Source organism: Micropterus salmoides, unplaced genomic scaffold (assembly GCF_014851395.1).
Source record: "Micropterus salmoides isolate LMB-PRFRI ecotype aquatic unplaced genomic scaffold, ASM1485139v1 Ms_hic_scaffold_1, whole genome shotgun sequence".
Lineage (NCBI taxonomy): Eukaryota > Metazoa > Chordata > Actinopteri > Centrarchiformes > Centrarchidae > Micropterus > Micropterus salmoides.
The window spans coordinates 60390707-60496371 of NW_024040040.1; the positions used below are offsets into that span (position 1 = coordinate 60390707).

Genomic DNA, 105665 nt, shown 5'->3' on the forward strand with positions numbered 1-105665 from the left:
GTCAGAGGAGAGGACCGGCAGCTTGGGAGAAGTGACAGAACGCAAGAAAAAGTCCTGGTGCGCCAAAGAGTAAATGTCGACCACTTCAAGCACTGAATACAACTGAGTTCATGTTTGCGTTTTGCGGTTTCAACCTGTTTGGTCAAAACTGTACTGCGCACCATAGTGGCTGATGGTGCAGCCATCCTGTCAGTCATGCGGTGCGCAGCGTAGTTCATTAGGAAAACATGTTAATTTAAGTCTGTTTATCTTGTTTAATGTCAATAATAGTAGGTACTAATTACAATAAAAATGCATTATTTGTGGTTCAAAATAATGGTTGTTGATAAATAAATTAGTGACCCCCACAGACGCATGATTTTACTGCGACCATGGGAGCTCAGACCCTTCTTATGGGAGCTGAGCTCCCACGTAACTTGAACCCTGCTAAAAAGACAACCACTGCATGAAACACATGATTTTGTCCCTGTAAACTGCCTTGAATCCCACTAATCCTCTGCAGTTATCAGCCGTCTACAGCGCCGCACGTTCACGCTCGCCTGCCTTGAAAATTGTGTGTACAACATGGAAAAACAGCCCCTACCAAAAGTTTTAGGACAGGGGTGTTGCACTACTTTTGTGAAGTGAATGTCAATGTACACCACCCTGGACGATAAAATGACTTTTCTGCGTCTGCAAAAAGGCCAATCAGAGACAGCTTTTTACATTGATAAATTGCTTTAAAAAATTTTACTTATCCTTTATTGAGGCCATTTTAACTTTGGCAATGATCTGCTGGTCAGCAGCCTCTTCATGCCACCAGGGAGGAGGATCACTTTCCCTCAGAGGGCCAAACCAAACAGACATCTGAGATCATTTGTTCCGTCAGCTGTTGGGTTTTTAAACAAGCTGTAGGCCCAGTTGCTGTTGAACACACACTTTAACAGAGGACTGATCTCATCTACTGTATGCTATATGTATTTATTTGTTTTATGATGTGTACTGACTACTGTTTTCAAAATCCTGTTTATCTCTAACAAATATCCAAAACATACAACTCATACGTTGAGTTTACACATGCCACATGCACTGCTAGAAACAGAATATGAAAATATGTCTGTTTTCCTTTACCTTTGCAAAGAAATATCTTTTATAGGATGGAATTAGCTAAAAAAACTGTGGGCTGCATTGTTGCATTATACTACTGTGGTTACATTTTACACCGTATTCAAATAGTATATAGGCTGAAGTCAGCTAAAATACGCCAAATGTTTGGAGGTTCGTAGCGCTGTAACATTTTTACAGCCAATCACAATTACTGATCGTGAATTGTTGCTGCAACACTAGTTGACATGTAAAAATTTTTTGATTGGTCTGAGATTTCTGTAGTGGGCGGGGCACGGCTTACATGATGTACATCAGAGAAATCCTGTGGAACATGAGCTCCACATAGTAAAAATTGTTCAAATTTGTAAAGAAACTTCAATGTTTGTGAAAATAGTTTTAGGTAAAATGTGTACAAACAGGCAAACAAAACTTGTTCATAGGTGGGACATACAGTGAGGAAAATAAGTATTTGAACACCCTGCTATTTTGCAAGTTCTCCCACTTGGAAATCATGGAGGGGTCTGAAATTGTCATCGTAGGTGCATGTCCACTGTGAGAGACATAATCTAAAAAAAAAAATCCAGAAATCACAATGTATGATTTTTTAACTATTTATTTGTATGAAACCGCTGCAAATAAGTATTTGAACACCTGAGAAAATCAATGTTAATATTTGGTACAGTAGCCTTTGTTTGCAATTACAGAGGTCAAACGTTTCCTGTAGTTTTTCACCAGGTTTGCACACACTGCAGGAGGGATTTTGGCCCACTCCTCCACACAGATCTTCTCTAGATCAGTCAGGTTTCTGGGCTGTCGCTGAGAAACACAGAGTTTGAGCTCCCTCCAAAGATTCTCTATTGGGTTTAGGTCTGGAGACTGGCTAGGCCACGCCAGAACCTTGATATGCTTCTTACAGAGCCACTCCTTGGTTATCCTGGCTGTGTGCTTCGGGTCATTGTCATGTTGGAGACCCGGCCTCGACCCATCTTCAGGCTCTAACTGAGGGAAGGAGGTTGTTCCCCAAAATCTGGCAATACATGGCCCCGGTCATCCTCTCCTTAATACAGTGCAGTCGCCCTGTCCCATGTGCAGAAAACACCCCCAAAGCATGATGCTACCACCCCATGCTTCACAGTAGGGATGGTGTTCTTGGGATGGTACTCATCATTCTTCTTCCTCCAAACACGGTTAGTGGAATTATGACCAAAAAGTTCTATGTTGGTCTCATCTGACCACATGACTTTCTCCCATGACTCCTCTGGATCATCCAAATGGTCATTGGCAAACTGAAGACGGGCCTTGACATGTGCTGGTTTAAGCAGGGGAACCTTCCGTGCCATGCGTGATTTCAAACCATGACGTCTTAGTGTATTACCAACAGTAACCTTGGAAACGGTGGTCCCAGCTCTTTTCAGGTCATTGACCAGCTCCTCCCGTGTAGTTCTGGGCTGATTTCTCACCTTTCTTAGGATCATTGAGACCCCACGAGGTGAGATCTTGCATGGAGCCCCAGTCCGAGGGAGATTGACAGTCATGTTTAGCTTCTTCCATTTTCTAATGATTTAATATTTGCAGCTGTATCATACAAATAAATAGTTAAAAAATCATACATTGTGATATCTGGATTTTTTTTTTTAGATTATGTCTCTCACAGTGGACATGCACCTACGATGACAATTTCAGACCCCTCCATGATTTCTAAGTGGGAGAACTTGCAAAATAGCAGGGTGTTCAAATACTTATTTTCCTCACTGTACATGTAAACACATTTTTTTTTAATTAATTTATGCACAAAACCTGACACAAAGGAACCAATGTGCAGAAACACACACCCATACGACACAATCAGTTCATTTTTAAATGCATTTTTCAATGAAATATTTGTTCAACTTTTCATCGCATGAAATGTATTTAAGATGTTTCTACTGTGGCACTTCAAAGACAATAATGGCAGTTTCTGCTGAAATTTAAATGATTTTTGGTTAAAATTACTGTGTTGTTCTCTCTTTGCATTTTTCAATTTTTGTCTATCGTTTTTCATTTTGTTTTGACAAATAAAAGAGACCCGTGCCAATTTATAAAAAGATCTCATGCATAGCTCATTAGATAGTGTTATAAGTCATTTACCAAAAAGTAGCCCATTTATTAATAATTACATGCATGCATTCACAAATTATTATCTCATGTGTACAGAATATGTCTAGAGTTTTTATATATGTGAAAAACAAACATTAGATCAAAATATTTGTCCATATACAGTGGATAGAAAAAGTCTACACACCCCTGATAAAATTCCAGGTATTTCTCATTTTTCCCCCTCAAAGATTTCAGTTTGTTTTTCTATTGAATTGTTCACATTATAGGTCACATTAAAGGTGCAAAAAATTCTGACATGATTTAGCTTTGTCTCATTATTTTACATCATAAGAACCTGGCATTTTAACAGGGGTGTGTGGACTTTTTCTATCCACTGTATATGTAAACATTTGAAGTAATAATAATAAAATAGAATAGGAGGTGATGAGCAACCCTGTATCCCTCCGCCCATTATGTCAGCGGCTGTTTTTCAACATTAAATAGTTCCTAACTCTCCTTAAAAACACAAACTGCCATTTTTACATTTCTGTTGGTGTGCAGATTAATTTCTGAACTTTGGGCAGAGCCAGGCTAACTGTTTCCCCAGGCAAGGCAAAGCAAGTTTATTTGTATAGCACATTTCAACAACAAGGTAATTCAAAGTGCTTTACATAAAACATAAAAGCAACAGGGAAATATAAAAAAAAGTTTAAAAGCAACATAGGGAAATTGAAAAAATACACATTAATAATATAAGTTACAGTGCAGTGTAAAATATTTCATTAAAAGCAATGGTAAAAAGCTAAAAACAAAGAAAAAGACTACTAGTTAAAGGCAGTGGTAAAAAGAAAAATCTTCAGTCTTATTTAAAAGAACTGACAGTTTCAGCAGACCTGCAGTTATCTGGGAGTTTGTTCCAGATATACGGAGCATAATAACGGAAAGCTGCTTCTCCTTGTTTAGATTTGACTCTGGGGACAGAAAGCAGACCTGCCCCAGACGACCTGAGAGGTCTGGATGGTTCATAACGAAGCAGAAGATCAGAAATGTATTTTGGCCCTAAACCATTTAGTGCTTTATAAACTAACAGCAGGATTTTGAAATCAATTCTTTGACATACAGGAAGCCAATGTAAAGACCTCAGAACAGGAGTGATGTGATCCACCTTTTTGGTCTTAGTGAGGACTCAAGAGGCAGCGTTGCTGAGGACTGACTTTCAATCGTTCTTCCTTGGCTCCAAAAACAATAACCTCAGTTTTATCTTTGTTTAATTGAAGAAAATTCCGGCACATCCAGCCGTTGAATTGCTCAATACAGTTACTCAGCACCTGTATGGGATCATAGTCCCCTGGTGAATAGTTATGTAAATCTGTGTGTCATCTGCATAAGTATGGTAACATATTTTGTTGTTTTTCATAATCTGAGCCAGTGGAAGCATGTAAATGTTAAACAAAAGAAGGCCCAGAATGGAGCCTTGGGGAACTCCACATGTCATTTTTGTCAGCTCAGTTGTGTGATTACCTATAGACACAAAGTAGTCCCTGTCCTTTAAATAGGATTCAAACCAGTTTAGTACTGTGCCAGAAAGTCCAACCTAGTTTTCAAGTCTGTCTAGTAATATGTTGTGGTCGACCGTGTCGAATGCAGCACTGAGATCCAATAATACTAAGACTGAAATTCTGCCACTGTCAGTGTTTAAATGGATGTCATTGAAGACCTTAACAAGAGTCGTCTCAGTGCTGTGGTGTGGTCGAAATCCTGACTGGAAGACATTAAAACAGTTATTTAGTGCCAAGAAAGCACTAAGCTGTTGAAAAACAGGTTTTTCTATGATTTTATTTAAAAACGGCAGATTTGATATCGGCCTATAATTGCTCATTAGTGACCTGTCTCGATTGCTCTTTTTTAAGAGTGGCTTAATGACTGCAGTTTTCACGGCCTGTGGGAACAAACCTGAGAGGAGAGACATGTTGACAATTTGTAGTAGATCTGAGGCCATGCATTTAGAAACATTTTAGGAAAAACCTGTTGGCAGAATATCAAGGCAGCATGAGGAGGATTTCAGATGTTGTATTATGTCCTCCAGGTTTTTATGGTTAATAGAATCAAACTGTCTCATGCAATATGAATTGTTTTTAAGTGGACACAGGGACAAGACATATCCTGTTACTGATTGCTTGTATAATTGTTTGAATTTTGTCTGTGAAGAAGGAAGCAAATTCATTGCAGGCCCTGGTGGATAGAAGTTCAGAGGCTACAGACACAGGAGGGTTGGTTAGCCTGTCGACAGCAGCAAACAAAAGCAAAAGTGCATTATTAGTGTTTTTGGTGATGATGTCAGAGAAGAAAGACCGTCTTGCATTTCTAAATTATAAATTCGAAGTCACTCTTTAGATGTCATAATAAACCTGGAGATTTGTTTCCGCCACCTGCGTTCAGCTTTTCGACACTCTCTTATTTGAGTTCTAACCAGCGTGGCATTTCTCCATGGAGATCTTCTCTTACCAGAGACCACCTTCACCTTGGCTGGTGCAATGGCATCAATAACATTTGTAATTTTAGAACTGAAATGATCTACAAGCTCATTGACTGAGACCCGTGAGAGGGAGGGTGTCGAGGAGAAAGCCTCAATAAATTTTTCACTAGTGTTTTCAGTGGTACGCTGTTTTGTGATTACCTCTGTTTGTACATTTGTGTGCACGCAGATAGCACTCTCAAAGAAAACACAGGAATGATCAGAGAGAGCAACAATCACCACAACCTTGGAAATGTCCAGACCCTTGGAGAAGTCCAAAGTGTGCCCATTATTGTGTGTGGGCTCCATCATCTACATGTTGAGTCAGTCCATAATTATCAAGAACACAACACAGTTCTTTAGTCCCTCTGTCCTGGGGGTTGTCAACATGGATGTTAAAATCACCAACAATAACCACACAGTCAAAGTCAATACAGGTTATAGACAGCAGCTCACTAACGTTTGCACTGTATTTAGGGGGCCTGTAGATATTTAGAAAAATAGCTCAAGAAGCGGAATTCAGCTGAACAGGCACATATTCAAAAGAAGCAAAATTCCTATAAGACATCTTTTTGCATTGGTCAGTCATTAAACAAAATGGCAACTCCACCTCCTCTCTTATGCACTCTAGCTTCACTCATAAAACTGAAGTTGGGAGGGGTAGACTCGATAAGGACAGCTGCACTGTTATCTTGGTCCAACCAAGTTTCAGTTAAAAACAGGAAATTAAGATTGTGAGTGATTATAAAATCATTGATTAAAAATGTTTTTCCTGCCAAAGACCTAACGTTTAACAAAGCTAATTTTAGTGTGTTAAAAACTTTATCTGGCCCACTTTTTTCGACAGGCTGCGGCTGACGAGGAATTAATACTAAATTTGCAGGATGTGTTGAGTGCTTCCTGTTTCTTAACACATTCACCATGCTTTTTCTGTTACCAGTCAAGACAGGGATGGAGAAGACTACCAGAGTCATGAGTGCTATTTTCCTTGTAGCCTGGACCCAGCACATATCAGACAGAGCTTACTGGGCTTTTTTGCCGTTGTGGAGCGGGAGGACGGGTTGTGCGCTGTATTTGTGACACATGTGTCAAACCTGGAGGACTTAGAGCCAGTGGTGGAGGTGGACGGTGAGGGGGGGTTTAGGGTAGAGAAAATGGGAGTGGAGTGAGGGAAGGTGCGGGGAGTAAATTTGGTCCCAGCTCTAACCAGGTCTTCCATGTGATCAGTGAAGTCCAACAGTGGGGAGAGGGGAGAAAGGGTGTCTGGAGATAAGGGTGACCTGGATGGGGATTGGGGGGGTAAAGATGGTGAATCCTCACTGTTGGTTTTCAGTGAGGGAGGTGGGGGCTCTCCTCTTGGCTCAGTTGTCTCCCGTGATCACCCAGCATCCTGTCTTTGCTAAACTAAGCTAATCTAACCACCACCTCCCATCCTGACGTGAAACTGACATCAATATTCTCATCTCACTTTCACCCAGCCGCATCTTTCCTAAATATTTAACCATTCTTTTTGATTAATGAGACCATCATGTGACCTCCTGCGGTGCTCTGGATAAAAGGCTGCACTAAACAGCTGATTTGACTGGTTAGAAAGTAATGGATGGAAATAGATTGATGCTCTGGAGGCTTCACAGACATCTGGAAACTAAAGTGAAAGAATAAAAATCTCTGATGTACAAGTTTATACTCCCTGATTTCTCCCCATATGAACTCCAGAGGCTCCCAGCGCTGTTAATTGATGAGTAAGACAAAACCCATTTCCCAAAAGAGGCCAAATGAGAGTAGATCCAGACAGGCGTAATGAGTCTGTGTGAAGTTGGGACCATTACAGCTGCACAACAACAGGCTTCATTAACTGCAGCGATTGGCTTTTCCGGAGGCCTGCGGTCACCGGCTGATTTCTGCAGGACATTAAGCAGAACCTCCGACTCCATTAAACAAAGTACCTCTCAAAAACAAAACTTCCACTTTGACCCACATCAGTCAGTTCATCCGCTCCACTGTCAGTTAAACCTTTATTTAACCTGTCAAAGACAGATATTTATCAAAAATCAACCTGCCATTTTAACCAGCATGGACCACACTATTAGGCGCTACGTTTAAACGACTTATTGATGACAAAAAGATTGTGCAAAGGTATGACGGATAGTGATGTTTTTATACGTTGTGGGGACGTTTTGATTGGAAATCTGCTGCAGTGCCTGGGCAGGACAGAGGGGGGTAAGGAGATGAGGAAATAAGACAGAGAAAGGGGTGGCGTGCAGAATACTAGAGCAAAGAAGAGGAGAGGGGTTTGATGGGTATTTATGGAAATGCTGGGAGTGGTCTGACTGAGGTGAAGTCCTCCTCCTACAACCCAACTAAATAGCTCCAGTCATTGTGCTCTGGTGGCTTTATAAGGAATGCATCAAACCATCATACAGAAATAAAGTCTGACCATAGGTGACATTTACACTGGGGACATTGGGGACATGTCCCCACCATTTTTTGAAACGGCTGATTCTGTCCCCACCACTTTTTAAAGGAAAATTTGTTTAAAAACTTTTTTGCAGCACAGAAGGCCTGAGAGCTGCACTGCTTTATAATCTATTACATTTAGATATTTTGAAATTTAACATGCTACCTGAATTTTGTGTTTCCTCACTGTGTGTTGAAAAGTGGTGGGGACATGTCCCCAGCGTCCCCACTGTAAATGACACCTATGTGTTTCCTTTTATATAAATAAAAACATTTCCACCTTGAATGGGTGCAGAAACTTTCACCAGAATGCAGGAAACAAAGTGTTTAAAGCTCAAAATTTCCTGAGGGAGGTCCCCCCAGACCCCCACTCATATATACTGCTCAAAAAAATAAAGGGAACACTTAAACAACACAATGTAACTCCAAGTCAATCACACTCCTGTGAAATCAAACTGTCCACTTAGGAAGCAACACTGATTGACAATCAATTTCACATGCTGTTGTGCAAATGGAATAGACAACAGGTGGAAATTATAGGCAGTTAGCAAGACACCCCCAATAAAGGAGTGGTTCTGCAGGTGGTGACCACAGACCACTTCTCAGTTCCTATGCTTCCTGGCTGATGTTTTGGTCACTTTTGAATGCTGGCGGTGCTTTCACTCTAGTGGTAGCATGAGACGGAGTCTACAACCCACACAAGTGGCTCAGGTAGTGCAGCTCATCCAGGATGGCACATCAATGCGAGCTGTGGCAACAAGGTTTGCTGTGTCTGTCAGCGTAGTGTCCAGAGCATGGAGGCGCTACCAGGAGACAGGCCAGTACATCAGGAGACGTGGAGGAGGCCGTAGGAGGGCAACAACCCAGCAGCAGGACCGCTACCTCCGCCTGCAGGAGGAGCAGGAGGAGCACTGCCAGAGCCTGCAAAATAACCTCCAGCAGGCCACAAATGTGCATGTGTCTGCTCAAACGGGCAGAAACAGACTCCATGAGGGTGGTACGAGGGCCTGACGTCCACAGGTGGGGGTTGCGCTTACAGCCCAACACCGTGCAGGACGTTTGGCATTTGTCAGAGAACACCAAGATTGGCAAATTCGCCACTGGCGCCCTGTGCTCTTCACAGATGAAAGCAGGTTCACACTGAGCACATGTGACAGACGTGACAGAGTCTGGATGAGATTATTTCATTCATTCAGATCTAGGATGTGTTATTTTAGTGTTCCCTTTATTTTTTTGAGCCGCGTATATCAGCAATGAGAATATCTTCAAAACACTATCTCCTTACGCGGACTTTGTTGCTCTTTATACTACGTCACCGGACTTCTTCTGCCAGGGTCACGTTGCAAAAAACCTAAATATGGGTCGTAATAAGCTGCTGCATTATCCACCTATACAGCCGTTATTCTGGTGAGGACGGTTTGCAAGACGTTAGCAGCAACAACAACAAACGAGCGAGTTCAGTTCTGTAGTGGACGAATAATAAATAAGCTCAAACCTCCTGGTTTATAAGTGTTAATCAGAGCACGTCCTATCAGGAGATAAAACTTTAAGACAGTTTGGTTGATGAAACCTTGGTGATAACGTGTTGAACTGAGAGTCTGCAGCCATGCGAGCAGCTCTGTGAAGCTAAATGCAAACAGCAGGCAGAATGCTTACCATGTTCACAGCAACAAGTCACAACATACTACAACAGACAGAGCACACAAAACACAGTGAACAGTGGATAGTGCATATCGCCAGCAGATAGAAAAAGTGCAAATTTGGATTGGTTATAAGCGATTTGCTTATTTTTAACTTTAGTTACTTACAAATGTTAAAATGAACCTAATGAGATTTTTTAAAATGAAATCAAAGGATTCAGATTTGGTGAAATGGTGTCAAACTGCACATTAAACGGTGCCCGGCTGATCTCTGAGCTCTGTGTTTCCTCCTCAGGAAGGCAGCTGGTGGAGATTCAGTGGACGTAATCAGTATTGTTAATTCCATTAAAGTTAATGGAGCGTGAACTATCATCCAAACTTCTTTGCAACTCTGAGGAGCAAGTGAGATCCACAAAAAAAACAAAAAACGCTGGCGTCGACTCCTCTAATGACATTTGTAATGAAATCTAGCAAAGAGAGAAGTAACGGCTTAATCGCTGCAGGACCTTTGCACAAAAAGATAAAACTGTTTAATGTGGAGAGAGAGAGAGAGTAACGCCAGAATGCCAAATCATTGCAGCAAAATCGATCCCCTCGTACCACAAAGTGAGGACAACCAGTGGAAACTCAGACTAGACTGATAAATATATTAAATAATTGTTCTGAAAGATTTTCAAATTATTATTATTTTCATTGTTTGTTATTTTAGTAATTGTTCTTTTATTTGTTTTGTTTTTTTAATTTAACATTTGATACTGATTTCTTTAGTTGTTTTTTATGTTTTTTAAAAATGTGTCTATTAAACACACATTCACACCCACATTTACTGTTTTATTTACATTTTTAATAATTCATTTTTAGTTTTCACCAAACACACACACACACTTTTACTGTTTTTAATTATTTGTATTTTTAATATTGATCTTAATTTATTTTTTTACACATACAAACACACACTTTTTTATTTACTTATTTAATGAACTGTATAAAATGAATTGTTCTTTTGTAATTTATTTGTAGCTTTGGCAATATTGTTGTTTTGCATTCATGCCAATAAAGATAGACTGAATTGAGAGAGATGGGGAGAGACAGCGCCTCCTTATGGACATTGCATAACAAGAGTTTGATCTGATTTACTGTATGTTTAGCACGTCAGTGGTGGAAGAAATATTCAGACTTATAACAGTTGTAAGTAGGGGAGACCGGGTATGGTTGTAACATGGGGAAAGTTGTAACAACACCAATTAGAGATAAGATAGGAGTCATATGACAATGTCAGTATTTACCTACTTCCTCCCCAATCAGGCATGGTGGGTATCAAGTCAGGATACATGTACATTCAGAATATGTAGAGAAAAAAATGATTTTGAGGTCAGAAAGTACAACCATCCACTGTCCATACAACTAGGGAATTTCGTGATTTTAATATTTGCAGTCTGGGCACACAGTGGTGGGGACAAAATCAGCCAGTGTAAATGACACCTATGCCTATGACACATATCCCATAAAAGTAATACCACATTGTGCAAATACTCTGCTACAGTTAAAAAGCCCTGCATACAAAACCATACTTATTTAAATGTACTTAACGTATTACAGTAAAAGTACTCATAGTGCAGTATAATGTTCCTGGAATAATATACTTGCTACATTAATGTATGTTGCATTTTCCTGCTGCAGATGTTTTAAATCCTGTTGGGTAGTTTAATCTGCAGCAATGAATCATGGTCTATAAGATCAGGTGTTGGGAGTGTCCCTATATTAGACATTATAAAAAAAAAAAAAGGCTGCACCTCAAATACTGTAATCTGAGTAGTACTGAGGAAAAGTTCTCTCTGCAGGATAAACTGAAGGACCTCTGATTGGTGGATCTCTGCTGCCATCTAGTGTCCTGACAGGAGAGACTGAAAGAATCAGCTCGTGCTGTTTTCCATCCGGTCCAAACCTCCTGTCACCTCCTCTGTGGAAGTGAAATCTGTTGCAATAAAGTGATGCTGCTTTCTTGAAATGAACCATGGATGCAAACATGTGACAGCATCACCGCAAATATTCCTTTCCCACAATGCACTGGCGTGGCCCTTCCAGACAGGTGAGAATCCTGTTTGAAGGGCCGTCCCATCCTACAGTAAGCAGGAGGAGGAGACTGAACTCAAAAATTACCCCCTTACATCGCAAGGCAAAACCTCTGGTGCCACTGTCTACACGAACACTGGTATTTTCAAAACTGTGACTTTTTCTGAACAGTTTGGCCGTTCGTCCACACAGAAACCCCCTGCCAGGAAGAGGATTTTCAGAAACTGGTTGCAGTGCTGTCGTGTAGACGGTCAAAGTGACGTCAGAGTGTGCGCCCTTATCTGCTGTGTTTGATGTCAGATTGTGCGCCACGAGTTTAGGCTCTGATTGGCCAACGTGGCTTTCCGGTTAGGGTCATATTGCCGGCTGGTGGTTTGGCGTGCTCTTTACAGCATGTTTTTGCGTTTTCATGTAGACATTTATTATTATTTTTTTAAATGAAAGAGGAAAAACTCCGGTTATGAAAATCTCTGTGTCCGTGTGGACTAGGCCTTGACTACCGGTACATTCAATCAACATTAACACCTGAAAATCAAAACAATGCTAAAAAATTATTTTTGTTCATGAAAACACAACTGCAGATATATTACAGTGGGTAAATCATGATTTTTATTTTATTAATTTATTAACATGACATGAATGCAGCATAAACCCCCACAAAGCAGTCTAACAAAAGGATCAGTTCTGTATTTTAACCTGGAGGCAACTTGTTGCAGGAAGGCGCTGGTGGAGGGAGGAGAGTCTGTTGGGTATGTAGTAAAAGTTCCTAATGTCCACAGTCTTCTTCATGCAAGAACTTGCCTCTCATGAGATTTGAGAGAGACTTTAGTTTCCTGTTAAAAAAACAAAGTTGGGGGGGGTGGGCGGCGAGGTGGGTCACCAGCTGAAGCCGTCACATTTTGTAACTAGTGATTTCTGCAGCAGTGTGTGAACATAGGGCCCAGGTTTGAAACTAGTTAAGGCCATTTGTTGTAAAGAGTCCTGCACATGATCCTCCTAAACCACACACCTCAGCTTGACTCAAGATTTATTGGATCCACATTCTTTTATTAAAATCCATAGTCAACATGAACAAATATATATATAAAATATTTTATATTTACAGCAGATGGAGGCCAGGGGCCGTTAACGCTGAATAAAATCTGAAGCAGGAAGCGGTTTGTCCCCGAAGGTCTCTTGTGAGGCGTAGGTCATATAGAGGAAGCCGTCCTCGTCCTGGTGGTCTTTGTAGACCTGAGCCATGGTGAGAGACATGCTGGGCAGCCCGCTGTTGTTGATGAGCAGGTAGAAAGCCTGAGTGGGCAGCAGAGCCATCCTGTTCCTGAGACAGGAGACAAAGGCATTAATGAGGCATCCTGCACGCCGCCTGTTCGCGCCATCAGCACTGCTGTGGAGACGCCGTTGTCTGCCATTTAACCACGCTGCTGCTGGGTCCAGAGTCCATTGAATTCTAAGCATTTTAAGGTTCACAACCTACATAGAAATGTTAGTATTCAGAGTAAAACTGCAGTTTGTCTTTAGTGTGCTCACGATGGACACTGTCCCACAAACAAGAGGTTTGTAAACAAAATGTGGATGGGCAGAAAACGCCTCCAGGAAAACAGGGTTGATCAGATCAATTAAGAAATGAGTTGAGCCAAGTTAATCTTAATTGAGAGCATTCTGTCACGTCAAGTAGTCACCGCTTAGAATACCGTTTGTTTTTGATCATTGTCTCCACACAAAATTCAAATGCCTTCGTAAAGAAAAAATAAATCACTCCCTCAGTGGAAAAGCTATAAAATTTAAACAATTCAAAACTACTAAAATAAAATATCCTCCGTCACCAAGCAGCTCATTGTGACCTGGAGTGCTTCAAGTCTCCACCTCCCCTGGGTAAGTATCTTACTGGACCCTGACTGGCCTTAAACTAGTTATGGCATTAATCCTGCAGGTACGTCCAGGTGTTCGTGAGATTTAAAGACGGCGAACTCAGAGAAACGCCTTCAGCAGGTGAATGTGAAAACAGTCAACTGAAGTACCAAGTATGGAAAAAGAGCGTATAAAATGACTATAGTACATACAAGACTATTAGCATGTACTACTGAATTGGACAGTCATGCCTCATTACTCACATCTGTTCGTAGCTACAGACTCGTGACATCACGGAGGCTGTTGCTGAACCTCGAGCAGTAACAGATTCCATCGCAGCCAGCCGACTATTAACTTTCTGCTGCGTAATCATGACCGAGAAAAATCTGGAAGTTCCCAGAAATCAGGAGAGAAGCAACAAAAAGTGAAAAGAGTCAAACTAAGAGCAGCAAGACTCCGGCTGAGTGTGATTATTTCTATATTCTGAACATCAGGAGTCACCCATCCTGATCATTTTCACATTCATACGATGAAGCCTGAGAGGAGTCCTTCCTCCTGTCCTCACCGGCTGCACATGAGTCAGTTTCTGAAGCTGAGGGCAGGTGATGGGAAACAAGATGCAGTTCTGTCCCCGACTTCAAGTTGAGCAAATGTTTCAGCAGCCTGCGTTTCACGTCAGACATCCTCTTGATTCGGTTTGTCTTTAAAGAACTAGATCCCCTCCTCAGTCTCTCACACTGCTGAGGGGTCTTCATTAGGAAGATGCTGAGCTTTCACAGAGACAGACCCACGACCATCCTAGTTTTGGTTTCAGATATTTTTTTTGCAGATTTCTGCCTCAATGCCACATTTAGAGTAATTAAAATATACAGAGCCCCTGTGGCTCCTGATAAGTTTTGTAGAACGACTTAATCAGCAGTTCCCATAAAGCCGCCATGTTCTGTAGATAATAGCAACATGGACGTCGCTTCTGGATTTTTACTTTAAAAAGATTTTGCCACAGACTCCCATTTACCTCCAAAGACAGGAGTCTCTCAACCTTTACATAGGAAACAAGACTGTCTGCATCAGACAGCAGAGATAACTCACTTTTATATTTTCTACTTGGCATCTTTAGTATCATTTCTCTTTAATGGCCTTGATTAGCAACTGTAACAATTTCGCCTCCAGGATCAATAGAGCATTTCCGATTCTGACATTAATTCGAGGCCTGTCCCTACGGAGTTCATTTAACAACTAAAATACCGAAGTCCATTAAAAAGCTGGAAGCAGTTTAAGTGTGTTGACGGTAATTAAAAAGGTTTCTGCATCAGCAGCAGAGAGGACAACATGACCGGACTAGATAACCAGAAACTGAGGTCATCAGCTGTTCTGCAACCCATCAGGTGATAAGGGAGGGAAGTCTGATAATTTACACAAAGCAGAGTAGATTATATTTAACATGTTGATTTATTGAACAAAAAAAAAAAAAAAAAAAAACAAGGTTGAGAAATCTGGACTCGATGGCTCTTTGAGTTGTCTAAAGATTCTAGGACTCAAAGTTCAGGAACTGAAACAGGAACACTGTTTCTGCTGCGTAATCATGACTAACAGGAGGCATCACTGACATTTAGGTGGAAACTGAAGACTCAAAATATACAGCTTTAATTTAATGACTGGGTGATCATGTTAACATTTAGTTGGAAATTAAACCAGCGCCTCCACCAGTTAACTCACTGCCCAAACAGACATTGGTCTGTTCACTAACATCCATATTAAACAGTACCAAAAACTACATTTGAGATTTTCACTCTTGCTTTAGAGTTAGAAAAGACATTTTGCAAGACAACAGCAGCCAGTGAGAGAATATATTGATCTGGAGCTGAAAGAATCGATTTGTGATGGGCATAAAAATAAACCTTTGATGAATAGATTCATTGGTAATGACTTTAACTTTTCACAGTTCCAACTTATAAAGTTGAAGATTTGTTGTTTGAACTCATTTTTAACTGGAAAAACCCCGCAGCTTTAGGAAACTAACAGTTTGACATTTAAGAGATGAAAGATGGCCACATTAACTGAGAACATGATCGATCCCGAGCTGCCTGCCGCCCTTTGTTCCAGACCTTGTTTTCAGTCACGTCCCAAATGATTCCAGCGTGAAACACTTTACCTGATGATGGTGACGAACTGGGTCATGGTGAGTTCGTGCGGCACCAGGAACTTTGTTTTATCCAGCGGAGGCAGATACTTCTCCCTCCCGTACCGCTCAATGATGACCTGCGAGAACAGGGACAGGTGAGGACAGAGACCTTTCAGAAAAAGGAGCAGTCCCTTCTGCCGCCCACATACCGGGATTTTGTTGGGGAACTTGGACCTGATCCCCGCCACTTCTTGTTTCCTCGTAGCTGCACAGAGAAAAGAAAACAGTCCGTCAGACATGTTGAAGTGTCTACACCAACCTGTCCTCCCGCAGGCCTCTCAGGTGGTTCAGCTATTTACCGAAGCTCTTCCTCAGTTTGAAGGGCTGGTTCTGCCGCTGGCTCCTGTCAAACGGAGGCATGCTGCGACTGAGTGGGGAAGTGTGATGGTGAGGGAGGCAGAGCTGCTCGGACGGTGCGGGGTTAAACTGGGCAGGAGTTAAATAGAGGGGAGAGGCGGCTGTGGCGCATCAGCTGATTAGCACATGGCCTGCAGCCACGGCGGGAATCATCTGCGGGTTTAATCAAGTTAGAGCCGCAGCGAGGGGCCCCTGCTGACTGCACAGAGAGAGAGAGAGAGAGAGAGAGAGAGAGAAAAGTAGCATGAAGCCAGACCACCACCAGCCTGCAGAACAAGTCTGTGGAACTCTATTGGAGGGATGAACACCATTCCTCTAACAGATCCTCTCTCATTTATACTCTGCAAGGCATTTAAGGTTAACTTCAAGTTAACTCACCTTGAAGATTGCCTTTGTTTCAACTCATAAAGGTCATAAAGTTGCTATAACTACAGCATCTAGTTGTCTTAATGTTGTTTTTTTTTAGTTGAGGGAACTTTTTAGAGCTTGTTTCAACTTCATACTTTGAGTTAAAACAATCTGGGTTCACGGTGAGGATCGTGAATAAGGTTTGACTGGTGTGAGAGATGGGAAATCAAAAAAAGCCATACAATGGATTATTTGCAACCTATTAATTAAGAGTGGAAAAATAGGTTTATCAGGTAAATAAACTAATACATTTCTATTTGACTCATTTTAAAAATTGTATAATGTCTCTTTTATCATATTTCCTTGTGTTGCATTTATGTTTTATTTAAAGCACTTTGAATCGCCCTGTTGCTGAAATGTGCTGTACAAATAAACTTGCCTTAATACAAATAATTATTTTACTTTATCAATGCAAGAAAAACTTCCCTTAGTATTATTTCAGTACATTTCTGCATTATTCTAAATCACAGTTTCAATTAAAACAACTCAACATTTATTCTACTTTCCACTTCAAGTTAAGAGGATTTAAATTCCAAATTAGTTTAAATCAACATAAGTCTGTTGTCGGGTTCTCCCTCCACTGCGGGCACTAGTCCTTTCATAATAAGTTGAGTATGTCCATGCTTCAACTTTGCCATGGTTTAAAGAAGAAAGTTTCTCTCCAACTCGATTGTTTCTCTCTTGCTCCCGTCCCAGCACACCCGCCTTTTTCCTTTCAACTGATAACTTACAAACCCAAGTTCAATCAACGCACACATATCTAACAAAAGTTTCACACAATGAATCAATGCAAGTTCAACTTTCAAAAAACTCACGCAGTTAAGTTCAAAAACCTAAACATGTCAGAGCTCTTTGAGTTAAAAAGAAGAAATAAGTGGATGTAACTGAATGGGGCCATATTGATTCACAGTGTTTACATCACCTTTATTTAATCAGGTCATCTCGTTGAGATCAAGAGAAACCTGAGTACTGCAGAAACACAAACACAGCCAGGACTAACAAAAGGACCTGCCGCATCAGAGACAGACCGGTTAATAAAATATATTTATCAATTAGCAAAATACAAAGTGAGTGAACAGAAGAGATATCTGGTGTGACCACCCTCTGCCTCAGTTCTTCTGGGTTCATTTGCACATAGTTTCTGAAGGAGCTCTGCGGGCAGGTGGATTCAGGCCGCCTCAGTTTCTTCTCTCTCTTCCTGTGATCCCAGACAGACTCCATGATGTTGAGATCAGCACCTCTCGTTCTTCTTTAAGTTGAAGATATGACTTTCGCTGTATGTTTGGGTTCGTTGTCCTGCTGCAGAAGGAATCAATCAGTCAGATCACCTGCTGCCATTTTTCTGCTCCCCAGGTCCCGTGTTACTCTGCATAGTTTAGCCTCTTGGCCTTGTTTCTGACCAGACTTCTCTGGACAGTAAATGGTTTACCAGGATCCCACTGTTTTCTGTAGCTTTGAGCTGATGACACAGCTGGATACCTTCTGATTACTATGGCAACCGGCAGCGCTTGTAGAAGCAGCAGCCGGTAGCTCCTTCAAACTTCACTACACTTTTGTTTTTTATCTGTTTTTTTCCGGCTTTCTTGCTGAAACATGCGTTACCTCTGACATAAGTACAGTATGAAGATGAAGAGGGGGTTTTTGGATTAAAGAGCAGCAGACCAGGATCCACCCGGCCCAAACAACCGGACCAGGCGCCGGGTGCGGTGATCTCTCAGAGGATAGGAAAGAGGAGAGGAGCCATGCTGGCCCAGCTTGGACTTGATTCTGCTCCTGAGGAGTCGGTCTGGAGAAAATGGCACTCATATCGACCACGGAATTTAGAGACCTGAACTATCTACATCCCGGATCAAGCACTCGGCAGGTGGTCCATGTTCCGAGCTGTCAGCGCAAGACTCTGGCCAGAGGAGAAGAGGTGGACTCGATGATGCTTGGTGCTAAAATGCAGTCAAGATGGACTCTGTTTCCCAAATGTCAGACTGTTTTTAAGGATGAAACTTTTATATTATCATCTGGTTGCTGCTGTTTACATTCACCCCATGCAAATTCAAAAAATGTGAAATGTTCGGTGTGTGTGTGTGTGTATGCATATAAATAACTGTATTGTTTTGTTTTATGTTATGTTACCATATTTTAATATAGGCCTACACTTGATTGTATGTTGTGTGTGTTGCATGAAGGAACTACAAATTTCATTTCGTTAAGCAGCCTTGTGCTGTATAATGACTAATAAACAACCTTGTACCTTGACCGTGAAGGGAAGTTAGCATGATGTGTCTTTCATCTGCTGCAGGAAGTTTCTTTGGCCGAACACTGCATCTACCGTCCTCAACTCTGCCTGTTTCTTCTTCAGAAGAGCCTGGACAGCACATCTGGAAACCCCTTGAAAGGTCCGCCTGGGACTGGAAACTACCTAGTGTCTTGTTGCTGTGCTCAGTCTTGCCATGATGTAAACTGTCTTCAGCAGCCTCAACTTGTTAGCTGAGTTTAACTGTTCTTCACTCAAGATTCAAGATTACTGTATTGTCCCATGGGACATTTGTCTTGGACGCTGCCACACGTTAAAAGACGTACTTTTGGAGACTCTAGGAACCACAAGTAACCCTGCATTCTGGGAGCGCAGTGCTCTGGTGGGGTAGTAAGGTACTATGAGCTCTTTAAGATAAGATGGTGCCTGACCATTAAGAGCTTTGTAGGTAAGAAGAATGATTTTAAATTCTATTCTGGATTTTACTGGAAGCCAATGCAGAGAAGCTAAGATGGGAGAAATATGACCTATTTTCCTGGTTCCTGTCAGAACACGTGCTGCAGCATTCTGGATCAGCTGAAGAGTCTTAATGGACTTTTTCGAGCAGCCTGATAATAAGGAATTGCAGTAATCCAGCCTAGAAGTAACAAATGCATGGACTAGTTTTTCTGCATCATTTTTAGACAGGATGTTCCTGATTTTCGCAATATTACGTAGGTGAAAAAAGGCGGTCCTTGAAATTTGCTTAATGTGAGACTTAAACGACATGTCCTGATCAAAGATAACTCCAAGATTCCTCACAGTGGTGCTGGAGGCCAGGGCGATGCCATCAAGGGAAACTATATCTTTAGATAATGCGTCACGGAGGTGCTTAGGCCCCAGAACAACTTCAGTTTTATCTGAGTTTAACATTAGAAAATTACAGGTCATCCAGGCTACTACTACTACTACTACTAATAATAATAATTATATTTTGTTTTTATTATTATTAAGTATATGTATTATATAATTATTTTATCAGTTTCTAACGCTAACCCTACCCCTAACCCTTTTTATTATATTTAGTATTATTATTGTTGTTTGTTTATTTATTATTATTGTATTATACATTTATTATACTAATATTTATTGTTATTATCATTATTATCTAATCATTTTTATCTTCATATTGCTATATAAATATTATATTAAACACCTGTTATTATTTGTTATTATTATAATTCGAATTAATTATTATTATTAATAATAATAATAATAATAATAATGTTATTATTATTATGTACAGTTATACTTGCAGTACTTCATTCACGTTGGTTGTATTTTGAAATTCCACACCGGAAGTCCTGTGTTGGTGTTCATCCCGGAAGCTGGACGGCTGTCTGGCCGTTTGACAGCTGGTTCAGACAGGAGCAGAGCTGGCCAGCAGAGCGGACGGTTGATGGACTGGATCTCCCTCCTGAGGATATTCTGCTGAAGCGGTAGGCGGTACCGGACCGAACCAGAAGCACCATCGCCCCCCGGTCCGGCCATGGACGAACAGGCGGGCCCCGGTGTCTTCTTCAACAACAACAACAGCTCGGGTCTGCCCGGCGGTGGGAATATTAAAGCTCCGCAGACCGGAGACCTCGGCGGCGGAGAGGCGGCCAGAGCTCACTACAACATCCCAGGGATTTTACACTTTCTCCAGCATGAGTGGGCCCGCTTCGAGGTGGAGCGGGCGCAGTGGGAGGTGGAGCGGGCCGAGCTGCAGGTGAGCATCCCCCGAACGTGTCCATTATTGTTGGACGTTGTTTTGTTTGCTAGCCAAGATTCGCCCTGAATGGTGAGGACGTTGCGCTGAACCGCGTTGAAAAGTGTGGGAATTAAATGCTTAATCGCGTATCGGCGTGTAAATATTCCCGGTAAAGTAACATATTTAACTTGGTTTGAGTGTGAAGGATCAATTATTCGATTCGGCAAGGTTTTAATTAAGTATCCAGCACACTTTTTGATAATATTTATACTTTTAAGGGATGCTTTGCACTATTTGTCGTTTTCTTCTGTGGTGAATAACGAATGACGCACATTATTTTCTAAAATAAAGTTTTGTTGTTGTACGAGATGCTTTGCTGATCATTGTGAAGCCGAATAAAAGGGCGAGTCCATTTGGATCCAGAAAATATATTCAATACTGTTTCCAAGGGTGTTTTGCCAATGTCAAGCAGGACGACACAGAAGTACACAACATTTAAATGGGTGTTTCGCTCAATGTTGGCTTCACTGAGCTTGTAACGCTTCTTGCTATCCAGGTTAGCTATGGCTATGATTTCAGACTTTCCTGTTGTATCGAGTGTGAGTACCTGTGTGACCATGTAATGTTAGTTTATGTATGTATAATCAATACAGCTCCAACCAACCAGCGCTGTTTGACTATTGATGGTCGATTAACGTTAGCTGTGCAGCGCAGAAAACCCCAGAGCGTGAGATCCATTATCGGACACACGGCTAAACCTGACATTATACTGGTATTTTCCCTGCATGCCTTCATTTATTTTTCATTATCATCTGTTGGTCAGACAAAAACAAGCAGGACCACCCAGATCTCCGACCCTGACACTTAGGTTTTGTCCCCCAAATGTCAGACTGCGCTCTGGCCCGAGCGCCTAGCCGTCCGATAACGGACACACAGACGTTGCTTGATCTAGTTGAGTCACGAAACGATAGCGTGCTCGTGAGTCAGCTGTAACTTTATATCAGGAGCCAACCTGAGGCGGGCTGCAGACGGTGTCAGGTGTTTCCTCCAGAGGACAGGTGATCTGGTTCAGGCCTGGAAGCTGTTTAGTTGTCAAAATGTACCTGGTTTTTAAAAAAGGCTTACCTGTAGCCAGGATATTATTATGCAGACACATCATGTGAATATCTTTATGATCCTTTATGGACAAAATGAAGAATGCAATGATCATTCATAAATGTTAGAAGCAACTAAACTGGCATAAAAACCCAAATCTGGGACCAGTTTGACGCTGGTGTCAGAACAATAACTGAGTTTTGGTTCTAAAATTAATTTTAAAAAATCCCTAAACCGTTTTTGTTAATTTAACATAGAAACCAGCACATTTTTATTTTGTTTATGGAAAGTTATGACTACAGTTAGGAGAGAGATCCGACCTGTCCCTACCGTAACTCCCTGTCAATACTTTCAATACTCAATACTTGTGGGAACGTGAATGAAATAAGTATTAACTATGAACATGGATCTGCCGCCTGCGTGTCACTGAATCGCTGCTGAAAGGTGAATATCAGCTGGTAAACTGTTGAGAGAAGATGAAACTGTAGATCCTAACCAAACCAAACCTAGTTACTGCAGGGTGTCACAATGCAGGGCTTAACTGAACGGAAGTGAGCACCAAGTTTGTTAAATGAAAAAAGGGTTTTGTAGCAAAACATGTTCATAGTAAAAAATGTAACCTGGGTATTATATTGGCACTAGTACTTTAAAGAGAAGTTTAACAGTAACCGGCTAGCTGCACAGCCACCAAGATAAAATCCCCAAAGAGGCAGCAGGTTGAAGATGCTCCACAAACAGAGGTGGTTCTGAGACGTCTGTTCTCCAGCCTGTCCTCACCAGAGAAACCGTACAGGTCGATCATGCAGCAGCTTATTACGACCCATATTTAGGTTTTTTTGTTAGTGGCAGAAGAAGTCAGGTGACGTAGAACAAAGAGTGACAAAGCCTGTGTAAGGAGGTGGTGGATGGATGAGTCAAGTAAACTCAGGACTTTCACTCAGGAGACCAAAGTTTAAGTCCCATGAGGAGGAAAGTTAAAGTTCAAATGTTTTGAGTTGAATAATGTTTTCTAGATGAGTTATGTAATGTACTTATTTTAACCCAAACTATGATCTTTTCCTAAACCTAAAATAACTACCACAGTTTCACAGTGTTAACCACGTGTTACACGTCACCTGGATTACGTAACGTAGCGAAGGTCCGGTACACCTGTCTCTGGACTGGCACTTGTCAACACTCGTACATGTTGTTTTGGGACACTTGACAGTCATCTTAGGTTTAGGTTTGAGGATGTGTTTTGTATTCTCAGCTAGAAGTCTAACTGTGCATTCAGACCAAACGTGAAGCTGCGGGGAGCTGTGGAGGAGACAGCGCCTGAGCTCTTGGACATATAAACACCTGAGTCCAACTGGATTCTGCTCTGACAACTACGCCGTTTACCTACAACGTTTCAGACCTCTGACGTTGCGTTTTGTGGGCGCTGCTGTGAGCTCTCACACTTTGGCATCTGACTCGAGACAACCACTTTTCTTTTGAGGCAGGTTAGAGACTTTATCCTGTCAGTTTGTCTCTTTACAAAGACAAGTGCTGCAGTATGAGAGTCCTACCTGAAGACAGGCTGGTAAGTCTTCATGTTACGCCATACGAGAACCACATACAACAATATTTATCAAACTGGATGGACTTGATGAATTTAGCGCGAGGATACACATGTGACAACGTCCGGTTTTCAAAATAAGGCGTCTGTGCAGGATGGAAATAAGTTTAATTGGATTATATTCACAGAAAGTATAAAACATATTACATGTGCCCATTAAAAGTAAAAACAACAACAATAAAATGTTGGGAAAATTACTCTATTTTCTATTCTTTGATTTAGGGTTGCTGGAAAAACATTAAATAAATTTGCTGACTTTTATTGCTGTTTCATCACCATTTATAGCTCTACAATGGGTTTATGATCAAATAGTTTACTAGAGCACATTATTTTTTTTATTATTTATTCCCCTTGTGTGTATTGGAACAAAACAAAACAAAGAAGGAAAAAAGCTAATTGGACATAATTGCACACAAAACCCCCAAAATGGGCTGGACAAAATTATTGGCACCCTTTCAAAATTGTGGACAAATAAGATTGTTTTCAAGCATGTGATGCTCCTTTAAACTCACCTGGGCAAGTAACAGGTGTGGGCAATATAAAAATCACACCTGAAAGCAGATAAAAAGGAGAGAAGTTGAATTAGTCTGTGCATTGTGTAGCATGGACAACAGAAAGAGGAGAAGAGAACTGTCTGAGGACTTGAGAACCAAAATTAAAAAAAAATCTCAAGGTTTCAAGTCCATCTCCAGAGATCTAGATGTTCCTTTGTCCACAGTGCGCAGCATTATCAAGAAGTTTGCAACCCATGGCACTGTAGCTAATCTCCCTGGACGTGGACGGAAGAGAAAAACTGAGGAAAGGTAGTCTGGATGGTGGATAGGCAGCCACAAACAAGTTCCAAAGAAATTCAAGCTGTCCTGCAGGCTCAGTGTGCATCAGTGTCAGCACGAACTATCGGTCTACATTTGAATGAAATGAAACGCTGTGGCAGGAGACCCAGGAGGACCCCACTGCTGACACAGAGACATAAAAAAGCAAGACTACAGTTTGCCAAAATGTACTTGAGTAAGCCAAAATCCTTCTGGGAAAACGTCTTGTGGACAGATGATGCCAAGATAGAGCTTTTTGGTAAAGCACATCATTCTACTGTTTACCGAAAACAGAATTAGGCCTACAAAGGAAAGAACACAGTACCTACAGTCAAATATGGTGGAGGTTCAAAGATGTTTTGGGGTTGTTTTGCTGCCTCTGGCACTGGGTGCCTTGACTGTGTGCAAGGCATCATGAAATCTGAGGATTACCAAAGGATTTTGGGTCGCAATGTAGGGCCCAGTGTCAAAAAGCTGGGCCAGCAATGAGTCCAGATCTAAATCCCATTGAACACCTGTAGAGAGATCTTAAAATTGGTGTTTGGAAAAGGCGTCCTTCCAATAAGTGAGACCTGGTGCAGTTTGCAAATGAAGAGTGGTCCAAAATTCCAGGTGAGAGGTGTAAGAAGCTTATTGATGGTTATAGGAAGCAACTGATTTCAGTTATTTTTTCCAAAGGGTGTGCAACCAAATATTAAGTTAAGGGTGCCAATAATTTTGTCCAGCCCATTTTTGGGGTTTTGTGTGCAATTATCTCCAATTTGCTTTTTTTCTTTCTTTGTTTTGTTTGTTTTGAAAAATTTCAGGGGTGCCAAAACTTTTGGCCATGCAAGTATTTCTGTGTGTGTTTCTGTGTTTCAGTTTGATCCGTTTATTGCTGTTTAATCACAGCAAAATGTTTATTTGGGTTCATACAGCTGTAGTAATCGCTGGTTGTGTTTATCATCACGTTGTGTGTGAACACATGGCAGTTGTCCAATGATAAAACCCCCGCGAGGATTAAATTTGGTCTGAATGCACAGTGAGACCCAGTTTCCACCAAAATACCAACAACCCTCTTTGCTTTACCTCATTCACATGAACCTCCCACTTTTTTGCACCTGGTGTCAAAATACCACACGGTCAAAGCCTATTTCAGGGTGTCAGCAAACGGTTGTGGTGAAAACAGTATTTGTCATCTGAGTTTCCTCAAAACTGATGTTGTCACAGATCGAGACCGGGCTTTTGTTGGACCCGTCCGTGTGTTGGAGTCTTTTGTACACCGACGACCAGCTTGCAGTCCGGCTGTGTATTCAGTGGTCTGATTAAAGTGAGCGCTCTCTCTGCTATATTACATAAGACTCATCACCCGACCAGTGCTTCCATAAAGGGAATCACTTCCTGTGAGTTAATGATGGTGTGGCTCTATGTGGCGTTTGTGCACCTTTTACTACAACCTCCTAGCCAATCACACAGTGGCATCCTCTGTGTCTTGTGGCTATTTCAGGGGTTTTATCCTAAAGAAGGCGAGCGTTTTGAGGCGATCACGCTGCAGTGCTGTTTGATTTTTAATTTTCCTTCCCATTGAGCTGGGGGTGATGGGAGCGTGACGGAGCTGGAAACCCATTTCAGCTGTGATTCCATTTGCTCTGCGGGCGTGTTGTGTGAACACGGAGCTGCTGCAGACGGACTGCGTGTCATTAGTGTCCTTCCTCTGAGGTAATCCTCTGCAGGAAAGAGGAAGCTGAGGAAGATTGCTCCGAGTTTATTATCCAAAAACAAAGAAAAGGTCTTGTGTGAAGGAAGTTACCTAGAAGAGAGAGGAGCCTGAGTCTGTCTGTCATTGTTTGTTCAGGACTGGAATTCAGAGTCATCATCTCTCAACCTTGTGACCACGTTGGTGCAAGTTGTTCCTGTAAGATTCAGACAATAAGTGAAATGAGGAAAGTTGGTGTTATTTCCAATTGAGATGGGATTTTTTGAGGCTAAATTCGATATTGCCTTAAATGCAAAATATCTTTGATAAGCTTTAAATAGCTAGTTAAAGAGTTGTGATCCATATACAGTATGTTCTGAGCCCCTCATATTACAGTTGATAGAGAAACGTTTCTGAATTTCATTTGGCATCTCTGTTGCTGACTTGTCTTGTTATTAGCGCTGCAACTAATGATTATTTTCGTAGTCGACTAATCTGTTCATCATTTATTCAATTAGTAGACTGGTCGCGATTGTTTTTGTGACCCCCTAACCCTAATTAAACCATTTAACTAATTAAATATCTTTCAAGTGAATTACTGATCTCCAACACACAGCCTAACAAGCTAACGTTAGCATTAAGTGAACGAGGTTTACTATTCTGAATTAACACCAGGATCAACGGCAGGGGGAAACCAGGGAAGAAGAAAAGACAGCGTAGGCTCCTCCTGGAAGTCACTGACTTACTATTGCTCTTTGCTAACACAACTAAAAGAGCATTCTCTTAGCCAGCATCGTCCCTGAGACCTCGAAACCAAGAATGCAAAGAACTGTGGAGAGGCGGCTCCGAGAACAGCCAGGTTTCATCACCCAGAACAACAGGCTCACAGTCTGATTTATTGCTAAGTAGGATTTTTGATTTGTTCCAAAACAAGTGCAATAACCACGACTGTAACACTACGCTAACAACGTAATGTCTATTTAGAATAATAAAGCAACAGCCCCTTTTATAATTCATCTGGAGTTTATTTTTCCAAAGTGCTCAGAAGTTTTAGAAGCAGAGAAACACGAGCACTGCAGTTAGAAATGATCAACCAGAAATGCCCTTAATAAGAAGATTACTATCTCTCCTTTAAACGGCATCTTTGTAACGACGAGTCGACAATGAATTTTCACGTCGACAAATTTTTATAATCGACATTGTCGATTACGTCGACTAATCGTTGCAGCCCTACTTGTTATCGGTGGATAAATGCAGAACGCAAAATACATAATATTATAAGCTAATATGGGCGGCTGATAGTGGCCTGCAGATTTATTGATTAGGCTCTACTGAAAAGTGTTTTAATCCATCAACAGGTGGCTTTTATATTATTGTCTGTTGACTTTAAGTGGAGTTTTAACGAGATAAAATGAAGTTATGGTTTGATTGTTTAAATGGATTATCCCAAGATAATTATAGTTCAATTCCAAAAAGAGGTGTCCGTACGACCGGCCAACACACCGACATGAGGAGAGGTGGAGCCTACAGCGTCTGACGTGGGCCATGCTGGGCTCATATGGGCTCCAGTTGCTCGGACCTTTGACCTCCTCGGTCATCATTTACTTCTGATGCTGTTGATCTGTAAACTGTGCGTAGAAACCTCACTAAAAGTGTCCGTGCGCCCAAAAGCCAAAAATGACGTACACCAAAAAATATTCAGACTTATAAAACCGTGCGTACACACATCTGTAAGCAAGTTCCCTTATAAATCACAATCAACTTGAAATGTGGTGCATGTGAGGGAGCTCCATGTCCAACCCTTCAAACCCCCACAGTTGCCTATAAATGGTCAGTGAAACGCCCCTTATTAATATTAATACGTCCTGACTGCATGCAGAAAAGGAGGCAAATTCTGACAGAAAAGCTACAAAATGAATTTTTTTTTATCATCAGGGCAACGATTCTATTCGATTCCTCGATACATCACCTCAAGGGTGGGAATTTCTAGGCACCTCATTACGATTATGAGGCAACGATGCGATTGTAAAACAAAGAGGATAAAGATGTATTTTTCTCACTGTGTGACTACTTGGTACTTCTAAAGCAAAGTATTTGTAACAATCCAAACAAGTAGGTAGTAATGAAATGCAGATATTTAATGTTACTTCATATAAATGTAGCTAACATTGCATAGGGGTTGAACTACGCACTTTACAATGCTCCAGCCAAACCACGTTCACTCCACCTTAATATATCTGTTCCTTTTTTTGTCTCGTCTAGTGTAGTTACATCTTTGTGTCCTGTAAGCTGATTATTGTAATCTTGTGTTGAGCACCGTGGGCCTTGAGCAACAGCATTGGGTTCATTGTGTACTCGACATGTGGATGAACTTGAACTAGCAGCCAAAAAGCGTCCTGCTCAGCTTCCAGACCGCAGTCTGAAGAGGAGATGGTCGCTAACGTTAGCGCTGCCGTCACTTTTCCAGCAGTTGGAAAACAACAGACTTTAATAAAGTGACACGCTGTGACCTGCACTGTACATTTACAGCCAGTCTGAAGCGTAACGCTCACGTTTTCCTACTGCCGCCTGTCACGTAGCTTTCCTGTGAAGACTGAGCAGAGGACGCTAGCTGAGCGCTACCGTGCTGCACAGCGTGCGGGTTAAAATAATTGACGCTAGCTGCACATTGACTTTATTGATCATGTGTAAAGTTTAGTAGCAGCAGCTGTCTGTGCAGAACAGGTAGAACCACACGTCTCCGTTGTGTGCACCGCGCAGATGCTCCGGAGCTGCACTTCTGCATTTCCGAGTAGGTCAACATTACGTTATCAATTAAACTCTGTCGATTTGTGAATTGAATTATAATAGTCCAAGTCCGCATCGCGATGCATCTAAAAATCTATTATTTTCCACACCCGTACTGTCCCAACATATTGAAGGCGTTCTTTTGCAGAAACAGAATCTGCGTTTGTGATTATTATCCTACATCTGGATGTTTTTGTGCGATGCAAATGATCTTAAATTGTGTGGGTTTTTTTGTGCAATTCAGGGAAAATCAATCAAACGGCTGTTTGTTTATTCAGAAAGGCTTTAAGCCTACAATACTCAAAGGTAATATTTGGATTTATTTTACACAGTAGTAGGCCTGTTCATTTCAAACCGTCATGTGAGTCTGCGTTTCTCATTTCTCCTCTTTTATATGTGTACGCATGGTTCAGAGTACTGAACTTACAGGACGCACATTCTCCCATCAAGTTTGTTTTTTATGGATCACAACCTTTGCTTGGGAAGTGGCATACGCACGTTTCCAGCCCTGTTTTGTACGTACGCACAAATGAGACCCCAGCTCTGTCAGGAAGTCAGTGTGGAGGATCAGCTGGTGTAACTGTGATAAAACACACAGCGACGGAGTGGAGTGACTTCAGGCAGATAGTTTGCTCCTTCTGCAAGTTATATAACCTCACAGATTATTTTTAAAGAGGTCATATTATGCTTGTTGTTTCTTTCTCTCCTTCATTGTGTCGTGTCTTTTTTGTGCATGTAACTACCCTGCAGGCAGTCAGTGGACATAAAGCTGTTACTGCGATGTAGAGAAAGTTAAAATGTTATGTATGAAAGATAAATGTGTGACAGATTAATAATTTACCACTCTGAAACTCTCGCTCCAGTCTAGAGCTGAGCGGTTAGTTCAGCAGTTTTCAAATGGAAATTGTGATTTGTATGAATATGATTAGCTAGTCATGAAGACGGCGATTAAAAATGTAGGTTAATTAAACATCTGACCCGTTTCAAACAGTCATGCAGTTACATATTCATTCCATTGTCATCCTTGTGTGACAGACTTGCTCGCCAATCACAAGTGCCATGCGCCTTCTGTTACTCACCAATCAGAGCGGGCACAGGATGTGTACATTTTGTAACAACAGACCAAACTAGAGGAAAACGTGTGGGATAATGGCGCCAGGCGAACACACACAGGCGACTGTTTTTTCCGTCGTCAGCCCGGGGTCAACTCACACTGAAGCGTTTCAGCCCCTACGTTGTTGATCTGTTGTTAATTTGTCTTTCTGTGTGCTTCGTACTTTGCACGGCTTTGTATCCCACATGGAGCATTTCATAATAAGAGCGTTGTGACTGAGGTTTGCTCAGATTTTGTTGATTTGTTTAGTGATTTTGCACAGGGTTTTTATTCTCCATGTTTTATCTGTTATACAGTGAACATATTTCTTTATTTATTTATTTCTTTCATCAAAATTGGCGTGTAGGTTGCAAATTCCACCCACTAAAAAATGGCACTCATAGACCTCATGGTGGCGCTATAGCAACCAACTTTGCGTTTTTGCAATTATCTCAAACGGCTTCATTAAGAGTTGAACTTCTTTCATTATTTTAATCTCTGTAGCCAATAGACCTGACACTTTGATCGATCTGTTTTTTCCCCATAAATTTTTACTTTTGTGTGTTTACGTACAATTTTACATAAATGCCGTAAATCAAAATTGGCTTAAGCTATTGTCACCAAACTTGACGTGTCTGTTTAGGTGCTTGGTCTGAGTTTCACTGAGCAGTCCTGGGATATTCTTCCACTAGGTGGCGCTACACTTGCAAAAAGTTTATACCTCGTAATTCGCTGCATGGATGCGTACAAAATTCGTATTGTACGATCTCGGGTCACTACTCAGTTGATGCATAAAATTTGGTAATGATTGCTCAAAGTGGGCATGGCTTATTACAAGAAATGTAAATTTCTAGACATTTCTCATTTCAATCTTAAAAAAATCTAAGAAAATCATCCGTACGTCCTCGAGAGCTGAAATTTTTTCAGCACATCCACTGATATGTGACTAACGTTTGCCTCACTGTAACCTAAGGTCAACTCAGAAGTCAGTCACACTGTATTTTTCAGAATATGCTAAATCAATTAACATCTATATCTCCACACGTCTTTCTTCTAACGCTACCAAATCAACGCAGACATTCTCCAGATGGCTGATATCAAAACTTTCAAAGGGTTTATAGATTGGTCAAATGGTGAGTCTGCAGTGATATTCAGTATCTTGCTATAACTTGTTCAGGAGGCACAGCCTTTTTTTGCTCAGTTTTGGATGAAGTGCAACCAAAATAATTGACAACACACCCAAAACCAGCAGAATGACGTCTTGCAAGCGTTTTAAGTTTAACCCTGAAAAAACTATCCTGGTCTGGCACATGTGACATCACATGTGTGTGAAAACAGCCTCTCACCAGTAGCCAGTAGTCAGTAAGTCACCTACTCTGGAGTCCAGGGTTCAAATCCCCAGGTGACCGAGTCAGACTTGCTCACAGTGGGAGTGTTCTGATCATAGTGATTCTCCATCCATTCTCCAAGTTCTCCATTTTATTTGTATCCCGTGACACTTTCTTCTGATTTTTCTCTGCTAAAAATAGTTTATGCAGCTTAAACTTTAAATCTTGGAAAAACAAAATGTCGCAGGTGGGTTGAACCTTTCACCCAGTAGTCAGGTACATATAATGGTGCTCTCTGATCTCAAGGTGATGCTGTAAAAATCAAGTTTGCGTTTCCCCAATTATCTCAAAGCCCAAATTCTTTCATCACTTTAATCTCTCAAGTCGTCTGTGTCTGTTGTTCTTCTCTGAAAATGTGAAAATGACTTTCTTGGATCCCGATCATGGCTGTATTGAAAAAAAATCTGATTTTTTTCCTAATTTGTTCCGCCCTCCCCCAGTCTAGGTTGTGTTTAGGATCAGACTCGGCCTCGAACATGTACGGCTGAACTGAAGCCGTGGTTACCGGCTGAAGCGGCTTCGTTTTGGATCACACTGCTTGTTAGGACCCGCCCTACTCTGTACTGCGCATGTTATTAAGGTTCATAAGGTATTTATAATTTATTAACAAGTTTCTAATAAGAGCCTATAAGTGACCAAAGTTATAAGCAATTATAAATGTATGATGACTTATTTATGTTTATAAGCATCTAATAAGTATCTTATTAACTGATAATTACTGCTTATTACAAGCACGTTAAAATAAAGTTTGTACATACAGTTACTACCCTAACCGCAGTGAAAAATATTTCATTGTCTTTGCCCACTGAACCATCAGAGTGAAGGTGTTAGATGGTGACGGTTGTGATGTTAGCGGGCTGCACACACGACCTCCGGCATGTGCGCTGTCTCTGCTGGAGCGTTGACTGATTCTCCTGCTCTTCTCTTTCCGCTGCCTTGCTTCTGCAGCCCACTAATTAAAAGAGATTTCCCCACACAGAAAGACAGATGTGCTGCTTGCCATGGGTTTGTGCATCTGTGTGCAGAGGGTTGACACATTCCTCTATACCTCTGCAGACTTGCACATGCTGTACACAAGACACTGAAGACATTCAGCCTGAGCTTCACTAGGGTTTGCTAGTTCAGTTTGCTCTGCATAGCCGGGGTTATTCTCGTTCTTGTGTTTATTCTGAACACAGGAAAGAGTGTTTTATTATTGTTTAGTACAACTTCCTTATCTCCTCACTTTGTGTATCTCTACTTTCATTGTGTGTGTGTGTGTGTGTGTGTGTGTGTATATATGTGTGTGTGTGTATATATATATATATATATACTGTGTATATAAACATTGCATATAATAGACGCTCCTAATTTATATAGTATTAAGGCTGGACTTTCCAACCGGGGCAACTGCTGTGATTTAACTATTTGAATAGATGTAAAAATCTGAGAGGTGATTCAGAGGTCCAGGTTGGATATCTACATTTTATCATCGTCTCTGGGGACTCGTCTCTAAGAAAAATATATATTGAATTGTTGTAAGTAAACGCTTCGTCATGTTGGAGCTGCTTCCTGCCTCGCACCAAACCTCCTTACTGCAGCTGCTGCATTCTGCTGTGGCGTTCTCTGTTTTAGTGAAGCTAAGCCAAACTTTGGAGCGTTTGCTGCGGTCCGCCACGGTCCAGGACTGGAAACAGAAGGACTCTCTTCTTCATGCTTTGTTGACGTAACAAATGAGGTGATGTTAGGTCGGCGTAGCAGCTCCTGGCAGATAAGAGACACTCCAAACACATCGGTCTTTATGAATCCATGCTTCTTAGAAATTTGGTACCAAGTCCAACTTGGTACCTGTTCTCGATACCCAACCCTACCTACAACACATCGCATGTCCTGAGTTTAGTTACCTAGAAAAAGGGGCATGGTGTCCACGTAAAACCCTGCTGCCATCTTACATTCCTACAAATGAGGACGTTTAGCATTGTGGAATGGCATAGAAGATAAGAAAAGACTTTGAGTTCATGTAAAGAGGACAGAAGCTTCTCCTTCGGGTTGGATTTGAAAGCCAGCTCCAGTTGGCAAAATACCTGAATGAACTAATCATTTTATCTTTTGTTGATAGCAATAAGCAAAGAACAAACCTTCACGCTGCAGGCTTCTCAGTACAGCGTGGGGCTGATTGATTCCCTGGTTTTCTGCACCTATCAGCACTTTAATAAAAAGCAACAGCACATGTGTGTTGTGTCTGGAACTTAGTTTGTGTTTTTCTCTTGTCTTTATCAGAACAGCTTTTCAGGTTATTAAACAGAAGCCTTCATTGTAAGTAGCCTACATCTTGATTTGGGACTGAATCATTCACTTCATGACCGAACCATAGACACTGTTCCCTCATTTAACCACAGAAGCTCTTCATGTTGGAGGTGGTTGTGTCTGTTGAGTGATCACTTTCTGGTCCAGCACTTGACGTTTCCCCTGAAGGAGAGTTCGTCTCGCCTGTGTAACGGACTTTTGATACCAAAACATGAGCGTCTGGTGTGTTCAGCCAGCTCGACCAGCTTTGGGTAACTGTGTCCCCTTCTAACACGACCCCGGACCAAAGACTGGACTGAAACTTTTGGCTGTGTCTCAGTTCTGGATTCACACTCATGTTCCAGCTGGTTATGGAACCCCAGTTTTACTCCTCTGACTGCACGGAAACTTCCCAGCTCACTCGGAGCAGCACCACTCCAGCGCTTTGTGTCTAAATAATGCAGCTGGAAGCTTCTACAGTGTGTGAAGTTACGTGCATGAGAAGGAGAGAAAACTCAGAGTGTCTTATGTAACCACTGAACCTGACGATCCCCTGACAACAAAACTTCATTCCTCTCTTTGTGCAACAGCAGCAGCAGAAAGGCCCGGTCCAGGTTTCTAAAACCGACCGTGACTTGCTTCCATAACTCCCTTTCTGTCTGTCTGTGTGTGTGAAGCTGCCGTATAAGGAATGGCATGCACACCTGCTTGTTTTTCAGACGGGCGTCCTCTGCAGAGACGTATGCCACACCGAGCCACGCCTCAGCGCTGTAACCAGGCTTTGTTTAACCGGGCCTTCAGCCAAGACTTCCCCTGACACACACTCCCCTCGGCCCGACATGAACCGGGACTGAACACAGCCAGCACCGCTGCTCACATTACAGTACAGTTATACTAAAGGCAGGAGCCGGAGCTGGAGCTGGATTCCTGATCTTTATAAAGTAAAAAACGTCTGATAACAGGATTAAAACATCTTCTTTATTTCTGCCTGAGATACGTCAGCCTTTCTCCTACAGGGAACAGTGTGCTTCACTCTGATCTCATGCAGACATAAAGAATAACCTCTGCAGATCTGGTGCGTGCTGTCAAACCTGAACCTCTACAACTGTAACTCGTCCGTCACTCTACCACCGCAAAAGGAAAGCTTCGTTCAGCAGGCCTTAATGCTCAATTCTGCTTTATTGCCCAGATCTGATTGTTTAGATTGACTGTTCACATTATTTTGGCCCATATCAGACTCCACAGTGGCCCGGCCGAGACCTGATAGAGACCTGCATGTGCAAAAGGCAAGGCAAGTTTATTTCCATAGCACCTTTCATACACTTAATGAGGTCCTCAAATGTCTTGTTTTGTCAAAACCACCCAAATATATTCACTTCACTGTCGTAGAGGACGAAAGAAACCGGGAAATATTCTTTTAAGAAGCTGTTTTTTTTTCTTAACAGAATGACTCAAAATGATTAACCGACTTTCAAAATAGTTGCTGAATAGTTTAATATTTGACAAGTCATCTAGTAATCGTTGCAGCCCTACTTGTGAGTAAGCAATCCTTTATTTAATTGTTTTTTTTTTACCAGGAATAAAACAGGAGAGCAGAAACTGAAGGTGAACTACAAAACAAAGTATGAAAACAGAGACTGGGACAGGGTAAAACGAGAACGATCTAGCAAAAATAACAACTTTAGACCTGTGAGGAGCTGAAGAGGGAAGCTGTGTCTCTGGTGTCTGTGGGTAGTCCTGCTTGTGAAGGCATCTCTGTGGCTGGGAATCATTTCCTCCACGTCGTGGTTCTGACTTGGTGTTTAGTGTGAGTTAATCGGACATCGTGATCGTGACATAAGCCTGGCTCTTTGGTGTTGCAGTCAAGGTCATGTATGGTATCCTGTAGACCTGGGTTTGAATTCAGGTGGGGTGACCTTCACTTCACCTGGACTACACATTACCTTATTCCTGGTTATTTTCTTTTGCAGCGTTTGCTTGGAGCAGCTGAGTTAATATTTGTCCCGAAGACAGAAGAAATACCTGTTAAGAACCTGGCTCATTCAGCACCATCCACGCTTGTCGCTGTTTTTCATGCGTGTGGCTTTGTGGGAAGATGGTGTGTCCATTGTTAAGCCTGTTGCCCAAAGTCCTCATTGGTAAAGGTTTGTTTTTTATCTAACCAGCTGTCATTGACCGCTAAACCTATTTAATTAAAGGATCAATGATGTGAGCGGCAATTCAGAGGTCTGGAAACTTTCCCACTCTGCAGAGCACTTTAACGTTTTAAAAACAAGTCAAGTTTGAAGGAATTTGAATGCAACTCGTGATGCGTGAGTCTGAGATTTCCATCTGTCAGTAATCAGAAATATTACCCTCCTGTATAGCCTTTATATTTCTTTTTTCACATCTATTTTTATTTATTACCTTTGTTTACTGGGCTGTAACGGATCAGTCTGATAGTAAACTACTTTTACTACTTCTGCTTCTTACCTTTAAGAAACCGGGGAAAGTCCCATTGAGATAATAAAATCTCTTTTACGAGAGAGACTTGGCCAAGGTAGCACAGAAACACAACATAAAAAAGCAACATAAACATGATGTGAAAAATCCGCAATAAAACAAAGAACAGCTGTTCAAACACAGCGCAAAACAACCACATGCCTCATAACCACTTACCTATCTATTTTTTTCTCGGTACCCATGCCTACAGCTGACAGGTAACTAAGCTACAGTAGCACTGATACCTCTAGTGATACTGATAGTTCTGAGCTAATTCACAACATCGTACAAGGTTAGTACGCTAACTTTTAACTAAGGATTTGAACAGCTTTCAGTGTTTCCTCAGTCACTCGTTTGTTAGAAATTATGAAGTGCACACGTATTCAAGCCTTTAAGGTAAATGCAGTGAAAAGGAGCAGAGCGAGCTGACAGCAGAGACCTTATTTTTATTTTCTCTTTTCACAAAGTGTTACAGTCTGACCTGAAGAGAGGCTGTGACGTCTGAACTAGCCCCACATACACTGAACAAAATTATAAAGGCAACAGTTTTGTCTTTGTCCCCCATTCATCATGAGCTGAACTCAAAGAGCTACGATTTTCTCTATGTACACAAAAGGACTATTCTCTCAAATATTGTTCACAAATCTGTCTAAATCTGTGTTAGTGAGCCCTTCTCCTTTGCCGAGATAATCCATCCACCTCACAGGTGTGGCATATCAAGATGCTGATCAGACAGCATGGGGATTGCACAGGTGTGCCTTAGGCTGGCCACAATAAAAGGCCTTAGGCTGGCTACAATAAAAGGCCACTCCAAAAAAAAGAAACACTAAAATGTTGGCAAATTAATTTATTCTTTGATTTTGGGTTGATGGAAAAACTTTAAATACATTTGTTGACTTCAGCATTTATATCTGTACAATGTGTTTATGATCAAACTGTTAACTAGAGCACAAAATTGTTTACAGGAGTGCAATGTTCTTCATAGATTTAGCCTCTTTTTTTGCTTTCAAAGTGCACCAGATTAATGCATTTACCTTTAAAATGCACAAACCCCCCCGAGATGGTCCAATGTCCAACCAACGTAGTCTCACAAAATCCTATGACATAACGAAGTGTTAATCATCTTTTGGCTTTGATGACCTTTGACCTCCCATTGTTGACAGCTCTGAGTTCGCAAAAGTGGGAGGCTGAGAAATACCAGGAAGTGTTGATAGCTTTACACACACACACACGCACACACACACACACAACTTCATCAGTATGAAGAGAAAATTCCTGCACGCACACATCTGACATGGTACAGAATACACACACACACACTTACAGAAACACCATGATTAGCACGTATATGCAGGTTTTAAAAAAACAGGTACAGTAAAAATAGGCGATGACTCCTTTCACACCGCCAGTTAAACGAGTTTTGCCTTTTTTTTCCTGATGTGTCGCATTCCACATCATGAGTGCGCCGGAAACCTGCAAAAGCCGCATGGAGGCCAGCGGCGCTTTGAGATCCGAAGTCGCAAATTTCTCAACCTAAGTGTGAATCATAGTTGGGACCTGGGGTGAGCGCAGGAACACACACACTGTGAATTCCTCCAGTCTGATCGAAGCGGTGTGTGTGTTAGTGTATATAAATCCCAGCCCGCCTCAGACTCTGTGCGCACACAGAGCTGAGATTAGATCCGCTTAATGAGGGTGCTTATCAGAAGATATAATGATGGTGATAATATTGGATAATAACAGCCGTTCCACACAGAAGCACGTTTCTGCTGACAGCATCAAAGTCGAGGGGGAAAAAACAGAATCCAGATTTTTCTCTGAGGGAGCCGCTGAGATCTTGGCTGATAATAATAAAGAGGGAAGATCTGACCCACAGACCATACAGCTGCAATGATTAGTCGATTCATTGATTAGTTGTCGACTATTAAATGAATCATCGACTATTAAATGAATCACCAACTATTATGAGTAATATTTTAAGACAAAAAAAAAAGTTAAGATTCCAGCTTCTTAAATGTGAATATTTTCTTGTTTCTTTCCTCCTCTGTGACAGTAAACTGAATCTCTTTGGGGTTGTGGACAAAACAAGATATTAGAGGACGTCCTCTTGAGCTTCAAGAAACATTGATCGACATTTTCTACAATTTTACTGGACATTTTATAGACACTTTCAACGGTTATAACATAAACAAACGGTATTGCGCATGAGCATTACTCTGGCCCAAACTTAACTTCCGGCAGACTTCTGCAAGCAATCCATAACAAGTAAATAACCTTAGCTGCCAGTCGAAGAAAAGAAACGTTATTTGGCCAAACTTAAATGTGATAACATCACACTACCAGACCCTTTGAACAAAAATTTGAGACAAGAACGTTTTTCTACTAACCTGTCTGATTTACTGCAGTGTTTCCCACAGACTGACAGCGTAACTGTGTCGAGCGCGGCGGGGGGGAGATCTCCAACATTGACGTTGGTGGGATTTGTGCAGCAGTGTTCATGATACTAACCATTCAATACACAGACTGGTCCGCTGTCAGTGTGTTTGCGGGAGAGAGACGGGGGGGGGGGGCGAGAGAGAGGAGGTGCTGAGCGAATGTGCGCTGCGTGCAGCTCTGCAATCAAATACAAGTTTTCCCATCTTAAATAGTAAAAAAAAAAAATAAACATCAATATGTGGCAGTCAGCAATGATAATGTAGTGGTTCGCCACAAACAAATGAATGTATGGGAAACACTGTACTGGATATCACTCATCTATTAGCCAGTAAACACAAACCCAGTGATAAACAAACTGACTTTGGGCCGGGCGCGTTGCCTTGGCAACGCATCCGATGAAAGCGTCTATAGATCACACAACTAATTGATTAATCGAGAAAACAATCGACTGATAGTGTAAAACTTCAGTTAATAGTCCCGTTTCCCGGCCTGGAAACACATTTTGACAAATAAATGCAGGTCTCCATTAGACGCCTGGTCTGGTTTTTATAGAAGTTCTTTGGATGTATAAAACCTCTTAAACCCCGCAAGTCACCGCTTTAGCTGATTCTAAGCTGCTCAGATCGTTAATACAAACATTAATGTTTAATTGTGTGATCAACATGTCAGTGTGGACATGCTGCACCTCGTTAGATCGGTTAGATTCTCCACAATTCAGTCGTTCAGTTCATTTAACGGAAACAACGAGCCCCAAAGTCTGATTCTTATAGATTTACCGCTGTAACCTGCACGGTACAAGAGATGAAAAGTGCCGACTCCCTTTGCAGCCTCGTTAAGTCCGAACGTGTCCGCTCCTTGATTATTTATCTTCCTTCAGTCTGGAAGGGTCCACCCATCAAAAGAATCAAATCATAAAAATGAATCCGTGTTGTGAATCCTGTCATGTGAAGTCCATCGCTCTCTGTCTGCTAACTTCTGCCACACTTCTCTCATCCTGCTGTTGTTTTCATCACGTCGCTGCCTTCAAAATAAAAGCACATTAGCCGTCTGTCGGAGCTAGATCAAATGAATGACATTTTTATACAAGTAAGATTCTGTTTGAAATAAATAAACCGTTTCATAGTAGCCTGTTTCAGTTTTGTGTGAGAGGAATTAAAGGCCTGTTCCAAATATAGGCAGGGTCAGTTCAGTGATTTTAGCAAATAAAAGCCCGGGCTATTGATCAAAGTTTTACGGTAGTCGACTGTGAAGATAACCGTTAGTTGCAGCCCTACTTAGACACATGCAAACGCTTTAAAAACCACTCTGGAACCACCATAGGGCAGGGACGGGATAGCTCTGGCTTCTGCCTCAAAGTGTGCGCTTGTTTCCCGCCGCTGAAAGGAGGAATGCCCGCAAATCGGACGCAGTCAGCGCCATAACCGCTCTGATATGATAGCGAGTTGTTTTTAAAATGCTGACAGCAGCTTTGCTCTCGGGTGAGCGGTGCAACATCAGGCATGCAGCAAAACAATGAGCAGATGACATCCAGCTTCTCTGCACCACCATGACTAACAGGCTGTGTTGGATATGTGAGTAGGGGCGGCTGAACTGGCTCGCAGGCTTCACTTCATTTCTGACATACTTTGCATTCTTTACTCTCAGGTCCTAAACACAACAACTATTTTACCCGGTGGCTCGTTTGTCCTCACACTGTCTGTACAGTTTATTCCCTCCTCATACATGTCAGTGCAGAGCAACTCAATTACTTCAAGATGAGATAAAACACAGTGTCCCTGTGGAGTGGTTTGGGTAATATTCTACAATAATAGTCTTCTTTCGTCTCCTTGTACCCCTTCAAGCTCAGTCTCGGCAGTGTTTTCTCTGGGGAGCAGATATGATGAGAGCACATTCTTGTGTTTACCTCTGCAGCGAGCCAAGATTGTGATGCTAATTACTCACTGCTTCTTACTGTGGCTCCGTACTGGGCCTCCAAAACGGCCAAAAACAGCCAGTTTCCTCCAGTTCCCGAGGAGGTCGAGGCTTCAGCCCATGATTAACAGTCTCACAGGGTCAGACTCGGTAATATCTTTCTCTGTGGGGGATGTAAAAGACTTTAAGGTGATGCCACGCTCACTCGGGCATATTGGCACAGCTGATTGTCCAAGTCTCGTCTTATGCAGGATAAGAAGTATTTATTGGAAACAGTGTCCAATTCAGACAGACTAGAGTCTGAGCTACAAGTCTGAAGTTCTTGTATTTCTGGTCTTCTCAGAAAAATAAGGTTAGGTGTTTGTTTCTGATCATTTCATCACTGATAGCTCTGATTATTTTAGTGTCTAGATAATGGTACTGCTGGTTAGCTTGCTGAGTATCCGCTCAGCTGGAGTGGCCACCTCGTGTTGCTGTTAGCACGTCTGATTAGCATTTGGAGGCGGTGAGGCATTAACGGGATGAATGTGATGAGGATCACTTGGTGGATGATGGAGGATGAATGCTGCTTTCATTAATGAGGAGACAGAAGATGGAGGTTTTATTGAGAAACTCCTTTGTGTCTGGTTTCTGGTGGCACAATCATAATGTTGGAACGTTGCTCGCTGTTGTCTTTTTTGCCCTGCAAGCGATGTTAATGTTGATTGGTCAGCCAGCTGGTTTGTCCGTCTGTCTGCCTCAAACTTATCTGTTGAGATACTTGTCAGTTTAAAAAAAAATGTCTTTTTAGTCTGAAGACTTTTTTTAATGCAAACCATCCTTTCTTGAGCTTTAACGCAGTGAACATATTTTACACTAAATGATAAAAATAAAAGACCAGCAAAACACCAGCCCCCTTAATGGTTTACAAAAGTTGCTTTTCTTTTTACAACCAAATCCACTGTTTCAGTGGTTTCCTCCTGTTCCTCACTCATTTTTAAGTTGTTGTCGACATCTAACAGTGGCGGGGCCAGTTTTGGTTGTTTGCTAAATGTCTGTGAAGGTTCTCATCTTAGCAAAGAGGTTAAATTGCTGAGTTTCCTTACCAGTCATTTCAGATCTGAAGAAACCTCTGGAGTGAGAGGCGAAACGTCTTCTAGTATCTTCAACCAAGTCCAGTTGCCCTTGATTTTAACCTTCTTTGTGTATTGTTTTATGAACTGATCAAGAACAATACTGTGATTGACTGACTGACTATCTCCTGTAGATTAGTCATGGAAAATGTTTTTCTTTTGTCTCAAGCAGCAAAAAAAATTGAGACATTTGAGTTGATTTGACTTGCTTGACATCGCACGCCCTGCGATGTGACTGTTGTGCATGGGCACATTACGATGACAATGCTGAAACAATATATCGTGCAGCCCTTGTTTTTATGAATTATCCCATGGCCACGCGTATTTCTGGAATCGTAAAATGGAGTCATAAGCCAGAGCACAATGACGATTACATATTACATATATAATTACATATTTGCAGCCTTGTTATGAAAAGGATTCCTCCAACATTCCGGTGTTTCCTGTTTTGAGGACTCTCTGCAGACAATCGCCGCCGAGATACTCGACTGTAGTTTGAGACAAACTGGATGGTTAGTGAGGACTTCCTTTGTTCTGCTGGTTGCTCCTCCTTCTCAGTTCTACTCTTGAAGGCTTTATGTTGTTCTAATTAAAGTCTTGTCGGCTTCAGAGGAGCATGCATGTCGTTGACGCTCCCTGAGGGGATGAAGCGAGCGGGTAAGGGGCTTCATCACTGCGTCATTAAAGCCTCCCCTCCCCCCTTCGCCTTCTTTTCTCTCCCCCCATCTCTTGCTTGATCCCTGCTCCTCTGGGTATCATATCAGCAGACCTCCTCCCATCGTCCTCTGTCTCGTTTACGCCTCCCCTCCTTCCATCCATCTCTTCACCTCCATTGTAAAACCAGAGCTGTGGAGTTTGGCGTTGTGGCGATGCCAGCGGCGTGGGTAGCTTGGATGCGCCAAGACTCCTTTGCAAAACAGAAATGAAGAGACAAAAGATTTTGGGGAATTTGAGCTTGTTACTGAAACAAGCTGAGGGAGGATTTGTGTTGTGACTTTTTTTTCGTGCTCCCGCACACCTACGACAAACGATGATCTCTAGATCTGAAATCTGCTGCTGTTAATCAATAAATCAACCAAGCATTCAGTCAGTCAGACACTGCGTCCTCCCAGCATGCACACATAACTGTGTAGTGCAGTGTCATTTATTAGGCCATGTTAACATCTTTACCAGGTTATCTCACTCACATTAAGGTCATAACACAAGTCAGTTAACAGTTAGGTCAGTCGGAGCTCAATTACACACCAAAAATCAACTTATGTACCAATTATCAAATGTGGTGCTGTGAGCAAACTCATATAACAGAACACTCGCTGCTTCTAGAGTTAAATGGTTATTTATAGGTTGTGAGTGGTGCTGAGAGGAGATGACAGAACATGAAATAAATGGTGAAAATGAAGATCATACCAGGCTGCAGGGAAGTTGCCCTTAATTGAATGAGGAAGGAAGTTATTTATGGGGCAACCATGTGAACGTGTCTAACAGTAATCAATGTAGCCCGACCAACTCTGGATTGTTTTGGTGGAGCTAGCTAGCTTGGTGCATCTGTAATTCATGTTAACTGTGATATTAGCTGGTATGCTAATTTTGGCTAGCAACAAACTAATAAGCTTTTTCAGCGGTGCCCGTTAAATATACACAGAGCAGTGGATACAAGTCGCCTCTATCCTGATTGACAGGTCGCCATGGCAGAGACTTGTCACAAGGTAGTCCCGCCCTAAAGCCTCCCCTGCTTTCTGGTCTCTGTTCCTCTAAATGGGACCATAGTTTACTAAATGAACATCATGCTGTGTTGAAGAAGACTTGAAACTAGCGACTGAGACCATAAACTCATCAGGAAAGTGTTTACTGAGGGAATAAATCAGCTGAGAAGTAGAAACATTTTCTCAGAGACTTCTATACAATCACACTTCTTTCTGCAGCCAGTGGAGTTGCCCCCTGCTGGCTGCTAGAGGGAACGCAGGTTTAAGGCTCTTTTGCACTGACTTCACTTGTGAGACCCGGAGTTTGCCGCTTGATGACAAAACAAAAAAATTATCTGTGTATCAGCCGACATGGCTCATAGACGATCTGCAGTCGGTAAATGCGGCAAAAAACCCGACCTGGTCATCCCTAATTAATGAATTAAACGCTTTTCGTTAACTCTTCCCCTAGGTTATCTCATTGATGTCACCCACATCATATTTAATTATAGAGCACGCAATTTCATATGTTTTACATACAAATAGAGATGTTACATGATAAAATAATATGGGAAGAATTAAAATGAATAAGAAAGTAGTAGTAGTAAGAAGTATTTAAAATAAGTCAAAAGATAATGCAACAGATATCTAAAGTCAGTGCTGATAAGCTAAACAAAACAAGAAGTTTTTGAGGGAGGATTTAACGATTTGCACTGGGAGTTTGTTCCAGGTGTGGGAAACAAAGGAACTGAATGACGCTTCAAAATATTTTGTCTATAAACAGCCAGTAGTCCCTTTGATGATTCACAGAAGACGATCTAGAGGATATTTTGGCCCCAAGCCATTTAGAGTTTAATAGTCCAATGAAATAATTTTTAAATGAACTCTCTGGCTCAGTGAAAGCCAATGCAGAGATCTGAGAACTGCTGTTGGAGTGTTTTAGTTTTTGTGAGCGCCCTTGCAGCTGCATTTTGAACACGCTGCAGTTTTAGAACACTTTATATTATATTTTATTACTTTTTGGCCTCCAAAAATAAAACTAGAAAGTTGAACTAAACTTTGTGTTGGTTCAGTCACACTGTGGATGTGACAGCTTTTTCCTGAGAGGGAAGATCCATCTCTCTGAAGACCCAGTTTATCAGACCCCCCCCTCCCCAACAACATCACCACCCCGCCGTCTTCCATCTCGCTCTGCAGCTTATCCTCCCCGTCTCTTCGTCTCCTCCTCCTCCTCCTCTGGTGCCCTGGAAGAATAATCCCCTCACTGCTCCAGATTAAAGCGACGGGAAACCCCCCCCTCCCACAAGACTCTCCTTTGTGTGACAAAATATTGGGGTCGTTTGCCTGCAATGTTAATGCGACGTCAGCGAGGGGTCATACATAGTCATCGGGAGTATTATGTGGGTTTGGTGTGTGGCGTTGTGGTTATGGAAGCTTGTTTAAAGGTATTACAGAGGCTCAGATGGCTGAGTAATAAAGAGGGGAAAGACGACAGTGTGACTTTTATCCTTCATATAGTGCCGGAATAGTTAAACTGCGATTTTAAAGCCTCATCGGTGTGTTTTTTAACACGTTTGAACACATTTGCAGCAGCTCACTTTCCTCACATCAAATTTCCAAGTCACACTCAGTCTTTAGATTGATTTAATTCTTTCCAGGCAGCTTTTTGTTTCCCTTAATTTCTTTTAAAATCAACTTGCAGAGACTTGAAACTTGCAGACTGTAGCAGTCCAGTAGAGATTTGGCCGCACAGTTTCTGCTGCTTAGTAAATCAATACAGTATTATTTTATTTTAAACCATTTATTTATTGAACAGTTATCATTTTTTTTGCTTATTGTTTGTATTCCATGTTTATGTAGGTAACAGCAGAGATATTTATAGAGGAGACACGTGTCTAAATCCTCAATATAACTGTATGGGTAAAGCCCATGGCGGTTATCCCACCCCTCCCACTAGAAAGCCAATTGTCTGCTTTTAACAGCTAAAGTGGGAAACATTTTTCAGCCAATGTGGTAACAGTGACGTAAGGGTTTGTTTTACTTCTACTGCGCATGCCTGGTAGAAGTAAAACCAGTAAGGAAAAACACTTTTTAAACCTTATTTTGGGGCAAAGTCGTCAAACTTTTTTAGCGATTTTTATTAGATTTTACTGCTGATTCTATTCATGCAGTTTTTATGTCCCGGTGACCAGTAAAAGTGCAATTCTGGCTCTCCATTCGTTCAGATAGGAGCCTGGTCTTATGTCAAGATGGCTGCCGAGTGGCTTAACTTACCTGTAAGGACTTTGGTTGCGGTTGTGCTGTTGCCCCATCCAACAAGGTTATTGTGAAAGGGTGCCATCTCTCCATGTATAGATCCTGTTTGTGCAAACCAGAACAGAGTGGGGGGGGAAAGTACTGTAATTTCACCTAGAGAGATTAATAAAATAGTTTTCTTCTGCTTTAGGAATAACGACTTTAATATAAAATGATTTGTTCTGTCTACACCAAATCACAACATGGTGTCGCAAAAGCAAAGAGTACCCCTTCCCCTTCCACTGTAACGTCTCATGACTGATTCTTATTGTCCAGATTTAATTCTACTGTCAGTAAAATCACTCTTTCACCTTCAGGAACTTAAACATGTCAATATAGTTTGTTCTATAGAATATCTATAGAGTACCGTAAAACACTCAACACTCAATCACTGAAGTCACCCTGCCTATATTTGGGACAGGTGTATATAAGGGACAGGCCTTTAATTCTTTTTGCATAAAACAAACTCAGCAAAGATAGGAAATAGGCTGCTATTAAAATAGTTTATTTTAACCATCATAACTTGTCATCTCACTTGTTTACCATTCCTGTAAATCTGAATTATTTCCGTAAAATTAACTGAACAGTTGAACAGTGGAGAATCTAACTGAGCTTACAATGTGTACCATGTCTGTATTGAGTTTAAACATTTATATTAGGGCTCTGCGATATGAAAAACATTTCACATCCAATGATATATAGAACATTTTTTCTAAATTCAATAAAATATCATGATATATATCATACATTTCCTCTGTATCATAAAGTTGGGGTAACTTTAAGCTTTACTGTCCTCCACGTTTGTTCATCCTGAATGCTAAATTTCTGCTCCGCAACATCGGCATATGTGGAAGAATGGACCTCGGTGAAGTTAGTTTCAAGTTAGATGTTAGTTTTACGTTGGATGTTTCATAGACGTTGAATATCCATTGTAAAACTAGCTTCACTGCGGTGCAAAGCGCTGTCCCCTCACGGAAATATTACAGTAAATTGTGGAAATTGTGACACAACGGAATAAACTATACAGCAAAATTGTAAACGATAGACGTTTTTCTATCGTCAAACGATAGATATCGTCGTATCTCAAAGCCCTTATTTATATTTGTACATGAGTACCTGAGTAGCTTAGCTCAACAGGGTGACCAGGTTGTTTTTACGAAGTTTTTTACATCCAAAGAACTTCTATAAAAAACAGAAGTTCTGTGTCGGAACTCAGCAGTGGAAACCTCAGTCCACTTTCCCCTCCTGTCTCTTTGGCATCCTTTGTTATAAATCACACACTGGTCAGATTTGTTTACTGACTGACGGTACTGAAGTTTATTTTTCAAACCCTTGGCCTGACTGAAGACACCAGTACATTAACATCAGCCCAGCCGTCAGCACATCACGTACCACTCAAATCATCTTGGCAATCGTTGTGTTGATTTGTTCTTGATGAGCTGCTCTGCTCAATGTCCTCCCACGCCGCCTGTCCGGCAGGACAGAGCTCATCTCCCACAGTATCTCTCAGAGGTGAAGATGCCGACTGCACAGCAGAAATCTTCTGCTGCAGTTCCACAGAGGGCCGTGCTGTGTGGGAATATGCAGTAGTGGAGAATGATTTTATGCTAAATTTAAATCAGTTTTAGTGATCTGCCACTCCACAAGTTTTTAGAGAAAAAGTGAAACTTGGATATTATATTCATTCATTACACACAGACTGACATATTTCAAATGTTTATTTCATTTAATTGTGATGATTAAAACTGACAACTAATGAAAATCCCAAATTCAGTATCTCTGACAATTAGAATATTACTTAAGACCAATATATAAAAAGGATTTTTAGAAATGTTAGCCAACTGAAAAGTATGAACATGAAAAGTATGAGCATGTACAGCACTCTCTGGCACTGCTCAGGTGTTATGAGAGCCCAGGTTGCTCTGATAGTGGCCTTCAGCTCTTCTGCATTGTTGGGTCTGGCGTATCGCATCTTCCTTTTCACAATACCTCATAGATTTTCTATAGGGTTAAGGTCAGGCCAGTTTGTTGGCCAATTAAGAACAGTGATACCATGGTCCTTAAACCAGGTACTGGTAGCTTTGGCACTGTGTGCAGGTGACAAGTCCCGTTGGAAAATGAAATCTGCATCTCCATAAAGTTGGTCAGCAGCAGGAAGCATGAAGTGCTCTAAAACTTCCTGGTAGACGGCTGCGTTGACCTTGGACCTCAGAAAACACAGTGGACCAACACCAGCAGATGACATGGCACCCCAAACCATCACTGACTGTGGAAACGTTACACTGGACTTCAAGCAACGTGGATTCTGTGCCTCTCCTCTCTTCCTCCAGACTCTGGGACCTTGATTTCCAAAGGAAATGCAAAATTTACTTTGATCAGAGAACATAACTTTGGACCACTCAGCAGCAGTCCAGTCCTTTTTGTCTTTAGCCCAGGCAAGACGCTTCTGACGCTGTGTCTTGTTCAAGAGTGGCTTGACACAAGGAATGCAACAGCTGAAACCCATGTCTTGCATACGTGGTTGTTCTTGAAGCACTGACTCCAGCTGCAGTCCACTCTTTGTGAATCTCCCCCACATTTTTGAATGGGTTTTGTTTCACAATCCTCTCCAGGGTGCGGTTATCCCTATTGCATTAACCATTTAACTTCGGACTGGTTTCTCAACGGGTGCCAGTAACGCTGCAAAGAAGGATTCGCTTCAGAACTGAAGCTCAAAGATAGAGCGAGACTGAAGTTCTGCCATTTTTACTGTTTATTTCGCATGTTAGCTTGTTGAACTTGGCGTGGAAATAGAGCAATGTCAACCACTACACAAACACTTTATTTCCCTGTGTATTTATTAATTGTGAATTCATCAGTCATTTATCGGCTGTTATAAACACTGATACCGATTTATCTGCAATTAGCTAATATTGGCTAATAATACCGGCACGCTGATTTATCGGTGGGCTCTGCTAATAATCGATATTTTTGTTATAAAATTTGTGTCAAATGTGTGTTGGTGTGTTTGGTAGTGAATGATCAGCTGAATCTGCAGCTTCTCTGCTTTACGGTGCTTTGCAGTGCCTTTCAGCTCGTTGTTAATCTGCGGCTGCAGCTTTCCCATTCTGGTTCACACTCAGCGCTCTCATGGCGTTGTTTTCAGAGAAGAAGCTGTAATGCGCCGCTGTATGAGCTAGCGAACATGGTGGAGCATTTTAGCAGCTAAAGAGCCAGATATTTCGCTCATGAGCTCCTCAGGTGGCACAAACGTGAATGACGTGTTGCTCTGTAGCTGCTGGAGGTGGTTTCAGCTTCATAATGTGATAAATATCAATGTTTTTAGCTTCTTCTTCTGCTTCCTAGTGACTTAAAAAACAAGTTACTCTGCTTTTAAACACAAGCACGCAACGTCCTTGCAGTGAAATCAGATTCAGATTAATTCTTTATTGTCCTCAGTGGAGGAAATTTGTTTTCACAGTCTGTACAAAGAGCATCTTCAGTATGAATTTATAAACACAAACTACGCCTAGTACACACATATATGGACAATATACACGTATCTACACATATCACAAAAGGGACATTATTAATTTGTGTGTGAGTTTAACGCTGTTATAGCGCAGGGTACAAAACTTTTTCCGAAGCGTGCCTTTTTGTAGAGCAGCTGTCTGTATCTACGGCCAGATGGGGGAAGGGTGAAGCATGAGTTGAGAGGGTGGCTGGGGTTTTGTACTAGGGTAGTTGCTCTACGAGCAGTGGCAGTATTAATGAGGGCTGGCAGGTTGGGAGTGGGAAGACCTTATTTTGGAGGAGGTGTTAGTACTTTTAAGAAGCTTATTCTTATTATGGTGAGAGAGGGCATGGTGAAGTAGCAGAGTACAAGAGGATGGGTTCAATGATACTACGGTACAGGACAAGCAGAAGGTGCGGTTTGACTGATGAGTCCTGAGCTTACGAAAACAAAAAGTCTTTGTTGACAGTGTTTGTGGATGTCTGTGATGTGGTGATCAAAACTCAGTTTATTGTCCATAGTGATGCCAAGGTACCTGAAGCTGTCAACAATTTCTACTGGCTGGCTGTTTATGGTGATGGGGCAGTGAGGGGTGGAGAGTTTACGGCGTGTGTCCAGGATGAGTTCCTTTGTCTTGGTGACGTTGAGGAGGAGGTGACTGTCCTTACACCATTTTGTGAAGTGGGCAATGGATTGGTGATACGTTACAACTGATTCTGTGTCAGAGAGGAGGGCGAGTATGGCTGTGTCATCAGAGTATTTGAAGTATTTTGTAATGGGAGAAGGGCTAATGCAGTCATTGGTGTACAAAGGGTAGAGAAAGGGGCTCAGGACGCAGCCTTGGGGGGCTCCAGTGTTGACAGTAATGGTGGTGGATGTGGTGCTTCCCACCCTCACTGCCTGTGGTATGTCACTGAGGAAATTATGGATCCAGCGAATGAGGAGAGGTGGAGTTCAGTTATCATGGTATTGTGTTGAAGGCAGAGCTAAAGTCTACAAAGAGAATCCTGGCATAACCATGGGAGTCCAGATGTTGAAGTAGAGTGTGAAGGAGGCATGCTACAGCGTCTTCTGTTCTTCTTTTGGCCTTGAAATAAGGAGAAAAAAACCCTGTTACCCAGCTGACGAGTCGTGTTGAGTAATGCGCTATTTTACTTTGTCCTTTTTACTGGATTAATGTTAAGTTGTGTTATATCATCGAGTGTCCGCTCAGTATGACTGCGAGAATGTGTCTCCACTGGTGAATCCTTCAGCTTCATAAACTGAAATAACAAGCAGTGCAAAGTGTGAAATTTCACTGGGAACATCATGTCATCACGGAAGCAGATTCATTTCACTTCTCCTGACAGAAAAAACATGTTTAAAACTCTGTGTTAGAAGACATTTTCTGTGCAGCTCCTCTGAATCAAAACCTCTCTGCTCCCTCTGAGCTCTGATGTGGAGCACAGACTCACTCTAAAAAGGAAGAAAAGGCTCATGGGAATTTTTAACAAGTGGGTTACCCAGTTTGGTCTGCATTTAGAGTAGCGAGTGAAACTCCCTGCCAGATAGTTCCTCTTCTGAATCGGAGCCATCTCAGACTGCTGCACCTGGATTTAATCTAGGCTGGAGTTTAAGTTTTTAAAGCAACATTATGTAAGATGTGATGGTTTGTGTGATTTGGTGTCCTACAGTAAATAAGGACAGCTGTACACGTGCATTTGTTATGACCACATTACTTTGCTAACAGCCAAACATCAAGCAAGAGCGACAACAGGAGACCCAGCAACATTACTGACGAGTCCAACATGAACAAGTCCAGCTCGCCGTCTGTCCAGCAGCCTCCCACTCGGTCTCTCTCTCTTTTTCTCTTCTTAGCTTCCTCTTTTGTTTGTTTGCCTCTGCCGTTAGCTATGCTATTAGCATGTTGCTTGGAACTTGGGTGGCGAGCTAACCAACAAAGCTAGCCAGCAACCCACACAGGAGCTCTTACAGTAACGTTACCGATGACCGAGTGTGTTAGCTAGTAAGTTAAACGTCCAGATTTCTAGCTAGCAGCTAAACCTCTGTCTGATTTATTTTGCTAACAGCCAAATCTCAAGCAAGAGCAGCAAGACAAGACACAGCGAGCAGCTAATAAGTTCTTACTGACTAGTCCAACAGGAGGAAGGACAGCTCGCCGTCTGTCCTGCGGCCTTTCAGCTCTTTTAACTCAACAAATAAAAAACAGTCTGATATTTACTCTTGTCCGGTCTCTCTCTTCCTCTGACATCTTCTTCAGTCTCTGCAGCCTCTGCCATGATTTCCAGGTGCTGCAGGTGAACATTTAATGTACGGGAATTCAGATCACCTACAGGGCAGGAGGAGCCTGAACTAAACATGAAAACAAGAGCTGATGTTATGTTTGATTTGAAACACCTTCTTGTTAGTTAACTTAAGCTTTCATGTTGTATGTATTGATTTAATGTTGAACGCGGTGCCTTTCATTGAGTTTAAAGTGATAATCATTGTTTGCTTGAACCAGGTGAAGGCACGGTGCACATGCACGTGTGTGCACGTGATCAGCTGAGAACATCAGGGAATTAGTTTACAACAGAATGTACTTTCCAACCTGTAGAACAGATTTTCAGCCTAACTGGAGTGGAAAACAGCACGACTAAACCAGAGAAGAAGAGCAGTCTGAGGTCATCAGAGTGCTTTAGTGGAAAATCAGTGGAAAGTCTTGTAATTGTTCAGAGTGCGACCTCTGGAATCGATTTGTTTCACTGCTCTCCCCGCCGGGAAGCTTTTCTTTGGCTGCTGCTACATCATGACATTCAGATGTGTCAGTAAAAATCTATAATTATGAGAGAAGTCGCCCCCGACGTGCTGCAGATGCCTTCCTACACAAAAGCTCGTTAAACATCACCCATCCCCACCGAGTCCACCGTCATCCTCAGACACCATGGTAACAGACGAGGGAACATCACAGTGTTCACGCTGCTCGTCTCTACATCTGTAATATGCTCAAGAGATATCTCCGTCAACTTAATTCTGTTTCTGGTTTAAGTGATCATTTCTGTATTTTTTTTAAACCTGGGCCCTATTTTATACACACTATATTGCCAAAAGTTTTAGGACGCCAATATTTACATGCACATGAATGTGAATGACATCCCAATCTTCTTTGAGAAGCACATTTGTGAGGTCAGGCACAGATGTTAGACGTGAAGGCCTGGCTCGCAGTCTCCGCTCTAATTCATCCCAAAGGTGTTCTATCGGGTTGGGGTCAGGATTCAAGCTCTCCACACTAAACTCACTCATGTCTTTATGGACCTTGCTTTGTGCACTGGTGTGCAGTCATGTTGGAACAGGAAGGGGCCCTCCCCAAACTGTTTCCACAAAGTTGGGAGCATGAAATTGTCCTAAATGTCTTGGTATGCTGAAGCATTAACAGTTCCTGTCACTGGAACTAAAGGGCCAACCCCTGAAAGACAACCCCACACCATAACCCCCCCCAAACTTTACACTTGGCGCAGTCAGGCAAGTACTGTTCTCCTGGCAGCCGCCAAACCAGACCCGTCCATCGGATTGCCAGACAGAGAAGCGTGATTCGTCACTCCAGAGAACACGTCTCCACTGCTCTAGTGTCCAGTGGCGCCGCGCTTTACGCCGCTGCATCCGATGCTTTGCATTGCACTTGGTGATGCAGCTGCTCAGCCATGGAAACCCATTCCATGAAGCTCTCTACGCGCTGTTCTAGAGCTAATCCGAACGCCACATGACGTTTGGAGGTCTGTAGCTATTGACTCTGCAGAAAGTTGGCGACTTCTGCACACGCTGAGGCCAAAGTGGGGGCCACATAAAAAAATCACAGAGCGTGGCTGAGTTCCTGTTGTTCCCAATGGCTTCCACTTTGTTATAATACCACTAACAGTTGACCGTCATTTCAGAATGGACTTACTGCACAGGTGGGAGCCTATCACGGTACCACGCCTGGATTCACTGAGCTCCTGAGAGCGAACCATTCTTTCACTAATGTTTGTAGAAGCAGTCTGCAGCCTAGGTGCTTGATATTATACACCTGTGGCCATGGAAGTGCTTGAAACACCTGAATTCAATGATTCGGAGGGGTGTCCTAAAACTTTTGGCAATATGTTGTATGTTTGTGTCGAAATGGCTCGTAGGTACAAAAGGTTTTGGAATCAGTGCAGTAGATGGCTGCAGGTTGGTGGTTCCTCCTTTTCTGCTACGTAGCCATGATGGCCTGTTGAGGTTAAACTTTTTGACCGTTACAGGTGAACCGTGCGGGTGCTCACAGTGCACTGCATTCTGCCATACCTGTCAGTGTGAACGCACTTAAAATAGCAAGTGTATGGTGCAAACTGAGACCCAGCATTCTGTTATTGGGACAGGTCTCTGCAGGTTGTTGGAGCAGCACTGTTTTGGTATGGTTTTGATTTAAGAGAACCAGTGCAGTGTTTTAGATTAAAGCGTCAGATGAGAAGAAGCCAACAGCTTTCCTGCCGGCTGGAAATGTTTGTTTTGAACTCTCGTGTTAAAATAACAGGTGACCTGGTTTTTACATGACTGTACTCACAAACACACGGCAAAACAGAGGAGGGCTAAACCTCAGGGGTGCACAGCGGTTATTATTTATTCTCAAATTTTCACTTCATTGAAGGACCATCTGTAAGACCACAAAATACCACATTTAAGCTATTTTACAGAATTAATTACACTGACCAATTAATGACATTTAGACTAAGTGAGTGTTTAATTCACAGCTTCTCCTCTCGCATTATTTGACCTTCAGTGAAGTCGGTCACATGTCGTCTGTTCTCACGCTTCCTCGCGTCAAACCCAGACATTAAGACGGATCAGAAAATTTGTTCGCCACTCACAAGTTACCTTTCAGTCCCCTGTCACATTTCCCAGGAGGCTTTGGGGCCCTTGTCCTCTTAAATACCTGCTTAGTGTTGCACTTTTATACATTGATGAGTCCCTGACCTTTAAGCCACATGTGCTGTACTTGGTGAAAAAGCTAAGGCTAAAACTGGGTTTTTATTTTTGAAACAAGTTTGTTTTTTTCTTTCAATGTAAAAAAACCCCGACTTGCGGTCACCATTTTTAATCTGTTCTAGACTATGGTGATCCTTTATACATGCATACCTCTGCTCAGAGTCTTAATATGGTTGACACAGCTAACTATGCATCCATGCAGAGCTCTGACTCACCACTGAGTTATTCTCTCAGGTAGGATGGCCCGCTCTGTCATTGGTACACCTTTATATGTAAGGCAATTCTTGGTCAGCTGCCATCCTACCTATGTGTTCTTATCACACAGAAAAGTAATTGGCAACGCTCTTTGCATTCTCAGGACTTGCAAAATGACTTGAAACTCAATAAATGAATCTTGTCAAATACTTTTAAATCCAGAATGAAAGAATTAGAGGGCAGGCTCCTTAAGATGTAAATGTTTTTAATTTGTGAAGCTGAGTCAAAATGACTCTTTTGAAAATGTGAGCTCACATGTGTTTTTTAAATTTTATTTATGCTGCTGCCTGTCTTGGCCAGGTCACCCTTGCAATCTCACTCTCATGGTTAAATAAAGGTTATTATAATAATAATAATAAATAAATATAATTCTTACACTTCTGTTATTGTTGTCCATTTTTGGGTCATAATGGATAAAAGAAAATGTCTTAAATGAAATGCAATCTGAAAAAGTTTGTCTGGTAAGTCTTTATTTTCTTAAAGAAACGTTAAAACAAACTCTCCTCTGACTCGTCTGACTGTGACTTTGATCCAAACCAGTGAACCGCCAGTTAGTTTTTATGTGATGAACTAATAACACGTGGAGGACTAACCTGTTTCAGCTCGCAGGTTCACAGAGGTGGAGCTTGCTGAAACAATATTTCAGTCTCCATTTCATCACAGCTGAGTCTGAAGCCATGACTTCTTCCTCTGGTAAAGACAAACCTGAGGAAGCCTGCAGCAGAAATAGACCATTTTCACAGTTGCATTTGTTTGATCAAATCCGCACTGTGTAAGTAGACTCTGAAAGTCTCCATGTAGCACAGACTTTATGTTTAGTTGTGATTCCTGCTCTCATCAACAACAAGGAGGGAAATCTTACAAAAGTTTTCCACAGAACATTTGTACTTTTTAAAGACGACATCAAGGTTTAAATATGCAGGGTTAGACCAGCGGAATCCTGGAGGGTCTAAAGTAAAAAAAAAAAAAAAAAAATCACATCTACCTTTGCAGTTTTCAGTTGTGACCACAACTTCATCACAAAAAATGCACAATTTTCTTTAGAAAAGCTGCTGCAAAATCACAAAAAAGGCCAGCGAAATCCTGGAGCAACTGAAATGTGTGTAAACTTCCCTAAAGTTTGAGATTCACACGCACCCCAGGCGAGCTAGATGCCACCAGAAAACAAACCTGAAACCTCCAGCGCAGAGCCGACTTGTCAGAACAGAGTGAGTGATACAGCATTGTGGGGGTTTTCTGGCTGGACTACTGCCACATGTTCACACACAGCGCGATAACGCGAATAAATACAGCTCTCCATTACTACAGCTGTATGAACAAATCGCCAAAATAAACATTTTGCTGTGATTAAATAGCAATAAACGGATTAAATTGATGCTGAAATAACTACAACATGATGCAGATTTGTTAAACATATGAATTCATGCTTTGTCAGGTCTGTCAGCAGGACAACAACTTTTAAAATGTTTGTTTTCTGAATGGAGTTTGGATCAATCAGGGCTGTGCTAACTTGTTCGCGGGCAAACAGTGTAGCTGTCAGAGCAGAATCCAGTCCGACTGCGGGTGTTTATTTGTCCAAAAGCTGCAGTGCTGCTCCAAGTTTAGCAGCTCTCTGCCGGCCAGCAGAATAACAGTCTCCCGCTCTGCCCGGCCCTCTCCACGCGACGCTCTGAAGCCTGGGTGACGTATCTCAACGCTGATAGGCTATCGCGACTCAGCGTGTTGGGACTTTCTCACTGGTGTTGAAAATATTCAACTCGCGCGAAGGCCTAGCACCGCCCGACAGGAAATCGCAGCTCTACGCATCTTTGCATTGACTATGTATGAAACCCCCCCACCACCACTTCACTTTTGGTCTGAAAGCACCTTGAGAGTTTGCTTTGACAGCAAACGTGGTAGAGTGTGCAGGTTGGATGAACCCTGAATCCTGAAGCTTTCTTCCTCTGTGTCAGCTGGTTTGTGATTGTAGGGAGTGATTTCACCATTTTCAGCCCCCCCCCCTCATCCCACCTTAGAGAAATCCCATACCGTTCTCTAAATCCACAGAGCCAATGCTGCAACTTCCCCATTCAAACCTCTGTGGGAGCTGAGCCAACAAATTGGAGATGAACGACAACCGAATTAGACTCAATAAAACTTTAATGAGCTCTGTGGGGGGAATTGGATCGGCTCAGAAAACGAACGCACAGAGGATCATCTGGGCAAATAATTACAGCAGCAAAAATCACAGCAGCTGCATGAGTTGAAAGTTTGATTCAGACTCCTGTTAGGTCTCTTGTTTTTCAGCCTCATGGAATGAACTGAACTTTGGTGTTTAATACAAAACGCAGCAAAGATCGAATCTGACTGTTTTCTCTGTCGTCCATCATGGTTCAACATTTCCTCTGTTCCTTCCAGGCTCAAGTGGCCTTGCTGCAGGGGGAGAGGCGGGGTCAGGAGAACCTGAAGAAAGACCTGGTGAGACGGATCAAGATGCTGGAGTACGCCCTCAAACAGGAGAGGTTAGTACCTTTTTAAAGTCTCTTTTATGATGTCTGTGAAGGTCCTCAGTCATTCGGGTCATAGTCATCAAAAGGAAGTGAAAATCAGGGGCTTCTGGACCTGGTAGAAGATACCCAGAGACATTTTCGCCTTTCATCCGAGGGGCTGGTGGGTAATTCCAACCATTTAACCTCTGTGGGGTCATTATCAAGGGAAAGTCTTTTGATGACAATAAGTCCATATTATGAACTAAAACTCTGTCAGCAGCATCGTGTTTCTGCCTTGCATGACTGATAAGAGCCAATCAGGAAGCCAAACGTGAGTGTCATCGTTTTCAAAGCCCTCTGTTTCACCTGTCCACACTAAAACGCTACCCCGGAGTTTAAAACCAAAACAGAGTCAGCAGCATTTTCAAACTTCTCTGTTTTAGGTGTTGAGATTCACTGTTTCAGTCTGAACGGGAGGCAGAAACGTAGCAGAAGGAGTGTGGATGGAGCCTAAAACACCACTTATCCCCCACCGGCTATGCTGTCCTTTCATCTCTTCCCAGGAGAATGAACAAACTCTCACGTTTGAACTAATGTGACAAAGCCAACGTCCCAACATCCAGGAGCACTAATGAACCAGGCGGTCCATCACCTTGAAAGTGCCTGGGATTCCCTGTCAGTTAAGCTCCTCTTGCGTGAGAGGCAAAAAGGTTTCAAGCATCTTCTACCAAGTCCAGTCACCCTTAATTTTAACCTTCCGTTTTTATGATGCAACTGTTAAATTCCCTGCGAGATGAGAGCCAATCAGCCACCTGGAGTTTGCTGGACCGTCATGATTAATGTGCCCCCTATCATCTAGGTTGCTTTTGAACTGAAAATAACTCAAATGTCATGATGTAGATTTTACACAAAGCATTGCCCAGCCTGAGCCCCAAACAGCCTTTAGAAAAGACGAACCCCGATAAAACTGTCCTCAGCTCCCAAATATGTCTAAAATTCAAAAAGCTCTTCACTAATATAAAAGCCCAACACACACATACCAAGATACATCCGCTGACTCATAAAGTTATGTAACACAGCAGCATGCGTACTGTGCATGCTGCACCTACAAACCCGGAAAAGAGACTGTCGTTTTTAAGCTGAACATTTTACCCACACGATGTCTGTTAAAAGTCACAGTGCTGGACATTTTGTTTTCATCCCTGGATAGATGTTTGTAATAGTAAACAAATCCCATGATGCAGAGTTCAAACCAACAACATGTCAGACCGTCTCCCAGCACTGTCTGGAATATCCAGGTAACTCCAGGAGTACCTTCGTGATGTCTGGTGTAACTTCCTGATTAACCCGTACGACGAAAGGTGGATGGGTGTTACTTGAGGTTTGTTGCCATGGCAATTTAGGCTGCATCTCTAAACTGCTCCGAGCAGGTATTCGTGGTTAACTAGAGGTTACCCTGCATACGTGGACTACACACCACATCTGTACTCAGTGTTAATGATGAGAAGTTTGATATTAATACCCACCACTTTATAAAATATGTTTAGATTTCATCCTGACTTGTTCCACTGCGGTTGCAGCTGAAATTAAGTTACTTTTACACAACAGCATTATGTTCATACAGCGAGCCCTGCAGCGTCTGTGATTTAGGGAGGAGATCCTCTTTAAATACTGTAGGTAACAGGCCGGTTTCTGAGATGCAGCCCATCTGTAGGCTACAATGGAATTATCCTAAATGTTTTTTTTGACGTAGACCATTTTACGTGTCCAAAACATACAGAAGAATAAAACTCAGAATATATATAGAATATATACACTATATAGACACTGTGAAGATAATTACAGATTTACTCAATGCGATGCCAACAAGCCTCCCTGAAATTGTCGGCCGCCACGATATTAGATTCGGCCGTTAACGTGTCTTTAAGTTCCTCATATCCTGACACAATCGACGTGCATTCTACTGGGGAAAACACGGAGCATGCGCCATTGCGAAAAAACGCTGCCTGCACGGCCAGACGCCCCTTTCATGCGAACGCGCACCAACTCCAATTACGTTAACACCGACTCAACTAACCAACATCTTATTCACCGTCGTAGTTTAACGCCAGTGTAGGCAGTAAGAGTTTGTTACCCTGAGTTAACTCTGAGTAGGTTGAACTCGCTTCACAGTACAGGCCACCTGTCTGTGGCTCTCACATGTCTTGCTCAAACAACTGGATATAACATCCTCCTTTCATTTGAGCAGATCCAAAAAATGAAATATAACTACAGGTTAAAATAGCTTTCTAAAGTTTGTCTTTCTTTTCACCGTGATTAGTTTTCCTCCATGGATTATCCATGTTTACCTCTCTCTTTAGCAGTGCGCTTACGTATTAGGTCGGCACAACACCTGAAAGTGAAACTTAAGTTCGGTCATCGTTTTCTTGCTACCTTTCTTTATAATGTGTAGGCTACACTTTTCTGTTATTTTATTGTAGTAGTTTATATTGAGTTCAACAGCAGTGCAGCAGTTAGAGCTGGGCGATAATGCCAGAAATGTTAAATTTTTTATTATTATAGGTTTAAAGGCTTTTAGTTCCTGACTGAAAGTTGAAGAAACCAGATGGTTACTTGTGCTTTTAAACTTTTCTTCATGGTCAGAACAAACACCTGGTATCAAACAGTGGATCACTTCACAAATCTGAGGTAGAACATTCAAAACAACAAATATGTACAAGAAAAAATTTTCCTCAACAAAATAAATATCTTAATAGAAATAAAAGTGCTAATCCATTTGTGATTGAAATGAATTAAATCAAATATTTATTGAACCTTTATTATTTTTGATCATTTTATCACAATAATTACCATTTTTGTTTTATTGCCCAGCCCTAGTTCACCTGAGCATGATCAATAATTGGCGCTGTTTGAGCACGTTTATGAATGGACACACTGTCTAAGCGTCCGTCTGCATTGTCAGACTTTAGGATTTTATTTGCAGAAGACATATTTCTGCCCAAGTAGTTGTTGTATGTGGATAGACAACACATTTGCATCCATGTGGTCATGGAGTGCCTGACCACCTCCAGAGGTCGTTTTGCTGATTGGATCACGATCTGTCCTCAATGCGTCTGGGGTGCATTTACACCTGTAGGCCTACTTATGACTACTCATGTGGTCAAGTGTTACCTGATCACAATCTGATCACCCAAAATGCATTTTAATGCCAGATGTAGACAATCTCTATGTTCCTTGATTCAGAATATGCAAAGTCATTCACCTGTAGTGAAAATACAACTGCTAAATATGGTATTGCATCGTTCATTAAGAGATCAAACGCACGTCTCTTTTCTGTTAAAGAAATTGTTTCAATAATTTTAGGTCTGAAATTGATATTTGTTGAGGTCTTCAAAAGCATTAAAGTCTCAGCCCTGAGTCCATTGGTTCCTCCTGAAGATGTAAATCTTTAAAAAACAAATATAAAGTTTCATGTTTAAATAGGCCTGTCACACATACAGTGGGTACGGAAAGTATTCAGACCCCTTTAAATTTTTCACTCTTGGTTTCATTGCAGCCATTTTCCAAAAATCAAAAAAGTTCATTTTATTTCTCAGTAATGTACACTCAGCACCCCATCTTGACAGAAAAAAACAGAAATGTAGAAATTTTTGCAAATGTATTAAAAAAGAAAAACTGAAATATCACATGGTCATAAGTATTCAGACCCTTTGCCGTGACACTCATATTTAACTCAGGTGCTGTCTATTTCTTCTGATCATCCTTGAGATGGTTCTACACCTTCATTTGAGTCCAGCTGTGTTTGATTATACTGATTGGACTTGATTAGGAAAGCCACACACCTGTCTATATAAGACCTTACAGCTCACAGTGCATGTCAGAGCAAATGAGAATCATGAGGTCAAAGGAACTGCCTGAAGAGCTCAGAGACAGAATTGTGGCAAGGCACAGATCTGGCCAAGGTTACAAAAAAATTTCTGCTGCACTTAAGGTTCCTAAGAGCACAGTGGCCTCCATAATCCTCAAATGGAAGACGTTTGGGACGACCAGAACCCTTCCTAGAGCTGGCCGTCCGGCCAAACTGAGCTATCGGGGGAGAAGAGCCTTGGTGAGAGAGGTAAAGAAGAACCCAAAGGTCACTGTGGCTGAGCTCCAGAGATGCAGTCGGGAGATGGGAGAAAGTTGTAGTAAGTCAACCATCACTGCAGCAATCCACCAGTCGGGGCTTTATGGCAGAGTGGCCCGACGGAAGCCTCTCCTCAGTGCAAGACACATGAAAGCCCGCATGGAGTTTGCTAAAAAACACCTGAAGGACTCCAAGATGGTGATAAATAAGATCCTCTGGTCTGATGAGACCAAGATAGAACTTTTTGGCCTTAATTCTAAGCGGTATGTGTGGAGAAAACCAGGCACTGCTCATCACCTGTCCAATACAGTCTCAACAGTGAAGCATGGTGGTGGCAGCATCATGCTGTGGGGGTGTTTTTCAGCTGCAGGGACAGGACGACTGGTTGCAATCGAGGGAAAGATGAATGCGGCCAAGTACAGGGATATCCTGGACGAAAACCTTTTCCAGAGTGCTCTGGACCTCAGACTGGGCCGAAGGTTTACCTTCCAACAAGACAATGACCCTAAGCACACCGCTAAAATAACGAAGGAGTGGCTTCACAACAACTCCGTGGCTGTTCTTGAATGGCCCAGCCAGAGCCCTGACTTAAACCCAATTGAGCATCTCTGGAGAGACCTGAAAATGGCTGTCCACCAACGTTTACCATCCAACCTGACAGAACTGGAGAGGATCTGCAAGGAGGAATGGCAGAGGATACCCAAATCCAGATGTGAAAAACTTGTTGCATCTTTCCCAAAACGACTCATGGCTGTATTAGATCAAAAGGGTGCTTCTACTAAATACTGAGCAAAGGGTCTGAATACTTATGACCATGTGATATTTCAGTTTTTCTTTTTTAATAAATTAGCAAAAATTTCTACATTTCTGTTTTTTTCTGTCAAGATGGGGTGCTGAGTGTACATTACTGAGAAATAAAATGAACTTTTTTGACTTTTGGAAAATGGCTGCAATGAAACAAAGAGTGAAAAATTTAAAGGGGTCTGAATACTTTCCGTACCCACTGTAAATGGACATCGATAATTTTTGCTGACCTCGATATTTACTGTTTTGTTTACACAAGAATCAACGTCGCAACATTTCGACCGGTCGCGCTGTCGTCCTCTCGTCTGCTCTTTCTCCTTCACACAGAGCGGACAGCGACAGTTGGAGTAAATGCGTTACTCGGGGCTACTAGGTGTTTTAATTGGTGTTTTTCCTGAATACTGTGTAAGTACTGTGTGTAAGCAGACAGATCTACAAATCTCTTTGCCCTTGAGTTTAAAAACAAAGGGCTCACTGCAGCCGCTGTTTGACTGTCTAAATTACATCAAAACATGGATGAGCTTAAACTTCCTCAACCTACAAGGAGACAAGACTGAGGTCACAGTGTTTGGACACCCTGAACCGCTTGATGTAGGCACTCTTGACTCTTTAGCTTCTACTAATCGCTCCACCGTGAGGACCTTGCTGTCTTTTTCTCCAATGTTAAGTTCTGCTTCTTCCAGATGAGAATTATAGCTGCTAAAGAGAGAGAGGGTTATTAACGCCTTCATAACTTCCCATCTTGACTGTTTTAACTCTTTAAATGGGGGCTTTCTGTTTATTACAGGAATGATTTTAAAATTTTTACTTTTAACTCTTAGATGTCTTCATTGATCCGCGCCGCCTTACCTCACAGAGATTCTTCACGTTCACACTAGAGTGCTGAGATCGGCCAATCTGCTCCTGTTGGATGAACCTAAAACCAGCCTTTGGTGCAGCTGCCTCCCTAACCTGTGGAACAACCTGCCATTCCACGTCAGAACCGACCCAACTCTCTATTAATTTAAATCACTGTTAAAAACATCTCTTTGGCATTTCCTTCGATTAAGAAAGTTATTATCCCAGGAGATCATTATTTATCATATAGTGTATGATATACTGTACTCTGTTTAATGTTTTATTGCTGTACTTTTACCTTTTTAAAGCACCGTGGTCAACCTTGGTTGTTTTAAGCCTCCGACATACTTACTTTTTAACAATGCGTAGGCATAGACAGGCGTCGGCGACGTGAAAGCCATTGTTCACATACTTGCCTGTGTACTTTGCGAGTACCTGGAGGATTAAACGTGATTCCACTAGGGGGCAGATCAGGGCCGGATCATCCCTCACCAACACCGGATTATCTTCCTTGACGTCATCTGAATTTGCCCAACATAAACAAACCAAACATAGCGACACTCGAGCAGGTCATGATTTGATTTAGACACCACAACAATCTTGGTAATTGCGGATGAGCTCCAGGAGTTTTATTGTTAACATTCCTCCATAAATCTCCTTTTTTTTAAGTCTGCTGCTGATATTCTTTTTCTGCTGCGTTTAATGGCGGTTGGTAAACCAGCTGCATACCGCTACCACCTGGGCTGGTGTGTGGAACAGGAGTTCACACTGCCCCCACGTTCATGTGCTGAATTGCATCTTGTGGACCCGTAGCGTTAATTTTTAATTTCTGGAGACTTCCACAACCTACGCTTCAATGGAACGCAGGACAAGCGTGGCAGCCATCTTGCATATGCAAATACGTAGTTATAAGCAAGTATATTAGTGGGTTTAGGTGCGCTGTATAAATAAAGTTGATATTTATATTGTAACGGCTCGACACCGGCTGTGTCGCGTTGCCTTTCTAGACAATGCTCTGCTCCCCAGAGAACACGAGGCGAGTCGGTTTTTTTGAAGGAAGCTGCATCAAGCAGATGCAACAGAGCAAGTAATCCGGGCAGGAAGTCAGACACAGAAACAGCATAGAGAATCCAGTCTGGTTTCAAAATAAAACACCGTGTGCAGACTCCTGATCGATCAAGCAACAAACACAATTAAAACAGACAGAGTTTAACGACGTAGCTACTTAACCAAGGTGAAACACAAAAATCAAGCACTAATTACCAAATCAACTAAATAGGAAGTCAGCAAAATCAAGAGGGCAAAACTGTCCTGAAACATTTCAGGTGGGATTTATAGCTGCACAGAGGAGCAGGATGTTTTGGTTGTGTGGTTTAATTTTATCTGATGTCTGAATATTCTTAAAAATAAAAAAATCAGTTGTTCTTTGAAAGGGTGTACTTGTGTTATATGACAATAAAAGTGTTTATTGCAGTTATTTCTTGTACAATTGTATAGCGCCCCTTCAAAAGTAGTTATCGTGACAGGCCTATATTTAAAAAGGCTCAGTAATAGTTTCTATCAAAGAAACAGGAGGGAGGTAAGTAGAGCATTTGTTGGGGACTATTTTCAGCGGCGGATGAATCCACACGTGGTGCTGTAGTGAGTGTTTGGAGCAGCCGGGCGGTGAATGTGGGACTGAGTCTGAATAAACTACATGGTGATGAAAGAACATGCAGCTGAGTTTATAATCTGAATGAGGAATTTAATGAAATTAAAGTGACTCTGATAAACACCATCAGTGTGTCAGTGTGATATTGATCCGTCCACCTCACAGAGCAGCTGATCCGCTTATGGAATCATTAGTAATAAACCATATAATCTGGCGACGGATTTCATGGTTTGGTTGTCTGAGTGTTTGACTGGCAGGTCTGGATGATACTTACTGAAGTGCGTGGAAGAGGGGGGTTGTAGGGAAAAAAGCAGTCATGAACATATCAGAGTGCAGTCAGGGGCTGTAACACGTCTTTGCCACATCACATCACATAATGTAGACCGTTTAAAGCTTCAGAAACTTGGACCTGAGTGAACAACTGCAGCTTTGTTGGTTTAGTGTTAGCAACTCTTTAAAGAAAGGTACCAGTGTTTTTTATGCCGCTATAAGAAACTTGCAGAAACTGACAAAAACTAATATCATGATTCATTCTTGATTTTGTCTATAACAATAACTAGACGATATTCTACGTCCTTCAAAACAGGGCTGGGCGATTAAAACAATAACAATTATTATTGATATACAATTTCCTTTGATATAAATATAACAAATTATATTCAATTAAATTCAAATGAATCACAAACGAATCAGCACTTAAATTTTCCCATGAAGATACTTAATTTGTTGAGGAATTAAAATTTTATTTAAAGGTTCAGTGTGTAATATTTCTGAGGATCTATCTACAGAAATGCAATATAAGATCCATAACTATGTTTTCAGTGGTGTATAAAGACCTTATATAATGAACCATTGTGTTTTTATTACCTTAGAATGAGCCAGTTATATCTACATAATCGCGGACACCCCCGTCCATGGATGTCAGCACCGCTATCAGAGTATTTATTTATTTATATTTTTTGCTGCTATCAAAGCACCGTAATCTGGCAGCGGGCCAGATATTATTGTTGGCGGGCAGTTTTGGCGAGGGTCCATAATCACAGAGAGAATGAACGTGTTTCACTTGTCAATGTTTGTATAAACTTTATCTAATGTGTGGTTTAGAATGGACTGTGGTGCAGAAACAGTGACAGTGTTTCACACTCTTGGCTTACATTGTCCATGTTTTCTGTCAGTGGCCAAGTCACAATAACATATGGTTTTACTGATTAATTAAGTAAATATCATTTCTTAATAAAAATACCTAAAGAAACCTCATTTCTTGAGTGGCTACTCTCTCCTGTGTCCAAAGAGACACCTTTTTTACTGTGTCAGCCACCGTAGCTGTCCTACGCTCTTTGAAAGGTTAGGGGGCAGTGATAGACCGGATAGATTGTTGCAATTCACAACCCTCGCCACTAGATGCCACTAAATCTTAAACACTGCACCTTTAAGTTTACTCATGTATAATTTTATGTTGAAAAAAGATTTTATCATCTTCCATTAGGGTTGGGCCGATAGACGATGCCGCTGTCCATTGGCGATGACTGACAGACATCACAACGTTGAGCAGGCATTGTGATTATCAAAAAATAAATAAAAATACCACCATGTAAAAGGTTTTAATCACCACAAACATTATTATTATAAACTTTAAATATGCATTGCACCTTCCTCGGAATTCTCTTCTCCCTAAGTCTTGCATTCTTCTGCTTGTTTGCGGTGCATACATGATGCAGTGAATGTGCTTACAAGGTGTTTTGGAAAATAGTATGTAAGTGACGTGGCCTACATGTTACTGCACACACAAATTAAAAAAACAACAATTAAGATAAGTTCGTAAACGAGACATGTCGCACACATCAAAAACATTTGCAGCTGATTTCATCAAGCATGCAAAACCACCCATGTGCTCATTATGACCCACAACAAAGTCTGTGGACGACTACTAAAGTCTTTCACTGAAAACATGTTCAAGAAAGACATAATTTAACTTTAAATATGTTGTGGAAAGAAAAGTAAAACTGTATTGTGATGTGTTCACCCTCAGGGCAAAATACCATAAGCAGAAATATGGAACAGAACTGATCCAGGGAGAGATCAAACCTCCAAGTTATGATTCAGGTAAGACAAATCTCTCTACACTTTCTCTCCTTTTGTTGTTGATAAACTGAAACAGGGCAGTTGTTTCAGGGACAAAATGAACATGTGACTTGAAAGAAAAGTCATTGTACTGAATCTTTAGGAGGAAAGTTCTGTCCCGTTAAGACAGCGGTTCTCAAACTTTTTCAAGTCAAGGACCCCTGAAGTGACACAAATTAGACCATGGGACCCCCTTTGATAAGGTTTTGTCCCATGGTCCCCCATCTGATAGGATTTATCCTGCTCTGTCTCATTATGGTTGGAATTATATCAAAGAATTGCAGTGCGTTCATTTAAATTATGATTTTATGATATTATTTTGCCTGGACCGCACTTTGAGAGAACCACAGAGACACTGTGTTTAGGTTGAAGGAAAAGGTCTGCTTGAACTGTGGGCATATGTTCTTAAAAGTTCTCAATTTCGGAGGTTAGAACTGCCGCACCTGATAACCACTAATAATAATGCCTTACATTTAAATAGCGCTTTATCTTAGATACTCCAAGCACACATGGGATGGGGACTCATCTCAACCTCCCCACCTGGGTGATGCATGGCAAGTCCTTAATGAGCAAATCCTGCCATCTTGGTAACGCCTCCAGGCAGTTATTTCGGACTAACAAGACTGGGGGTCCAACGAATGTTGAGGTCAAGGGCAACTGGACATGGTTGAAGATACTAGAACACGTTTCGTCCCTCATCCAAGAGACTTCTTCAGTTCTGACTGACTGGTAGGGACACTCAGCTATTTAACCTCTAGGATCATTAGCTAGGATCGTCGATACCGCTGGTTCATTAGTGCTCTTGGCTGTGGTAACGACAGTCATCATGGTCGTTAGAGCCACCGGTGGCCAAGTCTGAACGACCATCGTTGGTATCTTCACCTGAGGCCAATAGGTTATGTTTGTTGAGTTTCCTGGGAAGTGATGAAAGGGCAGCATTGTAAGTGGGGGATAAGTGGTGGCGTAGACCCCCTCCTCTGTTCAATGACAGCTTCTCGATCTCGACTATCTTCAACCAAGTCCAGTAGCCCTTGACCTCAACCTTCCTTGGATAACTATGACCTGGATGACAGAGAACCTTCACAGACAAGACCAGGGGTTGGTTGCCCAGGTTTTTTTCTTAAGTGTGACACTTAAGTCAATTGGCTTAATATGTTTTCCTCCTTGGCTGTTAAAAGCTGACTTCCTAGTGGGAGCGGCGGAATAACTGCCATCTTTGTCCTTAAGGACTTTCCCTAAAAGGTTTGTTTGAAGATTCTAAAAGTGGCAGGTCTCCTCTATCAAACGTCTCTGACGGCAGCCATTTATGCCAGAATGCCCTCCAAACATCAGCTTGAGGTGGAGAGGAAGAGAAACATAGAGCCAGTTACTCCGGGGGAGAATTAGGAGGCCAGATGGAGAGAGCCAGATTGGGAATTCAGCCAGGACACCGGGGAACCCCCTACACCCCCTATATAAGAACCTGAGCTCTGCAGATGGGCATCTTTAGGAAAGAGTGGTCATAACCCGGATCAGAGAAACTACAAACAAGGTGGTGCCACCTCCATGTGGTCCGGTGCATTGGCAGGGACCTCGGCTACAAAAATCTCTACGTCTACGAAATGTGATTAGTCTTCTCTCCGGTGAGGAAGAAGCTGGAGTGTAGGACGTTGGCTCGTGGCAAATACGTACAGTTGGGGATATGTTTATGCATAGCAGCAGCTCTGTAACCAGTGGGCTGCTTTCCTGGAGGTGACGGGTATCAAAACCACTTCACCTCAAGGTCACACGGTCCTCGTCAGCAGATGGAGCTGAGGTTAAAAATGTTCTTCTCTTCATATGTAGAAATGAACAGTTTGGCATGAACCTGGATGTATCTAGTGAGGCCGACATTCAGCTTCGCCGCTCTCCTCACTTTCCTTTGAGTTTTTGTGTTGAAAGGTTCAGCATCTGCTCAGGGCGCCTCTTGGACGCCTCCCTGTGGATGTGATCTGGACACGTCTGGCTGAAACACATTCTGGGGATTATAAATCCCATCTGAGACGTTGTCAGGAACCCCGGGGGAGGAGCTGGAGGTTGTGGCTGGGGACGAGGACGTCTGGGCAACCTCTCTTTGGGAATTAATGAATGGATGGATAGAAATACGTTGGTGATTCATTTTTTCTCTCTCTCTCTCAGATGAGGGGAATGACAGCGAGGCTCCCAGTCCTCCAAACAGCAGCCATCAGCTCAGCTGGAAACAAGGACGCCAGCTGCTCAGACAGTGAGTTCACACACACACGAACACACAGACTAATTTAGACTTGCACAGCATCATGGGACTGCAGAGTGTGTGTGTGTCAGAGTGTGAACAAAAAGCAGAAAGTCAATCTTCTTAACGGAGATTAACACTTTTAATGGGAATCAAACAGACTAATCCACTGGGACCAGTTGGAGCTGGGCGTGTGAGTGTGTGTTTGTATATTTGTGTGAATTAGCTGTGAAGAAGCACAAAAGTCATTTTCCAGGATATAAAAAGATGAGCATTTTAGCTTTTAACTACACATGCATGTTTACATTCCTGCCTGCTAGGGGTGTGACGAGATTAAAACGTTAAAAGATTTCTCTCGTGAGACTCATGCAATTCACATTTTTCACACGCTCTCAACTCCACACATCATTTTTCTCAAGCAGTGAAAAACAACTGTAAAACTGAAAACGTCAACTCGCGGAGCAAATCAGCTGATGTGAATCCGGTGTACATCATGTTCGTAATTACTTGAACCCCCTCTCGCACTGTGAGTTAGTGCGGACGTGCAAAAACAGAGGACTTTAGAAACGATGAAGCAGACGCCCACGTTTGGCTCTCTGGTTGGGTCTATTAAAATATCTTGCACTGTGCAAATAACCCTTACAGCCTACACTTGTACCGTGCATGTCGCGTTTACTTTGCGACGACTCCCAGTCTGTTTTCCACCGCCTCCGCCACTTTTAACTCCCGTGTTCCATTCAGTAACCGTCCCAGCTCGTTACTGGTCCATGCTAAATAAAATCTGGTGTGGTTCTTCATCTGTAGTACTTTATTGTTTCGCCAAATCGTCTGTAACTACAGAACAGACCATCTGCTTCATGTTTACATCACATGCCCAGTGTACATGAACGGCCACTAGATGTGCGTTTTCAGTCGTTTTAATATAGACGGAGATCAACTTTGATACGCAGCTAAAACACTGGTGTGGACGGAGATTGAATTTGTTTTAAAACTCTGTTTTTAAACAAAAACGGAGTTGTGTGGATGGAGCCTTAGTAGACTATAGTAATAATTAAAACAATTATTCATTGTTTGACTTTTATCCAAAACGACTTACAATTGCTATATATGTCAGAGGTCACACGCCTCTGGAGCAACGAGGGGTGAAGTTTCTTGCTCAGGGACACATTGGTGGATGTCATGGTGGGAATCGAACCTCGTTCTCTCACACTACAACATTATCCACTGCACAATCAACACCCCGTGTTTTAAAGAGGTGGTATTATATTTGGCTTTTTCCCTCTCCTTTATTGAGTTATATAGCTTTTTTGTGCATGTAACAGGTCTGCAAAGTGAAAAAGGGAGTTCCCATCTCCCACAGAAAACTCTGCTCTGAACTGCCTGAAAACAGCTGGTTTGTAGTCCAGCCGCTTCCCTTTCATCCCTGTGACGTCACAGGGATGAAAGCTAAATGCGCATCATAACGCTCGCCAAGCGGCTACTCCGACACGCCCTCAAAAACAGCGGTGGAAGAACAGTGAGCTGCAGCACACAGCTCTCCTCTCCCTTCCAAACACTAGCTACCCTCCAGGCAGTCAGTGGACATAAAGTTGTTCCTGTGATGTAGAGACAGAGCTCAGTTAAAACTTTATGGATGAAAGATACTTTTGTTACAGATTAATAACTCACCACTCTGAAACTCTCGCTCCAGTCTATGTTGCCAAGCTGGTCGGCAACATGTACAGCTGAAACAAAGCCTGTTTGCTTCTCACTGACCCGCCCTTCTCTGCTTCTGATTGGCTAGTAGTAATTAACTCAGATCATTTAGAGACAAGATGTATCACTCCGTAGCTAAAACGAAGCCTTCAACACAGGCTGAAAAGAGGAGCTGCGGTAATGTGCAGAATGACAAAAATATGGTGTTTTTGAAAATGAAACCATGGAAACCTGTTCTGGTACAACCCCTAAATAAGATTTTGAACCTGAAAATGAGCAGAATACCACCTCTTTAATAAAATTTAAAAGTGAATTTTTGGATAAAAACGTTGTTTTAGTTCTGCTACTGGAATTAGCTCTCATCCCCTCTGTGCTCCCAGGACCCCCGCTGCTAAACTATTCCCGTATTCCAGTGGTCGACAATAGGTGGGCAAAGCTGACCCGCCAGCAATAATATCTGGCCCGCGGCCAGATTACTTTGACAGTGGCAAATAAATAATAATTATAGTGGCTGATGCTGAAACAGATCTCGGCAAAAGTTACTCACATAATCACTTCCTCTTTAGTCATTGTGCCTGTAAAATAAAAGCGTGAGAAAGTTTTTTGCAGCAGTATTTTATGTTTATGTTGAGAGCTTTTACTTTGAAAAGTTCTGGAGGAAATGGATGTTGTTGTTGTTGATGATGTTCTGGCCCGCCATCTAATGACTTGAAAAAAATTTGGTCCGATGCCAGACTTATTTGCTGACCCTGCTGTATTCTGCTCTGGATCTGATTGGCTCAGCAGCCACCAACCCGGTTCTGCACGCATCGAGTCGTCCACCCTGCCTCTAGAGCTGCAATGATTAATCAATTAGTTGTCGACTATCACTCCAAAAAAATGTAAAATTCACTGATTCCAGCTTCTTAAATGTGAATATTTTCTTGTTTCTTTCCTCCTCTGTGATGGTAAACTGAATATCTTTGGGGTTGTGGAAAGCACAAGACGTCATCTTGGTCTTTGCGAAACACTGATCGATCGATCTGATTTACTGGACATTTTATAGACCAAACAACTAATAGATTAATTGAGAAAATAATTGACAGATTAGTCAACTTTGAAGATAATCGGTAGTTGCAGCTGCCGAGCTATCTGCTCCCTTCAACCCTGCAATAAATATTCCTCTTTTAACTAACTTCTCCCTCTCTTAGTCCTGCACGCCTAGCTGTAACAAAGTATTAATAACTTGCTGTTTTACCACCAAAGCTTCGAAGCTCAAGAAATTGTGCTTGTGTATTCTCTTAATGTGAGCCGCTCACATATTATTTGTTTTCTGAATGTGTGTGTTTCAGTGGTGGCTGTGTGGTGACAGTGAATGGAGGATTGTGTGGAGGCGTTGATGCCTCCTGCGATCGGAGAGGCTGGTACAGAGTGAGGGAGGGAGGCCGACCTTCCTCCCTCTCTCTCTCTGTGAACAAACACACTAGATGCTATTCAGAGTAAACGCTGTCCGTCCGCTGAGGATAGAACCTCTCGATTTAACGCTGATCTCAGGTCAGCAGGGCTTCTCTGGTGTCCTCGGGTGAAGGTACGGCACAGAGGTTAGTTTGAACTCCTTCTGAGTAGATCTTTTTAGGCCTGTTGATCAGTTCTGATTGGATATTTGGAAGTTAAAGTGGGTATTGAGCAAATTTAAAGAAACTTTACTTCTTTGCTCATGTTTGGTGCAGTGAGCGTGCATCATTCATGATTAACCAAAGCTCAGAATCAACCAGGAAAGTCTTGTTTTTGCTTCATTGACAATAGAGAGCCTGAGTCCCTCCCCCTTCCACTGGAAAAAATATGTGCAGTAGTCAACGAGAGAGACAACTACTGTTTTGATCCCGTTTGAATTGTGTGTTACACACGTTTATCAGTTAAAAAGATATTTTAAAAGAAGTCAAAGTCGCAGTTTGTTGTAAGACTTAAAAAATAGGTAATAAGAAAGACCACAAACCCAGAGTCGGCTCTCTATAACCGGAGCTTTCTCACGAAATAAATTGCTAATGCTAACATGTCCAACAGCTTGAGTGAGAGGTGAAACTCATTTGAGTGCAAGGAGTGTTAAAGATCTACGAAATCAGCGCCTCACTTACTGTCAGTTGAGCAAAAGTAGAACTTACATGACAATTTTCATTGCAAATGTTCGGTATTTTTCTCAGACGCCTGGCTCTGTGTGTGTCTGGTCAAACACAGACCACAGGGAGGACACACAGTGGGTCTAAATCCACAGGCTTGGTGGCTTTGCCCTTTTAAGGGATGCTGCTCCATTGATATAATCGTGGTGTTGGGCACCTCAGCGGGTACAGCAAGACACTGAGAAACAGAATGAAGAGGGACGTTCAGGGCCTGCTTGTCCTAGTGGGATTTCTGGATGTGTATGAGCTCTGCAGCAGAATGTGACATTGATGAAGGTCTCTGGTAAAGTCACAGAATGTTTATGGAATACCAGTATCTTATATCCTGGTCAGCCTGATTGGAAATGTGTCACTTTTTGTTGTTTCTTTGTGTATCTTTTAAATGTTCGTTTTCCTTCAAAAGCTTTTATTTCCTCATTTATTCACGTACAAATAAGTTCCTCCCTCTGACATTGGACATATAGACAAAGTTTACATTACAAGGTGCACAGAAGTAATGTTAGGCTCTGGGAGAGTTATATATCATATATTTATATATATATATATATATATATACTGTGTATATTTATATATCAACAAAGTCCAAGTCTTCATCGTGTTTACAGCCTTTTTGATTTATAGTCAAAGTAACTGAGTTGATGTGCTGTTTGACGTCCTTTGTGAATACTATGAAATCCATCGATTTGCATCTATGAGTACGAAATTTAGCCAGTAAAATAAAAAAATTTGAAATAAACAGCTGACAACTTCTTAGACATGTACATGTGTTTTATACTTTAAAATGTATCTTAAGTTTAAAAGATACGTCCTTAATTTTGTTAGTTGTAAGTAAATGATCGAGTCTTATTCTTTACCATGTAGACCGATATCTTGCTTTTTGAGATTATCGGCATCGGCCGATAACTGCACTCAAAAGGCCGATATTTCGTCCTAAATGACAGCAGATCTAATCTAACAGCATTACTGGTGAGCGTTAAATACACAGTATATAGTTAAACTGTTGAGAATAATGCAGCTGCATGAGTCACGTCTGACAAACTGTAACCCACTCTCCTTTAAACACCAGCAACGATCTGAAACCTACAGCAGAAAGGATGTTTCTGTTTAATTCCTTAATAAAACTTCCACCTAAAACAACACTCTACTGGCTGACATAACACGTATGTTAAGTTGTACTCTGCATGGAAAAATGGTTTTATACATGATGTTCTTTGTTTTGATATTGGAATTATATACATCCTGCTCTCTAATTATCAGCAGAATACCACCTCTATCAGCGGCAATTGAAAAACCTGTATTGGCCGACCACTAATGTTAGACGAAACTCTTCCAGTGTGAGGATACATGTTCCAAAGTCGTGTAATTGTCACCACAGGGATGCAGGGAAAAACAAATGTTCCCTACAGGAACGTGCACTGAAATATTCTGTATATGTATCTCTATAAGCTTCCACAGAGTGATCCCCATTCTGCCTGAGCTCCACACAAAATGGATGATAATAAAAACAAACTACACAGTAGTTTCCACAGTATCAATAAAAAGTCAAACAAAAAAACAAGCCAAATATCAAAGTTTAAAAAAATCAGTGAAATGAAGGTGGACCACAGAAGCTCATCATCAATCAGCTGAGAAATAGCCTCATTTTACCATTATTTGTAATGGAGCCGGTCTTCTTTGTGCAAGCAGAAGAGTCGCCCCCTGCTGGCTGTTAGAGAGGATGCAGGTTTAAGGTGCTTCAGCTTCACTTTTAGACTTGAAGGTTCCTGCTTGTGTTTTATACAAAATATAATTTTATTAGTTCACAATGAAGCGTGTTTAAAAGTTAAGAATAAGATGAAAGAAATATTGATCCGTGAGCCGCTTTAACTTCCCCTCCGCTGTGTCTCTTGTCTCCGTCTCCACGCTCAGATACCTGCAGGAGGTCGGATACACAGACACCATCCTGGATGTGAAGTCTCAGAGAGTGAGAGCGCTGCTCGGTCTGACCGGAGACTCAGGAGTGAAACCTGCAGAGAAAAAACCCGAACCGATGGTCAACGGCACAGAACCGTCCTCTCTGAAGGACAGCGGCATGATCAGGTACGAGACGACACTGTAGTAGAGTGTAACAGTTGGTTACTGGCGGTTGGAGGAGAAAGAACAACCCCAGCCCTACTGTATGTGCAGGGCAGGAATGGACTAGTTACTGACTCACCTCTTGTCTTTACTTGCTCCTCCCAGTAAACCCGACATGTCGGACTCGGCCACCGTTCTGGAGGCCTTTAAGTTTATTGAGAGCGCTGCGGCAGAATTCAGCGACGAGGACGAGGAGGAGGACAGCGAAGGAAGGGACAAGACCATCTTAGACCTGGCTACGGTAAGACATTAACACAGACTGGACTGTCCCACAAACCAAACAGGACAGGTGTGTCACAATAAAATCAGAGATGCAGGTCTGTTCCTTTGCTTTTTGTGGTTTTACGGCTCCGCCTGTAGCTTCTCTGTTGGCAGACCAGGAAGTCAACAGTTTTCCTCATTTTTTTTCCTCACAGATGGTGAGGAAGAAACAGTCTTCCACCCCTTCCTCCACAACCTCTGACCTCAGCGACGACCCCGACACCGAGGAGGCTCTGAAGGGTTTTGATTTCTTGGCGAGTCCAGACGAGGTGGATGGATCACCTGAGTCCAGGAGTGGGGAGGACAGCGGAGACTGGGGTGAGCAGTGTTTCCCCTAGCACTGTTGGGAAAAAACACAGGCAATTTGCTTCTCGCTCGTCGCCTCAGAAGTTAAATTCATTTCAACTTTATTCGCGCAGTGTTGTTCCGGTGTTCCAGTGTTGTTCCGGGGGTTTAGTGGCTCCTCCAAACTCACATGTCGTCGTAACGAAGACGGCGTGCTGCTAGCATCACTTCAGCAAACTCTCAGAAGTGCAACCACATCTGCAAGACGCAAACTCACTGTAGATTTTATGGCTGAAGTCAGATATTATGTTAGAAAAAATTTAAAAACAACGGCAGGTCAGGCTTTGGAAACAAGGAGGAGCTCTGCCAACGTCACTTTCTGGACACTTTCTTCTTTGTCCCTCGCTATTATCTCTTTCTTCCTCCACTTTACAAACAGCGCCAGCACAATCACGTCGTGTTCACAGCATAAGCACGATGTGCGACAGTAATAAATGTCTGTGCTAAACAATGTGCTGTATAGTTATATGCATTAAACGAAGCCTCGATGCAAAGAATTTGTGTCAAAGCATTTTAGTATTATATTTAGGTTTCATCGATTTAATAGATGAATTCTTTCAGCCCTATTTTATTGTTGATATACGGTGGGGAGTCTGCACGGGGTGTTTTATTTTGAAAATTGACTGGTTTCTCAGTGCCGTTCTGTGTCTGACTTCCTGTCCGGTTCATTTGCTCTGCTTCCGTCAAAAATAGAGTGGCAGTGAATATTAAACTTTAAAAGAATAATAATCGCAAATCGAAACGTAATCGCAATATCTGGCAAAAGAAATCGCAATTAGATTTTTTCCCTTTTTCATCCTAACATACACTCCCAAATTGTGTCTGGGGGATACTACCCCCCCACCCCCCTCCTGCCTCTGTAGAGCAGGACACAAACATCTTATTGTAAAAGAAACCAAATGGGGTTTGTGAATGTGGCGGCACAAGGACTCTCCTGCACCAACACATTTCCTCTCTCTATATATAAAACTGTCTTTATAAAACACAGCTCCCAGCTGGTGACCTGGCTGCCCCCTCCCCCCACTTGTTACTTAGCAACACATTCAGTGCCATTCGGCCATCGACAGAGAGGATCCCCCACGCAGTTCGTGACTCAACACTTCACAGTCCAGATAGTTGTAAAGCAGTGCTGACTCAGCGCTGCAGGTCTCAGCACACACTCAGTTTACAAGGCGTTACAGCCCCAGAGGTTTCAAAAGCCCAATCTTTTTTATTTAGAGCTGTGAAACAATCATCTGGTGTTGCAGTTGTTTCCCGTCACAGACTGATAATAAAGCCAGCTGAACACAAACACAAAGGACGGCTGAAAACAGTCTGTTTGGCTGCGAGCCGCCGCGTTATGAAACACATTTGTCATTTCTGACTCTGAAGGCGTTTCTTCTTGGACCCACGCCACATCCCTCACACCGGGGCTACCGGGACGGATGATGAGACCCGTTGTTTGTCTCAGCTCGCAGTTATCGTGGCGGCAGTCGGTTCCTGCATCTTTACATCATGTGCAGTTTATTCTCATCACCATTTCAGCTGACAGGGAAAGTTGAACCTTCCTGAAGTGACAGCAGCTAAATCTGAATCTCCAATTACTGTTTTCACACTCACGACACCTACAGCAGAGGAGAGTAACGGCAGCAGCAGCAGTTCAGGGTTCTGTTTTGTGGTGTCTTCGTGAGAAAGTGTTGCTCTGTGTTAACGTTTCCCTTCCAGACCTGCAGAGAGTTTATTTCAGCTTCATTTGGACTCCAGCGGTTATTTTTTTTCATGATGTTACTTGTTGAATCTCATCCTGTTTCGTCTCGTGTCCATTTGAGCCTGTTGTGTTGATGTTCCTCTTGTTGCTCTTTGTTGCTGATGTTTGGAGCCTCAGCAGAGTCAAAATGATTCATGAAGAACTCAGTGTGTTGTGTTCATTAACACAGTTTCACATTGCTAATTAGTTAGCAATTATTAGCAGGAAACACTTAGACAATAGTAATATTGTCTGTGTTACAGGAAATTATTATTTTATTTCAGGTCATAGTTTTGTAGTTTTGGCCTCCGTTTAGCTGCAGGAGGTTAAAGATTTCTTTTGGGAAGTGAAAATAAAGGAGTTTTACTGGAGTCACGAGGTGGTTAGCCTAGCTTAGCATGAAGACTAGAAGCGGGGAGAGATGGCTAACATTCAAAAAAACACCTACCAGTAGGGCTGAGCAATAACACAATAATGATAATTAGCACGATATAACTCAATAACAACCTAACAAATGTTAAATAAATTTTATTAATTTGAATAAAGAACGAATTAGCGCCTAATATTCCTATTAAGATATTTATTTGTTGAGGGAAAGGGGCTGAAAACAGATTCTACTTAAAATGAACTTGAAAAACATATTAGTTTATCAGAAAGTTCTGAATGTTCTGTTCTGCCTCAGATCTGTGAAGTGTTTGTTCTGACCAGAAAGAAAAGTTTAAAAACACAATTAACTTACACTCAGCCTTTAAACCTGAAAGAAATAATGATTTCACTTTGATCCTGATAATAAATGATATTTTGACATTTTTGGCCGTATCGCCCAGCTCTGTGATGAGCACCTCCATTTGGACAGAGACATGCTGCTAGCTGTTTCCTCGTTGCTTCCAGGCTTTATGCTAAGCTAGGCTAACAACATCCTGTCCCCAGCTCCATGAGATTGATATTGATCTTTTCAGCTACTAAGAAAGTGAAGAATGTGTATTTAAGTGTTGATTTGAAGCCGCATTACTTTTTGCCTCGTGGACTGGATTTGTAAAGTCAAGTTAAGTCATTATAACCGTTACACCTTATTTTATCTGAGTGGAGTCTCCTCAACACCAAGTTATCGGAACTGTAAGAAACGACAACAGAACCAGGTTTTAAAATAACAAAGAGAAATCTTTGTCAAAGTTTATGTACTGCAGTGCATCCAGACACTTACAACAGGTTTCTACCCCACCCTCCTCCTCCTCCTCCTCCTCCTCCTGCTGGCCTGTAGAGAAGGAAGAGCAGTCTCCTCTGGGTGAACTGGCCTGGGACGTGGACCAGGGACTGATAGCCCAGCTCAAGGAGCAGTACAGGAAGGAACGCAAGGGCAAGAAGGGGGTAAAGAGTAAGTCCTGCACCGGGTCCTGCAGCTCATCCTCTCTCCTCACTCCTTTTTATTTCTGCTGCTCTGTCTGTCTTATTTTTGTGCTTTTCTTTTTCCTTTCACTTCATCAGTATCTGGAAAGCTGATCAGCTCACAGTTCGCTCACATTACTGCTGCTGAAAAATACTTTTTAAGTGAAGTTACTCGTCTGCAGGGTTAACGTTAGATCTTTTAATGGCTGACACGTGTGTTTTTAGTGTTAAATCTGCGTTTCCCGTCTCTGACACACACACACCAGCTTCTGATGCACCAGGTAACGTTAGTTCATGAAAGTAGCAGATCAAACCCTGCAACAGCATTCGTATGGAACTATGTTTGTCATTATGTTGGTTGAGCCATGTCATTAACATCTATCCATCCTTTTGAGGTCCTGCAGTAGAGTCGCCATCTAGTGGCTCCATAAACTACAATGAGTAGCTCATTGATTTTGTGAAATACTGGTTTGCACTATTTGACCATTTGTGTCACACAAAGTGGTGAAAAAATAAATGACGAGCTGGTGACACCTGTACTGTCCGTGTTTACAGGACTAAAATGCTGCAGTCTGTATCGATACGAAACATCTTTACAAAAATCACACTACAATGAAGTTTAAAATCTTTTTCAATGAAAATGAGAATTATTATGTAATATATTATCATTACCTCAAATACTGCAAATCATATTGCAGTTGTAATATCAGTCAAAAGTATAGACAATGAGATCTTTTAAAAAAATTGTTCAGCCCTATTTTAAAGTATGAAAGCTTTACTCATATCTAGTATTGAACCATTAGAGAGTTTAAAGGTCTGCCATCCTTCTGTGTGTCACAGCAGCAGCAGTGGGCTTCACCGTCGACATGATGGGGCAGTCATGCAGTTTTCTGATATTGATTAATCATTATATCCAGTAACAACATCAGTGCATTTCTAATATCCCTGTTTGTTTCCTCGTGTCTTTGAATGCTTTGGTACTTTTCATCTGTTTCTGTCATTCCAGCCTGCAGAGATCCACATTATTTCTGGGTTTACTGTCGCTTTGTTTCTCTGGTTTGATTTGCCTTCATCTTTTCTGTTCAGTTCTCTGCAGAGCTGCTGCTGCATCCATCCACTGCTTTATTTCCATCCTTCATGCTGATTTAATTATCATTTTTCTCACGATATGAACTTTTGTGACTCCGTTTGCCTTCACTTTGCTAATATCTGTTTTTCATCTTACTCTTCAAAACTCCCCCGCCTTCTCCTGACTTCATGCTTCTGTTTGCTCCTCTGATTTTTCTCTCCTCCTCCTGCAGGACCAAACCGGTCTAAGCTCCAGGACATGCTGGCTAACCTGCGGGATGCTGAGGAGCATCCCTCCATGCAGCCGCCCATGATGCCCCCCTCCCGCCCCAGTGTCCCCAGACTCAGTGAGCATGAAGTGGGGCGCACCGAAGACGGTAACCTGCCCTCCTCACTTCACTTCACTTATTTGAAAACGGTTTGAGGAAACATGTGTCACACAGTGAGTCAGGTGTCTTTAACCCTGCTGCCTGTTTTGTCTCCGTAGAGGCGATGACTTTCCTGCCGTCGTCCGGGAAGTCGTTCATCCTGGGCAGAGTGGACGAGGCGGTTTCTAACGAGCTCGGACTGGGAGAACTGGCCGGACTGACTGTCGCCAATGAGGCTGACAGCCTGGCGTATGACGTGAGTAAAATCAGAGAATCAGAGGCAGAAAACACCAAAAACTCGCTAGCAGTCAGAGCTCTTCAGGCTATATCTCCTCTGTTAGATAGAAACATCTAACAAAAAATGAAAAATCACGTTGAAATGTTAGTGCTAAAGGAAGCATGACTATATGGCCCTCTTTGTTCTTCCTTTCCTTTTTTTTATTATTTAGCTTTTTATTTAAGCATATAAATAAAACAATAAAAAAACACACTTTTTTACTGAAGAAACTAACAAGATCCAAGATGTTAGTTGGTGATCTGTTGATAGGTGGACTGTGTTTCCTTTGGACAGATCCAGGTAGCTTTTTCTCCCTGTCATTATGCTAAGCTATGCCATGCTAACCACATATGAGAGTCTCCTCCTCTTCTGAAGGGTTTTATTTAATGTTTAAGGCTTTTCAATTTTATTTACCTGTTTTTTGTGATATAATTTGTTTCAAATCAGTGTTACATTTCAGCTTTTAGATTTACTTTTTTTGAGCCACACGTTCGCTGTGTCTCTCCATGTTTCAGTGGGACGGCATCTTATATTTGGGCCAATAAGTTATTTAGCACAAGAGTCGACAGAGCATGTCGGCCACAGTAGCTTCTCCTCTGCGTTTGCATAGGGAGGGCTGAGCGGTTACTGAACCATTGGTTGCAATTCATAACCCTCACCACTAGATAGATACCACTAAAACTTACACACTGAACCTTTAAGTTAAACTTTCTTCTTTATTTATCCACCTAATTCACAAGATGGGATTGCAGCAAGGGACCAGCAGCTCAAGCTGAGTGGCTTCTTTTTAAATTCTAGACGCAGTCTGTCTTTTCTCAGACACAAAAATAAAGACATTACCATGTGTATTTGGTACCGAGCAGTATAAGATGTTGGAATCCATTTGTGTTGGCACATGGTTTGTTGAGAGCATGTCAGATTTCCTCTGACTGCTTTTGATATATTTGATATCCATTAGAGATGTCTGGTAGTTTTTTAAACAGTAAAGCACCATCAACATACCCTTTCTCCCTCCCTCAGATCACCAATAACAGCGACGCTCTGAGGAAGACCTGGAACCCAAAGTTCACCCTGCGGAGCCACTTTGACTCGGTCCGGAGTCTGGCCTTCCACCCGGTGGAGCCCGTCCTGGTCACCGCCTCCGAGGATCACACACTCAAACTGTGGAACCTGCAGAAGACGGCGCCCGCCAAGAAGTGAGTTTAAAGCATGACTTTGATATTCATTCATTTACCTGCACAGATGTGAAACAGGTCGATGTTAGACACTGGCCTTTATTTCTATTTTTCTTAATATATATTTGATCATGTTTTATTTTCCTGACGTGTGTTGATGCTGTAAACTCTGCTCTCGCTTTTAATCTTCCAGATGTGCTGCTTTAGATGTGGAGCCCATCTACACGTTCAGAGCTCACAGGTGAGATCCTGTTCACACTCAAAAGTGCAGGTACGGGACAAGAACAGTTCTGTACTTACAGGTACACTTTTGAAGATTGTTCCCTCAAAGGTACAATAATGATCTTTAAGAGGCCAGAGGTGCACCTTTAGACTTACAGAAAGGGAACAATGTGATCTAAAATATAAATAATATATAAACTAATCATTTTATTTAGCCTAAATATATAACTGTTTAATAGCAAAAGCAACATTTCAGAAGAAAAAAATTAAGAACTATTAGCCATTACAAAACATTTAGTAAAATAGGTTTCCACCGTTATGAATTCCTTGGCCGCAAATGACTAGCTCAGTGCGATAAGTGGCGTTCTCCATTGAGACGGGTTCGACTCCTGTGAGTTCTCTATTCATCTTTTTCTGTTATAATGGCAACGAAAGCTCTCAGGGATTTCTTCATGAATTTTATGCTTTCTCCTTTTATATTAATGTTTGTAATGAAGACTAGAGAAAACCCATCTTCCCTAGAAACGTAAACATGAAGGTAATATTAGAGGGTGACTAATATTAAATGAAGTTATTGTGACCAGATGGGTAAAACACCTGCTGTTTGCAGATGGTCTACATTCTGAAATAATGTAACCCTACAAATACATTTAAAAAAAACGTCCCCTGAAATGTGTCTGGATAGCAGGATAGGATTATCTAACACTCCCTGCTTAAGACACATTACATCCACCTCCTAACTGCCTTTTCTGCTATCTGTGATGTAGTCACCATGAACTGCGCTTCTAACCACAGGTCCGGAGCTCTAGTTACTATTCTGTACTATGCAACTTAACCACAGTGTTTGCCAGCCAACTAGGGTTTTGGGAACTGCATAGTCCAACCAAGGAAGTCACTACTGTAGTTTGCAACGATGCTTTTGGGAAACGCACCCGAGGTAGGGCTGGACTATATGGTCAAAAATGTTATCACGACAAAAAGTTTCATATCTTTCGATATTGATAATTATCACAACAAGAATCAAATTGTTTTTTGTTTTGAGTTTAAAGGTTGATTTCTGCTCCTGAGTGAAAGTTGAAGAAACCTGATGGTTGATTGTGGTTTAAACTCTTTCTGGTCAAACAGTTGTTTTATTGTCCAGCCCTAACCCCAGGTTGGTTTTGGTAAAGTCCTGGATGCTTAAGGGATAATGATGATGTTATATGATCACAGTCAGATTTAAGCCAAGACAGCATAATATTCCTGTTTGACAGCACAGAAAATAGATAAAGTGTTGTCCTATGGTAATTATTAATCTCTTTGGAAAAACTACTCTGAATCTCTGAACTATGTCTTTATCCAAATCACACAAATTTAGGCTGTTCTGTATCTTCTTTGGTAATGATTGTAATAAATAATGTAATTTTTTTTCATCGACTCCCTCTTTGACAACCTGCACAGTTCATCTTTGATGTGCTCCTCCTTATTACACATGTTTTTGAGTTGTAAACATACTGTGATATCTTTCTTATAGATATGTTTAACAGCTCAAATTATAGGCCAGGGGCTGCGATCAATTTTGGGTAAATTATGTGGAAAAAAAAGAAGTAAAAATCTGGGATTAATCCCAAAGGTTTGATCATAATTTTAACTTTAATCTCGCTCGTTAAAGTTTTATTTTAAGGCTTTAATGAAATGGCAGCGGAGTCTACTTGTTATTATCTAGAATTTTGGGTTTGTAATGTTTCGCAGGAAGTTAAATAAGGTCCTTTTATTATTAAATTAAAAGCTGTTTGCCTTCCTCGTGTAGTGGCGCTGTGCTGTGCGTCACCATGAGCTCCAGTGGTGAGCAGTGCTTCAGTGGGGGGGTGGACGGTACCATTCAGAGCTGGAACACACCCAACCCCAACATCGACCCCTACGACTCATACGGTATGTCCCAGCAGGAATTTAGCTGTTGCAGAAAAGTAATTTTTGACACCTCCACGTTTCCTCACTCGTCTCTCGGTCTGTCCTGGTTTTGGCAGAGCCCTCTGTCCTGCGGGGGGCGCTGTGCGGCCACACAGACTCGGTGTGGGGTCTGGTCTACAGCTCGGCCCACCGTCGCCTCCTCTCCTGCTCGGCTGACGGGACGGTCCGGCTGTGGAACGCTGCTGACGTCTCGCCGTCCCTCGCTGTTTTCAACGAGAGAGAAGGTGAGAAACTGCTCATCAGAGGAGGAGGAGTCTCAGTAGCTTGGTTTGTTAGCCGTGAAGTATTTATAACCTTTACCTTAGTAATACTGAGGGCCAGATTTCCTTAAGCTCTGCATGAGTAAAAACGTGTGCAAACTTGATATCACCAGCAAATTAACATGTAGGCTGATCTACTAACGGTGTGCACGCAGAATGACGTCTTTCAAAGGTGCAAGAAAGCACCTGTTGTTCATTTACTACTTTTGCCTTAATGAATATGCAATTTGGGGCATTTCAATTTTATTGTGCAAAGTAATGGTGGTGGCGGCGCAATGGTGTGAGAGACCCGGGTTCAATCTCCCACCTCTGACATAAATAGCAATTGTAAGTCGCTTTGGATAAAAGCGTCAGCTAAATGAATAAATGTAAATGTAATGGGAGGGTAACATGCAAATACATTTATTTACTACACGCAATGTGATCGACCAAGCCTAAAAGCAGTTTCATGTGAGTGCAACAGCTGAACTGTTTAGTATCAGACTGCAGCTGATGATTCTTTTCATTCTGGATCAATCTGCTGATAATTTCCTCCATTAAATCTGTTGATTGATCAGTTTGGCCATAGTAACCCAGAGCCCAAACTGACGCCTTCACATTGCTTGTTGTTTCCAAACCTTAACGTTATTAACAAACATCATGGTTATTACAATTATTCAGAGAAGTAGTAAATCTTCATGTGAGAAGCAGAAACTCTTTACAGAAAAATGACTGAAATGGTCAAAAGAGTCAACGTTTCTGCCAATCGAGTAATTGATAAATGGACCAATCGTTTCAGCCGTCCTTGTATAAACTGTTTCATTTATAACAAAAACGTCAGATTCTTTAAACTCTTTCTATGTTTTTTTATGTAAAGATTATAAAGTGTAAAGTAACTAGCAACTAAAACTGTCAGATAAATGTAGAGTAGAAGAAAGTGGAGAAGAAAAAACTGAAAACTGAAAATCCCTCCCAGTCAGTCTGTGGGTCTTCCTCTGACTTTTTTAATTCATCAGGAAACCTCTAAAACTAATGATTAGGGCTGCACCTAACCTGCACCTTGTTTTCCTCTGATGTTTATTTTTTGGATTAATCAATAAATGATGAATAACATGTGAAAATTATTTTTAAAATGCTTAATTAAAATTGGTATTTGCTAAAGAACGCACAATGTTTCTTATAACCTTTTTTTTATATCTTTAGTTTTCAGATTTGAAACTTTAAAACATGGAAATATTACAAAAATCTCAAAACAGACAAAAACATACTCAATTTATAGATTATGGATAGATTTCCTATGGTTCCATATTTAAAGTCCGTTGTTTATGGGGAACCAGCTGCTGAGTCTCTGCTGTCTGTGTCAGAGCTGGGAGTGCCGACCTCAGTGGACCTGGTGAGGAGCGACCCGGCTCACATGGTGACGTCTTTCACCACCGGCCACATCGGACTCTTCAACATGGAGACGCGGCAGCTCGTCCTGAAGCTGGAGTCTGCCGGCACGCCAGGTAAGTCAACCCACCAATCACAATCCAGATTTGGTATTTGAAACCCCAGCCATCCATCTTCCAGCTCTTGTCCGGGGCCGGGTCGCTGGGGCAGCAGCTCCAGCAGAGAATCCCAATCCTCCCTTTCCCCGAGCCGCATTAAAAAGCGCTGACTGGGGGATCCCAAGGCGTTCCCAGTGTGGGGATGTAATCTCTCCACCTTGTCTTGGACCACCTCAACTGGCTCCTTTCAACGCAAAGGAGCAGCGGCCCTACTCCGGGATCCTAACAGATGGAGTAGGATGTAGCTGCAGCACTGGAGGCTGCAGTCTCAGGACCCACAATGCTAGGACCGGAACTGCATTTGTTGGGCCCTTGTTTACTTGGTACTGCCAGCTAGCTGTCAAGAGCTATGTTTTTCTTGACAGCCTCCCGAAGCCCATTACCCTTACCCCAACCATCACAGGGTGTGTGCCTAAACCTAAGTAATTGATTAAATGCATGTCGACCAGATATCCCTTCAGCTGCGAGCAGACAGGGTTAACCTCCTTCACGTACTGCAGCTATATAACATGGCACGGATGACTTGACTTCTCACTCTTTCTTTAAGGGAGACACCAGCCCCCCTCCTAAGAAAACCCATTTCAGCCTCTTGTACCCGCGATCTAGTTCTTTGGGTCATGACCATAGCTGGGGGTAGGTGACCAAAAGGTTAGAGAAGCAAGCTTATGATTAGGAGGTCGTCGACGGGATAAATCTGGGTGGGGAAAGTGAACAAGCGGTGCTCGGCCCTTGAGCAAGACCCTTAATCCCAACTGCTTAAAGCCTATTAATACTTCTGGGTCGGGTCAACGCTGTACTCAGCCGGCGGTGTGGGCTAATTGCCGTCGTGAGCATTTATACTTGTGCATTGGTGTCTGCGTTGCAAGTGACACAAGAATAAACATTTTCAGAATAACCTCCGGGGTAATCGCTGCTAAGTGAGTTTCCAGGCTGAGGTGAACACATAGTGTTTGAGAAGTTTGGTGTAGGCTACTACAAACAATGGCGGCAGAAAGTGAGCGGATCATGATGGCTGATCGATGTTCAACAGCAGTTACTAATTACTGAACACAGAAACGAGACAAGGCGTCGGAGGAGACGGGATGCACGACCTTTGAACCAAATGTGCAGGAGGAAATGTGATGCTACCAAGCCGACCAATTACAGTTCTTGCGGTCTGCGTGGTCCTGACGTATAGCTGTATTGTTGGCGATTAGCGCGTCAGGCTACGGGGTAGAAGTATAAGTTGAACTTGAGCGGGCAGCTTCCAGGTGTGAATGTGCAGCTGTGCGCTTCCTCTCAGTGAAACTTCCCTGAATGAATAAATAAAGCCTAAGAACATCTTTCAAAACATCTCACAAATATATAGTTTCATGTTTAAAAGTAATTTCCTCAAACAGCAGTCAAACAGGAGGAAATAGTGTATTTGTTGGGGACAGATGAATCCACATTGAGCTCTAGTGAGTGTTTGGGGCAGCAGGACGGAAGGAACATGTGACCCAGTGCAGCAGAGAGGCTCACTGATAATTAATAATAGTTAATAGTTTCTGTGGTGTAGAGGAAGAGGAGACACTCAGGACTCGTTAGGAGATACGCTCACTGCTGGTTTCAGTCTTTTCATTGAATTTATTGACTGTAAGAAACTTCTCACAAAGTGTTTTCAGTCCTGGTGCTCTGACTGTTGGTGTTTAATGCTAATGTTGTCCTTCTCACGGCCAACCCCCCCCCCCCCCCCCCACCCCACCCCACCCCACCCACAGAGGCTCCCTGCAAGATTAATAAAGTGCTGAGTCATCCCACGCTGCCAATCACCATCACAGCTCAGGAGGACCGGCACATCCAGTTCTTCGATAACAACACAGGTAACACACTGTCGAGGAGGAGGAGGAGGAGGAGGAGGAGGAAACACTGAAACCATTTCACCAAGTTATACTATTATATCAGTAAATGCAGTGACCTCGTGCAGACTACACAACTGTCAGCGATGGCCGTGCCGTTCACATTACACAACTTGCCGTCTTGTGACGGGAGTCTTGAAGTTGTTGTGGCGTTCTCACTACGTGACTGATCGGTGACAGACTACACAAGCTGACAGCAGCTGTGTCACCCGACGCTGGTCTCCAAACCGCGTTTTGTCAAGAAAACGTGTGAAACGGGAAATGATGTGAACCTGCACACGAAACAGCTGCTGTTTGTTATTAGAAAGATAGCAATTATAAAGACAGAGTCTGGGTGAAAGGATGGTAGCAGGTAGCAGGGATCGTCTGAGCTACAGAGAGAGCTGGAGGGCAGTAAAAAGTGTTTTGCAGTGAAAAAGTAGCTGCCTGCTCTCATTGGCTGGATGTGGATGTTGAGTCGGCCGACTCCTCCAGATATTTGGCTTTCTAGATATCTGGCAGACGTCGGCAATGTGTCAGAAATGTTTTGGGGAGCCGTTTTGATGCGTCATTGAGTCTGCAGAGTTTCTCCTGTTGGACACTTTTACAACTAACTGCATGTTTTTAAATGAACAAAACATGTTTGGAGACTAAACTTGGTAACGTGCTATAAGGAGCATTCGGTGAGAAGAGTCTGTAGACACACACACAGCAGCAACAACGTGTAGAGCAGAGTCCGAACCGGGCCAGATTGCTTTGATAGCAGAAAAAGAGATCTATTTCAGCGGCTGGAGCTGAAATACACAATCACTTCCTCTTCAGTGATTGTGCCTCTAAAATAAAAGTGCGAGAACGTTTTTTGCAGCTGTGCTTTATTGAGAGCTTTTACTTTTTTAGAGTTCTGAAGGACATTCAAAAGAGTCTCTGGCTTGACACACCTCTGAAAAAGCAGTCAGTAAACGTGTGATTGATTTCCCTGAAACTCCTCAGGGAAATGAAAATAAGCGTCCACAGGTTTATGAATGCGGATCAAACCCCGGGACGCACTGCAGCGCATGCTTTATTATGAGCATGTGAGCAAAAGTGGCCTTAAAATCAATTTGTTTAACAAGGGAGAAAAAAAATATTCACCTTATGTTGGGATCGATCATACAGCTCTCCCAACAGGAGTCCCGCACACTACCGACTGAGCTAAGCGTGCACAATAATGTGACTTTGCTCCCATGTAACGGATTGAAAAAGATGTGGCCCGATGCCAGACTGTTTTGCTGACCCCTGCTGTAGAGTTTTTACACTGAGCGCTGTCAGTCAGTCAGACAAACTACAGCTAAAAATGAACTACAGTGTTTGCTATAAGGCAATTTTCTTCCATCAAGTTTCCCTCAGCGCTCATATAAAAACCAAAATACGACGTCAGAGCAGCTGAAAACAAGGTCGGGCTTGGAGGCTTTAAATGTGTTACAGAAAACCTGCGTTAGAAACCAGACGTGGGTGTTTACCAGGCAGGGGAGGGTCTAATGAAGGACATGACTGAGTTGCATCATGGGAAATGTAGGAGTTTTGGGAGCTTTGCACTAAAAGTCAAGATTTCTCTGCCTCTGCTGCTTTAATTTAAATTTAGAGTTTTAAAATCTGTCTGTCACAGGTCCAACCACCATAGTACCACTTTAAGATGTCAGGGTTAGAGACTGTGGTTTAGCTAAACAAAAAAAATGACCTTTGTTCAGTGCAGGATCCATCTGAAGATGATATTAACACTGTGTTGATTGTAAGTCAGATTTTATGACTCTTGGTCTTTTTCTGACAGAAATTTACACAGACTGCCGGTTTTCATGTTGAAGACATCACAAAAAAAGTTAGAAAATGATGCTTTTTGTACAAAAGCTGTGGAAAATGTGGTTTGTTTAAATCAAATTAATGAATTTAAACTAAACAATCGAAGATGGTGAATGGGCGAGAATGGAAGCAGTACTAGTAGCTCATTGAGGAGTGGGCGTCATGCATAGCCCTAGTGATAAAATTTTACTGCAACTTTTAAAAAAATAGTTTACCCTTCTATGGAAAAGAAGAGTGTGAAAGTGAAGTGTCTCATTGTGAGTTACCATATTGTATATTATCGCTTCCTCAGACTAAGGAAAACATTTTTTATTCTGTTTTGACTTGAAGGAAAACTGATCCACTCGATGGTCGCCCACCTGGACTCTGTCACGAGTCTCGCTGTGGATCCAAACGGACTGTACCTCATGTCTGGAAGTGAGTATTCATGAGTAATAATACAGCAGTCTCTTTCAGCAATTAAGTTTTAAAAACTGTGAACATTTAATACGGCGGGGTCTCACGCCTGCATCACACACACACATCCAGCAGTGAGCTCGGTGTGGTGTTTCAAACTCACTAGTGATGGGAATTACGGCTCTTTATTTAGGACCACGTCTGCTGGTCAAGTCACATTCTTATTTGTTACAAGAAATAAATATGCAAGTTTCTTTATCTACAATCCAATGAAATATTCTGTAATATTGATAATTAAAAAGTGGGATATGTCAAATAATAACTTTTTACATGAGAACATGCATGTAATGTTTTTGTGTAGATATACTGAACATTATCAGGGTTCCCTGTCGTCCTGGAAAACCTGGAAAACAGACCAAGTTTTTGAAGTCATGGAAAATCACAGAAATCAAAAATTAAATGAAGCTTTCACTAATCTGAACGTGTATTTCTCAGTAGTAATAATGTTGTTACTGTGTTTCTCAGTACAGGCTCTGGTTCTGCTTTACTTTCCTCCTCATTCACAAACCTTTTGTGTTGAGGCTTGTTTTTATTCCTGGCATTAAGGTTTATAATTAAGTTAATGTGGATGTAAAAAGTTCTTTATGAGGCTGATGAACCTGATGCAACTCTCCTTCCTCCATCCTCTTTGGTCTCGCTCTCTCTTCCAGGTCACGACTGCTCCATCCGTCTCTGGAACATGGAGAGCAAGACGTGCATCCAGGAGTTCACCGCTCACCGCAAGAAGTTCGAAGAGTCGATCCACGACGTCGCGTTCCACCCCACCAAGTGCTACATCGGCAGCGCCGGGGCCGACGCGCTTGCCAAGGTCTTCGTATGACCTGAAAGCGGCCTCCGGCTGACTGTCGAGCTCAGAGGGCGAGGAGCGGAGATGGAGGAGGAGTCCGCCTTCACGTCTTGAGTCTGGATGAGAAAGCAGAAAGGTGACAGTGACCCGGACTGCTCCTTTTAAGAGATTTGTCAAATATTTGTCCCGCCCCTGCCCTGCTTTGGACTTAGGCTGGCCCGGGTCCCAAAACAAACCAACCTCTGGATGAGACCATGAATGAAACAGGAAGTGGCAAAAAATAAAAGCAGGAAATTTCATAACATTTTTTCTATTAAAGCTGGAATCTTTTATTTTATTTTCGTTAACAGATGGAACATAAAACCTCTCTCAACACTGACCCCAAATGCTCCCGCAGATTTTTCATGTGCCTTTTTTCTTCAGAACATAAATTCTATTAAGGCGTTGAAGAACTTTAATTTTGTGCATTTTAAAAATAAGCAAAGTAACGACCCAGAAGATTCAGTCACATGGGAACGTGTGTGATGATCTTATCCAACATTTGAAGATCTGATTTCACCTGAAGATGACCTCCGACTCTCCACAGGACCCAGTGGATTTTTGCTTTTAGATTCATTTAGTGTGATTTTGTTATTTCCTGTTCCAAAAACAAAAAACCTTGAAGTTGTGCCTGAAGCATGAGGAAGAGTTGGAGAGCGGCCAGTGACGAGGACAAAGATACATCTTGTTAGACGCAGTCACCTGCAGGATGTAAGGGGGGGGTCGAAGGTCATGACCCTGAGTCCAGCGGTCTGGAGTCGATGGCATGCTCAAGAACGCGGGACCTGAGGGTTTGAAGGCGTCTGTGTCAGCTGATCGAATCACAAACATCCGAGGAGTTTCATTTCAAAATGAGATGAATTTAGACAGATCACAGATATGAGGAGGTTTGTTTTTACACTCTGCAGTGAGTTCAGGCTGCTTGTCGTCTGAGTGGTCAGTCAGAATTCATTCACGCATCCTCATAAAGCAGCTCGTGCTAAAAGTTTGGTGATATATGACTACTTTTCCTGCAGGTCGCTAACCAGACAGAAAGTTCATTCTTTATTCAAGCTAGCGTAAACGTACCTCCTGTTTCATTACATATTTTTCCTAAAATAATGTCCCACGATGCTCCACTAAAAGGGGAGGGACAGAGTACAAATTAGACAGGTGTCCTAAATCTTGGGAGTTCTTGCACGTCCCACATTTTAACTGGGAGTTTTATTTCTGTTGGCGGTACATTGAGCTGTGGTGTGTTAGGAACTCTACTGACGTAGAAAAAGTGAACTCTGTGTCGCGTTAACACATCATTGAATTACAGCAACTGTTGGAAATGTCAAAGGAGACGTATTATACTGCTTTTCCAGTCCTATATTGTAGCTCTGTTACGCCTGTATAGCAGCTTTGCATGATTCAAAGTTTTTTTTTTTCTTAGACTGGCTCTTCATGTAGGCCTTCATTTCAGCCTCTGTCTGAAACAAGCTATACATGCTGCTGTCTCTTTAAGGCCCCTCTCTCAAAGCTCACAGTCTTCTGATTGGCCAAGACCTGAAGCATGTTACCAGGCTGTTGTTGCTGGGCAGAACAGGCAGACTGAAAGTTGCCCTGCTGTTAGTGTGGGAGCACATGACCATATATGGAACACTGGCTCCATCTGGCTCGGTATTTCTCATTTCTCATTTATTTATTTAAGGACAGTGCACATTAATCAACATTTCTGTAAATGTGCCAGTGTTAGCCAGCAGGCTGATTTTCAACTGTAGTCCATTGGCAAGATGTTATACTAGGCACATAATGGCTTAAAAAAAACACATTAAATCACACAGCAATTGATATATTACATAGAACGGAGCCATTGGTAGAAAAAGCAGTTGAAAATGGAGCGTTCAGAACAGGAGGAAGGAGGTTTTTACTCACAGGGATTTCTTATAAATAAATTTTTTAAAGCTTTGGCCATGTTTAACATGAACATCTAACATTATAACATTGTAGATAAGTCATAAAGTATGGAAAAGCACAAAAGGTCTCCTTTAAAGATATATTTTTTTGAGCTATTTTCAATGCCGTACTGAAAGAAACGCTACAGAGTCATTTTGAAATGAAACCCTTCAGTGCTGTGACAGGTTGTGACGTTGATGTAATATACTGGACCGAGCATCCACCTGGAAACACATCTGCTGTCAGGTGACACTTTGGTAGTCGTAGATGAAAATAAAGGAGATTCTTTCCAAAGTGGAATCTCACCTGGAAACACATCTGCTGTCAGGTGACACTTTGGTAGTCATAGATGAAAATAAAGGAGATTCTTTCCAAAGTGGAATCTCACCTGGAAACATCCTGAAATAACAGAAATATTTCAGGTTTAAAAGTTTCCTTCCTCACATGTTTGTAAAACACTTTGGACTGAATCTCTTCTCATTCGTTTGTTCTGATCAGCTTTGGGGGCAGCGAGGCTCGATTTGGAAAAAACCTGCTGCTTTTGTTGTGTATTTATAGTTTGAAAAATCAAGACGAACTGCAGCCACAAAAAACCCTGCAGTGACACTTATCTCATTCGTTTGTTTTACTTTGATCACATAAAGTATTTATTTCTACTTTAAAAAAACGCCAAATGAAAGCCAAAAGATTCAACCAAGAGACGAGATACTTCTTACTAAACCTTACCAGTTGTTGTTGCAAATGCTAATTAGCTAGTTTTTTGTTGTAAAATAATAAATAGTGCAACACTTTAAGTGACATCTGTTTAGCTCCCCTCCAGATTTGTACATGCTTTATATGCTGACTGCCTGGAAATACTGTATTTTGTGTAATTATTATTTGGAGCGATTACTAGTTTTTTAAACGACTCTTTGTGTTTGGTGACAGACTTGTAAGATACACGTAGATATTTTTAGATATAAGACGTATTATCTGTTTTACTTGAAAGTGACGTTTATTCCTTTGGGGTTTCTGCTGGTGTTGTTAGAAGTACGTATACTACAGGACTTTACCTCTCAGCACTACGTAACACTTTGCTTTTGCTTTTTTACCAAATTATCATCTCAAAGATGGTGGGACTCTTTGTGGGTTCTTTTAACGTAAAGTGAAACGGTGTATTAAAAAAAAGGAAGGGGGGATAAATGGATATGTGTACAGTTTTTAAGTATTAAAGCAGATCTATTTATAAGCGAGGTGTACTTAAGGGAACAAATCATTTACACCCAGAGCCAACGATTAAACATTACTTGTATGAAAAGGAAAACACAGTGGCTGCAGTTTCAAATTAAGATTTCCTCTAAAATAATGTAGAAAATGACTGGAGTCTGGTGTTTTTGGAGTGAACTGTTTTGTGACCTTTCACATTATTTCAACCTTTGATTCCGGCACTTTTTTATATCCAGACACTTTAACTTCAAATCCGTGAAGAAAACAACGAGAGAATCCGTCAGTTCAGATTCATCCCTCACACGTTTCTTCTCCAAAGTAAGAAAGCCTGTAAACTGAAGCGCCTAATTTTAAAGCATGAAAACAATGTGCATCCATAGTTCATAAAGAAATTCGCTTCGTAACTTTTACGGCCACGCAACCTTTGGTCAAGCTGAAACACAAAAGCAACAGCAAATGTTCTGAACATCTTTAGATTCAGCTAGAGTAAACTGGACCCGGAGTGAAATCCAGAATGGATTTGTTGAAATTAACTTGCATCATAACATGTTACCAACCTGCAGTGTCAGGACTCCTCCAAAGGCTCGCGAGGTGATTAAAAAGAGGAAATTAATATAATAGCTGTTATTTTATCTGACTTTTCTCCAATATTTGCTTGTATATTAATACTTTCACCTCTTCAGGCTGCAAAATATATATATATATATTCAAATGCAACGCTTTGAGAAAGAAGGGAAAATCTGTCTCTGGTTGAACTGCAGCCTGGGATGAGGGGTTGCTAGTTTGAGAACCTCTACTTTAAAGGCTGGGAGTCACTGATGTCCAGTGACAGAAAATGTTAACGGGATGCAGTAAACGAGCAGAATCTCAGTGGATCTGTGCTTAAAGTGACGGACACAAGATTTGTGAATATTTTTGATGGAGTCTGGGTGCATGTTGTGGCTGTTATTCCCAGCGTTGCAGAAGTTCTCACAACACTTCCAGTGTTCGGCGGCCTGAATGAAAGAAAAGCCTAAAGAAAGTAAAGGTGTTTTTTTGCTACGTATTTTATTTTCATACTCAAATAATCCAAAGAGAACTGAACCAGGATTCATTAAGAACCAGAATCAACAAAGCTAAATAAAACCAGACTCCATTTAGAATCTGTCTACTTTTATTTCACTTTCAGAGCAATAGAATCCGCCAATAATTTAATCTCATTTTGAATTTAGTGCGACTCAGCATCTCACACTACATCAGCAGTAACACTAGGCAGTAGTGATGTAGGCAGCTGGAGTGGGTCAGATTCATATTTTGTTGTCTTCAGTGGCCAAACGCAGAGCTGAACTGTCATCGGTTTGCCTGTAAATGATTGTTGTCTTTTAATGTGTGAAACTATTAAAGAGAGATTATAGATCTGGCTGTACATAAAGAACATACACACGTGTTGTTTTCTTTATTTTTTTCATTGTTCTTTATTTTAAAAATGGGAGAGTGACAGATTTATCAGTAACAACAATAAAGGAATATGTTGTGTATCATGATGGTGATGAGTTGTTTGTTTAAACACAACAACATGGAGGCATTTTCACAAATTTAACATACAGGAAGCTGCATGCTGTGACGGTAACTAAGTTTGTATTTGTAGTGTGTAAGAAAATAATACAACATAAAGCATTCATGGAATAAAAGAACTGGTGAGATTAAACTAGTATAATATCTCACAAAAGTGTTTATCATCCTCCTCAAATGTACAAGTCGCTCACAAGCTGGAGCTTTTAGTAAGCTGTCAGATTGTCTCACCAGGGTTTAGACATTAACCTGTTGGAAACAGCCAGCTATTTGCCCCTATTTCCAGGAAAAACACTTAAAATAACATACCCAAAATGAATCAGGAATATTCTGGTCTCCTTTGAAAGGTCAGAAACTAACATATTTATTTTACCATTACAGACTAAATGGAGATGCAATAAAGAAAAATAGAAAATTTTTAATGCAATAAACCATCAAACCATCGTAAGACAGATTTTAATGAAACTGAATATCTTCTAATACACCTGGAATGCAATTGTAACTGTAAATTTGATGAAAATAAACTATCATACAATATTTTCAAAATATACCAGGCAAATGTCCATATTTTGGCAATATTTACTGTTTAAATGTTGACTTTTATTGGGAGTTATCTTTAAAACACTCTTTCTGTCCATACAACCACATTCCACATAACATAACACAACATTGAAATGTTGATTAAAAACAGTGAATATTCATCAACATTCCCGTCACCAAATGCAAAATGCTTTACAGGCCTGTAGCTTGAGAACGGAGCATCCCACAGTGATTGGAGAAACAAATCAACTGATTTTTGGACTGAAAACGCCTGCTGCCCGCGGTACCAGGGGTGTCGGTGTTAATGGCTGTGTGATGTGTTATCTTGAGGGGGCAGAAAATTTACAGCTCACTACTTTACATTGTAGTGTCATTTCTTCAGTGTTGTCACATGAAAAGATCTAATCAAATATTTACAGAAATGTGAGGGGTGGACTCACTTTTGTGAGATACTGTATGGGTTCATGAAGGCACCTCACCAAAAAAAAAGTTTAGAACAATTAGAATTTAATTAACATAGAGAAAAACATTATAGAGTAAGTAAGTAATTATATATACTGACAAAATAAACTCGTCAGTTGCTGCTGATGTTATTGGCACATTAATATCATTATCACATATTAAGATGTTATTCTTAATTATTATAGAATGAATTCAGCACTATGCAGCAGCACTGGCTGTTTTGCGGGTTTTACATGCTGAGCTCAATAAATTAGATTCTCTGTTTGAACAAGTCAGAGTGAGATGACTTTAAAGAAAGTGTCAATTTAATATGCATTAAACATCAAACATGTATCGGTGTCTTGATCGATAATGCTTTAGAGCAATGTGCACAAATAAATGTCCTAAATTCAATATATTCGGAAAAAAGAAGTGTCTGCTTTATTTGACCCTTTTGAAGTGAAGATCGCAGCAGGATGTGGAGTTTGTGTCTCATGTTGAATCGTAACCCGATGTAGGAGGGAGGAATGGGTTCTCCTGTTTGACTGTGAATATAATGAGAAATGCCATCACAGTGACCTACAGTCCAAACCTCAACGTTATTAACAAACATTCAAATTATTAAAATAATTAATCTGTGAAGATGAAACCATGAAACGTTGTCACATGAAAAATGACTTAAATGATCAAAATAGTCGACTAATTGTTTCAGCTTGTATAAACTTTTTTGAGTTTAATTCATAACAAAACATCACATTTTATAAGCTCTTCATCTGTTTTGTGTGTAAAAATCTTAAATTGTAAAGTAGCTGAAGCTGCCGGGTAAATGTAATGTAATAAAAAGTACAATACCTATCTCTGAGATGAGGCGGAGTAGACGTAGAAAGAAAACAGTTGTACAGATACCTCAAATTAATATTTGAGTAAATGCACCTAGTTACTGTCCACCACTGGAAATATCTCTCTGGAACAGAGCTCTTATAGATCTGTTGCTATTACCAGAATGACTGGAAAAACTATTTTTTGGGACAAGATCAATTGCTGGGCAGTAACCCAAAACACAGAATGCAAGGACATCACTTAGTGTAGAAAGGTCTTGCAGGGTGAGACGACTTCGCTCACAAGACGTGACAATGCACAGTATTGGGGTCACCAGAACGAGACGAGAAGATATTTTGACCCCATTTTGATAAAATATGCTGATGCTGAAATTTATGAGTAGTCCTTCTCCAGAGGATTTTGAGCATTAAGCACTTAATGTCCTGCTTCAATTTCATTTATTTATATAAAGTGAACACAAAATTCATGTGGCAGGTGACAATTCAAATTATAAAAATATAACAGAATATAATGCAGTAATCAGTAGCATATTTCTTGTTTTTTAAGCTTAAGTTACTTTTTTGGACAATGCACATTTCTCTCTTCTATATATGCATTGTACTGCATGTTTTCTTATTGTGCATAGTTAACATTTCTTGTCGCTATTTTGCAGAATATGTTTAGCAAATTCTTTTTAAAAACTGATGGGTACCTGTCCCCAGAGTCCCCAGTTTAAAAGACACTTGAGACAGAATGTATATGGATGAGTTTTACTGTATAACTGCAGTACAGACCGGAAACAGTGATTTTCAGCTGCAGTTCCCTCTCTGTCCTCCGGGTGGCGGCGGTGCAGCTTTTACCGAGTTGTTTCTACCGTAAACATGAGTAGAGGAAGCTAGCGAGCTGTAAACAAAGCTGAGTCGCAAACCTGTTCGACAACTATTAAACCCCCTGGTGTGATGAGATATGATCAGACATACTTCTGCGTAACACTAAAGTAAGTGGAAACTGAAGTGTTAACCAAATAGTTTAACGCTGACCGAGAAATTAACTCGCAAAATGTAGTCAGCTAATGCTAGCCAGTTAGCATGAACGTGCTAAAGATAGCTCCGGCGTTTGGATGCGGACTAAGTTAACTTTTTTATTTCTGACTGCAGAGGTTTGACTTCGTGTTATCAGTCTCGTAAGGTTTGATTGATTAACATTAAAGCAAAGCAGCTGGTGTAAAGGACGGTGTGTGGCTAGCTTAGCTAAGGTCAAGTTAGCAGCAGGGGCGTAAAATAAATGTCCACATTTTTAGTCCAAGTGTCGTTGCTGTTTCTCCGCAGGGCTCTCCGGACTCTGGCGGTCACTCATCCATGAGCAGCAGCAGCAGTTCAGTCCGGCCCCCGGGACCTGCCATGACCCGGCCTGCGGTCTGACGGATCGATGATGGCTGCAGAGCTGTTTCCCACCAAGAAGCTGGTCCCCTCCGCCTCAGCGAGCAGCACCACCTCCTCCTCCTCCATCCAGCAGTACCAGCAGCAGAACCTGACCAACAACAACACCAGCACCAGCACCACCGGCCAGGCCTGCTGCAACTGGCAGGGCCTGTACCCGACAATCCGGGAGAGGTCAGTCTGAACCCCAAAGTCTCCGGATAGCTGTGAGCTGTTTGCTCCTGTGCAGATGAGGAGCGCAGAGGTCATGTTCTCAGTTAGTTTAATAAAGGCACAGCAGTGGCAGACATCTGAGTCCAGTCCTATACAGAGCAGCAGTATGCATATATTTAATACTCAAAGCATTAATAAGGGTTAGAGATAGGCCGACACCTGCACTCACCAAGCCCAGATATATATATATATATATATTGTATGGGGTTGATTGTTCTTATGTAGTTTATATGATGCTTTGGCAATATTGTTATTACACGTTCATGCCAATAAAGCTAATTAGAATTGATATCATCCTACATGACAGCCGCTGTTATCAGTCTCTCCAGGATTTTGCGGCATTTCTTTATGATTGTTGCCTAATAAATATAAAAATATATATATACAAATTTATTTATTAGGGTAAGTCCACTGAGAGGCACAATCTAGTTTTTGAGGGGGTCCTAACATCTATCACAACCAGACCAACAGAACATTGACAAAATAAAGAAGTACACTTATCCATTTGTCAATATACAGACAGTCAACAGATAAACACACAGAGCAACCACAACAAAAAAAGATGTGATATTTTTAAAGTTAGAATTGTAGATGAATCATTAAACAGTCCCTCCTAACCCTAACCCTGCATATTTAAACCAGCCGACCTTGATTCTTTCCTGCAGCTGACCTGTGTCTCAGTGTCTCTGACGTCCTCCACGTGTTTCTGACATTCTCTCCATATGTTTTGTGGCGGCAAAGTGTTTGTCAGGAGATGATTTCTTTTATGTTTGACCAAAATACTGCCCGTTCTGCAGGACAGCTTCCCCGCTTTGGTAAAGGAGATTTGGATCCTGGTCTTCATGGTCCTTTTATTTTTTGTAGGTAATTGTGAGACGTTGGTGTCACATGTCTGCTGCGTCTTCTAAAATAGGAAATTAGTTTGCGTTGTGTGACAGCGTTTTGCAGGAAATGGCAATGATAGGTTAAATTTGCAGAAAAGTTTGCGATAATTGGTCAAAATTGCAAGTCGCGCTGAAGTCACAGAGATCTGTTGGATTGGTGTTAATAGTTGTGATCTGTCTAATCTAACAGCATTACTGGCTAGATACATAGATGTTCATTTAGTCCACGGAAATTCATTTTGTGTCACACAGCAAACGTCAGATGAACTACATCAACAACAACAACCAGACAACCGCTCTCATTGTTTAAGAAATCCAATGCTAATAGGCACAAATTGGTTCGGAGAGATGGCACTCTTCTTCAAATCTTCTGCCTGATGGTAACAGCTCATACTCGCCAAACAGGGGATGTGATATATCTCTAATAATTGCCCGCCCGTTTCTCACCAGTCGGGACTCACAGGTCATCGTCATGCTAGTTTGCTGTACCCCAGCAATCTTACTGGACATATTATCTATCCGATGCACTTTATTTTACTTATGCAGGATAGAGTTAAATATGTAGTCAGGGTGTGTTCAATTGTTGATCGCTTGGTCATTTCTACCTTTACAAAGAATGAGGAAGCATTTGCTGCCAAAGTAAAAGTAATTAGTTGAGTCAGTTTTATTTTTAAATCACAAAATCACAGGTTTCATAGGAGTTTTAAAAAGCTTTCCAGGAGTACGCACAAGTTAAAGAACTTGATTTATGCTGCTGTACAGTCCCTGACAAAAGTCGATTTTGTAGAAACACCTGCTATTAACCTGACTTTTAATTAATCAATTGGTGTTAGAAATAGCTCATATGAAAAGCTAAAACCCTCCCAAATTATGTTTAATGCACTGAAATAAATTAGTTTCACAACAAATTTACTGCAAATACAAAAATATGTCAGCAAATTAAGTAGTGGTGCTGTGAGATCCAAATTTAATATCTTGTATAACTTCCATGAGCTTGAAGGACTGCATCCATGCGGTTTGGCAGGGATGCATACAATTTATTGATGAAGTCATCAGGAATAGCAAAGGAAGCAGTCTTGCATGCCTCCCAGAGTCCATCAATATTCTTTGGTTTCATCTTCCATGCTTCCTCTTTCATCCTACCCCACATATGCTCAATGATGTTCATGTCTGGTGACTGGGCTGGCCAATCCTGGAGCATCTTGATCTTCTTCGCCTTGAGGAACTTTGATGTGGAGATGGAAGTATGCAATGGAGCACCATCCTGCTGCAGAATTTGGCCTCTTTTATGGTTGGGAATATAAGAGGTAGCTAAGATTTCTTGGTATTTTAGACTATTGATGTTGCCTTCCACCCTGCTGATCTCTCGCACACCCCCATACTGGATGTAACCCCAGACCATGATTTATCTGCCACCAAACTTCACTGTTTTCTGGGTGAATCTCGGATCCATGCGGGCTCCAGTAGGTCTGCAATATTTGCGGCGACTGTGGTGTAATTCAACAGAAGATTCATCTGAAAAATCCACCTTCTTCCACTTTTCCAGCGTCCATCCTTTTAGCAGGCTGTGGGCCTTGGCAAATGCCACACCGCTTTTCAATTGTCTTTTGTTTAGTGCTGGCTTCTGGGCACTGATTCGACCATGGAGGTCATTTCGAGACAGAATCCGACAAACTGTTCTGGTTGACACAGGGACTTTAGGTGACCAGGTCTCGTGGAGCTCTGCTGCAGTGGAAAGTGGGCTGGCCTTGGATTTTCGAGCCAACAAACGGTCCTCTCGAGCAGTTGTCTTGCGGGGTCTGCCTGACCTGGGCTTGTCAAAAATGTCTCCAGTATCCTCTGTACTTGACGCTGGGACACATTGAAGGTGTCTGCCACATCAGTAGTGGATCTGGTCTTCAGCCTCTCAGGCATGTTTGCAGAGGTCTAATTGCTGTTGATGTGAAGGTCTAGTGTACTGGGTTTGTTTTTATACACACCTGAGACCTAATTGATCCATTATTAGTCACAGGTGAAGCTCATATGACAAGGCGACAACACTTATGTCTTTGCAAAAATTGACTCAATTGGCTTTACCAAGCTGTGAATATTAGAATACTTTTTGACAGTTTCGTTTTGCACTAAAACATTATTACAAATGCTGTTGGGATTAAAATGAGCCATTTCTTGTAAAAAAAATCTTGATTAGAAATATATTTCAGCGGCACTTCAGGTCAATTTGTACACAAGCGACAAGACTTTTATTAGGGACTGTGCCTGTAAAACAGTGGATGTCTCCGGGATTTGTTGCTTTGACATTTCATTAAACAAAACCCTTGAATTTCACACACTGGGTATAGTACTGTGTGGAAACATGCTCGGTTTTTCTGACAAATTGTTAACATGGTCTTTGTCCTTCCAGGAATTCAGTCATGTTCAACAATGAGACGATGGCAGATGTTCACTTTGTGGTCGGGCCGCCTGGCGGGACGCAGCGAGTACCAGGGCACAAGGTAAAACCACTCGCATGCTACAGATCCGGGGTCAGAGGGGGGAAATAAGCTCCATGAGAACACCGTTTTGTTTTCTGCAGGCAGTAATTCATGTGCATTTGAAAGGTGGGAAATCTGCCGCAGGGTGTAGAGCTTTGTGGTTCAGGATTTGTCAAACAAAGTGATGTTTGCTTTTCTAAATGAGGCAAAGAGGCTGAAAACTAGAACAAATTTTAAAAATGCAGATTCAGCATTATCAGGGAGCTAATATTAAAAAAGTGTTTTTTTTGTTTTGTTTTTTTTTTTATACATGAAAGGGTTACAACACAATGTTTAACGAAATGAAAGTTTGTAGTCCCTTCATGCTACTCATAGAACTTAACAGAAATTAAATTTATATTAAAATATGGGAACATTTAAAAGAAATAAAATTTAACAACATATACAGTTATTTATATTGCAGACATGTCTACACCCAGAAGATTCTGCATGCAGCCCTAGGCACAACAGTCTCTGATTTCCGTTAAAGAGGTGGTATTCTGCTTTTCCCCTCTCCTTTATTGAGTTATATAGCTTTTTTGTGCATGTAACAGGTTTGCAAAGTGAAAAAGCCCAAAGGGAGTTCCCATCTCCCACAGAAAACTCTGCTCTGAACTGCCTGAAAACAGCTTGTTTGTAGTCAAGCCGCTTCCCTTTCGGGATGAAAGCTAAATGCGCCTCATAACGCTCGCCAAGCGGCTAATCTGACACTCCCTCAAAAACAGCGGTGGAAAAACACTGAGCTGCAGCACACAGCTCTCCTCTCCCTTCCAAACACTAGCTACCCTCCAGGCAGTCAGTGGACAGGAAGTTGTTCCTGTGATGTAGAGACAGAGCTCAGTTAAAACTTTATGGATGAAAGATACTTTTGTTACAGATTAATAACTCACCACTCTGAAACTCTCGCTCCAGTCTATGTTGCCAAGCTGGTCGGCAACATGTACAGCTGAACCGAAGCACTGTTTGCTTCTCACTGACCCGCCCTTCTCTGCTTCTGATTGGCTAGTAGTCATTAACTAGGAACTGAGCATGTGCAACTCCCAACAAAGATCATTTAGAGACAAGATGTATCACTACATAGCTAAAACGAAGTCTTCAACACAGGGTGAAAAGAGGAGCTGCAGCAATGTGCAGTATGACAATATGGTGTTTTTTGAAAATTAAACCAACCAACTTGTTCTGGTACAACCCCTAAATAAGATTTTGAACCTGAAAGTGAGCAGAATACCACCTCTTTCCAAGTCCAAGCTGGGCCAGCGTGGCTCCTATCCCGGCTCTGTTTCCTCTGAGCAATCACTGCTGCTCTTTAATCTAAAAACCCCGTCTTCCTTTTCCAATGACTATTTCTGTCTAAGGTAACATGTGTTTCAGCAATTAAGCCGGAAACAAACCGATGAAAAACTGTCTCTTATGGTGTCCATGTTGTTCCTCTGCTCTGTCAGTACGTCCTGGCTGTCGGCAGCTCGGTGTTCCACGCCATGTTTTATGGAGAACTGGCCGAGGATCAGGATGAGATCCGGATCCCTGACGTGGAGCCTCCTTCATTCCTGGCCATGTTGAAGTCTGTCCGATTCATTCAGTGTTTATGGACTGTAAACATTTAGCTTTGTCTCTCTATAGAAACACCAGACACTCCAAATAATCAGTTTAATACATGCAATAAATAACAACAGCACAAAGTGAGCTAAACCCACCCTCTACCTTCCCAGGTACATCTACTGTGATGAGATCGATCTGTGCGCCGACACGGTCCTTGCCACCCTCTACGCCTCCAAAAAGTACATCGTGCCTCACCTGGCCCGGGCCTGCGTCAGCTTCCTGGAGACGAGCCTGAGCGCCAAGAACGCCTGCGTGCTTCTGTCTCAGAGCTGCCTGTTCGAGGAGCCCGACCTGACTCAGCGCTGCTGGGAGGTGATCGACGCTCAGGCCGAGCTCGCTCTGCGCTCCGAAGGCTTCTGCGACATCGACACCCAGACACTGGAGAGCATCCTGCGGCGAGAGACGCTCAACGCCAAAGAGATGGTGGTGTTTGAGGCGGCGCTGAACTGGGCTGAGGCCGAGTGTCAACGGCAAGACATGACGCCGACTATAGAGAACAAGCGCCTGGTCCTGGGGAAGGCCATCTACCTGATCCGCATCCCCACCATGGCGCTGGAGGACTTTGCCAACGGGGCAGCGCAGTCCGGTGTGCTCACGCTCAACGAGACCAACGACATCTTCCTGTGGTACACCGCCGCCAACAAGCCTGAACTGTTGTTCTGCACAAAACCTCGGAAAGGCCTGTCACCGCAGCGCTGCCACCGCTTCCAGTCCTGCGCCTACAGGAGCAACCAGTGGCGCTACCGAGGCCGCTGCGACAGCATCCAGTTCGCCGTGGACAAGCGTGTCTTCATCGCCGGCTTCGGCCTGTACGGCTCCAGCTGCGGTTCAGCCGAGTACAGCGCCAAGATCGAGTTGAAGCGTCAGGGCGTGCCGATGGCCCAGAGGATCATCAAGTACTTCTCGGACGGCTCCAGCAGCACCTTCCCCGTGTGGTTCGACTACCCGGTGCAGATCGAGCCCGACACCTTCTACACCGCCAGCGTGGTGCTGGACGGCAACGAGCTCAGCTACTTCGGCCAGGAGGGCATGACAGAGGTGCAGTGTGGGAAAGTGACCTTCCAGTTCCAGTGCTCCTCGGACAGCACCAATGGCACCGGGGTGCAGGGAGGCCAGATCCCCGAACTTATCTTCTACGCCTGAGCCGTGCTGGAGGGCGGACGCCGCAGAGATTCCCGTTTCACTGCCATGTAGTCTTTTTATTTTGAAAGTTTGGAGACGTTCTGAGGAAGCTGCTAGAGGACAGAGGCGCTCCTGGATTTACTGCGGAGCCTTCGAGATGCTTGAGGACGGTTTGATTAGAACATGAAGACACGGTCAAGAAGACCGGAGCCGCACATTCCTTCACTATCTGTGTTGTTGTTTTGTTTCACAGCAGCTGTTGTTGTCGTTACCGCTGTTTCCGTTTATTAGTTAAAGGTAAAGCAGGAGTTACACAACTATCAAAATACAGTGGGTACGGAAAGTATTCAGACCCCTTTAAATTTTTCACTCTTTGTTTCATTGCAGCCATTTTCCAAAAATCAAAAAAGTTCATTTTATTTCTCAGTAATGTACACTCAGCACCCCATCTTGACAGAAAAAAACAGAAATGTAGAAATTTTTGCAAATTTATTAAAAAAGAAAAACTGAAATATCACATGGTCATAAGTATTCAGACCCTTTGCTCAGTATTTAGTAGAAGCACCCTTTTGATCTAATACAGCCATGAGTCGTTTTGGGAAAGATGCAACAAGTTTTTCACATCTAGATTTGGGTATCCTCTGCCATTCCTCCTTGCAGATCCTCTCCAGTTCTGTCAGGTTGGATGGTAAACGTTGGTGGACAGCCATTTTCAGGTCTCTCCAGAGATGCTCAATTGGGTTTAAGTCAGGGCTCTGGCTGGGCCATTCAAGAACAGCCACGGAGTTGTTGTGAAGCCACTCCTTCGTTATTTTAGCGGTGTGCTTAGGGTCATTGTCTTGTTGGAAGGTAAACCATCGGCCCAGTCTGAGGTCCAGAGCACTCTGGAAAAGGTTTTCGTCCAGGATATCCCTGTACTTGGCCGCATTCATCTTTCCCTCGATTGCAACCAGTCGTCCTGTCCCTGCAGCTGAAAAACTCCCCCACAGCATGATGCTGCCACCACCATGCTTCACTGTTGAGACTGTATTGGACAGGTGATGAGCAGTGCCTGGTTTTCTCCACACATACCGCTTAGAATTAAGGCCAAAAAGTTCTATCTTGGTCTCATCAGACCAGAGGATCTTATTTATCACCATCTTGGAGTCCTTCAGGTGTTTTTAGCAAACTCCATGCGGGCTTTCATGTGTCTTGCACTGAGGAGAGGCTTCCGTCGGGCCACTCTGCCATAAAGCCCCGACTGGTGGATTGCTGCAGTGATGGTTGACTTACTACAACTTCTCCCATCTCCCGACTGCATCTCTGGAGCTCAGCCACAGTGACCTTTGGGTTCTTCTTTACCTCTCTCACCAAGGCTCTTCTCCCCCGATAGCTCAGTTTGGCCGGACGGCCAGCTCTAGGAAGGGTTCTGGTCGTCCCAAACGTCTTCCATTTGAGGATTATGGAGGCCACTGTGCTCTTAGGAACCTTAAGTGCAGCAGAAATTTTTTTGTAACCTTGGCCAGATCTGTGCCTTGCCACAATTCTGTCTCTGAGCTCTTCAGGCAGTTCCTTTGACCTCATGATTCTCATTTGCTCTGACATGCACTGTGAGCTGTAAGGTCTTATATAGACAGGTGTGTGGCTTTCCTAATCAAGTCCAATCAGTATAATCAAACACAGCTGGACTCAAATGAAGGTGTAGAACCATCTCAAGGA

At 42.0% G+C, this 105665-nt stretch overlaps 3 protein-coding genes across 3 annotated transcripts; 2 read left to right on the forward strand and 1 right to left on the reverse strand.

Moving 5' to 3' along the window:
* Positions 1-12873: 12873 nt before the first annotated feature.
* Positions 12874-16329, reverse strand: map1lc3c (microtubule-associated protein 1 light chain 3 gamma). The gene is made up of 4 exons (XM_038734070.1): positions 16180-16329; positions 16030-16085; positions 15851-15957; positions 12874-13168 (listed from the first exon to the last, which is right to left on the reverse strand). The coding sequence occupies exons 1-4, from the start codon at positions 16238-16240 to the stop codon at positions 12973-12975; spliced, it is 420 nt and encodes a 139-aa protein (XP_038589998.1). The 5' UTR covers positions 16241-16329; the 3' UTR covers positions 12874-12972.
* A 3922-nt stretch (positions 16330-20251) lies between these two features.
* strn (striatin, calmodulin binding protein) lies at positions 20252-90051 on the forward strand. The gene is made up of 18 exons (XM_038734083.1): positions 20252-20643; positions 56380-56483; positions 65898-65971; positions 68147-68231; positions 73979-74149; positions 74291-74426; positions 74602-74764; positions 77779-77892; positions 79205-79348; positions 79459-79595; positions 80637-80812; positions 80985-81032; positions 82803-82924; positions 83020-83187; positions 84567-84707; positions 86489-86590; positions 88772-88858; positions 89548-90051. The coding sequence occupies exons 1-18, from the start codon at positions 20422-20424 to the stop codon at positions 89715-89717; spliced, it is 2364 nt and encodes a 787-aa protein (XP_038590011.1). The 5' UTR covers positions 20252-20421; the 3' UTR covers positions 89718-90051.
* A 6888-nt stretch (positions 90052-96939) lies between these two features.
* Positions 96940-104384, forward strand: LOC119914653 (BTB/POZ domain-containing protein 3-like). The gene is made up of 5 exons (XM_038734094.1): positions 96940-97197; positions 97529-97813; positions 101138-101228; positions 102689-102807; positions 102956-104384. The coding sequence occupies exons 2-5, from the start codon at positions 97629-97631 to the stop codon at positions 103986-103988; spliced, it is 1428 nt and encodes a 475-aa protein (XP_038590022.1). The 5' UTR covers positions 96940-97197; positions 97529-97628; the 3' UTR covers positions 103989-104384.
* The last annotated feature ends 1281 nt before the right edge of the window (positions 104385-105665 follow it).

What these genes read in the sequence shown, in the direction of transcription:
- map1lc3c (XM_038734070.1), bottom strand. Translation starts at nt 16,240, where the DNA reads ATGCCTCCGTTTGACAGGAGCCAGCGGCAGAACCAGCCCTTCAAACTG. An exon ending in AGTTCCCCAACAAAATCCCG is followed by an intron (nt 15,958 to 16,029) that starts GTATGTGGGCGG and finishes CTGTTCTCGCAG; the next exon opens with GTCATCATTGAGCGGTACGG. An exon ending in CAGTTCGTCACCATCATCAG is followed by an intron (nt 13,169 to 15,850) that starts GTAAAGTGTTTC and finishes CTCCTGTCTCAG; the next exon opens with GAACAGGATGGCTCTGCTGC.
- strn (XM_038734083.1), top strand. Translation starts at nt 20,422, where the DNA reads ATGGACGAACAGGCGGGCCCCGGTGTCTTCTTCAACAACAACAACAGC. An exon ending in TACGCCCTCAAACAGGAGAG is followed by an intron (nt 56,484 to 65,897) that starts GTTAGTACCTTT and finishes GTTCACCCTCAG; the next exon opens with GGCAAAATACCATAAGCAGA. An exon ending in CGACCCCTACGACTCATACG is followed by an intron (nt 82,925 to 83,019) that starts GTATGTCCCAGC and finishes TGGTTTTGGCAG; the next exon opens with AGCCCTCTGTCCTGCGGGGG.
- LOC119914653 (XM_038734094.1), top strand. Translation starts at nt 97,629, where the DNA reads ATGATGGCTGCAGAGCTGTTTCCCACCAAGAAGCTGGTCCCCTCCGCC. An exon ending in TACCCGACAATCCGGGAGAG is followed by an intron (nt 97,814 to 101,137) that starts GTCAGTCTGAAC and finishes TTGTCCTTCCAG; the next exon opens with GAATTCAGTCATGTTCAACA. An exon ending in AGCGAGTACCAGGGCACAAG is followed by an intron (nt 101,229 to 102,688) that starts GTAAAACCACTC and finishes CTGCTCTGTCAG; the next exon opens with TACGTCCTGGCTGTCGGCAG.